A 143,634-nucleotide genomic window follows, 5' to 3' on the forward strand; every position below is an offset into this window, starting at 1 on the left:
TGTGATTTTGATGAGCCTCCAGAAAACTTGTAATGATCATGTTTGTGGTGGAATTATGTTTCAGGTGGAAACAGACTCAGTCAGGGCCCTGTACAAAAGGAGACTTGAACTAGACTGCACACTAAAGGAGACTTGAACTAGACTGCACACTAAAGGAGACTTGAACTAGACTGCACACTAAAGGAGTCTTGAACTAGACTGCACACTAAAGGAGACTTGAACTAGACTGCACACTAAAGGAGACTTGAACTAGACTGCACACTAAAGGAGACTTGAACTAGACTGCACACTAAAGGAGTCTTGAACTAGACTGCACACTAAAGGAGACTTGAACTAGACTGCACACTAAAGGAGACTTGAACTAGACTGCACACTAAAGGAGACTTGAACTAGACTGTTCACTAGGAGCTGACTGTGAGCTGAGAAAAAAAAATGGAGATCAAACAGCTGAATAAAACTGATCTCAGTATGTGAACTTATTTAACCAAGTAACACTTTAGTATTAATATTTATTAATGCAACTTTCTCTTGCTCTCTTTCTCCCTCTCATCCCACAAAACCAATAAAACAGTTTGAGACTTATCTGCAGTTTCAATGTGCTTTTATTAAGTGTAATATTTTATGGTGATTGCATCTACATCTGCACCAGCTGAGTGGTCAAGTGTGATCGGGTCAGTTTCATCAGGGAGAAGCTGGTTTTGTGGTGGTTCTCGCTCTGTTCTACTGGTGGCTATAATGTGCAGAATGGCACATGCATGCAGCCACTATCTCTGATGCCCGCTCTGGTGACTCTTAAGCACTGAACACCGTTGAAACGTGCCTTTAGGATGCCAAAGGTCATCTCGATCTTCACTCTGGTTTTACTGAGGGCCACATTGAAGCGGTGCTGTGGCCCTATCTGAGGGTCATGATAGGGGGTTATTGTGTAGGTTTTTCTATCTCAGTTCAAATTAACTGTTTTGTACTGTACCAAATTTAACTTGCTTTCCTCAAAGCGCTGACACAACACAGACTCAAAATTTGTGAGTCAAGCACTGGAGCCAGGCCATTTAGCATCCAAACTTGTGATCATACGTTCATGACCACAAGTCATCAGCAGATGAAATGTTTAGTAGATCATTTTTATATCTGTTAATGTTACTAATTTAAAGATTCATCTCACAGAAAATAATCATCTCACAAATTCACATCTCTAACTGAAGTGATAGGATTTCCTATTAACATCTGCCTCATGTTCTCTTAGAGCAGTGAAGACTGGAGCAATAGACTATAGGGAATCCTATCATAAGATTAACAGAATAATAATAAAGATTTAAAATAATTCTTAACATGTATTATATTGTATAGTACATTTGTGAAATGTGCTTTTTGAAAAAAAAGAAAAAAAAAGTGTTCCCTATCAATACCTATATCTTACCGGCAATTTTATAAAAGCCCTCTTTTATGGACATAGTCGATAAATGTCCGGGGAACAATATTAATGAAACTATTCATGTACTCCTGCAGAGCAAGGACCACCTTGCGAATGGTTCGACAAACCATGTTTTCCCCCAGCTTCTGTGCATCACCCACCGTGCAGTATGTACCACTTGCAAAAAAACACAACGCAATATTTGCGGTACAGTAAGTGCATGAATTCGACGTGTTAAATTATTTATGTGCGGCTCAAGAAGTTCGCAAAATAAGACATTCCTTCCGCGGAAAATCTGTATCTTTCATACAAGTAACTATCAGGAAAGGCAAGGGGATTTTGTCAGGCTAAAAACTCTTTCTTTACAAAGTGCTCGTCTAACAATTTGCGCTGAGATGTCCACCGGATTTGGAAGAAAAGGTGAAGTCATTGCAACAAACACTTGGAATAAGTTACGTCACCTATATGTTTCTTTGCTCTCAGCTGATTGGTCAAACTTCAGTCTGAGATCTCGAATCCAGAACATAACCTGCCCCGGAGCAGGTTAGCCGTGCAGCGTAAGATACCATGGCAACGAACACCGATTAAAGCCGAGCTACTTTCATAGTACCTAAAACCCAGGGTTGGCGGAAACTAAACTGAAACATAGCCGGCTAGCCACCTAATCCGGCTTCATGGTACAGGCCCCTGGTGTCTTATGTTGGTATAAAATTAACAAAAAACAATAATATCAGTAGCCACTAGAAGGCTGTAGTACGAATTTAACCACTTAAGTTTTTGACTTTATCACAAGTTAAAATTGTAATAAAAATTGCCAAAATATGCTCAGACAAATATGACCATCCTATAAGGAAAAAACAAAGTAGTAGACCATTTATCATTTATTTAAAACAAAAAAAACATCAAATTTCAATAACTCAAAAAACTAATTGGTACCAAACAGGTAAGAACAAACATAACAATAACTCAAAAAAGTAAGTGTTAGGTAAGAATAAACAGATAAGAACAAGCAATAATCATAGTTATAATGTTTACATGCACTTGTGCGCATGTGTGTGTTTGTGTGTGCGTCCACAGGTGGTTGATTGGAACATAAAATAAAAAAAAGGTCATTGGCTCATTCAATTCTTTGTTTTTGTATGTGTGAGTGACTTTAAAAAAAAAAAAAAACAGCTCTGTTATAGGCTCATTGAATGCTTTGTTTGTTTGTGTGTGTGTCATATTGAGAATGTTGTACATTGATCACCCCTTCATTTGTGTGTGTGACATGCATTGTGTTGGACCATAAATCATATTAAAAGCACCACATAAACATATAAACAACATTAAAAACTAGATTTTCACCAAAGGGGGACTGTAAGACAACATAAAGCAATATATTATGACTTCCTAGTCCTATATTAGGATTTCTTGTCCCTGACAAAGATATATCTCAGACTCAGACCTTACTATAATACACTGCACATGCTTTCTTTTGAGCACTGCATGAAGAAGGAACGCCACCATTCATTAATCCATTTTGGCTCGTGCTATTGCTATGTCTTTTTGTAAAAACATTTTGGTCCACACTAAAGCTAGCATTATCATATCCCCTGCCCGAATCGCTTTGGCCAACATCAAGGCCATCATTCACATAACCACTTTTGCAGCCTTTTTCCCCCGCACTACGGTCAGTGTTATCACAGTCACGTCCATCTTGCTTATCGTTAGCATTCATGCTACAATCTCCATTTTGTCCAGTGCTAGCATATCCACACTTTCTTAGACTCAGCGCAGGTTTGCACTTGTGCCAGTCCCACAGCAGCTTGTTCATGGTGTCCTGGCGACGAATCCCCAACAGTTTGTCTTCTTCGGTGTCGGGTTTATCGTCGTCATCATCACTATCATCTCCACGTGAATGATCATGGAAGCTCTGAATCTCACCGCTAATATCCTCAAAGTACTGCTTGATGCAAACCTTGGCGAAACTTTTGCCATGTTCTGTGCAAGTCTCATCAAACATCTTGCGCTCTGTGTCTACGTAGTGAGACCAGTATTTGGTTTTGAGGAAGGCGGCCTGGTTGAAGCAGGGCCGAATGGCTCTGATCAAAAACGCAACGATTGTGATGATCAACAAGAACAGCCATCCAAAAGCCTGGAACATTTAGAATATAGACAAACAAATATGAATTAGTAACAGTGGTATTTCCATCTAAACGAATGATATTTTGGCCTGATTTCACAGACAGGGCTTAGATTAAGCCAGGATTAGACCTTAGTTCAATTAGGAAATTTAAGTAGCTTTTATAAACGTGCCTTAGAAAAAAAATATCTATATATTCCATGGTATTTTCCATCTTTTCCACAGTAACAACATCTGATCACTGCTTTTGATTTTCTGAAGTGTTATCTCATATCATTGAGATACTATTACAGTTTTATTATTTATTTTCATTATTTTTATTTCATTTTATTTGAGTTTGTGTGTTTTTGTCATGTTTATTATTCTTTTTTCTATATCTATAGTCTATAAAGTTTTAAATTTTTATTTTATTGCAATTGGTCAAAATAAAATAAGTAGGAACTCTCTTTTGGATTATGAGTAGCCTAGTATGATTTAGATTTGGTTTTAGGATTATGACTCTTTAGACTTCTAGAACTTTTTTTTACTATACTACTTTGAATTAATATCAAGCATACAGTGGATCAACATACAGTACCTGTGAAATACAGCGTATGTATATGACCGCGGCTTCTCTCGATAGAATGTGTTGGCCATCATATATATGCTTGCATGGAATTTTGGCCAGTGTTCGTATAAGTTCCTCTTGAGACAGTCCATGTCCACTTACATTTTTGCCAAACTCGGAAAGTTCCAGGTCCATACTGTAGGCACACAGAAAGCTTTTACCATCCATTAGAGTCACTGAGATCCAAACCGCTGGAGCGATGGCTGGGATATGGACACGCACATGTAGCGCAGGACCTTAGGGTCCTTCCTCCGCTGTCCTATCGGCCTTTTCAACTCCTCCGCCAGCATTGAGACATTGTTGTTCAGTACAAAACCCAAAAGGAAGAACCATATAGGTGGAATAACCAGCATACTGATCCCATAGGAGTAGTTAAATTCAGGGATACAGGGACAGTTGAACTCAAAAGACGTGTAGAGCTGAGCACTAGCCAGGGCCATGACGCCACAGATGCCGTTCATAAAAGACTCTTGGTTGGTCTGGAGGATCTGGGCCATCATACGGAACTTATCCATATTGATATGTTGGTAGGTCTATCCTGATATTGACCTGTGAGAGAAGAAAATGTGTTACTTAAAGATCACCACTGATATTTCACATGCAGAATGTTTTTCATAAAAGCTTTTTTTATAAAATTGGACCCTTAAAGTCAACATGAAACCAATTTTACTTCCATAAATGGATTTTTTAATTGGGAAAAATATCCATTGGGAATTAATAATATAAAGGACGACTACTAATATATATTTTTTTCTCATTCAAACACATTTAAGATGTATGTATTTGAATTGCATGTTAAATTTGCATCTATTTGGATTAAACAGTTTTAACATACACAAACGATACACTTTATGTGATGCATATTTGTCAGTCATACATACAGTAAATGAAACAGACAAGATTTCAGCACTTTCATATTATAGCATAGTTTATTACAACAATTTGCATATATTTGATTTGATTGCATATTTTCACAATTCAAATGCATGTATTCAAATAGCTTAGAATCAACATAAATCTGTGCTTTGTGAAACAATTAAATGTATTCGGCTAAAAAGTATGAACATGGTTTAAATATGGCTAGCTGTGGAACAAGCATAATATTAAATTAATTTCAAATGCATGAGATTGTAAGATATTGGATTTATTCATGATATATAACCTGATTATTGTGCATTTAAAAACTATCTAAATATTTTTTTATGAGTGTAATGTGCACTGATGAACTGTAAGACAAAGTAAATAGGGTTACAACACGCTAACTAAATTATTAAAAACAGTCTTAAATATAACATTAGCAAAACGTCAGAGTGAGATATAATTCAGTCTACTTACAGAATTTAGCCAAATATTAATCCGTCTCCGTGAACTCAACTGAAAACAATTATAATTCTCCTGTCAGAGAAGAGGGTTAGTGTTATCAGTTGCAGCCCTCACACTGTCTCTCTCTGCCACGCGAAACAACATACACACCTTCTTTCACGTGATGCAATCGATTCTCAGTTCATAAAGGTGAGTGATCTGTTGATCTTCCGTCTGTTTATATTTTTGTCCCTCCAAACATTGGGATTTCAGTTTCAATGCACAAAAGTCTTTGTGTTATTTGAAGTACACAGACTGCATGTATTTACATACCTGGTAAAACCATGGTAACAGGCAGTGTGGTTCAAAGCACATGCAAAGGTATTGCCTCACCCTATTCAAATTGAGTTTTAGGTTCCAGTGCAGTTGCTGGAAAACTTTTGAAGCTTTATGAACACTGCTGTGTTATTAATGAATTAAATCAACTCTATTTGCTTATATTATTATTATTTATATATATATATATATATATATATATATATATATATATATATATATATATATATATATATATATATATATATATATATATATATATATATATATATATATATATATATCAAGTTCTCCTCTTGTTCAATTTCCAAAGGACACAAGGACAACTCAAATTTCCGACTCAAATCACTTTTATTTTTATTTTAGCTTTGTCAGTTGATTGGTCTGTTCAATGAATTAGGTTGTAAACCTTTAAAGACAGAGAACAAAAGTTACCATTTTTAATTAAACATTTCAGTTAAACATTTGTAATGAATTTTAAATGAGTTTAAAAGTTAATTAAACATTTTAAATACATTTCATGATTAATTACCCACTTAAGCCTTTTACATTGAATAAAGAACCCATTTAACAAAAATTCAATGAAATCAATGCTACAATGTGTTCCTTAACCAATCTACACAGCAGTTAAACAGTTCAAACATATTAAGCAGCATTTCAAACACCATGAAAGTAAATAAAACATTTCACCAACCATTGGCTTCTTTGGACTGAACCTACGAGTGCGTGAACTTGGAGTGTCTTCTCTGTGAAGTTTGTTTGTTTAAATGACTGAGGACCTCATGTCTTCCCAGGTGCTCCAAATCAGTGATAATACCTGATCAGGTGATAAGCAGCCGGTTTGCTGCTACTGGTGCATTCTGGGAAGTGTAGTTCTTTGACACCAATTTCTGAGATTCAACTCAACACCTCCCACTTGAACTCCTGTTTTTTTTCCAAAACCAGAGAGGTCAACACAAGCCCTTCACACCTCTGTTTGTTCTTCAGTGGGAAGTAGAATGACAAGGCGTCTGACATCTCTATGAAGAATTGTGGCTGGGATTTTGGTTTGGAGTCTATTGGTTCTGTCTCTGTTAGCTTTTGTGGGCCCTTCTTTGCCGTTTGCCTTTGTGATGTGAACAGGATAGCTGGGAAATGTCTTTACAAAGCACATCTCTTACGATGCCTTTGCTGTCAGCATTGACATCAACCACTCTAGCCAGCTTGTACTGTCCTCTCAGGGCGTTTTGATCAGCCAACCAGACCACATCTCCAACTGCAACATTTCGCTCTTTGGTGTGCCATTTGTTTCTTATAAACAGATTAGGTCCAGCCAATTGGCTCCACTTCTTCCAGAAATTGCTTACCTCTGCTTGAATATGTTTAAGTCTTTTGTAAGGGTAGCCATCAAACTGGAAATCTCCAGGGTCTCCCTTTGGATTGGCACGTCCTAAAAGCAGAGAATTTGGGGTGATGTACTCTACACAGTCTTCTCTGCTTTGAGTTCTTGCATCGATGGGTCTCTCATTTGCAAGGTTGGCTGCCATGAAGAGAAAAGTTTGGAATTCTCCCCATGTGAAAACACCATCTCCACCAAGGTTGCTCAACGCCCGCTTCACTACTTTGACAGCTGCCTCTGCTGCACCATTCCTATGGGGAGAGTCTGCAGGGTGAATCTTCCATGACCATTCTGTACCATGCTTGGCAGCTGTGTCTTCAAGTTCAGACTTGTTTAGTCGGTTAAGGAATTCATGAAGCTTCTCTAATGCAGGTTTGGCTCCCACAAAATTAGTGCCAGGGTCTGACCAGAGTTTCCTAGGGTGTCCTCTCAGTGAAGTGAACCTTTGATAGGCTAGCAGGAATCCTTCAGATGACATGTCACTCACCACTTCAGTGTGTATGGCTCTGGAAGCCATGCAGCAGAAGACTATTCCCCATACTCTAAGTCTAATTCTCTTCTTGACCTCATCTTTTACTTCATAAGGGCCGAACAAGTCCATAGTGGTGAATTCAAAAGGTGCAGCCGGGCCTGTTCGCTCTAGAGGCAGGTCAGCCATGATTTGTTGACACCATTTTGCCTTGTTTTTCCTGCAGACCACGCAGCTGTCAACCATTTCCTTGGCAAGTCTACGGCCTTTTATTACCCAGGCTTTCTTCCTCATCCGTAGAAGGGTTCCTGCCACTCCCTCATGGTTTGCTTTGTGGGATTCCTGTGCCAGTAGTGTAGACACCCATGCTTCAAATGGTAAAACTGGCACTGCTGTCTTCTCTTCGTTGAACGTCTGAATTCTGCCTCCACAAACTAGCAATCCAGAGTTCACATCTTTATATACTGCCAGTCTGCTTAGAGTTGTGTCTGAAAAAACTATCTTTTTGAGCTGCAAGGAAGATGTCTTTGAGTGCATCTTCTCGTTCTTAGACAGTTAGCACAGCTTGCTTGGGTGATCTTATCTCCCACTTTGACTGTTTAGGGGCCCGGCATTTCCTCTTCAGCCACTGCTTGGCAGCTAGACAAACCCAGGCAACAACTTTCACCAGCTTGGACAGGCTACTAGATCTTCCTTCCACAAGATCTTTAACCCAGCCAGTGGGCTTCTTTTTTAGAAGAAGAGTTGGGTTTTCCACAGGTATTTCCTCTTGAGTTTCACTCTTTGGACTTTCCTGAGTGCCTTGTTGGTCTTCTCTCTGCTGACTCCTTGCTTGAGCTCTTGTTAATGCACCTGAGAATGCCTTCCTCTGGAGCTTGTTTACACTCTCCCTGGCATGAGCTGCTACCTCTCTAGCTGATCTTATAGGCCACTTCTCCACTGGCCACTTCAGGAACTCTGGTCCATTTTGCCATGTGGAATTCTCCTTCAAATCTTCAGGACCACCCCCTCTTGTTATAATGTCAGCTATGTTTAGATCTCCACGGATCCACCACCAGTCCTGCACTAGTCCAGCCTTCTGGATTTCACCCACTCTATTTGCAAAGAAGGTTTTGTACCCATAGCTGACTCTTTGAATGGCTCCCAAGAGCGTTTGACTGTCGAGTAGATGGAACCATCTCTCGATCTTCATTCGAGCATGCTTTTCCACATACTTCCTGATCCTGGCTGCGAAGACAGCACCACAGATCTCAGCTTTTACAGCTTCTCCCTTCTGATCCAGGGGTGTCAGCTTGGCTTTTGATTCAACTAATCGAACTTCAATGCCTTGACTTGTCTCCCATCTTAAGTACATCACAGCTCCATAGGATTTGTCACTTCCATCAGAGAATGTAATGCCCCAAGGTTTACCTTTCCAGCCAGCTGGTGTGAGGCTCCTGTGGAATTTCACCTGTCCAAGCTGCACATATTCTTCAAAAAGCTGTATGCCTTCTTCTCTGAGGCTTTCTGAGAGAGGTTGGTCCCAGGTTTCTTGGGTTAGTTTCCCACCCCCTCCCTCTTGGAATGCCTTTCTTACAAGAATTGCTCCTTTTTGTTTGGCAGGTGTAATTAAGCCAATTGGGTCGTACAGTCCAGCCACTTGACTTAAGAGAGCTCTCCTAGTCAGTGGCTTAGGTGTCTCAGTTCTCACCTCCTCCTTGAGAAGATCTTTCCCAACTCTCATCTTCTTCTTTCTTTTGGAAAAGTTAACTGAGGTTAACATGTAGAGCTTGTCTTCATCCATTTGGTAGCCTATACCCAAGGCTTTGTTGTCTTCATCCCTCATTTGATTTGGAAGAATTAAGGTTTTACCTTGTGTCTCTGTTAGATCTTCCATCTCCATTCCTTGCCTCCCACTTTGCCCTGACCGGACCCATGGTTTTAAGAAGAAACCTCCAGCTTTCAAGATCTCTTCAACATTTGCTGTGATTTTGTCAAGTTTATTTAGGTCATTTTGGGAGGTTAAGAGGTCATCCACATAACTGTCCTCTTCAATGACTCTGCGCTCATCCTCCAAGTGAACAAAGTTGGGCAGGTGTGCTGTCTCCCTCATAGCCAACTGAGCAATGCAACCAGCAGGTCTGTCCCCAATGTTGACTCTGGTAATTGCATATTCACTTATCTCTTCATCTGGGCTGTACCTCCAGAGGAACCTGTGAAGATGCATCTCACCCTCCTCCAGCCATACAGAGTTGTACATCTTTTTGATGTCTCCTAAAGATGCATACGTCCCTTCTCTGAACCTCAGCAGGACAGCTCTGATAGGGTTGAGAACGTCTGGTCCCTTCAGAAGAAGATCATTCATACTCACGCCTTTGTATTTCTGGCTACTATTCCATACAATACGAATTGGTGTTGTCACCGAATGAGGGTTCGGTGCCACCAGGTGGCTTACGTACCACACTGGTCCATTCCACTCGTCCATGATTTTGTTGGTGAGTTTTATGGCTGCGCCTCGTTCGACCATCTCATGGATCTGGGTAGCATATGCGATTTTCCAGTCTGGCTCTCTGCTTAGTTGCTTTTCCATCCTTAAGAAACAAGCCTGGACTGCACCTTTGTTGTTTGGGAGAGAGGCTGGATCTACCGTCCAAGGATACTTTGCATCCCAATGTGGAGCTGGTGTGTGAGAATCCCCCTTCTTGTAGGTGAGGCCTCCTTTAATGATCTCCAGTTCCCTCTCCTCTGCCAGGGTCATTTCTTTTCCTCCTGGTGGACAGTTTCCACATCGGCATCCTCCACATCTTGGCTCACATGCAGCTCCGATGCTGTCCCAGTGCCACCACTCAAGGAACTCACGGTTACTGGCAGCTGTAAATTTGGTCTGAACCACATCCTCCTGCTGTAGCTGAGCGGTGTCAGTTGTTGGACTTGTGATTTCTTGATATTTGACAGCTGCTGTTCTCATGGAGCGAGCGAAGTGTGTTTTGGACTCATATGCTGCAACCTCCACTTCTTCAAATAAGTCGGGATGTGCTCCACCCACTGTCTTCCCCAATGGACCCTCCCACAAGACGAGATCTCCGATGATTTTTATCCTCTGGGGAGCGAGTCTTCCCTCTCGGTGGCTAATGAGAAGTTCAACCTCTTCTGGCCTTTCCAATTCTTTAAGTTTGACTTCTGGAAAGAATTTCCTCAACTTCTCAGGTTCAATTACTTGATGCACTCTGGCGATTTCATCCAAGCCATAGCAGACCATTTCATGAGCTCTCTCTGTTCCTTTAGGTGTCTTGACTCTGACTTTGAGGAGATATCTTTGTGTTTTCACTTCCATGGCCATACCACCAACCCCATGCACAACTAAAGTTATCTTCTCATGTCTTAACCTCAGTCTTTCAGCAGCCTTGTGGGTAATGTAATTTGTATCTGAAGCAAGGTCAATTAAAGCCCCAATCTTCTGCCCTGCGTTTGCAGTAACTTGCATCAACATCATGATGACAGGAATTTCAGAAAGCCCATTCCTCTGCAGTAGCTCAGACTGGCCTGAAGCATCGAGTGTCACTGCGAGTTTGCTGGTGTTGGTGAAAGCCTTTCTGCATCTATCTGCCATTTCTGGGGAAAGTTCAGACAAGATGAAGTTTGCTTTCACCTTTGCCGTCTTTTCCACGCTTTCTCTCCTCCCCTCTTTTGACTTCTCCTTTTGGGCAGAGGAAAAAATGGTGGCCTGAGGCACCACCTTCCCTTTTACAGTCTTTATTTCTGCATAGGAAAGTGTCTCTGCAGTATCCATCTTCATCATGGCATCCGAGACATTTTCTGCATGCTCCCAGCTTTCTTAAAACAGCCTTTTTTTCAGGTAGCTTAAGTCTTTTGAACTTTCTACAGAAGAAAATTTTGTTGTTGTGCTCTTCTTCTCAAGCTCTTCTTTCTTTGTGGTTTTTGTTGAGGCAATCTTTCGATCATACTTTTTGTCTGAACGATCGAATTTCTCCACCTTCTCCACAGTTCTGAGCTGTTCGAGTCTCTCTAGTATTTCTTCTTGACTTTTCAGGAACTTCAAGAGCTTGACAAAGTGGTTGTCTGATGTGACATTGTTTCTGGGTTCAACCATGAACATCACCCAGTCTCTTTTAATAAAGTCAGGCAACTTGCTTTCAATGGTTTTAATTACCAATGGGTTCTTTATGGCTCCAGAGTTTCCTAACTCTGTAAGATCTGCTAGGGCTTTCTCTACTGACTGTATGAGGTCAATCACCTTTCTTGGCTGGTTCCCTTTCACATGTGGCATTTTCTCCAGCTCTTCAAGGATTTCAGCTTTCCTTAACTCAAGCCTGTAGTAGGATGCTCTTACGTCCTTGACTCTTCCATCTAATTCGTCCTTTAATTCTACAGGGATCCATCTCTCCCATGTTGACATTGCTGAGCTGGCCTCTTTTATTCTCTTTTCCAAGAGAGCGAGGTGCACTTCATAGCCCTCTAAATTGGCACTTTCCACAGGTACATCAGCCGCTTTATCATTGGCTTTTTCTGCTTCCAGGATTGCCACAAGAAGTTCACTCCTTCCATACCTCAACCACAGGTTTGTTTGGACAATGTCCCTTATCTCCGTCAACTTTGTTTCACCTTCATTTACAGATTTATCAATGTCGGCCTCTTGCTGTTCATCAAGCCCTGCTTCCTTATCTTCAGTCTTAATGTCAGCCTCCAGTCCAATCCTGTAGTCATCATTGGCATCAAGCATTTTCCTGAAACAGACTGAAAGCTTAGTGAATTCTTCCCTTAACTCCACTTGAAGCATGCTGCTTGCTCCTCTTGAAATGAAGTTGGCTTGTCTAGTGAAGCTGCTTTTTGCAATGGTCCTCTCCTTTTTGAGCTGCTGGACCGACTTCCCCAGGACATCTTCCGCCATCTTGACTTCCTCTGCGTCAACAGCTTATTTCTGGATCTGAAGCCGTTTATCCTCAGGGCCAGGCCGCTCCGCGTGGTTTACAACTGTCAAGTTCTCCTCTTGTTCAATTTCCAAAGGACACAAGGACAACTCAAATTTCCGACTCAAATCACTTTTATTTTTATTTTAGCTTTGTCAGTTGATTGGTCTGTTCAATGAATTAGGTTGTAAACCTTTAAAGACAGAGAACAAAAGTTACCATTCAGAGCACTTCATGCTTCCTTCATTTTCCAGCAGGATTTGCACCTGCCCACACTGCCAAAACAACCAAAACCTGGTTCAATGACCATGGTATCACTGTGTAATTACTGTGTGATTTCATGTAATATTCTAATTTTCTGGGATTTTGTGGGTTTCATAAGCTGTAAGCCATAATCATCAAAATTATAACAAATAAAGGCTTGAAATATCTCATTTTGCAAGTAATGAGTCTATATATTTTTATTTTTTTCAAGAAATTAATTCGCTTATAACAGTTCTGTAATTTAACAGCCCTATTTATACATAGTTTAATAAGCATTACTGATTACATGCATTAACAGTCAATGACTGAGTGATTCATACTACATTTTTTGGTTCAAACAGAGCAATCGTACAAACTTGCATATTTCTTTGCATGTAGAGGTATGTCACCGCTCACTGGTGTATATTTAAAAAAGAGGAAGGGGTTGTACCTCTGTATTCAGGAAGTGTGTTGTCAAACTCAAACTCAAACTCTGACAGTGTAGGCTACATCCTGTGTGAGAAGCAAAAAAACCCAAACATTTTCAGCCTGTTTATCTTTTCAGCTTTACACCGAGTCTCTGTTTTCTGTGCTGAAAGGTGTGATATTGAGAGGTAAGTTATTTTATGATATTAAAGATGTGCATTAATCAATAAGGATAATGTAAATTAAATAATATTTGAGAATGACATACACAAGTGCTACCGGAAATACAGAGCAGTAATATATTATACTAGATTATTTCAAAAGCATACCGTTACGCAATTGTTACTTTATTCTTTATTGTCAGTTATGATGTAGCTTATGGTTTTTCAAATACTTCAATAGACAAAATACACCTTTGTGAAGAGGAAGAAACTTTTTTCATTCATAGGATGGAGGACACGTTTCTACGTGTGTGTGTCACCGTCATCAGTCTGCTGCTCTCAAAGGATCACAATGTCTCTCACGACCAAGATGACGACATCACAGGGAGCATGCAAGACCATGAGCTTGTTCTTCTGGAGGAGGGAGCAAAGCTGGAGCAAGGGGAGCACGCTGTTTCCAATGAACTGCCACATTCAAATCAGGAAGTGCCACAAAATCATCACAGGATGCCAAGAAGAGAGGGGGACACGTCAGATGTTCAACAAATTACGCCAAATGTCAAGACCACAGTGCAGCACGAGGAGCAAATGTCCCCAGTGGGAGAGCAAAACGACTTCCGTCAAAAGGCGTTTGCACCAGGTGACCAGGAAATATTGGATATTGACAAAGACAAATGGACAGTGCATAATGCCAAAGGAAGGCCTAACACATGAAGAAGTCAATGTGGATCTGTCAGGGTCTACTGTGGACCAGAATGTCTCTCAGGGGGATGCGACACAGCCGGAAAAGCCACAAAGCGACCAGATTGACACCCACACTCACCTTTGATCACCAAAATGACATATTGAAATGTTTTTTCCTTGAAAAAAAAAACGTATTTATGCCTTAAAATAGATTAATAGTAACTCTACACCCTTTGCCTCATTTAGAATACGCAGTTCTATGAATATGCAAATTAGCCCCGCCTCCACTCACTCACACCCGCTCAGAGATGCGCTCCTTGATGATCACACGTTGACATGATTGGTTACAAGGTAGTTTGTGACGTCAGAAACACCAGAGATTTCAAACCTTGTTTTTGAGACTCTCTTTGGTTCACTGCAGTTTTAAGGACTTAGCTGTATTCAGTGCAGCCCTTAATTCCGTGTTCGTGGACGAATTTGGGCACAAAGGTCTCAGGTGTGATCCAAACCATTTTTTAAAATAAATGTTATATCACTATCTTCGTTAAAATAAAAACTATCAATTTATGGTATTTTTATTTATTTATTTTTTGGGTATTTTTGAACTTATTTACCTCTAAAAGTACCATATTTCTATGTAAATTATGCTTATTTTTATGTTATATTTAATATTTCTTTAACTTCAGTAAAAAAAATTAAAAAAAAATCAGAAATTTCAGATAGCCAAAACCTAAAAATGTGGTGACTTTGGTGTCATCTGGTGTCTTATGTTGGTATAAAATTAACAAAAAACAATAATATCAGTAGCCACTAGAAGGCTGTAGTACGAATTGAAGCACTTAAGTTTTTGACTTTATCACAACACAAGTTAAAATTGTAATTTAAAAAAATATATATATATATATATCTGTGTTAGGTGAGACTAAGAAAGAACAAACATAACAATAACTCAAAAAAGTAAGTGTTAGGTAAGAATAAACAGATAAGAACAAGCAATAATCATAGTTATAATGTTTACATGCACTTGTGCGCATGTGTGTGTTTGTGTGTGCGTGCACAGGTGGTTGATTGGAACATAAAATAAAAAAAAGGTCATTGGCTCATTCAATTCTTTGTTTTTGTATGTGTGAGTGACTTTTTATTGAAAAAAAAAAACAGCTCTGTTATAGGCTCATTGAATGCTTTGTTTGTTTGTGTGTGTGTCATATTGAGAATGTTGTACATTGGTCACCCCTTCATTTGTGTGTATGTGACATGCATTGTGTTGGACCATAAATCATATTAAAAGCACCACATAAACATATAAACAACATTAAAAACTAGATTTTCACCAAAGGGGGACTGTAAGACAACATAAAGCAATATATTATGACTTCCTAGTCCTCAGAGCCGGACAGTAACTGAGTACATTTACTTGGGTACAGTACTTAAGTACAATTTTGAGGGATCTGTACTTTACTCAAGTATCATTTTTGGGGAGTACTCATGACTTTACTCAAGTACATTTGAGAGGCAAATATTGTACTCTTTACTCCACTACATTTCTATCCATAACTGTGAGTACCCGTTACTTCTTCTAAAAAAGAAAAAAAGAAAAAAGAAACATCTCGGAAACCCTCTCAAACGTGATTGGATTGTGCAGGCGCCACTGATTGGGACAGCCTATCAGCAATCACCTTCAGCTTTCCGCCAAAGTCAACTCCATGGTCAGATTTAGATAAGAGACGAAACCATGGACGAAACAATAGATGAAGACGTAGCAGGTCCATCCCGGGAGCGATATTTTTTTTCCCAGGATGGGAGGGGAAGACTCATGAATATTCATTAGGGAAGTCATCCCTGATTGGTCTTAACCCCAGTGACGGGTAGGTTTAGGGGCGGGGTTATGGAGGTCATAAGACCCCCAGTGATGGGTAGGTTTAGGGGTGGGGTTAGGGGTAGGTCATTAGACAAATCAGGGATGACTTCCCTAATGAATATTCATGAGTCTTCCCCTACCATCCTGGGGAAAAAAAATATTGCATCCCAGGAATGTGCCAACCCGTGGCCCCACCTCGCCAGACTATTTCAATTTTCTGAACAAGTTAATGATAGTTTTCGCTTCAAGAGTTTGCTGTGTTTACCAATGTAAGCACTGTGGCAGTAGTAATGCAATATTTAGAAAATGTACTCTTCTTGATACTCAAGTACTTTTAAAAACAAGTACTTTAGTACTTTTACTTAAGTAGACATCTGACTGTAGTACTTTTACTTGTACTTGAGTAAAATTTAGCAAGGGGTATCTGTACTTTTACTCAAGTAATGAAGCTGTGTACTCTGTCCGCCTCTGCTAGTCCTATATTAGGATTTCTTGTCCCTGACAAAGATATATCTCAGACTCAGACCTTACTATAATACACTGCACATGCTTTCTTTTGAGCACTGCATGAAGAAGGAACGCCACCATTCATTAATCCATTTTGGCTCGTGCTATTGCTATGTCTTTTTGTAAAAACATTTTGGTCCACACTAAAGCTAGCATTATCATATCCCCTGCCCGAATCGCTTTGGCCAACATCAAGGCCATTATTCACATAACCACTTTTGCAACCTTTTTCCCCCGCACTACGGTCAGTGTTATCACAGTCACGTCCATCTTGCTTATCGTTAGCATTCATGCTACAATCTCCATTTTGTCCAGTGCTAGCATATCCACACTTTCTTAGACTCAGCGCAGGTTTGCACTTGTGCCAGTCCCACAGCAGCTTGTTCATGGTGTCCTGGCGACGAATCCCCAACAGTTTGTCTTCTTCGGTGTCGGGTTTATCGTCGTCATCATCACTATCATCTCCACGTGAATGATCATGGAAGCTCTGAATCTCACCGCTAATATCCTCAAAGTACTGCTTGATGCAAACCTTGGCGAAACTTTTGCCATGTTCTGTGCAAGTCTCATCAAACATCTTGCGCTCTGTGTCTACGTAGTGAGACCAGTATTTGGTTTTGAGGAAGGCGGCCTGGTTGAAGCAGGGCCGAATGGCTCTGATCAAAAACGCAACGATTGTGATGATCAACAAGAACAGCCATCCAAAAGCCTGGAACATTTAGAATATAGACAAACAAATATGAATTAGTAACAGTGGTATTTCCATCTAAACGAATGATATTTTGGCCTGATTTCACAGACAGGGCTTAGATTAAGCCAGGATTAGACCTTAGTTCAATTAGGAAATTTAAGTAGCTTTTATAAACGTGCCTTAGAAAAAAAATATCTATATATTCAATGGTATTTTCCATCTTTTCCACAGTAACAACATCTGATCACTGCTTTTGATTTTCTGAAGTGTTATCTCATATCATTGAGATACTATTACAGTTTTATTATTTATTTTCATTATTTTTATTTCATTTTATTTGAGTTTGTGTGTTTTTGTCATGTTTATTATTCTTTTTTCTATATCTATAGTCTATAAAGTTTTTCATTTTTATTTTATTGCAGTTGGTCAAAATAAAATAAGTAGGAACTCTCTTTTGGATTATGAGTAGCCTAGTATGATTTAGATTTGGTTTAAGGATTATGACTCTTTAGACTTCTAGAACTTTTTTTTTTTGAGTCTTACTATACTACTTTGAATTAATATCAAGCATACAGTGGATCAACATACAGTACCTGTGAAATACAGCGTATGTATATGACCGCGGCTTCTCTCGATAGAATGTGTTGGCCATCATATATATGCTTGCATGGAATTTTGGCCAGTGTTCGTATAAGTTCCTCTTGAGACAGTCCATATCCACTTACATTTTTGCCAAACTCGGAAAGTTCCAGGTCCATACTGTAGGCACACAGAAAGCTTTTACCATCCATTAGAGTCACTGAGATCCAAACCGCTGGAGCGATGAGCGATCGCTGGGATATGGACACGCACATGTAGCGCAGGACCTTAGGGTCCTTCCTCCGCTGTCCTATGGGCCTTTTCAACTCCTCCGCCAGCATTGAGACATTGTTGTTCAGTACAAAACCCAAAAGGAAGAACCATATAGGTGGAATAACCAGCATACTGATCCCATAGGAGTAGTTAAATTCAGGGATACAGGGACAGTTGAACTCAAAAGATGTGTAGAGCTGAGCACTAGCCAGGGCCATGACGCCACAGATGCCGTTCATAAAAGACTCTTGGTTGGTCTGGAGGATCTGGGCCATCATACGGAACTTATCCATTTTGATATGTTGGTAGGTCTATCCTGATATTAACCTGTGAGAGAAGAAAATGGGTTACTTAAAGATCACCACTGATATTTCATGTTTTTCATAAAAGCTTTTTTATAAAATTGGACCCTTAAAGCCAACATGAAACCAATTTTACTTCCATAAATGGATTTTTTAATTGGGAAAAATATCCATTGGGAATTAATAATATAAAGGATGACTACTAATATATATTTTTTTCTCATTCAAACACATTTAAGATGTATGTATTTGAATTGCATGTTAAATTTGCATCTATTTGGATTAAACAGTTTTAACATACACAAACGATACACTTTATGTGATGCATATTTGTCAGTCATACATACAGTAAATGAAACAGACAAGATTTCAGCACTTTCATATTATAGCATAGTTTATTACAACAATTTGCATATATTTGATTTTATTTAAATAATCATATTTTCGAAATTCAAATGCATGTATTCAAATAGCTTAGAATCAACATAAATCTGTGCTTTGTGAAACAATTAAATGTATTCGGTTAAAAAGTATGAACATGGTTTAAATATGGCTAGCTGTGGAACAAGCATAATATTAAATTAATTTGAAATGCATGAGATTGTAAGATATTGGATTTATTCATGATATATAACCTGATTATTGTGCATTTAAAAACTATGTAATCCAAATGGATGGACTTTATTTATGCAATTCAAATACATAAATCTTAAATTTAGGCCTAAATATTTTTTTATGAGTGTAATGTGCACTGATGAACTGTAAGACCAAGTAAATAGGGTTACAACACGCTAACTAAATTATTAAAAACAGTCTTAAATATAACATTAGCAAAACGTCAGAGTGAGATAAACTCAGTCTACTTACAGAATTTAGCCAAATATTAATCCGTCGACCGACAATCAATTCTCAGTTCATAAAGGTGAGTGATCTGTTGATCTTCCGTCTGTTTATATTTTTGTCCCTCCAAACATTGGGATTTCAGTTTCAATGCACAAAAGTCTTTGTGTTATTTGAAGTACACAGACTGCATGTATTTACATACCTGGTAAAACCATGGTAACAGGCAGTGGTTCAAAGCACATGCAAAGGTATTGCCTCACCCTATTCAAATTGAGTTTTAGGTTCCAGTGCAGTTGCTGGAAAACTTTTGATGCTTGATGAACACTGCTGTGTTATTAATGAATTAAATCAACTCTATTTTTAAAAATCGATTGATAGATTTTTAAAAATTCATTGAACCAGGTTTTGGTTCTTTTGGCAGTGTGGGCAGGTGCAAATCCTGCTGGAAAATGAAGGAAGCATGAAGTGCTCTGAAAATGTCCTGGTAGATGGCTGCGTTGAGTGGACGGCACAGTGGACCAACACCAGCCGATGACATGGCTCCCCAAACCAACACAGACTGTGGAAACTTCACACTGGACTTCAAGCATCTTGGATTGTGTGCCTCTCCATTCTTCCTCCAGACTCTGGGACCTTGGTTTCCAAATGAGATGCAAACTTTGCTCTCATCAGAAAAGAGGACTTTGGTCCACTGTGCTTTATTAAATCCAGAGTCAACGCAGCCGTCTACCAGGACATTTTCAGAGCACTTCATGCTGACTTCATTTTCCAGCAGGATTTGTACCTGCCCACACTGCCAAAAATAACCAAAACCTGGTTCAATGACCATGGTATCACTGTGTAATTACTGTGTGATTTCATGTAATATTCAAATTTTCTGAGATTTTGATTTCGTGGGTTTCATAAGCTGTAAGCCACAATCATCAAAATTATAACAAATAAAGGCTTGAAATATCTCATTTTGCATGTAATGAGTCTATAATATATTAGTTTCACCTGTTAAGTTGAATTCTAGAAATAAATCAACTTTTTGATGATATTCTAATTTTATGACCAGCACCTGTATATATATATATATATATATATATATATATATATATGTATATATCTATATATATATATATATATATATATACTCACCTAAAGGATTAGTAGGAACACCTGTTCAATTTCTCATTGATGCAATTATCTAATCAACCAATCACATGGCAGTTGCTTCAATGCATTTAGGGGTGTGGTCCTGGTCAAGACAATCTCCTGAACTCCAAACTGAATGTCAGAATGGGAAAGTAAGGTGATTTAAGCAATTTTGAGCGTGGCATGGTTGTTGGTGCCAGACGGGCTGGTCTGAGTATTTCACAATCTGCTCAGTTACTGGGATTTTCACGCACAACCATTTCTAGGGTTTACAAAGAATGGTGTGAAAAGGGAAAAACATTCAGTATGCGGCAGTCCTGTGGGTGAAAATGCCTTGTTGATGCTAGAGGTCAGAGGAGAATGGGCCGACTGATTCAAGCTGATAGAAGAGCAACTTTGACTGAAATAACCACTCGTTACAACCGAGGTATGCAGCAAAGCATTTGTGAAGCCACAACACGCACAACCTTGAGGCGGATGGGCTACAACAGCAGAAGACCCCACCGGGTACCACTCATCTCCACTACAAATAGGAAAAAGAGGCTACAATTTGCACGAGCTCACCAAAATTGGACAGTTGAAGACTGGAAAAATGTTGCCTGGTCTGATGAGTCTCGATTTCTGTTGAGACATTCAGATGGTAGAGTCAGAATTTGGCGTAAACAGAATGAGAACATGGATCCATCATGCCTTGTTACCACTGTGCAGGCTGGTGGTGGTGGTGAAATGGTGTGGGGGATGTTTTCTTGGCACACTTTAGGCCCCTTAGTGCCAATTGGGCATCATTTAAATGCCACGGCCTACCTGAGCATTGTTTCTGACCATGTCCATCCCTTTATGACCACCATGTACCCATCCTCTGATGGCTACTTCCAGCAGGATAATGCACCATGTCACAAAGCTCGAATCATTTCAAATTGGTTTCTTGAACATGACAATGAGTTCAATGTACTAAAATGGCCCCCACAGTCACCAGATCTCAACCCAATAGAGCATCTTTAGGATGTGGTGGAACGGGAGCTTCGTGCCCTGGATGTGCATCCCACAAATCTCCATCAACTGCAAGATGCTATCCTATCAATATGGGCCAACATTTCTAAAGAATGCTTTCAGCACCTTGTTGAATCAATGCCACGTAGAATTAAGGCAGTTCTGAAGGCGAAAGGGGGTCAAACATGGTATGGTGTTCCTAATAATCCTTTAGGTGAGTGTATATATTAAGGGTTGAGCTGACAGTCAAAAGAAAAAAAATTGATTCATCAATTCCTAAGCTTTAGAATCGATTCTTCTCCTTAGCTGGAGTCGATTTTTTCAAAAACAGCACAACACCATAACATCACTAATTTAAACCACGTTTTTAAAAGGATGGTATAGCTAAAGGATCATAATTATTATATGTATCAAACTGACTCTTAAAAGCACATTAAAGACAATATCAAAGTTTTTAATTAAAAACAGTTTGCAAATGCTTGATTACAGACACATCAACCTCAGCTATCTGTATATATAAAATGTCGATATATCTTGTCGTATACTAATCACAATGGTGAAAAATATGCATCGCATTCTTTATTACAAGATCTTACTTCACCTGCCCTTTTTATTTCAAGAAATTAATTTGCTTATAACAGTTCTGTAATTAAAACAGCCCTATTTATAAATAGTAAATAGTTTAATAAGCATTACTGATTACATGCATTAACAGTCAATAACTGAGTGATTCATACTACATTTTTTGGTTCAAACAGAGCAATCGTTCACACTTGCATATTTCTTTGCATGTAGAGGTATGTCACCGCTCACTGGTGTATATTTAAAAAAGAGGAAGGGGTTGTACCTCTGTATTCAGGAAGTGTGTTGTCAAACTCAAACTCTGACAGTGTAGGCTACATCCTGTGTGAGAAGCAAAAAACCCCAAACATTTTCAGCCTGTTTATCTTTTCAGCTTTACACCGAGTCTCTGTTTTCTGTGCTGAAAGGTGTGATATTACAGAGGTATAGAGGTAAGTTATTTTATGATATTAAAGATGTGCATTAATCAATAAGGATAATGTAAATTAAATAATATTTGAGAATGACATACACAAGTGCTACCGGAACTACAGAGCAGTAATATATTATACTAGATTATTTCTAAAGCATCCTGTTACGCAATTGTTACTTTATTCTTTATTGTCAGTAATGATGTAGCTTGTGGTTTTTCAAATACTTCAATAGACAAAATACACCTTTGTGAAGAGGAAGAAACTTTTTTCATTCACAGGATGGAGGACACGTTTCTACGTGTGTGTGTCATCGTCATCAGTCTGCTGCTCTCAAAGGATCACAATGTCTCTCACGACCAAGATGACGACATCACAGGGAGCATGCAAAACCATGAGCTTGTTCTTCTGGAGGAGGGAGCAAAGCTGGAGCAAGGGGAGCACGCTGTTTCCAATGAACTGCCACATTCAAATCAGGAAGTGCCACAAAATCATCACAGGATGCCAAGAAGAGAGGGGGACACGTCAGATGTTCAACAAATTACGCCAAATGTCAAGACCACAGTGCAGCACGAGGAGCAAATGTCCCCAGTGGGAGAGCAAAACGACTTCCGCCAAAAGGCGTTTGCACCAGATGACCAGGAAATATTGGATATTGACAAAGACAAATGGACAGTGCATATGCCAAAGGAAGGCCTAACACATGAAGAAGTCAATGTGGATCTGTCAGGGTCTACTGTGGACCAGAATGTCTCTCAGGGGGATGCGACACAGCCGGAAAAGCCACAAAGCGACCAGATTGACACCCATCGTGATCAGGGTTTACTCATCGACCAAAAAACAACAACTTCAAGCGAAAGGTTGACAGTGATACCTCAAGAGAAACAATCTAGTGATCAAGAGGACACCTTAAGCTGGTACTTTTGGAAGACACTCTCCTTGATTTCATTTTTGCGTGTGTTGAAAAAGGTTCTGGAAAAAACCTCCAAACTACAATGGAAGACACGATGTCTGAGCATCTCCTCACTAGCTTCTAATATTGATAACACGACTTTAACCAACTTCCATGTCCTGGTTACACCCAGTTACAGCTGGCAAACTTGTGAGTTTGTAGAGGGTTTTGTGAACGACCTTCTGAAAACCGTGAGAAATATGAGCACTGCAGGTTCAGACTTGGAGATTGCGGACTTTGTTGGCGTTGGCAGCTTATACGAGCAATGGGCTTCAAAGAAGAGCGTCATGTGCGACATACACATACCCATCATCCCACCAAAGCTGTATAGCTTCGAGTTTGAGCTTTTGAAAGAAAGTAGAGGTTCTTCAACCAACCACTATTGCAAAGTCAAGATGGTCAAAGGCAGTGCCAGTTCAATCTGCCCTTGCAACAATTCCAACCTAGATGACGATGATATGTTGTGCCTTTTACATCCAGATAACAAAAAAGAGGATCATGTGGCTGAAAGTAACATTATTGACCTTCTATGCCAAGAGAACAGCTCATATCTTGCAAAAACACATGTTGTGAAGTGGTTTAAAACAGCCATTATGAAAGCATGGAAAGAGATCAGCCACAAATACGAGTTTGAGCTAATATTCCAGAATCGTGAAAACCCTGGAAGTCTCAAAGTTAAGTTTAGGTCAGGACAGGCCATCCTGTTCAGCCTCACTCCTGTGGTCAGGTTTAAAGACTCAGAGGTACATCTGATCTCCTATCTTCCCTCTGCCACATTTTCTGATACCCATTGGCCCATGTGTTTTGGACGCTACGAAAACGCCCTCCTAAAGCATGTAACCAAAACTCTTCCAGACAATGCTTGCCATATTCATTGTCTACAGATCCTCTCCTTCCTACACAAACACCAAATTGACCTGACAGGACAATGCGGGCTAACAAGCTACCACTTGAAGAACGCACTGCTGCATCTTCTTGTCAACACGCCCTCATCTTGGGACCCTGAGCAGATAGTTCTGAGGCTAAATGATCTGCTGACTTTCCTCCAACAGAAAATCAACGCTAAAGTGTTTAACCACGCTCTGGTTGGGAACCCTTTAATTCCTACTGAAATTGGATTTCCCGAAGAGTTTAGAGCAGGAAAGCCCATTAACTTGTTTCTACCTTTATCAAACAATGAGCTATACTTAAAAACCAACAGACACTTAATGGAGATGATTAGAAACATGCCAGCGCTAATACACGAATATGGATCAGTAAGAAATGTTCTGTAAAAGCACCATTTAATTTGAGATTGTATGTGCCATTTCAAATGTTTATCTTAGGATGAAAAAAAAAAAAGGAACAGAAAGTATTAATGAATTCAGTTTTATTACATTAGCTTGACAAGGCATAACCACATGGACTATAACAGCGTCATTCTATGATCCAACTTAAAACGTCTGCCATCTGTAAAAGACATCCTCTTAATAATCATCTGATTCCCAGGAAGACTCATCATTGCCATCTAAAGGGAACTCCAGCATGGGCTCCTCTGGTGATGGGGTTTCCCTTCCCATCTTCAATTCCCTTCCCATCTTCAATTCCCAGGACTCACTGGTGATCAATGACTTACCTGTTAAGAGACAGAAAAACATTTGTCAGCGAGAAAGCAATTCGAGCAAATCAAACTTCATTTGGGAAACAAATCTATCACTGACCAGACACCCTTGGAGAAGCAGGACAATGAGATGCACAGCATTTACAGACAGAATCATCACCGTACAGCTCAGTCCACCTAAAGCACACAAATTACAGTCATGGATACATTTAAAGTCTTAAGGTACAATAAGCGATTTTTTGAGAAATGCTGATAAAAGTGAATTGGACAGAGCACTAAAACACTTGTAGCCAATCAGCAGTAATGGGCGTGTCCACTCATTGGGGGGGGGGGGTCATGGGGGATGGTTGCCTGTGCATTGCTGTTCATGAATTTGGAGTCAGAGCTATCAAGATAGGGGTGTGATCCATTGGAGTAGGGGCTTGTTTGTTTGTGTCATTTTAAATAACAGTGTTTGCTTGCTGCACCTTTACTCTCGATATGCACGGGAGATCCCATCATTGGAAAAGAAATTTTGGGAATAAATTTGTGCTTGTAAACTCACATCTTGGTGTGTTTGTTATACATGCATGACTTGGCACTAGGTGTAGGAGTCTCTGGTCCAAAGTCCAACTCACAATGCAAATACATGGTCTATCAAGAAAAGAGGGGATTTTTAAAGAAGGTCAACAAGCCAAACATGTATATAAAAAAAAAAAAAAAAAAAAAAAAACACATTTTATACCTTTGTGGACTGTGGCAGGGAAACCATGTTTTTAAACAGAAAAGCTCCCACACAAAGTCTCACAGTCATCATGTCATCACTGGTGTAGAACTTTGTCAGAGCGCTTTTCTTACTGTCCACCAGGCATCTATACAGAGATAAAGTTGGAACAAAATGAAAATTCCAATAATCTCGCTTTACCACAACATAACCAAGTAAAACAATAGAGCTGCACAATTAATCGTTAAGATTCCGATCTCAAATTAAACACCTGCATTCTTAAAGATTTGCTGATTACAAACATTCAAATTATCCCAGTACTTTTGTGATTAGTTTGGATATAAACAGTCTACTGTACTACACAAAAAAAAAAAAAAAAAAAAAAAACCCCACACCTTTGGAGTAACTTGACTCTTAAAATAACGATTGTATCAATTACATCATTACACCAGCATGTGATCGTTAAACTGTATTTGTCACTGAATTCAAGACATTAGTTTCAAAATGCGGACTCATCCAGTAATGAAACAAGTGAAGTTTAAAATAATCGAATAATTCAAACCAATTTTTTTTTTTTTTTTTTTTAAATTGGACATTCAAATTAAGCTTTTTTAAATAGACTGCAGCAATTATCATTTTGTCAGAACCTCTAGTAAATTTGAGGGTATTTTGTTTAGTTTATCCTGAATCATGAAGCTCTATGAACCGAACAAAGTAAATCTAACCTACAGTCAACCTTAATGGTATTTAAAACGCAACAATGTGCTTGTTTCGTTTTATAAATAAGCATGTAGATATATTTACCCATAATTCTCAACAACAGAATATTTATCCGCCGACCAAGCGCTTGGACTGGAAGTGACAAAACAACTGTTCAGGTACAGTCGTTTTCTTGTTCCCCTGCTGGGACTTTTAGCTTCAAAGCAGACAGGTTTTCCAAGGTCAAAGCTCTGGCCAGCCGGAAGCAAGTTCCAAGACGCTGAAGGCACAAACAAATCAGTTTTCATACGTAATATTACCAGTTCAGTACAAACTAACCTCAATCTACAGAATTTGTGGCATAATGGTGATTAGTCACAAAATATAGTTTTGACCAGTCCCAAACAAACACACTGTGAGGCACTTGTAGCATTTGTATTATGAGCTGTACAGCGGTTTATAGAGCTTTGTGTTCAGCATGACAAAGTTGTAAAGTTACCTCACAAAGAAAAGGTAAGAGTGATTTTTTAATTCTCTTCCAAGTGTCTAACTGTGACCCAAACTTTTGAATATATATATATATATATATATATATAAAAATTCAGCTAGAAAAGGAATTTACAGGTACATTACAACATAAGTTACTTGAAAGTGAAAACAGATTACTTATAACATACCATCCATTGCATCAAGTGTGGGCCCTGTTTGAGTATGTATGGTCTTGTGCAAGATTCCACCTGCTATGTGGGGTAAGAATCCTACCTTATAAGAGCGATGGAACCTTAAATTGAGAAACAAAAGAAGCCACTCAATTACATTTAACACAATTAACGCTTTAAAAATGTAGCCTACTAGAAATTTAAACCATTTTTTACTTTGTGTAGCTACATCGAATAGGCACCCTAAACGGCTGTTCCCTCACAATCAGATCGGTGTCATCTGACATATAGTGGAGCATGTTCGAGTAAATCACACGATCTGCATCCTCCTGAAATAAAACGATATATCACATCACCAAAAAAGTGCATTTGACTCGACCCTTTTCACTTTACATGGGTAAACTTCTATAGCAGTGAGTGAGAGACTACATTAAAAATATTTGTGTTCCCATTTCATCAGAAAGCAAAATAACTCCAACAGTGTTTTTACAACTTTCCAAAAGAGGGAAAAATAGAGAGATTGATAACAGCAGTCAAAGAGAGAAATGTCAAAACTTTACTGTCACTCCCGACAGCCACTGTATTAGAAACACCCTCAGCAGCGTATATATATATATATATATATATATATATATATATATATATATATATATATATATATATATATATATATATATATATATATATATATATATATATATATATATATATATATATAGAAAAAAGTATAATAATCTTATTTATAAAAATATAAAACTTATACTAAGTATAGTATTATAAATGTAGGCTACTTAAAATTTGAAAATATAAAACCTTTACATGACTTACGATGCTGATGATGACTGTTAAAACGCGTCATAGTCTATGGTCATAAAAGGGTCCATTCACAGCAGAGCCATCTTTGATTTTTAAAGGGGATGAAAGCTTGGCCGTGAGGGATGGGGTTGTACAGTGTTTTTGGATTGTTCCGCTGACGAAACACTACAAAAATATCTTTCAGAGAAATTTCTCAGACAAAATGAGCTGTGTGATGCCATTGAAAACACAGCCTCGCTTTCATACCTGCCATGGCGCTGCTCTGAATAAGGTCTATTGACGGGGGTGGAGGGGGGAAGCGATAAAAAGAAAATGCCGTCACCTACCCCTCGTTGTATGCCACATCCTTTCAGATAGTACAAAAAGTGATAATGAGTATCTGAGCCTTTGTTGACAGCACACGTTCCTAGCTTCAGGTTTTTCCATGCGCTGGGGTCGGCAAACAAACTTCTCCGCACTTTCACGTGAATCCGGTCCATGTAACACATCACCTCGATATTCGGATCAGAGACAGGTTTCTTAGGTTTCACATCGGCCGTTTCGGCCAGAAGTATTGATCTGAGCAGCGGAGGCACAGGCCTAAGCCTACTGTCCCTTTCTGGGGTGAAAAGTTCTTTATACAGCATAGATGCCTGTATACGTACCGACCCCGGTAGCGTTAGCGGAAGAAGTGGTTTTGAGGCCAATAAACCGTTTTTGACTTGAAATCTTTTTGAGTCCGATAAACCGTTTTTGTCTCGAACTGGTTTTGAGTCTGATGAATCGGTTTTGACATGAAATGGTTTTGAGCCTGGTAAATCGGTTTTGACATGAAATGGTTTTGAGCCTGATAAACTGTATTTGTCTTGAACTGTTTTTGAGTCTGGTAAATCGGTTTTGACATGAAATGGTTTTGAGTCCGGTGAACCAGCTTTGAATTGTGGCATAAATCCATCACTGTCACCACTGTCGTCATCGTCATCGTCGTCATCATCATCATCATCATCATCATCTGGGCTTAGTGTGAAACGTTCCATCGACTCCCATTCCTCCTCTGGGTCAAGGTCAATATCAATATCAATATCAGTGTCAGCATCTTCAGATTGGAGCGAGTATACTAAATGATTAGAGCTGAGAAAAACAACCAGAAGACAGTTCAGCCACATCTCTACCGTTTCTTTGCTTAATTCTCTGAGGCTGTCCCTCCATCTCAGGACATTTGTAGTAGCAACATCAGTGTGACAAGAAACACCTGCTGTTAATTGAATCAAACCTGAACGAGCTCCACCAAAAACAGGACAAGTTTGACGTCTGCTGGATAAAGCTGGTATTGCATTAGTCAGAAAAAAACACCTGCCTATATAAGACTTCATCTCTTCTTTTGCAATATTTTTTTATTTTATTTTTTAACAGTCGTAAAATTCTCTAAACTGTAAGTGCAAATGTCACAACTATTTCTGCTGCAACAATTCTATTGCATCATGTCTGCAAAATGTAACATCCAAAACGTTTATTTCATGATAGTTATTGTGTCAGTAAATTGGCCAATGCCACCAAAACAAAAAAAGTGCTTTTGTCATCGTGTGTGAGCCACACTGGTCAAAATGTGTGTTTTTTTCACCATGGTAATATTTTCAAATGTCATGTTTTTTCTCTTTTTTTGTTGACACTGACACTTTTGCATACATGTGCCAAAACATGCAATTTGCTTAAATCAATGAGAAATTCAAATCTAATGTGACCAAGAAACAAATTGTTGTTCAGCAATCTTAGCTTATTTGTTTTGAGAGAAAATATTCCTCATTTGAGAATTGAGTCAAAGCAATTAAGAAACACTTAATTTTTGAAGATTTGAAGAACCACCAAATAACAGGACATATAATAAGGTCATGAGGTGACATACCAGAATACATGCATCAATGCATCATATTATATATGATAATAATAATAACAAAATGCCTTATTTCAGTTATTCCCCCATCTGTAACACATGAACAATGAAAGGTCATTTAAAAATATATAAAAACACAATATTCATACTGTAATTCTGACATCTATACTGTTTATTTACAATTATTTACAGTTTTAAGATAAATATTTAAATCGACTGAACTGTGTTGCATCTATATTTCAAACTTGTGACTGAAAGATGCTCAGGGAAAGAATCACATAGTTCATGTAACATTTTAAAAACAGATAACCTACAAGTTTTAACAACATACGCTTATTTTGTATATTTTGAGGAACCTTGGAGGTTTGGAACATTGAGGGATGTTCATCCTCGTCCAAAAACCTCACAAAAGTGGATTGCATGTACTAGCTTGTTGCGAAGTGTGTTGATACTGCTGTATTTGGGAAGAATTAATTTGCCAAAACAGGTCTGGGCCTCTGGCAAACGGTGGTCTGGATCAGGATCGTCTAACTGATAAATCTTCAGAGAACGCTTTGAGAAACCTCCCACAGGTACACGGTCCGATCCATACAAGAACACTGAAGAAAAATAGGTAGAGCGAGGATGTGAGGCAATAAAAATAACAATCCTTAAATGTCCATATGATGTTGTAGATGCATACATTTTTCTTAAATAAATAAATTCATGTTTAAGCTTACTCAGAAACCTCTTCTTGTTCTCTTCAGAGAACTCAAAGAAAACAGTCCAGAAGTTCATGATAAGCTCATCAGAGGCAGAACATCTTTCATAGGAAGCAGACTGAAGACAGAGCAGATAAAGTCTTAAATACTTGTTAAATTCTTTTAACAAATTTGCAAGTTCTGCTAATACATTTACCTGGTGAAGCTCCTGCCATTCATATTTAGGGGAGCCGTGGAGAAGCTCCTGCAGTTCTTCAGGGTGGAACATGCTCCAGATATCGAGCGGGCAGCCCTCAGAGAAACCTCTTGAAAAATACTTGAACTGATTCTTCACAGACTTGTTGAAAACAAAGTCCACATACAAATCCACGTACTTCTGTCTGCAAAAAATAAATAAAATAAAATCAAGACAAGCTTGAGAGATGTGTAATAAAATCAAAAAGTCTGGCTGTCTTGAAGAGTTAAAGGGATAGTTCACTTTGAAATTAATTTTTGATATGTTTTAGCTTACCTCAAGGGCATCCAAGATGTAGGTGTCTTTGTTTCAGCAGCAGTTTCAATTTTGATATTTTTAGGTCAAACCGTTCTTGTCTGTCAGTCATATAATGCATGTCGATGGTCACTGTCTCAAAACACAAGCACAGAGTCCAAATTAAAACAATTCCCCATCATAAGTACACATTGATGGCCTAAGACACGAAACGAGCGGTTTGTGTGAGAAAACGAACAGTATTTATATCGTTGTTATCTCTTGAAAACAGCACACGTCCAAATGATCTGACGGCGCGGGCGGGTATAGATATATACATAGATGTCGCCTTGGCTACTGCAGTTCATTGGAACGAAACCGTAGCCAAGTGACATCTAGTGTATACATCTATACCCGCCCGCTGGCGGGTATAGATGTATGCACTAGAGTCGCCTTCGCTACTGCAGTTCATTGGAACGAAACCGTAGCCAAGGCGACATCTATTTATATATCTATACCCGCCCGCGCCGTCAGATCATTTGGACGTGTGCTGTTTTCAAGAGATAACACCGATATAAATACTGTTCGTTTTCTCACACAAACCGCTCGTTTCGTGTCTTAGGCCATCAATGTGTACTTATGATGGGGAATTGTTTCATTTGGACGTGGGGAATTGTTTTAATTTGGACTCTGTGCTTGTGTTTTGAGACAGTGACCATCGACATGCATTATATGACTGACAGACAAGAACGGTTTGACCTAAAAATATAAAAAGATATTGAGGTAAGCTAAAACATATCAAAAATTAATTTCAAAGTGAACTATCCCTTTAAGATAGATATTCAGACAGATGGATGGACGGATGCATAGATAGATAGATAGATAGATAGATAGATAGATAGATAGATAGATAGATAGATAGATAGACAAAAATATGGATGGAGGGACAGATAAATAGATAGACAGACAGACACAGACAGACGGATAGATAGATAGTCGGAAAAAATATTATCAAAATGAAATGAAATAAACTTTCTGAAAAAAAAAAATGTTCGGGTCATTTTTACCTGCGAGGGAAGTATTTGTTACGGAGTGCGAGGGAAGGATGAGGTTAGTAAAAGCGTAACTCTCGCCAAAATGCAACCTAGGGTCTTTTTGTTAATCTACCCGAGGCAAACTTTCGTTTAAAAGCATAATTAGAATGGAAATGACACTTTTAAGTTTTACCAGAGCCCGTCTACGGAGAGCCTTGGCACTTCCTATTAGCCCCATTGTATCGACCTTGGTTGCAGTTCCATTAGAATTCCACTGGAGGTGATCGCGGGCGAGTGCAGAATGAATGGGAGTCAATGGGGCTAGACGGCTAAATGTATCTCTTTCACCCGATTGCCGTTGTGAAATCTCAGATTTTATTGTAGGTTTTGCAAGTTCAACATGGGTTATAGGTCGAAAGTTGAATGAAGGAGTACTTATGTCCTTTTGATTTCTTACAGGTTGAGTTGTTGTTGCCCATAACACGCTAGCATTCTGCTAATGACGTCAGCATTCTGTCATTGACATTTTAAAAGACTTTTTAAACCAAATAAGAGACTCTAAAAAATCTAACACCCAGCAATGTGTAATTTCTTTGCATCGCCTTTCGAATACAACATTCAAATTACTAGACAAAAAATTATATCCTGAGAAAAGTGGATTTTGAGGGTTTTTCGCCATAGACCTCCATTCATTCTGCACTCGCCTGCGAGCGCCCCCGCATGGACAGAGACGTGTTACTGCAGCCAGTCCAGAAACCGGAAGTAAGCAGAGAGTGCCAATTCTCTTCCTATTAGACATTCTCTGGTTTTACCGTATTTTAGTTTTCGGTCAAATTGCCTTTTGAATGGGAGTGCTAGGGGCACTTCTATGATAGCATAAAAATCGCTATTTTTAAAACACTAAGAAGGCTCGACACAGCATGAAACTTTGCTGGAAGTATCACCAGGGGCTCTACACATGAACTCGAGCATTGACAACATTGTTTGTGTACACAGAGTTTACTAAAAAGAAAGGTTTTGAACAACTCACTGCAGCTGTTGTTGTTTCTGGTCATCGGCATTTTGACAGTCAAAAATAGTCGATCTCCGAATGCGAATGAATGGACTCTGAATTTTAGTATTGCTTCTTATATGAGGATCCTTTTTCAAATACAAGGTCAATATTGATTTTCACTACAGACAAAACAACAAATTATCCGTGAATTTATATGGAACTAAGCTTTAGGAGCTTTCCATCTTTACTCTCCTCCCTGTAACGTTGCATTCGGAGATCGACTATTTTTGACTAACAAAATGCCGGCGGACACAGCTGCAGTGAGTTGTTCAAAATCTTTCTCTTTAGTAAACTCTGTGTACACAAACAATGTTGTCAATGCTCGAGTTCATGTGTAGAGCTCCTGGTGATACTTCAAGCAAAGTTTCATGTTGTGTCGAGGCTTCTTAGTGTTTTAAAAATAGTGATTTTGATGCTATCATAGAAGTGCCCCAAGCACTCCCATTCAAAAGGCAATCTGACCGAAAACGAAAATACGGTCAATCTTAAAAGTGGCGTCTCCATTCTAATTATTTTAAACGAAAGCTTGCCTCGGGCAGATTAACAAAAAGACCCTAGGTTGCATTTTGGCGAGAGTTATGCTTTAAACAAGTGATACACTACCTATTAACTTTGGTCACTGGAATTTGACCTCCGTTTGGAATGAGCTCTTGCCCTTTGACCTGAAAGAGGTAAATGGCTCATGTAAGCATTTAAACAACAGCTGTGTACACTTTTATACAAGTGAATATAGACTGTATTACTGTGAAATCCAAAAAGAGTATATCCACGACGTCCTCATCTTCCTCGAGAAGGCTTTTCAGACTTCTAATGTGGGATTCATAAAATACAATTAAACCATGATCAGCTCTGTAAAAGCACTGGGAAACTTAAAATGTGTAAAATCAAATGGTTTACCTGGCCTCCACAGGGGACAGTTCCTCCAGATCATTCAGAGTGGGACTCAGCTGGAGGAGTTTCTTGAACAAGGCCAGTGGGAAGTCAATGTTCACGTAATGATGGTTGTACAGCGCCATTCCACAGATAACGCCAAGATAGTAAAAATCCTTATTACACTGCGTGCGCTGAAAAGACACAAGCATCGTAGCACATATGAGATATGGAAGACAGACCACATAAGAAGCCTAGGAATAAGGAGTGTTTGGTGTAGAGCTTACATCAGGATTGAACCAAACCAAAGAATTCTCATGGACCTCCAGCACCTTTTTCTCCCATTTGAGAAGAGACTTGGAAAGGAGGGAGAAGAATTCTGCCGATAAGCCACTCCCATCTATTCCATTCTCCCCGATGAACACCACCTGTACAGGAGACGTTTTCATCAGTGTAAAGGTAAAATGCAATATCAGATATTTCAGCTCTGATTTCAATTCTGTAATTCTTTTACCTTGAATAGATTTAAAAATGAGTGGGTTTGTTGTTTGAGATACTTTAGCGTGTCTGTCAACAGTGAGTCCCTGTTTACACGCAACACATTGTTGCAATTAAACATGAACATCTCTTGGTCAGGAAAGCTCCCTGTGGACTCATCCTGCAAGCACTAAGAAGAGTATAATTATGTTAGCTTTAAAGGGGTAATCCACCAAAAAAATTTAAATTCTGTCACCATTTACTCACACTTGTGTCATTCCAAACTTGTATGACTTTCTTTCTTCTGCAGAACACAAGTATTCTGAATAATGCTGGTAACCAGACAGTTTTGATGCCCATTGACCTCCATTGAGTGGTCCAAAAAAAAGGAATTTCTCAAAATCTATACACTATTAGAAGAAAAGGTTCTATATGGAACCTTTAAGTGTTCCGTCAGGCACTTCATAACCTTTTACGGGCTCCCAATATGAGATCATTTTATGGATTTAGTTTCAATTAATTACTTTAGTTTTAATTCATTTTTTAATTTAAAAAAAAATGTATGACTCAAACAGCTTGTAAACATACTTTATCACTAGAAAATAATTAAATAACATGAGAGTATGCAATTATTTAAGACATTTCTCCTTATAGAACCTTCTTGGCGTAAAGGGTTCTTTAAAATTGAGTCAAGAACCCTAGGGCTCTATATAGAACCCCACTGAATCTTTTTTTTCTTTGGCCCTGTTTACACCTGGTATTAAGATGCGTTTTGGGCGCTAAGCTAAACGGGTGTAAACAGGGTCTAAAACGTTTTGAGCTTGTCCACTTTCGACCACTTCTAGAGGTATTCGAAAACGCATTGGACCAGATTGCTTTCATAGTGAAGATGCTCACGTGGTTTGAATAGCCACAAGGCCCTTTTTACACTTGGTGTTAAGATGCGTTTTGGGCGATTGGATCACAAGATTAGGGAAACACATTCCCATTTACACCTGGTGTTTTAATCCGTCTCTTTTGTCCACTTTCAACCACTTCTGTCCTGATTTCTTTGAACTTTTGATCTTAAAGGGATACTCCACTTTTTTTGGAAATAATCTCATTTTACAACTCCCCCAGAGTTAAACAGTTGAGTTTTACCGTTTTCGAATCCATTCAGCCGAGTTTCTGATATTTAGAAGAATATCAGTAACCAGACAGTTTCTGGTCTCATTGACTTCCATAGTAGGAAAAAATATATACTATGGAAGTCAATGAGACCAGAAACTGTCTGGTTACTGATATTCTTCTAAATATCAGAAACTCGGCTGAATGGATTCGAAAACGGTAAAACTGAACTGTTTAACTCTGGGGGAGTTGTAAAATGAGCCTATTTCCAAAAAAAGTGGAGTATCCCTTTAATACTAAGTGTAAACAGCGCCTAAGAGTGTATTTTGTGTCCCACATAAGAAAGAACATCATACAGGTTTGTTATTTTGCATATGTACTGTATGTATGGCATATGTACATCCATCTCTGACTTACACAAAACATTGTCCGTTTAGATACGGTGTCAGCTGCAAAAGGGAACTTGACCAATACATCAATAATTCCCTGAAAGAAAAATCCATGGAAGTACTTTAAGATTTGTTAGTTATTGAACACAGAACGTTAAAAATGTCATGCAAATCTCACTGAAATATTCGTTTGTATCATGACAGAAGACTTCAATACTCACAAAGTAGTAATCTTTCAATTTCACTATGTCATCTAAATCTTCTTCTGTGAGCCAAAAGCTAATAAACATATCTTGCAGGTCTGCCACGGTGGCTTGCAGCTATTGATGTAAAGATAAAGAGAAATTTCTGGTATTTTGGTTTGTTGTCCAAAAATATCTTTGTGACACAGAATTCACTATTGCTTTGGTTCTCACCGTATTTAGGAATTCGTTGATCTCATGAATGATGAAATCACTGTTTGTGATGTCATTGTGGTTAGTGCAACAGACCTTCACAACAGAGACAGTTAAGTATAAACAACTATTATACAATGACAAGGTTACATTTTATCTTGAGATCAAATGTTTAAAAAAGGCACCTTATAGAGCATCTGAAGTATCTGCAAAAAGTTCTGCAAGCGTCTAGTAAAGTCATGCTCGGTTTCACCGCGAGAAATCTGGTCAATCAGCTCAGCACATTCTTTCTGAAACAACTTCACCAAGCCTTTGAGCCAATCGTTGGGGAGTTTGGACCAGTACGTCACTGAGGATATATCATACAAATACTTAGATAAATACAACAAGGCCAAAAAACACAAAGGATGTAAATGTCCTCCAGCTTTACCTAACACTTTGCGAGCAGCAGGATTCAGATCAAGGATTTTGGAGGCCAGTGCTTTAGCAAGTTCAGTTCTTTGTTGTTTCTGGAGTCCTGCGATGAGCTCAGGGAGGAGAAGGTAAAGTCTCAGAGCTTCCACACCAGCTGGATTTGGATTCAGACCTGGCAACAGTTTCTGTTGAACTACCTTCACCACCTGAGGTACGGAAAACCATCAACTGCATCTCACTGTTTAAAATGTAATGAACATTTAAAAACATTTGATTCATCATTACCTCAGATATCGACCGTTTATCCTCTAATAACTTTGCAAAGGATGTTTTAACCAGATCAAAATCCAATCCACAATGCTCCACAGAAGTCTGATAATGTTCATCACAACTACAAAGACAGAACATTACATAAAATCTGTGATGGAAGGAGTGATTTTAGGCACAGAAATGACTAGATAAGACTACCTAATTTTACCTTGTTTTGAGGAAACTTCCATTCAGAGAAGCAGCAGAGGAGAACACTGTGTTTATTTCCCTGTAAACAACAAAACAATACTTTTTAGTCCATTTATATGCTCTAATATATTAAATTGCTTAACAACACAATCTCTAATTAAATTAAAAAGTAAGAATCCTAAGATTCACATACTAAATTGTGTAAACATTATATAAAATCAATACTATCTGATTTTTCTGCTATTTAATATTAAGTTTTAAAAGAAGGACAAATGCATTAAGGTCACGACACACACCACATGTTTTTTCACAATATTTTAAGAGCGCACACAAATGCTGTACACTGGATTTATAACAATACCATGAAAAAATCACATGAACAGAAGCTAAGGCAAACACTCACTTCTTTATTGTTGGCCATGTATCACTTCTAGACACCCATCGGTCAATCATTCTGTCATTTAATGTCAAAACCCCTCTGCGATTGGATTTTGGCTTACTTTCGAGCTTCTACAAAATACAGAAAAGTAAATATAATTAATCACAATGCAGCAATAATTGGTATGTAAAACAAATGAATCAGCATTATGAATGAAAACTGCCTGTCTTACTTTGAAAAACAAGGCAAAGGAATGATTCTCCCCAGCGATGAGTTTTTCAAATGTGTATTTATGATCACATTCTGTGTGCAACAAACATTTAGTTCAGAGCAACATCATGAATATAAAATATTCAAAACAAAATAATCTACTGTTAAAAGATCATTTTATCTACCAGTTGAGAGATCCACAGGGAAAGGCACAGACTGCTTAATCATTTCTCCATTTCCCAGCTTCCCTTGCATCCCACATCCAAATGAATAGATCAGCTTTGACGATTCGACTGATACGAGTGTGTGACGTCTTTATTCAAGAAAGAATCAAATGCCTAATCATTGAGCTGATTTCAAACGTTAGACATGTTAACCATGTGAGGAAATAAAAAGAAATCTGCACTACCGCACTGAAACACTGATTGCTTATGAAAAGTCTAGTTTACCTCCCACATGTGACCTGTGACACTTTAGATCCCCAAAGTTCAGCAACCACCCGCGGATGATGTTCGTCTTCAAATGAGTTGTGCCCAAGCTGGCCAAAACCTCCTGATCCAAATGTGAATACTGTGCCGCCCTGTAACACAAACTATTCACTACATTTTCTGTCCAGTTTATTGTATGCTAAATATAGTATTATTTATAATATGGATATATAAAATATTACAAAACACTACCTTTGATAGAGTCGCAGTGTGTTCCCCTCCACATGAGATGGACACAGTTTTCTTTCGGTTCAGACTATTTACAACCGTTGGGACGAGTCTGTCTGTGGTGGAAAAACAGTAAATTCCTCACTTCCAATGCTTTGATATGGATTTTACACAGTATTCCTTCGCAACCCGTCTTTTCTACGAGAGATCACTCTACCACTTATCTTTAAGCAAGAATATTATACTCAGTGTGTTAATTATATTTTACTTAGAAATATTAGAAGTGATTTTAACTATTCATTTATGTTTCTTTATTAAACTTTTAATCCTGATTATGAATTAATTAATTTTACTCTTCATTTATTATTTGATTTTCTGTTGTTAAGAAATAAAATTTGACTTAATCATTCTGACTGGATCTCCTCCTTGCATCATTGGTTTAGTTACATGATGAAATATTCAGACCTGTAGTGTCTCCGAGGCCCAGCTGTCCAGCCGAGTTCTTTCCCCATCCGAACACGACTCCAGAGAGAGACAACACAAAGCTGTGGTCTCCTCCAGCGCTGATCTGAGCCAGTGGGATCCCACACAGACTCTTCACGGGTTGAGCTGACAGAGAGCTGGGCTGTTCTTTCTCCAAACCCAGCTGACCGTGAGTGTTATCACCCCATACGAACAGCTGACCATCTGAAAGACCAACAACAGCTCTGTATATCCACACTCAAATGCCTATCAATTCATGTCAATCATAAGAAGTCAAAAGATTAAAACAAAACATCAGCTTTTAGATGAAATGGTTGTGAATACCCTTGGTTAGTGCCATTGAATGCTGGTCTCCACACGCGATCTGAATCACCTGCCTGTTTTCCAGACCTTTAAGAGGACTGCAGAGAAAAGACAATCTGTCAGAAATACTGTATATTTGTTATTATCATGTATGGTCATTTATACTGTAATGCCTACATAAACATACCGGCACACAGTAGATTTGTCCATAAAGAGAACTTTTCCTCCATCAGCAAGAAGAACCGCACCAGCTCCTCCACAGACAATCGATCTGAATCTGATTCTGTCCTTCTTCAGCTGTAGTGGCTCTGGAGTGAATACAATATTTTCATCAGTTCAACTTCTATTCAGACTGTAAACATACAAACAAACATGTTTTCATAATACATATGACATTTATCTTACATTGTATTGTAATGATCATTTTAACAAATAAAATAGTTTCATTTATTGCAGGCTTTCATACCTAGTTTTCCATCGTGATCACAGTTTTCACCGCGCAATCTCAGGACCGAGACCTTCCCATTCCTGATAAATCCAACAAAACTCCTTCCAGCTGACATGTCCTGAACTGCTGATTTCGGACACACGGATCGTATTCCACATTTGCCATTTTTGACTTTGTCAGGCTGTGAGAGACCGAAGCCCTCTCTGACCTGCGGTCCCCAGTAGCACAACATGTTCACAGCTGATGGACCAAAGACTCCAGCTGACTGAAGAACACTCTCATATTAAACTGAAAGCAAGGTTGGTTTCAGCCTAAACGAAACCTGGTCGATTTCCCACTAAGTGAAACTGTTTCGGAAACATAATCTACAATGATGCTTTCAATAGAGTGAATAGCTAAAAAAACGAACAACAAAGAAAAGGAATGAGGAATTTAGTTGAGTAATGAGGACAGTTAATTGGAAAACGAAACAAAAACTTAAAGGGATATTTCAACCAAGTATATTCAGCGTGTTTTTCTCTCGTGTTGTCCCAAACCAGTATAACTTAATTTCTTCCACGGAGGTCAACATTCAATCTATTTTCATGCAACGCAAATGATTGGTGACGAATTGATTCTATAGCCTATACGATACATCTCTCCTACATCAAGATCTACATGTCTATACATATAACACACATACACGCTAGGTATATGTACGATCAAGTTGAGATAACGATCATCTCTACTAGCTAAGTAAATAAACACGAATGAACAACGTTGAAAGATAAAGTACAACTTACCGAAATGTATTTTTCTCATACATAATATCGATCAATCAGTGTTTTTCAACCGCGGAAAGGGTCAACTGATCAGCTGGAGAACAATTATGTCACATAACATTTACCTCAGGAAATCCATTTAATGACCATAATATAGGCTAGCACGTTAGTTGGGTGATTCTTTAATTGGAGATACATTTGGTCCGAAGCCATTCATTTTTAACAGCTTTACCAAAATTTTACTCCAAAAACATATTTTAATTTGTTTTTATTCTTTTTAAGAGTCACAAAATGTTAGAGTGTAAAACTAGAAAATATTTTATTTTAAAAGCTATTTCATGATGCTGAAAGTCATGATATCTTACTGTCCTTAGTGGGTGGTACTTTTTTCAAACAAGGGTAAAATATGCATTAAAAGATGTTTTAAATCACAAATTTCAGGTTGGGGTTTTAATTATTTTGTTTATAAATTATTATTGGTGACAGTTTCCAAATTATGCTAAATTAATTTGTTTAAAAGTAACTTTTTTTGTTGAAAAATACCAATCCATAAATCCTGTGTCAATTCTGTTACTACATGTTATTGTCTCTTTAAATTATGCTTATCTGTCGCTTCAGTATCCTAAGCAACACAATATGATGTCACTTCCCTTTTGGTATTAAACTCTGAAGAACTAGGAGGTATGTGTTTTGTTCTCTCTGAAGCCATGTAATCTTACAGGCACTTGCACCAAGAGTTCTTATATAACATGTCAAAACTGTTTCAACAATCTCATAGGGAAAGCAAAGTTCAAAGATATTAACAAAAGGAGGTATTAAAAGTTTTTAAAATCATCTTTAGTATCAGGCCATGTGCTCTTAGCCTTTATGCTAGCATGTGGTGTTATTAGTAAAAAATGCTTAAAATGTCAACTCTGTTACTGTCAATTCTGTTACCAAGGTACGGTAACAGAATTGACCAATGTCCATACCTTGGTTTTCACACCGCCCCTGCCTTGGTTACAATCACACAATGATGCAAACACACACAAAAATGCATAATGTGTGTTTATAGCCACACACACACACACACACACACACAGAGAGACACACTGATCAATTGGGTTATTCTACCATGATCAGAGGATTTCAACACACACACAGACACACACATGCACCATCCACCCAAGCATGTGTGGTTATTTGTCATGCTACCGTACAATAATAAAATAATGTAATACAATGTAATATAATGTAAAAATAAGAGAGAACCTGTAAAAATAAGAGAGAGCCGTTGGAGAAGAGAGCCGAGCCGTTGGAGAAGAGAGAGCCGTTGGAGAAGAGAGAACCGTTGGAGAAGAGAGAACCGTTGGAGAAGAGAGAGCCGTTGGAGAAGAGAGAGCCGTTGGAGAAGAGAGAGCGTTGGAGAAGAGAGAGCCGTTGGAGAAGAGAGAGCCGTTGGAGAAGAGAGAGCCGTTGGAGAAGAGAGAACCGTTGGAGAAGAGAGCCGAGCCGTTGGAGAAGAGAGCCGAGCCGTTGGAGAAGAGAGAGCCGTTGGAGAAGAGAGAGCCGTTGGAGAAGAGAGAGCCGTTGGAGAAGAGAGAACCGTTGGAGAAGAGAGAACCGTTGGAGAAGAGAGCCGAGCCGTTGGAGAAGAGAGAGCCGTGCCGTTGGAGAAGAGAGAGCCGTTGGAGAAGAGAGAGCCGTTGGAGAAGAGAGAACCGTTGGAGAAGAGAGAGCCGTTGGAGAAGAGAGAACCGTTGGAGAAGAGAGAACCGTTGGAGAAGAGAGAGCCGTTGGAGAAGAGAAGAGAGAGCCGTTGGAGAAGAGAGAGCCGTTGGAGAAGAGAGAGCCGTTGGAGAAGAGAAGAGAGAGCCGTTGGAGAAGAGAAGAGAGAGCCGTTGGAGAAGAGAGAGCCGTTGGAGAAGAGAGAGCCGTTGGAGAAGAGAAGAGAGAGCCGTTGGAGAAGAGAAGAGAGAGCCGTTGGAGAAGAGAGAGCCGTTGGAGAAGAGAGAGCCGTTGGAGAAGAGAGAACCGTTGGAGAAGAGAGAACCGTTGGAGAAGAGAGCCGAGCCGTTGGAGAAGAGAGAGCCGTGCCGTTGGAGAAGAGAGAGCCGTTGGAGAAGAGAGAGCCGTTGGAGAAGAGAGAACCGTTGGAGAAGAGAGAGCCGTTGGAGAAGAGAGAACCGTTGGAGAAGAGAGAACCGTTGGAGAAGAGAGAGCCGTTGGAGAAGAGAAGAGAGAGCCGTTGGAGAAGAGAGAGCCGTTGGAGAAGAGAGAGCCGTTGGAGAAGAGAAGAGAGAGCCGTTGGAGAAGAGAAGAGAGAGCCGTTGGAGAAGAGAGAGCCGTTGGAGAAGAGAGAGCCGTTGGAGAAGAGAAGAGAGAGCCGTTGGAGAAGAGAAGAGAGAGCCGTTGGAGAAGAGAGAGCCGTTGGAGAAGAGAGAGCCGTTGGAGAAGAGAGAACCGTTGGAGAAGAGAGAGCCGTTGGAGAAGAGAGAACCGTTGGAGAAGAGAGAGCCGTTGGAGAAGAGAGAACCGTTGGAGAAGAGAGAGCCGTTGGAGAAGAGAGAGCCGTTGGAGAAGAGAGAACCGTTGGAGAAGAGAGAACCGTTGGAGAAGAGAGAGCCGTTGGAGAAGAGAGAACCGTTGGAGAAGAGAGAACCGTTGGAGAAGAGAGAACCGTTGGAGAAGAGAGAACCGTTGAAGAGAGAGATGAAGACCAACAGACAGACATACACTGGGAGAGCCAGGATGTGGTTGGACAATGGTGTGTCCTCACATATGACCATGATATCTATCCTGGTACCATCCTGGAGGTCAATGAGACTCATGTGAGGGTCAAGTGCATGCACCAAATAGGAAAAAATAGATTATTTTGGCCTGGTCATGAAGATGTTCATTGGAACCCACATGAGGACATCCTCAGATTAATTCCACCCCTGACCAAGGTTGCGACACGGCATGTAGAGATCCAGAGGGATATCTGGTCGAGTATTTCTCAATAACTCAGCAGTTATTTTCTTGTTATAGGCATGTTCTGGTTGGTTTGGGTCAATTCTGTTACCCCCGTCAATTCTGTTGCCAGATGTGTCAATTCTGTTTTTAGTCTTTCATCTTGAATATTAATGAGATAATACATTGAAATATCAAACTACTTAATATTGTTATTTTTATATTGTGCAAGAGTAAGATATATGTTATAGTTTTATCTCTACCCTGTAATGTTCAAGTAATTTGATAAAAAAACAAGTGCACCCTTTGGATAATCCACTATTGCCTGGGGGTGAATCTAATTTTTAAGTTGTATAAATATAACATTTAATATCTGTTTTAAAGGCCTGAATAAAAGGACTACATGACAAATGAAACTAAAAAGATTTATCATTTTTTGATGTACTGTTACTTCTATATATTTGGTTGTTCGTCCGTAACAGAATTGACGAGAAAAACTATGAACAGGTGATATTTTGATAAAATAGAGAAAATAATAAACTATCTGTATTTGTATAGCACTGAATATATCAACTTTAAAGTGTTTTCAAGGTAATTCTTAAACAATGGTTCTGTATGACAACCTTTTTTTTTTTTTTTTTTTGAAATGCAAAATGTATCTCCAATTATAGAATCACCCAGTTAAAGTTAAGCTAGAAAAAGGAGCTATAGAGAGTATTTTGCTAAATGTGTAGGCTACTATTACATATTTATTATATTTGTACTTATATCATTAAATAAGGTTGTTATTATAATAAAAAAAAGCATTATATTTAATTTGAGTTATTTTTAATCTTAAATAATACTAGATAGGGCTCTCTATATGTTTACAGCATTAGGTGAGATTTTTTTTTTCATGAGAAAAATGTACGCCTATCTTGTCTGATTGAGTCAATATGGAATCAAATCACAAGACATTTGTGTCAAGCAATAATAAAAAAAAAAACATAGCTTAACATAAATTGTAGCCTACCATGTAAACATTGTAACATGTTGTCACTAAACCTAACACAATTCTGTTTAGTTACTAAAATGTTTTGACAATCACAATACACTTATTGTGATGCAAGACATTTTTTTTACATCCTCAATCCAATAACCCCCCCATAATTCTCACTCCAAGCTAACCTCAAAAGTTGGCAGCCCTGCTCCTAAATCATTGGTTTACATCACTGTCAATCACAGAAAACTGGCCAATCAACTGATTGAACCCCACCGACGAAACGGAGGGATCTGATTGGTTAACTGGTATTTTTCTTCAGGGCGGTCGGTAAAGTACGGAGCTGAGCCAAAACGACTCTTACCCCTTTTCCACCAACAAGAACCGGGTTCAGAGTTCAGAGCCAGAGCCAGAGCTGGTTCAGAGTTGGTTCGACTGACGAGCTTACTAAGAACCGGTTTGCCTTTCCACCGGCTAGAGAGCCACAACAGAGCCAGATCTTACGTCACTGTATACGTCTCATGTTGCCCAGCAACCGCTAGTGCGGTAGCGCCAAACACAAACACGCCAGGCTTGTTCGAGATGCATCGGCTTCTCGCAGATCGATCGCCGCATGACATAAAAGCACTGCGATAGCGATCTAGTGTTTAGGACCTTTTTCGGGAGGTTCCCGGATACCTGTTGAGGGGCCATACATGAAGGGCCCACAAGTCAGGACGAGGGTGCCAAATTGTTCTGTTCGCCTGCTTGAGGAGATCCTTCCCCAGCGGTACAGGCCATGATGCTGTCTCTATCAGCTGCGCCAGCTCGGGAAACCATGTCTGGGTTTTCCATAGGAGGGCTATCAGTAGGATTGCACACTTGAGTTCCCTGATCCGTTCAATGACCTGCGGGAGCATCGTGGCACGCTTTGGCATGCGTAACACAGGAAGCATCCTGATTGGATTGTACTTCCTCACTGCTTAGCTATAGGTTCGTGCAGTTCCCGCAGCACAGCCAATTAGCACGCTAGACAGCTCTGCATTGTGCTGGCTGTGCAGCTGCACTGCGTTTTAAATTAAAGGCTTCGATATTCTCAAGAAAAGGAGTTTTCCCACTGTGTATAGCTACGCAATACGAAGTGAACTTTCTCGAAAGGGAACCTTGTTACTGAATATCTCCATTGGTACAGGCAGTAAACCCGCTGTTTAGTGTTTAAACAAAGGCTGTCTTATAACCTAACGAGCTGACTACCTAGGCAGCATTTTTGGGCATGTATTATTTTTTTTTTTAAGTGGGAGGGGCTGTAAACATGCTATATAGTTTTAAAACAAAGGCTATGTCTCAAAACCCATTGAACTGCCTAACTATAGCTTTTTTTGGAAATCATGGACTGTGCCTAAAAAGTGCTATCTGTGTTGGCATCTTGCTAAGTTCTGAGACACAGCTGAAAGGTACCTGCTGCATTTCGGATAGTATGTTAATCTAGGGACAAACGAGCCCTGAGGTAAGTCATTCATTTGTTTATTTCCTCCTTGTTTTTCAGAGAACTCCTAGCCTGGATGCCAGCCGAACTTAGCCCCGCCCACAAAATTTTTTAGGTCGGGAAGTTCGGTCTGGTCTTGATCCGTTGAGGAGCTATTATGCCCGAACAAAAGTTGTTCGGACCAATCAAATTGTCAGGGCGGGCTTTATACGATGATGGACAGATGATCAACAGTAGCGTAATCATCCACGTCACCAAAGAGCGCTTGGGTTGAATTCGTTTACAACAAAGATGACTGCCGCTGGAGAATTGAGATTTCACAAGTTCACACTTACAAATAATAAGTTATAAGTCAGATAGAATAAATGCATATTTGGCGTGCTGTCCGAGAAGAGGCTCCGGGCTCGGTATTCGGCCCGAACCCAAAGTACTCCCCCCGTATTCCTGGCTGTGGAAGAACAAGCCGAGAGTGAGTGGATGAATGCTGAAAACTGTCAAGGAATGTTAGGTGAGTTGACAGAGTGAATAAATATATGCTTCCTCTCATGCTGATAGGGTAGACATGATAATTGTTTGATGACAAGCTGATTGGATTATTATTTGAACGTGCTCCTCCCGAACTTTGTTTATAAAACATCAATAGATTCCGCCATCGCGTCTGTTATAGAAGTTATCAACCGCGATCAAGGCATTTGTCGATCGGAAACATAAATGAAAAACATACGTCACTTACTCGGTTGCTCTGATTGGTTGTAGGTCTATCCAATTGAGTGCAGAGGCATTTTCTTTCCTGGTTCGGTTGAAACACGCCTCATAATCACAGCCCAATGGAGCAGTATCAGACTCACATTCTGACTAGAATCTGAGTATGACGACGTCAGGCTAGAGAACTCCTGGTCAAGACTGTAAATTCTTCAAGACACACTTTCTGCACTGAATTTCGAAGTGTATTTGGGGTCCCATTTTGTTTCAGACTCTTCCCACTTATTCCATAAGTGTGGTGTCCAGCCACGGAGTATGTCAGTGGCTCTTCTCATGCGATATGCCTCGCTCAGCGGGTCCTGTGTCTGCAGCAGGGCCGCCCTCGGCCTGACCAGCGCCCATCAGGAAGACCAGGGACGTTCTCTACACACTCTGTCATCTCTTTGATCCAGACAGCAGTGGCCGTCCGACTACCTGGGACTCCTTTAGGATCTGGGACAACCGCATTGATGAGCCCATCATGCTTCCGCCAAGCATCCGCTATGGTAAACTCATTCCCAAAGTTAGCCTGACCAAGGTCGGCTGTGCCTCATTTATTGGTCAGAGGAAGGAGAACGAAGACCGCTTTCAACTATAGCAGATGACGGACAACATAATGTACTTTGCATTTTTTGATGGACACGGGGGTGCAGTGGCTGCTGAATTCTGCCACAAGAACATGGAGAAGCATATTAAGTAGGGATCAGACGTTTAAAGGGATACTCCACTTTTTTGGAAATAGGCTCATTTTACAACTCCCCCAGAGTTAAACAGTTGAGTTTTACCGTTTTCGAATCCATTCAGCCGATCTCCGGGTCTGGCGGCACCACTTTTAGCATAGCTTAGCATAGATCATTGAATCGGACAGGACCATTAGCATCTCTCTCAAAAAAATGACCAAAGAGTTACGATATTTTTCCTATTTAAAACTTGACTCTTCTGTAGTTACATCGTGTACTAAGACCAACGGAAAATGTAAAGTTGCGATTTTCTAGGCTGATATGGCTAGGAACTATACTCTCATTCCTGCATAATAATCAAGAAACTTTTCTGCCGTACCATGGGTGCAGCAGGCGTAATGATATGATGCAGCGCCTGAAAATAGGTCTAATAGGTTAGACAAACTTAGTCCCGGTCACGTTGGAAGTTACAGAGCTGGGGACTATTTTCAGGCGCTGCGTCATATCATTACACCTGCTGCACTCGTGGTACGGATGGGAATGGAGTATCCCTTTAATAACTGTTATGGGGGTTTTATTTTAATTTAATATCCCTTTTCACTAGTTTTGTTGTCACGAAAATGCATCAATGCTACAAGAAAAACTCACGTTTGTGCTGATTTCCTTCAGGAGATGGGCTTTGGAATCTGTATTTTAGGATAGCTAACTGTTTATGTTGCATTTGGTGATTTTTGCTTCAGGTATACATGCAACAGAGCCAAATTGATGTTTGTGAGCAGAACATGACGATGTAGACTAAATAAATATTTTTGTACTTATACTAGGGGTGGGTAAATAAATTCCTAGATGCATTGACATTCTTTGTCCAAATTGTTATTAATAATTGTATTTACTAAAAAGACTATGCAGGAAAAACACTGGTTTGGAGGACGTGTTTGCATTGGCATATATATCACAAAATGTTGTTTACACTGTGTGGCTTGTGCAAACAAACATTCACAAGAGGTTTCAGATAAATTTGACAGGCAAAACCGACAGGGCAAAAGTCTCAAGCTTTAGTTCTTCTACAACATCTTAAAGAAAACATCCAACTATCATTTTGTGTCATTAACTCATTTTTTAACTAATTTAAAGGATTTAAAAAGACAGTTTGTTTCCTGTATACAATTGGAGGGAAAAAACAATTACAAATTATAATACAATTACACACGTTATGCAAATAATTAACAGACTATTTTCTTAAAAAACAAATATAAATAATATAGTCAATGAATATAGAAATACATATTTTTATGTAACTGTAAAAACCCTTTGTCCATTATAGTTGCTGTATACTAAAAGATTTTCCTGAAATATTCTCTAGTCTAAACAAATGAAATTTGACATGAATTGTGTGTTATCATAATCAGTATTTTAGTCAAAATGATGGTGGTCCACTTCTGTTTCTGCTACAAATCTGTTGCATCATGTCTGCAAAATGTAACATCCAAAACGTTTATTTAATGCTAGTTATTGTGACAGTAAATTGGCCAATGCCACCTAACTAAAAAGTGCTTTTGTCATCGTGTGTGAGCCACACTGGTCAAAATGTTTTTTTGTTTTCACCATGGAAATATTTGTTGTATTCAAATGTCATGTTTTTTCCACTTTTTTGTTGACACAGACACTTTTGCATACATGTTCCAGAACATGCAATTTGCTTCAATTAATGAGAAATTCAATTCTGATGTGAATAAGAAACAAATTGTTGTTAAGAAATCTAAGCTTATTGTTTTGAGGCGGTGAAAAATCAAATTGGAGAATTGAGTCAAAGTAATTAAGAAACACTGCAATAAGATAAATATAATGAAATAGTATTTACAACAACATGTCTTTTTATTTTATTTAAGCATTTAAATATGTTTGAAGAACCACCAAATAACAGGACATATAATAAGGTTATGAGGTGACATACCAGAATACATGCATCAATGCATCATATTATATATGATAATAAAAATTACAAAATGCCTTAGTTCAGTTATTCCCACATCTGTAACACACGAACAATGAAAGGTCATTTAAAAATATATATAAAAACAGTATCTTATACTGCATTTCTGACATCTATACTGTTTATTTACAATTACTGTATTTACAGGTTTTAGATAAATATTTAAATCGACTGAGCTGTGTTACATCTATATTTCAAACTTGTGGCTGAAAGAAGTTCAGGGTGAGAATCACATAGTTCATGTAACATTTTAAAAACAGATTTTACTTTCACTTTACATGTTTTACTTGGTTTTGTATATTTTGAGGAACCTTGGAGGTTTGGAACATCGATGGATGTTCATTCTCGTCCAAAAACCTCACAAAAGTGGATTGCATGTACTAGCTTGTTGCGAAGTGTGTTGATACTGCTGTATTTTGGAAGAATTAATCTGTCAAAACAGGTCTGGGCCTCTGGCAAACGTTGGTCTGGATCAGGACCGTCTGACTGACAAATCTTCAGAGAACGCTTTGAGAAACCTTCCACAGGTACACGGTCCGATCCATACAAGAACACTGAAGAAAAATAGGTAGAGAGAGGATGTGAGGGAATAAAAATAACAATTCTTAAATGCCCATATGATGTTGTAGATGCGTCAAAATAAATAAATAAATAAATTCATGTTTAAGCTTACTCAGAAACCTCTTCTTGTTCTCTTCAGAGAACTCAAAGAAAACAGTCCAGAAGTTCTTGATAAGCTCATCAGAGGCAGAACATCTTTCATAGGAAGCAGACTGAAGACAGAGCAGATAAAGTCTTAAATACTTGTTAAATTCTTGTTACACATTTGCAAGTTCTGCTAATACATTTACCTGGTGAAGCTCCTGCCATTCATATTTAGGGGAGCCGTGGAGAAGCTCCTGCAGTTCTTCAGGGTGGAACATGCTCCAGACAGCGAGCGGGCAGCCCTCAGAGAAACCTCTTGAAAAATGCTTGAACTGATTCTTCACAGACTTGTTGAAAACAAAGTCCACATACAAATCCACGTACTTCTGTCTGCAAAAAAAATCAAGACAAGCTTGATAGATAGATAGATAGATAGATAGATAGATAGATAGATAGATAGATAGATAGATAGATAGATAGATAGATAGATAGATAGATAGATAGATAGATGTTAAAAAGTGCGAGGGAAGGATGAGGTTAGTTAAGCAAGTGATACACTACCTATTAACTTTGGTCACTGGAATTTGACCTCCGTTTGGAATGAGCTCTTGCCCTTTGGCCTGAAAGAGGTAAATGGCTCATGTAAGCATTTAAACAACAGCTGTGTACACTTTTATACAAGTGAATATAGACTGTATTACTGTGAAATCCAAAAAGAGTATATCCACGACGTCCTCATCTTCCTCGAGAAGGCTTTTCAGACTTCTAATGTGGGATTCATAAAATACAATTAAACCATGATCAGCTCTGTAAAAGCACTGGGAAACTTACGATGTGTAAAATCGAATGGTTTACCTGGCCTCCACAGGGGACAGTTCCTCCAGATCATTCAGAGTGGGACTCAGCTGGAGGAGTTTCTTGAACAAGGCCAGTGGGAAGTCAATGTTCACGTAATGATGGTTGTACAGCGCCATTCCACAGATAACGCCAAGATAGTAAAAATCCTTATTACACTGCGTGCGCTGAAAAGACACAAGCATCGTAGCACATATGAGATATATGGCCACATAAGAAGCCTAGGAATAAGGAGTGTTTGGTGTAGAGCTTACATCAGGATTGAACCAAACCAAAGAATTCTCATGGACCTCCAGCACCTTTTTCTCCCATTTGAGAAGAGACTTGGAAAGGAGGGAGAAGAATTCTGCTGATAAGCCACTCCCATCTATTCCATTCTCCCCGATGAACACCACCTGTACAGGAGACGTTTTCATCAGTGTAAAGGTAAAATGCAATATCAGACATTTCAGCTCTGATTTCAATTCTGTAATTCTTTTACCTTGAATAGATTTAAAAATGAGTGTTTTTTTTGTCTGAGATACTTTAGCGTGTCTGTCAACAGTGAGTCCCTGTTTACACGCAACATGTTGCCATTCAACATGAACATCTCTTGGTCAGGTAAGTTCCCTATGCAGTCAATCTGCAAGCACTAAGAAGAGTGAAATTATGTTAGCTTTAAAAGGGGAATCCACCTAAAATTGTAAAATTCTGTCATCATTTACTCACACTTGTGTCATTCCAAACCTGTATGACTTTCTTTTTTTCTGCAGAACACAAGCCTATTCTGAATAATGCTGGTAACCAAACAGTTTTGATGCCCATATACCTTCATTGTGTGGTCCAAAAAAAGACATCTCCACAAACAGCATTACCAGCTTCACTTATTACTAACCGGATTGACTTTATTTCTGTCAGACATCCACAGAAGTTCTTATTGAGAACAGAGGTCTAGATGTTGATGAATAATTGTTTCATTTGACGTTACCATTATGATGATCAGCGTTTACTTTAGTTGGGCTCTTGACCCTTGACGCTTGTTAAAGGGGTCATCGGATGCAAAATTCACTTTTATATGGTGTTTGCATATAAATGTGTCTTTGTAGTGTGCGGACACAACCACCCTACAATGAAAAAAATCCATTCACTCCCTTTTTTTTTATCCTCAAAAAGTCTAAACACTCTCAATAATCAAGCCGTTTGGATTTTCTGAGCAATATGATGTCATATTGCTCATGCTCCGCCCACAACCACTGACGGACTGTCCCATATTAGCATATTTCTGCCCACAGTCATTTGTATACTGTCTGCCAAGGCAGCACTTTACGTGTCTTGTGTCGACACCCCCCCCCCCCCCCTGGAAGAGAGGGGTGGGGTGAGCAGTTGCTCATTATCATTTAAAGAGACATGCACCGAAACGGGTCGCTGTGAACAGAGCTGTTTTTGAGGAGGTAAAAGGCTGTTGTTTTACACAACCATTGAGGAATTTTAACCAAAGTATGTTACAAACTTTACATGAAGACCCTAAAGAATCATACCAACTTGTGGAAAATGGGCATCCGATGACCCCTTTAAGTAACTTTTTTTCCTGCCATTGCAGGTGTTTCAGAAAACATTTCTGCACTGATAAAGCAGATCAACATGGCTGCTGCAATGGTCAAGTGACTCCCTTAAAGTGTTTTAATCAACTGCTTTTTCTGTAGTTTTGCTTATTTTTAGAATTGAAACAGTTTTTTGAGCATTAAATAATAAAGCCAACCGATTTGATAAACAGCATTTGTAACACTGAAGTGATTTGTGTAAGATTATCCAAAATTGTGTGAAAGCTAAGATGTTGACACACACTTAGACATCAACACTCATCATACAAACCTCAACAATGGTGACAATCAAAAAATATTTCAGCTGCATAATTTATTCATGCCGCAATGCATGCTGGGAGCCATGAATATGCAAAATGAAACAAACATTCATCAACATCTAAACCTCTGTTAGTTCTCAATGAGAACTTCTGTAGACGTCTGGCAGAAATAGAGTCAATCCGGTTAGTAATAAGTGAAGCTGGTAATGCTGTTTGTGGATTTGTTTAATCCTCCTCTGCTGAGATCTTGAGAGATTTAGGGCCCTATTTTAACGATCTGAAACGCAAGTATCAAACGTGAAACGCAAGTAACTTTGTGGGCGGATCTCGGCGCAAATCTAAAATGGGTTGGTCTGAAGTAGTGCAATAGTCAATGAACGTGAAATAAACCAATCAGAGCGTCATCTCACATTTCCTTTAAAAGCCGGCGCGTTTGTGCCATGGCGGATTGCTATTATAACGGCGGATTTGCCAGGCGAGCGCCAGGAGCGGTTCACAGCCGAGGATACCGACGTTCTCGTCAGGGCCGTAAAAGACAGAGAGGTGACATTGTATGGGGATTGAGAAACCCACCCAAATTAGCTTCGGTTAAACAGGCATATAATAATCTGGGTAAATGTGTAAGATAGATTTATGCCTATTTTTTCACATCTTCATGGACACCACAATGATTTCCCTTGTGTAGAATATTTTTCCTTGTAATTATGTATGGTTTGCAAAAATGGGAACTGCTGCATCTGTGTGTAGATGAGAGAAGCAAAGTGTATGTGCGTTATGCACACGCTACATTATGGCCAAGCATGCGCCCTTAAAATAGCATCTGAATAACGTGCCACTGACTTTAGACTAGGTTTTTCCTGGTCTGTGGCAGAATTGTTTTCTGGAACTGCAGGGAACGTTTGCGCCGGAACACGCCTCCTCTTTTCGCTGAACCGCCCCAGGGAGAGCAAGTTCATTCCCTAATATACCGACGTGCGTCTGTGGAGGGAAAAGTCCGCTGTGCGACTATACAAAATAGTCAATTGCGCTGGGTGCAAGATAGGCCCCTTAATATTTTATCTTCAGTTGATTTCATCTAAGGCTGTGACTGAAGAAAATAGTTGTTTGTGTTCTTATTTCTCTTGAAATGATTGAAAGAATGTTTCAGCAAACTCATTCTAACATTCAAATAACATTCTATTAACATTCAGGAAACTGGACATTTTTATATTCTTGGAATGTTACAAATCAACGTTCCTGTTGAATTTGAATCAAAATTAAGTTGAAAGAACGTGTGAGGAACATCATACCTTCTAAAACACGTTCCTCAAACGCCAAGAAAACTGGAAATTTTTTACATTCCAAGAACCAACACTGAATATTTGGAGAACGTTTACAGGTCTACACGGGGTCTAAAACGTTTTGAGCTTGTCCACTTTCGACCACTTCCAGAGTTGACCACGCATTCGACCGGATTGCTTTCATATTGAAGATGCTCACGTGGTTGAAAGCGTTCGAACAGCAACAAGGCCCTGTTTACACCTGGTATTAAGATGTGTTTTGATCAATTGAATCGCAAGACGAGGGAGGCACATTCCCGTTTACACCTGGTGTTTTAATCCGTCTCTTGTGTCCTCTTTCAACCACTTCTGTCCTGATTTCTTCGAGGGGAGGGTAATTTTTTTTTTTATCGTAATACCAGGTGTAAACAGTGCCTAAGACAGTACTTTTTTGTCCCACATAAAAAAAAGAATATCATACAGGTTTGAGGGTAACTGTTGCTTAAAAAATAATTATTTTGCATAACTCTGACTTACACCAAACATTGTCCGTTTAGATACGGTGTCAGCTGCAAAAGGGAACTTGACCAATACATCAATAATTCCCTGAAAGAAAAATCCATGGAAGTACTTTAAGATTTGTTAGTTATTGAACACAGAACATTAAAAATGTCATTCAAATCTCATTGAAATATTCGTTTGTATCATGACAGAAGACTTCAATACTCACAAAGTAGTAATCTTTCAATTTCACCATGTCATGTAAATCTTCTTCTGTGAAACAAAAGCTAAAAATCTTCTCACACAGGCCTGCCATGGTGGCTCGCAGCTATTGATGTAAAGAAAAAGAGAAATTTCTGGTATTTTGGTTTGTTGTCCAAAAATATCTTTTTTTTTTATCTATTGCTTTGGTTCTCACCGTATTTAAAAGATCGTTGATCTCATGAATGATGAAATCACTGTTTGTGATGTCATTGTGGGTAGTGCAACAGACCTTCACAACAGAGACAGTTAAGTATAAACAACTATTATACAATGACAAGGTTACATTTCATCTTGAGATCAAATGTTTAACAAAGGCACCTTATAGAGCATCTGAAGGATCTGCAAAAAGTTCTGCAGGCGTCTAGTAAAGTCATGCTCAGTTTCACCGCGAGAAATCTGGCCAATCAGCTCAGCACATTCTTTCTGAAACAACTTCACCAAGCCTTTGAGCCAATCGTTGGGGAGTTTGGACCAGTACGTCACTGAGAATATACCATACAAATACTTAGACAAATACAACAAGGCCAAAAAAACACAAAGGTTGAAATGTCCTCCAGCTTTACCTAACACTTTGCGAGCATCTAGATTCAACTGAAGGATTTTGGAGGCCAGTTCTCCAGTAAGTTCAGTTCTTTGTTTCTGGAGTCCTGCGATGAGCTCAGGGAGGAGAAGGTAAAGTCTCAGAGCTTCCACACCAGCTGGATTTGGATTCAGAGACGGCAGCAGTTTACTGTGAACCACTTTCACAACCTGAGGGCCAAAAACCATGAACTGCATCTCACGCGTGCAGTTTAAAATGTAATGAACATTTTTTATAAACATTGGATTCATCATTACCTCTGATATCAACCCTTTATTCTCTAATAACTTTGCAAAGGATGTTTTAACCAGATCAAAATCCAATCCACAATGCTCCACAGAAGTCTGATAATGTTCATCACAACTACAAAGACAGAATATTACATAAAATCTGTGATGGAAGGAGTGATTTTAGGCACAGAAATGACTAGATAAGACTACCTAATTTTACCTTGTTTTGAGGAAACTTCCATTCAGAGAAGCAGCAGAGGAGAACACTGTGTTTATTTCCCTGTAAACAACAAAACAATACTTTGTATTCCATTTACATGCACTAATGCTCAATTATATTATTAGGCCACAACATATTTAAATTAAAAAGTAAGAATCCTAAGATTCACATAATAAATTGTGTACACATTATATAAAATCAATACTATCTGATTTTTCTGCTATTTAATATTAAGTTTTAAAAGAAGGACAAATGCATTAAGGTCACGACACACACCACATGTTTTTTCACAATATTTTAAGAGCGCACACAAATTCTGCACACTGGATTTTTTTTTTGAGCAATATCATGAGAAATCATATGAACAGAAGCTAAGGCAAACACTCACTTCTTTATTGTTGGCCATGTATCACTTCTAGACACCCATCGGTCAATCATTCTGTCATTTAATGTCAAAACCCCTTGGTCACTGGATTCTGGCTTACTTTCAAGCTCCTAAAAAGTACAGAAAAGTAAAATATAAGTAATCACAGTGCAGCAATAATTTTATATTTATGAATGAAAACTGCCTGTCTTACTTTGAAAAACAAGGCAAAGGAATGATTCTCCCCAGCGATGAGTTTTTCAAATGTATATTCATGATCACATTCTGTGTGCAACAAACATTTTGTTTACAGTTCAGAGCAATTTAACTCATTAATGAGTAAAACAATATTTATAACAAAATAACCTACAATTAAAAGATCATTTTTTTATCTACCATTTGACAGATCCACAGGGAAAGGCACAGACTGCTTGATCATTTCATCATTTCCCAGCTTCCCTTGCATCCCACATCCAAATGAATAGATCAGCTTTGACGATTCGACTGATACGAGTGTGTGACGTCTTTATTCAAGAAGAGAATGATTTACTGAACTGAACCATACAAAAACTTTAAAAGGAATTATCATTATGTGCTGCATGAGAGATAAAGAAGGTTCAGTTAGCATAAATAATTCTGCAATACTGCATTGAAACACTGATTGCTTATGAAAAGTCTAGTTTACCTCCCACATGTGACCTGTGACACTTTAGATCCCCAAAGTTCAGCAACCACCCGCGGATGATGTTCGTCTTCAAATGAGTTGTGCCCAAGCTGGCCAAAACCTCCTGATCCAAATGTGAATACTGTGCCGCCCTGAAACACAAACTATTAATTACATTTTCTGTCAAGCTTGTTGAATCCTCTTATCTAATATCAAGAACATAAATAGGCTGCTATAACATATTACGAGCGACCTTTGATAGAGTGGCAGTGTGTTCCCCTCCACATGAGATGGACACAGTTTTCTTTCGGTTCAGACTATTTACAACTGTTGGGACGTGTCTGTCTGTGGTGGGAAAAAAAATGTAAATTCATCACTTGTGCTTTAATGTACATTTGACACAGTATTGCACAAATGCAGTGCATTTATATATGTTTTTATATGACTGGCTTAGTTACATGATGAAACATTCAGACCTGTAGTGTCTCCGAGGCCCAGCTGTCCTGCCGAGTTCTTTCCCCATCCGAACACGACTCCAGAGAGAGACAACACAAAGCTGTGGTCTCCTCCAGCGCTGATCTGAGCCAGTGGGATCCCACACAGACTCTTCACAGGTTGAGCTGACAGAGAGCTGGGCTGTTCTTTCTCCAAACCCAGCTGACCGTGAGTGTTATCACCCCATACGAACAGCTGACCATCTGAAAGACCAACAACAGCTCTGTATATCCACTCTTAAATGCCAATCAATTCATGTCAATCGAAGTCAAAAGATTAAAAACAAAAAACATCAACTGTTGAAAATTTTCATTTTCACTGAATGAAATGGTTGTGAATACCGTTGGTTAGTGCCATTGAATGCTGGTCTCCACACGCGATCTGAATCACCTGCCTGTTTTCCAGACCTTTAAGAGGACTGCAGAGAAAAGACAATCTGTCAGATATATTTGTTGTTACTAGTATCATTCATGGTAATTTATACTGGTTTGCCTACATAAACATACCGGCTCACAGTAGTCGTCCCTGCATCAGATTTGTCCATAATGTGAACCGGATGAAAGCTTAGCCGACTGAACTAACGTTAACGTACTCTCGCATTAAACGGAAAGCCAACACGCGCTGGTTTCAGCCTAAACGAAACCTGTTCGATTTCCCACTAAAGTGAAACTGTTTGGGAATCATGTTTTCAACTGAGTGATTAGCTCAATGGACAACAAAGAAAACATAATAGTTGAGGGATGAGGAAAGTTCATTGGAAAACGAAACAAAAACTTAAAGGGATATTTAAACCAAAAAATAATATTCTGTGTTTTTTTCTCTCGTGTTGTCCGAAAGCAGTATAACTTCATTTCTTCCACGGAGGCACAAAATAAGGTGTTTGACAAAATATAATAGACTAAAAAGTCAACATTCAATCTATTTCCATGTAACGAAAATGAATGGTGACGAATCGATTCTGTACGACATCATAGATCTCCTACATCAAGATCTACATGTCGATACATATATATTTAACACATAAACACGATAGGTCTGTCTGTGTGCGATCAAGTTGAGGTAAACATATTGGCGGTGTGTGAATAATTTAAAAACAGTTAGCTCTTTTACATAATTCCGAGTAACAGAGTGCCAAACTACTCTTTCTCCTAAATCATTGGTTTAGATCCATGTCAATCACAGAAATCTGGCCAATCAACTGATTGAACCCCACCGACGAAACGGAGGGATCTGATTGGTTCACTGGTATTTTCCTTCAGAGGCGGTCGGTGCAGAGTGCTAAGCTGAAACGACTCTGAGAAGGAATGACCGACTGAATATTACATATACAAGTCGTTAGAATAAACAAAAACAAATCGAAATTCATTGTTATCACACAATTTGAAGGTAGGTAGTAAATACAAATCTAGAAATTATCCAATATTCTCGTTTTGTTGTCGCGGAATCCGTTTTTGCTAGCAGCTCGAGCGCCGAAAAGCTCGAGGATTCATCTCCATTTTGCTTGTTGTGATTAATTTGATCATTAATAAGCTTCTTCTGGTATCATTTATATCAGGTTAGCAAACTTAGCGTTATTAGTTATGTTTAAAACGCCAGTAACGAGCTGTTTGAAAGCATTGCTTTCATAACATGCTACAACATGCTGTTATATAAGCGGAGTGTTGCGTCATGTTTATTTACATTCTTTTCATTTTGAACTTGATTATTTGCCTATATGTCTTATTTGGGTTATTTTCCTTAATATGAATGTATTTATGTTGGCTTCGAATCGCAGGTTATGTGTATATAATCTATTAAGTTACATCTTGTGTGAATTAAATAGGGGGTGGGGCACATTTGCGTATAACCTTGTTACTGAATGACTCCATTGGTACAGGCAGTAAACCCGCTGTTTAGTGTTTAAACAAAGGCTGTTTTATAACCTAACGAGTTGACTACCTAGGCAGCATTTTTTTTGGCATGTATTATACAGTTTTATTAATTGAATTAAGTGGGAGGGGCTGTAAACATGCTATTTAGTTTTAAAACAAAGGCTATGTATCAAAACCCATTGAGCTGCCTAGCTAAATAGCTTTTTTTGGAAATCATAGGTGCCTGAAAAGTGCTGTCTGTGTTGGCGTCTTGCTAATGTTTTGAGACACAGCTGAAAAAGGTATGTGCTGCATGTTGCATAGTATGTTAATCTAGAGATAAACAAGCCCTGAGGCAAGTCATTCATTTGTTCATTTCCTCCTTGTTTTTCAGAGAACTCCTGGTGACTGTAAATTCTTCAAAACACACTTTCTGCACTGAATTTCTAAGCATATTTTGGATCCATTTGTTTCGGAATCTTCCCACCTATTCCATAAGTCTGGTGTCCAGCCACAGAGTATGTCAGTGGCTCTTCTCATGCGATATGCCACGCTCAGCGGGACCCGTGTCTGCAGCAGGGCCGCCCTCGGCCTGACCAGCGCCCATCAGGAAGACCCGAGACGGTCTCTACACACTCCGTCATCTCCTCTGTGCAGTAACTCCCGCTTTGATCCAGACAGCAGTGGCCATCCGACTACCTGGGACTCCTTCGGGATCTGGGACAACCGCATCGATGAGCCCATCATGCTTCCGCCAAGCATCCGCTATGGTAAACTCATTCCCAAAGTTAGCCTGACCAAGGTCGGCTGTGCTTCGCTGATTGGTCAGCGGAAGGAGAACGAAGACCGCTTTCAACTATCGCAGATGACGGACAACATAATGTACTTCGCGGTTTTTGATGGACACGGGGGTGCAGCGGCTGCTGAATTCTGCCACAAGAACATGGAGAAGCATATTAAGTAAGGATCAGTCGTTTAATATCCCTTTTCACCAGTTTTGTTGTCACAAAAATGCATCCGGCTACAAGAAAAACTCACGATTGTGCTCACATATGGCTCGTTTCCACTGAGCGGTACGGTGCGGAACGGTACGCATTTATTTGCGTTTCCACTATCAAAAGTTGTGAATGGTACCAAAATGCCGAACCGTACCGGACCACTTTTTAGGTACCCTTCCATTGGGGTACGTAGCACCATAGATATCATATATAAAGGCTAGATGTCTCGTGCGCACTGCTGGCCAATGGAGGTCGACGTCCGCACGTGGCGGCCATCTTGCCACAGTGTACTCGCTCACTACTTCAATGGTGCATGTACTTTTAAATAACCATAACTTGCTCATTTTTCTACCGATTTTCAAACGGTTTGGTTTGTTATAAACGTCAGAGATGTAGTTATGACACTGCATACATATGAAAAATTATAACATACATGTTCAAGCAATTGGAATTATAGCCACGTTAATAACGTTTGTAAGAAACCAAACCGTTTGTAAATCCGTCAAGATTTCAGCGAGATAAGAGGATTTGTGTGCGTGCTGATCATTCACCTTAATGCACAGAGCACTGTGACAAGATGGCCGAACGATGATGCCGGAAGTGACTGCGCCATAAGACATCTAGCCTTATGATATCTATGCCTAGCACAGTGGTACGGTACTAAAAGGTGGAGCTAGACTCACTGCAGGACGTTGATTGGTTGACAGAGAATCGTCACTTGCGCGTGCTACAAGGGGAATGACAACATGAGAAGCGCCATTTTTAATATACAGTTTAATATAATACTACTCTTACTGTGTCACGAAATGTAATTTTAAGAGTTTTTCAGGCGAGAATGTAGTTGTTTAAAGCTCAAATCTGTGGTTTATTTAGAAAGATGATTTTTTTTTTTTCCCCGGTTGTGAGATCCATGCGATCGGCCGGCGCTCATGTTTCCCGGCTGGATGAGCCTTTCCTCGGCTAGTTCTTCTGACGTTCGCCGCTGACTCCGACGGTAGTGGTTAAACATGAGATATAATTCGTCTTGTGTAGACCTAACGGGCGATCTTTGGTCTCGTGAATATATAATTCGTTCCCTGTCAATCGTTTTGGCTGAGGGCTAAGTTTAGTTTCATATTATAGGCTATTTGTATTTAACTTTACTGTTGTAATGTTAGACTAGAGCGCTGCATTTGGATATTTGACTGAATTGTTTGCTTTATTTCTTATTGTATAGCTTCTTGTACCTTTTACTTAAACTTTTATATTGGCTATTATTGATAAAACTGAAATTTTACAAAAAGAAAAAAAATTCTTTTTTTTGTCATTTTTTTTATTACAAGATTATCACTGATGTTTATTGCAACATTTGTACAAATGCATATATTGCCTGGAATATGTGTAATTTTTTTTTTTTTTTTAATGAAAAGAGGTAACGTTAGGGTTGTGTTTTAAATTTCGTTTTGTTATAAATAGAATAACGTATAACGTGCAGTTAAGAGCGCGCTGTAGCTGCTACCATTTGCATGTAGGAGTCGCACATGGCAAGTACAAACTTTGCGTACTTGATATTGAGAAAAGCCTAATGTCGGCGCTTGTCTTCTTGTGACAAACATGTCGAGGAGCAAGAACACGATCTGCTGTATGTCATCCATTGTAGTTTACTATGTTCTTCGCGCGAAAATGACGTCGATCGAAACACCACGCCTATCAAGTAAGGGTACTGTTGGCAGTGGAAACGCTAGCCAGATTATGGTTAAAAGACCCGAACCGTACCGTACTGTACCGTACCGTACTGCTCAGTGGAAACGAGCCAATAGAGGCTCAAGCCGTGTGTTTAGTAACATAGAACTTCAGAGATTTCCTTCAGGAGATGGGCTTTGGAATCTGTGTTTTAGGATAACTAACTGTTTATGTTGCATTTGGTTGATTTTTGTTTCAGAGATATTGCAGAGGAGGAGAATAACTTGGAGTTAGTTTTAACCAGGGCATTTCTTGAGCTGGACAAATCGTTAGCCAGGCATCTTCACTTCAGTGCAGATGGTAGGTCCTATTTCACTGATTTATTCTTTTTTGAAAGCATGCATGTTACATGAATACATAATAATCTGTAGTCCCTCAGCTCAGTTTTAGAGTCTTAATTCATAAGTATTGCTTTGATGCTTCAGGTATACATGTAACAGAGCCAAATTGACGTTTGTGAGCAGAACGTGACGATGTAGACTAAAGAAATATTTTTGTTTAATAAAATAAACTGATCCCTAATGCAGAGTATAATCTTCTCGTGATAGTTCACAGACTTCTCTTTGGCTCTGTAAAATGCGTCCATCCTAAAATAAAGATAGCACTTGTATATACTAGGGGTGGGTAAAAAAAAATTGATTCCTAGATGCATTGACATTTTTTCTCCAAATTGTTATTAATAATTGTATTTACTAAAAAGACTATGCAGGACAAACACTGGTTTGGAGGTCGTGTTTGCAGTGGCATATATATCACAAAATGGTGTTTACGCTGTGCGGCTTGTGCAAACAAACATACACAAGAGCTTTCTGATAAATTTGACAGGCAAAAGTCTCAAGCTTTACAACGTCTTAAAGAAAACATCCCAACTATCATATCATTTAAACGCGTGTACGTGCATCTCAGAGTGACTCCGTCACAATGCTGCTCCACTTGAACTGGTATCATTTACATATGCATATACATACTGCATATCCTGTGAGTTTGTTTGGCTTATGATGTTCATCTGGGAATGCAATGTGCGCTGTTTCATCAAAATTGAAAGGTGAATCATTTATATACGCCAATAAACAGTTCGCACTGTAAAGTTTAAACCCTCGCACTGAGTTTGCATGTTGCTTCTATAGTAAAGAAGTGGACAAATATTAAAGATTAAGTAAACATTTTAGTTAAATGTCATTTGGCCAGTATTAAGCATGAATTTGATCTGTTGTAAAGTGTGACAACACCAGGCCGTTGCTGCTCTCTGCAGGCATTTGTTATAATACATAATGTACAGAAAATTATTGTTCTGTAAAACCATATGAATACTTGCTTTTGATACTTTGTTTGAACCAAATATTATTGCCTCATTGTTATTATACATGTATTATAAGTCTTTTGCTTAGGTCTATTTTTATTACCACGAAAAAATATCAGATTACTCAAATAATCGTCAAAATAATCGACCGAATACTCGGTTACCAAAATAATCGTTAGCGACAGCCCTACTCATTTATTTATTTATTTATTTACTGTTCATCTTTACAGAAAACATGCCTACAAGGTACCTTAACTTGATAAAGATTTGCATCCAGTGAAAAACCAAAATGCATCAGGAATTAATTCGAACAACATCGTGACTCCTTGACCTGAAATAGTATCAAATATTACATTCGATTCCCACCCCCAGTATATAATATTAATGCATATTTAAAAATAGGGTTTTGCCATTTTTCTTTAGAGTAGTCTTTGTTAGATTCATGTGTGTTGATAAGGATATTAAATGCTGTTAGAATAAGTACGATTATGCCAGGCCCATCTTATTCATGTAGTGTGCGGCCCACTAGTGTGGCCTGCTGCGTGACATGTCCAATCTTGCCCTTTGTGTGTGCGTGTTATATCTACAACAGCCGCGGACCCAGCTTACCCCCTATAAGAGCTGCAGCTCTGCACTACCTTTATGGAGGCCGGAGGGCTAGATTGCTCCAGCGGGTCCTTGCGTGGACTTCTGGAAGGTTCCTGACCTTTCTCTCTCTCTTTTCCTTTCTGTCTTTCTCTCTTATCTCTCCTTTACTGTGCTCTGTCTTCTTCACATGTGTTGGTTGCTGGAAAATGATTGGTTAGTTGTTGTGTTCTGTGTATGGATAACTCTAGTTTTATCTGATGTTGTAGAAAAAAAAAAGCACGAGATATTTACTGTGGGAGAACAAAGTAATTTTCATTGAAGAAAAGCTGTTTGCTTTTATGCTATTAATGAATTTTTGTAAACCAAGCAAGGTGTTTTGCTTAAACAATGGTGTTTACTGTCATATGTGCCATTGCTAGTCAAAAAGACACAACCTGGTTGCCTTGACCAATCCAGTGCATCATCTCTTTTGGAATCTCCCTCTTTTTTGTTTCGGTTTTGGTTTTTATCAAAAGCTTGTGTACCAAAGCATCGCATACATATTTATTAAATATGCACAGTATTGTGTAGTACAGTACACTAGAATTATGTGCAATTCTCAGAACAGGACTAAGAATTAAAGCTTTTTAAATTTCTGTGTGTGTGATTAAATAATTGTACAAAAACTCACTATTGCGTATTATTCTGTATCAGTGACTTTAAACGCATCACAACTAACCATTCTGCCTCGCTCTCTGGTGTGTTACAGCCTCTCTGTTGAGTGCAGGGACCACAGCCACAGTGGCTCTGCTGAGAGATGGGATCGAGCTGGTGGTGGGGAGTGTGGGGGACAGCCGTGCCATGCTGTGCCGCAAAGGCAAGGCCCTCAAACTCACTGTGGATCACACACCTGAGAGGAAGGATGAAAAAGAGAGGTACAGTTTGCCCGGGAGCACTAGTTTCTCCAAGCAGATTGAGGCACTGTGAGAGCACTTCTTTTGATCAACATGTTTGTTTCTGAAGGATACGGAGGACTGGAGGTTTTATTACGTGGAATAGTTTGGGTCAGCCTAATGTCAACGGCAGACTGGCCATGACACGCAGCATTGGAGATTTCGACCTCAAAACGTCAGGTGTCATCGCAGAACCAGAGACTAAGAGAGTTTCAGTGAGAGCTTTTTTTTAAATTCACTTTAAATATCCTGAAAATGTCTTCTCTTTCTCTCAAATTTTATATAATTTTTTACCAAAAAATGATATAAATTATTTTAAAATAATATAAAAACTTGTTAAAAGTTGTATTGATTTAAGTGTACCTGTGTTGTCAGTTGCATCACGTCCATGATGCTTTCCTGGCACTCACTACTGATGGCATCAACTTCATTATGAACAGTCAGGAGATCTGTGACGTCATTAACCAATGCAACGACCCTAAAGAGGCCGCACAGCGCATATCTGAACAAGTGAGTCAAATAATCCAACAGCCACTATTAAAGGGTTAGTTCATCCAAAAAATTGTATTCATGTCATTCCAAACCGGTAAGGCCTTTGTTCATATTTTTGATGAAAAACATGAGCTATCTGACACTTTCTGGAATAGGGCTGCTACAAACGATTATTTTGATAATCGATTAATCTAACGATTATTAGAACGATTAATCGACTAATCATCGATTATTCCGCCGACTAATCAGTAAGTTTGGAACGATTATTCAGCTTTTTCAATTAGTTAAAACACTGAGTTATACATCAGGGTAGCCGCGGGGTCTTAAAAGTCTTAAAAAGGTCTTAAATGTCATGTTCCTAAATTAAGGCCTTAAAAAGTCTTAAATTCCGTTGTCCAAGTCTTAATTTTTTTAATGAAGGTCTTAAATTTCATTATACTAGCCTATTTATTCAAAAAGTTCAACAGGGTTTAGTGTAACGTCAGAGAACGTCTCAAACAATAGTTTGGGTTTTCGCGCCGACGGCAATGGAACAACATTCTAATCAATCAGTCGAGAGGAGAGACATCATGGGGAAGTGTCGTTCGGTTCGGTGTACGCATTTTCAAACCGAACGGTTCGTTGGACCATTTTTCCTGCCGACCAAAATTTCATTATTTCAAATGTAGGCGCGTTGCGCGAGGCAAGCGCGCTCATAATGTAAGAGACGCCGGCGCGACCACAACATTGTCCAACATCAAATGTGCAAACGTAATGTAAGCGGAACGAAACTGGGCTACTCGTTATTGTGTGGTTGAAGGACCGCTTATCAGTTTGGACCAGTGCAGCGCGAGCGATCTTGATCAAGCGACACTGTTACACAGCAGCGGTAATAAGAGATAAATAAATCATTTGAATTCGCCACAGAAGTAATAACATCGCTGTGAGATCTAGTGAGAAACATTCACATTTCTCCGTTATTAACGGATCAAACAGCGCGTGGAAGCCAGGAAGAAACATTGTGCCATGAATGAACTATCCAGTGTCCACAGATCAGCAACATTCACCATGGATTTATTGTAGTAACACTAACTGCAACCATGGAAGTTTGGCAGGAATAGTAGGCAATAATGCTTTCAAGTAACATTACGTTGGTTTTATTTTGACATTATGAATACAATTGCTGCCCTCAAATTTTAATCTGAACTAAAAATAGACCTTTGTTTATAACTACTACAATATTAGGTTACATTTCATTTTTTTCCAAGGTGCTGTTTTGTTTATGCTCCTAAGAAGAGTCTATTATAGCTCCATCATTGGTCAAAGTGTGTTGGTTTTAATAAAAATAATAATAAAAGATAAAATTATCTGGCATTTATTTATTTTTGCTGTATCGAAAACGTACCAAACCGTGACACAAGTGTATCGTATTGAACCGAACCGTGAATTTTGTGAACCGTTACACCCCTACTATCTATATCTCTCTTACCTGTCTACCCCTCTGAAGCAATGGTTGAAGCAATTTGAATGCTGAGAAACTTTACTAAGACGATTTGTAAAGTTAGTTTATCTGTTTATTGTTATGAATGTTTGATATTTACCAAAAACATCACTTTGCAGTGTGTTGTTGAATGATTTTTTTTTTTAATAATGTATTTTTAATTAAAACATTTGTTAGTAATAGTCATTATTGGGATTTGATCTGGTGTTTTACGACTGCATAATGGGTGCGATGTAGGTCTTAATTTTCATTAAAGTGGTCTTAAAAAGGTCTTAAAGTCTTAAATTTGGGGTGATCAAACCTGGGGAAACCCTGTACATATTCTAACTATAATATAACAAAAAGAAAATCACTTCAGCTTTTGAAATGGTTGTTTTAATGAACTTTGAGCAACTAAACAGGTCATTCTCTTTAAGTTTTCAGATTTCTTTCCAACTCAAATCACACACAAATGCTCTCTAAGCATTGTTTAAATATTCTGTTCTCTTTCAATAGAAAAAAAATTAAAATTAATCAGCTGCATTACAGACGAACTTAATCTGCAAACAATTATTATAAGTATTAAAAAAAAAGACAATTGAGCTGACAGAGACATTCTCATTCACCTTTTAATTTACAGTATGAAAAAGTAACTGACATGATATTCTTCATAACATCTCCTTTTGTAAGTCTTCATGAATATGGAACAAAATAAAGGCAAGTGATAAGACTGTAATACCTAATAGTGTTACAATAATAAAAACAGCCCTGTCAAGCTCGATCAAGCTTTATTCTATGCAAAAATAAATCATCACATTACTGTAATTATATTATTATTGTTAATATTATTGCTATTATTAGTAGTATTGCATTCTCTAATAAAGAGATTTACTGCTAGATATTTAGCTCCAGCTGGAGAACATTCACCTCTCACCGGCTCCTCTTGTTTCCTCTTTAAGTGCTTTAACATGCATGCTGTGCTGAAAAGCAAGTTCAGCCTTGCATGTATTGCACACGACAGCATTCTTGGTTTGAAGCTTTGTGAAACTTTCACACACCTAGCTAGTTCGGATTCGTTTGCACTCCGTCATAATTCGCGCTGTGTTTTCTTCTACCGCAATAGCATTTGTAACGGCTGCATTACACTCTAGCGCTACAGCGGCGTAGCGGTCAAATCGCGATATTGCAGGCCCTTACATTAGGTCACGTGAGATCAAACGACTACTGGACAACAACAATTTTTTATTGTCGACATTGTCGACTAATCGTTTCAGCCCTAGTTAGGAAGCGACGTGAAAACCTTTTGTGTGTCAGAGACTGACCCGGAAGAGAATAAATTGTTGAATAGAGTTGTTATTTTAGTTTTTTTGCACACAAAAAGTATTCCTGTCGCTTCATAACACGACTATGTTTTTTTTTTTTTAAGTCACGCCGATCATCGTTTTCATGATCGATCGTCCCAGTATTCACATCCCTAACCCAAACCGTTTATTTTATTTTTTATTTCCGGCAAAAACAATAAGATTGTGATGCGTCCTGTTACCATGATATAAACCCACTCATTTATTCTTGTCTCTGTTGTGAATGCAGCAGGTTTAAACATGCGTACGATTCGTAGTGAGTTAATTGGTTCTTTTCTGTCTCTCTCAGGCTCTTCAGTATGGATCTGAAGACAACAGCACTATCATTGTGGTGCCGTTCGGCGCCTGGGGCAAGCACAAAAGCTCTGACGTGAGCTTCTCCTTCAGTCGTAGTTTCGTCTCCAGTGGCCGCTGGGCCTAAGCAAAAAATAACTCAAGACACTGATGGTACAAGTGACACACAAAATCGACTCTCTAATCTGAGCTGAACAATGTGCAATATTCTCCTTATCCATCCTGTGAGGATCACCTCGAAAAAGACCAGAACCCACATTTAATGTGGTTTTGGAGTTGATTTCTCTCATCAGAATGATTCTAAGCTATTTAGCCTAGGGAAGCAAAAGAAGCATTGAATTAATGTCTAAGACGGTGTTACATTTTTCCTGAGCTTTGAGGTTTTCTTTGTTTTAAAAATTGTTCTGCCAACAGGTATTTGGTTACCTCAGTTCTGGTTTTCACTTTCGCAGATACAATACTTTAGAGTAGTTTGCCTTGCCATAGTGGAATCAACACCCGTCACATTTTAATGTCACAACAGGAATGTCAAGCACTTTCAGATTTTGGGAGGTTCCATTATTTTATTTGTAACCTTCATGACTCTCTGTAGTGTTGAGTGACGCGCATAAGCACATTTCTGTGGTCTACAGTCTTTGTCTGATGGCTGTGCGTATTAACAAGCCCATATTCACAGTTAGACTACTGTGTGTACTGAAATATGAACTCCTATTCCTTGTGCAAGCACACGTTTCTATAACTCTGTCTCCTATTATTAGTGTGAATAAACTTCTTCCAGCTTGACAACCAGCAATTTTAAAGCTACACTAAGAAATATTACTACCAAATGGAATCCGCAACCCAACTTGAGGACCATTGTGTGAACAAATCGATTATTTTTTTCTGTGCCTTGTCCATAAACGTCTGTTCTTATTTCACATGCTTGAGTTATTCTGGTGAGGAACTCAACTTTAGGTTGATAACTAAAGTTTTAAACTGTGACGTGTGCTTGTTTAGTGTTACCAAACAAACTATTTTTATTCAGATTGCACACTTGAGTGGTTTCCCTACAGTGCATAGATCAAAGTGCAGATGGTGATTTTATTTTATTTATATAATGTATATGATGGACATTTAACTTTATGGTATATGTGAATGTATAGATGTTATACCTAAATGCATCTTTTCTTCTAAAGTCTCCTAGTTACAGGAGAGAAGTGAACATTCATTCATTCATCCTCTGACACGATTGTTGTAATTGCAGACATTCTGCTGAAAAATCTCCTGTCATGATCTCTGATGTCCAGTGAATTTAATTTGTAGAGCCATACACACGTGACCTCAGCAAGTCGGCATCTCGGTTCAGGCTTCGTATTCTAGTGCTGTTTCTTCATGTATTGATTTCGGCATTAACACTCATTTCATTCTCATTTAGAATTTCCTTTCATTTTAGACTTTTTTTTTTTCATGTCTTCTCTGTAAGGTCCAGAAGCGCTTCCAGTACGATAGGCGTCTTGTTTCTTTTCATATGTGCTGTTCTTCAGTTATTATGTTTCTGTCAGAATGTATTACATTCGGTGTTAACACAACTGTGGATTTTGCCTAGAACAATCTGTAAAACAACTACAAGTGTTTCCTGCTCGCTCTCTCTCTCTCTCTCTCTATATATATATATGGACCTAACTTTGCTATTATTGATATGCAGTTTATTGTAAAATACAATGCAGCTGTGAATAAAGTTTCACCAGAAACATCTCCTTTGTTTAAACATGTTTTTTTTTTTTATACTGATGCATTTTGCTGTCAAATCTAATTGGATCCATTAAAAGTAGTGTTGTTGTGCGTCACATTTCTCATGGTATTAGGCACCACAATTATTGATTCTTGCGTCTTCTTTTTTTTTCTAATTGGCTTACTACTGAAAGCATATATTTTAGTAGGCCTGTAAACTTAAGTTTCAACAAATGTCCTGCTGCAACGTGAATAATTTAACATGTTGTATTATTGTGTCCCGGTAAATGTAATACAGGAAAATGTTCAGGTTTAAGCGCTGATGATGCCTGTGACTGAATCCCACCCTCTGCTCCATCTATATAAGATCTCTGCTTCACCGCCTCAAGTCAGATTTGGATTTTTCCCATCGGATACTTAAACAGCTTAAACCCTTCCAGACATCCAGCGGTCACTGCAGCAGCGAGAGGAGGGTAAGCATCTTTCTCTAATGTTTCACCGATGTTATATTAATACTGTAGATTGAAGGTTGCGGATGTTTATGCTACTGTAACCTGTTTGTGCTTTATAATCTGTAACTGACAAGTGAAAAAATATGCTGATAAAGTGTTACAGCCACATTGTATTAATCAAATACGTATGTTTTAAAAAAAATGGCTAATTAAATAAAAAGGCAAGATATTATATAAAATCGCATAGTCATATAAATGATATAGCCATTTCAATTTCCTACACGATACATTGGAATATAAAAAATTAAAGCTACATATGGAGAGAACGGGACTGATTGTCACACACGCTAGACATGCCTTAAATCTAGGCTACAAAAAAACGTATTGAACATTTAAGCATTATTATTCTGAAAATAGCATAACAGTAATAACCCTTAAACTCACTCATTTCTGATACGAATTTCTGAGGTATAACTTATTGTCCTGATGCAAGATAAGTACACTTCTTCTCTTATTCATATTGTGTTTGTCTTTTTAGGGAGAAAACCTGGCAGAACATGACTGACAATGTTGTCTTTGAGCATGATCAAATCACTGACGAGACGGGCAGAAACGGGATGTCTCTATCAAAGATCATTGCCATGGGACCCGTGAAAAAGCAACATGGAGCCACTGTCAGCTTCCATAGCGTCTGTTATAGAGTAGATCAGAAGAGCGGACCCATCTGCAAGAGGACAACAGTCCAGAAAGAGATTCTGGTAGACCTCAAGTGAGTCGATCTCATGCACAGAGAGAGAGAGAGAGAGAGAGAGGGGTCATAATAATTCAGACCAGGGCTCATTTAGTCTCTTTAATCTGTTAAAAGATCGTCCTCCATTGAGTTTTGGCAACATCTTTTTCAGGTTAAGCTTTTATTGTATTTATTGTGGTTATTGCATCATAGGAACTTAAAATTCATAAAATTCACAATTTAAAATGGCGTAAGAACTTCAACATCTTCTATGATAATATAGGAATTTTAAAAGGTTCTCCTATGATATCATAAGAACTTAAACATCTATGAAAATAGGAATTTTAAAAGGTTCTCCTTTGATATCATAAGAACTTAAACATCTATGAAAATAGGCATTTTAAAAGGTTCTCCTATGATATCATAAGAACTTAAACATCTATGAAAATATAGGAATGTTAAAAGGTTCTCCTATGATATCATAAGAACTTAAACATCTATGAAAATATGAATTTTAAAAGGTTCTCCTATGATATCATAAGAACTTAAACATCTATGAAAATATAGGAATGTTAAAAGGTTCTCCTATGATATCATAAGAACTTAAACATCTATGAAAATATGAATTTTAAAAGGTTCTCCTATGATATCATAAGAACTTAAACATCTATGAAAATATAGGAATTTTAAAAGGTTCTCCTATGATATCGTAAGAACTTAAACATCTATGAAAATAGGAATTTTAAAAGGTTCTCCTATGATATCATAAGAACTTAAACATCTATGAAAATATAGGAATGTTAAAAGGTTCTCCTATGATATCGTAAGAACTTAAACATCTATGAAAATATAGGAATGTTAAAAGGTTCTCCTATGATATCGTAAGAACTTAAACATCTATGAAAATGTAGGAATGTTAAAAGGTTCTCCTAGATATCGTAAGAACTTAAACATCTATGAAAATATAGGAATGTTAAAAGGTTCTCCTATGATATCGTAAGAACTTAAACATCTATGAAAATATAGGAATGTTAAAAGGTTCTCCTAGATATCGTAAGAACTTAAACATCTATGAAAATATAGGAATGTTAAAAGGTTCTCCTATGATATCGTAAGACCTTAAACATCTATGAAAATATAGGAATGTTAAAAGGTTCTCCTATGATATCGTAAGAACTTAAACATCTATGAAAATATAGGAATGTTAAAAGGTTCTCCTAGATATCGTAAGAACTTAAACATCTATGAAAATATAGGAATGTTAAAAGGTTCTCCTATGATATCGTAAGACCTTAAACATCTATGAAAATATAGGAATGTTAAAAGGTTCTCCTATGATATCGTAAGAACTTAAACATCTATGAAAATATAGGAATGTTAAAAGGTTCTCCTAGATATCGTAAGAACTTAAACATCTATGAAAATTTAGGAATTTTAAAAGGTTCTCCTATGATATCGTAAGAACTTAAACATCTATGAAAATATAGGAATGTTAAAAGGTTCTCCTAGATATCGTAAGAACTTAAACATCTATGAAAATATAGGAATGTTAAAAGGTTCTCCTATGATATCGTAAGACCTTAAACATCTATGAAAATATAGGAATGTTAAAAGGTTCTCCTATGATATCGTAAGAACTTAAACATCTATGAAAATATAGGAATGTTAAAAGGTTCTCCTAGATATCGTAAGAACTTAAACATCTATGAAAATTTAGGAATTTTAAAAGGTTCTCCTATGATATCGTAAGAACTTAAACATCTATGAAAATATAGGAATGTTAAAAGGTTCTCCTATGATATCGTAAGAACTTAAACATCTGTGATAATATAGGAATGTTAAAAGGTTCTCCTATGATATCGTAAGAACTTAAACATCTATGAAAATATAGGAATGTTAAAAGGTTCTCCTAGATATCGTAAGAACTTAAACATCTATGAAAATTTAGGAATTTTAAAAGGTTCTCCTATGATATCGTAAGAACTTAAACATCTATGAAAATATAGGAATGTTAAAAGGTTCTCCTAGATATCGTAAGAACTTAAACATCTATGAAAATATAGGAATGTTAAAAGGTTCTCCTATGATATCGTAAGACCTTAAACATCTATGAAAATATAGGAATGTTAAAAGGTTCTCCTATGATATCGTAAGAACTTAAACATCTATGAAAATATAGGAATGTTAAAAGGTTCTCCTAGATATCGTAAGAACTTAAACATCTATGAAAATTTAGGAATTTTAAAAGGTTCTCCTATGATATCGTAAGAACTTAAACATCTATGAAAATATAGGAATGTTAAAAGGTTCTCCTATGATATCGTAAGAACTTAAACATCTATGAAAATATAGGAATGTTAAAAGGTTCTCCTAGATATCGTAAGAACTTAAACATCTATGAAAATATAGGAATGTTAAAAGGTTCTCCTATGATATCGTAAGACCTTAAACATCTATGAAAATAGGAATTTTAAAAGGTTCTCCTATGACATCATAAGAACTTCAACATCTTCTATGAAAATATAGGAATGTTAAAAGGTTCTCCTATGATATCGTAAGACCTTAAACATCTATGAAAATAGGAATTTTAAAAGGTTCTCCTATGACATCATAAGAACTTCAACATCTTCTATGATAATATAGGAATTTTAAAAGGTTCTCCTATGATATCATAAGAACTTAAACATCTATGAAAATATAGGAATGTTAAAAGGTTCTCCTATGATATCATAAGAACTTAAACATCTATGAAAATAGGAATTTTAAAAGGTTCTCCTATGATATCATAAGAACTTAAACATCTATGAAAATATAGGAATTTTAAAAGGTTCTCCTATGATATCGTAAGAACTTAAACATCTATGAAAATAGGAATTTTAAAAGGTTCTCCTATGATATATTAAGAACTTAACCATCTATGAAAATATAGGAATTTTAAAAGGTTCTCCTATGATATCGTAAGAACTTAAACATCTATGAAAATAGGAATTTTAAAAGGTTCTCCTATGATATCGTAAGAACTTAAACATCTATGAAAATAGGAATTTTAAAAGGTTCTCCTATGATATCATAAGAACTTAACCATCTATGAAAAAATAGGAATTTTAAAAGGTTCTCCTATGATATAGTAAGAACTTAAACATCTATGAAAATAGGAATTTTAAAAGGTTCTCCTATGATATCGTAAGAACTTAAACATCTATGAAAATATGAATTTTAAAAGGTTCTCCTATGATATCGTAAGAACTTAAACATCTATGAAAATAGGAATTTTAAAAGGTTCTCCTATGATATTGTAAGAACTTAAACATCTATGAAAATAGGAATTTTAAAAGGTTCTCCTATGATATCATAAGAACTTAAACATCTATGAAAATATAGGAATGTTAAAAGGTTCTCCTATGATATCATAAGAACTTAAACATCTGTGATAATATAGGAATGTTAAAAGGTTCTATGGCAGGAGTTTTCAAACTGGAGTGCTAGGGCATCTGAAAAAATTCTGGAAAAAAAAAGAAGATAACTTAGTAGTAGTTGTATTTTTCCATTTTTTTAGTGGCATCATATGGATCTTAACAATTGTCCTCTTACAGTATCATTCGAGTTTGTAGAGCTCGAGGCAGAGCGCGCGGCGGAAACTGACGCGTCTGTGGTCGGCCGGTGCTGTGAACGCGCGTTACCTCGCGAAGTTTCAGTTTTGCTGCGCTTTAAGGAACGCGCACCTGATTTATTACTGTTGGTGACAGAGACACATACAACACCGTAGTTCAGCCTAATCGCTTTGAAATAAATACAGTTAGGTAAAAGATATAGTCTACTGCACCTCGAAAAAACTATTGGCTGGCTCTGGGTGCAACTACTGGTAAGTCCTGACAATTTATTTAAAATAAGTTTAAGTTTAAGATAAGTTCGTATGGCACCTATGGCAGTAAACTAGCGGATATTTTTGAAAATAGCAACATTTTTTATTTGAAATTAGGTTCAGGTTTTATCACGACATCGCAGGAACTTTAAACGGTTTTCTCTCTGGCTTCATAAGAACTTCAGTAGATTATCCGATGGCATGAGGCTTTACAAAACCTTTTCACCTTTACATGTGCTGCATTACATGTGTGTTCACCAGAACAATAGATGTCAGAAAACCAGAACGCTTTTCCTTAAAGCATTAAATGAGCTTGACATTTCCCAGAACCAAGTGCATAGTTCCTTTGGACATTCTCTCTATAGAGTTAGTGTCAATTATATGATATTATGAATGGGTTTGTGAGTCTAATCTCTTGATCTCTTGGCTTGCAAACCCACCAGGGTTAAATGCAGTCAAGTGTGATCTTGACCAAATGAAAAACCCGGTTCTCGGGTCTCGGCATCACCTAGATGACCTAGTTTTAACTGTGTTATAGTTTGATAACCATTTAAGATCTCTTAAATGTCAGGAATTTAATCACAATTAGATTCATTGCTTAGATGAGCAGCATTTAGCCATGATGGCGCTCTACTTTTTTTTAGACTAGCACAACAACATCTGTGCAATAAGTTTTTCCACCGGGCCTGATGAATTCAATAGCAAGTGACATGAACATAATCTCATTTTTATCTCCCTTTTCAGTGGGATCATGAGACCTGGTTTAAATGCTATTTTGGGTCCTACGGGAAGTGGCAAATCTTCGTGAGTACATATTTGACGAATTCACATCTTAATAAGATATCAGTGCCAAATGGATTCCGGATTGAAGGGGAGATTATTTTTGGTTTAACAAGCTTTTGGAGTATCTTTCCTGACAGTTTCCTCCAGGAATACTGAATCAGATCAATGCCAATGCAACGTTAACATCCCTTTTCTCTCTATCTCTCAGGTTTTTGGATGTACTTGCAGCCAGGAAGGATCCTGCAGGTCTTTCTGGAGAAGTGCTCATCAATGGAGCCCTGCAGCCTCCTAATTTCAAATGTCTTTCTGGTTATGTTGTCCAGGTACAATGCATGCATCATATGAGCTCTATATATGAGACTAAAATGAGTCTCTTAAATGCTTATAAGGTGTAGGAATGGGACATTGGGATTCAGCATAGAGTTTCCTAGCAATACATTGTGTGTGTATATGTTAAGGATGACATTGTGATGGGCACTCTAACGGTGAGAGAGAACCTCCGTTTCTCGGCTGCACTGCGTTTGTCTTCCCGAGTCAGTCCGAGGGAGAAGGAGGCGAGAGTTAACCACCTCATCTCAGAGCTGGGCCTTAACAAAGTCGCAGATGCAAAGGTGAAATAGCGTTCTTGTCCAGGCTTAAGTAGGTATGTCAAGTTTACTTGCTGACTCGCGTTCTTTAACAAATCCTTCCCTCGCGGGTCAAAATTACCTGAAGCCCTAAAATTATACTTAATTTATTTCATTTTGGTAATATTTTTTCATGCAATTTTTTTGGATGTATATATATATTTTTTTATTTACCGTTCAATTGCTAGAATTGATCAATACATAATAAATAAATAGTAATTTAAGCACATTCCTCACATTCTTTTAACCTAAATTCAAAACAACTCGCTATTTTATGCATAAACCTTTTAATTCAGCTCAAAATATCTTACATTGGGTGTCTTTGCCGACCTCTTGTGGGAAAAAAATTATATAACATGATAATTCATGACTCTAGCCACTAGATGGCCTTATAGCTCTATTTAAAGGGAAATGAGCTGTTCCACTGGATCCTAAAGTCAATTCGATTCAGTATGCATTCAGATACACATGTAGACATTATAAAATAATTTTTTGGTAAAGTTTTAGCATTTTTAGTTGCGAATTTTGAGCATTTTTAGGTTTTTAAATGTGTACTGAAGCATTCCTCCCATTCCATTCATTCCTATGGGGGTCAAATTGACCCACGAGGGAAGGATTTGTTACTTTTTTTAAATTTCAACCACAAAACTCCTCGAATGTATTCGTGGTTCAAGTGCGACAGAAGTCATGGGGTCTTGGACCCTTTGGATGAACACTCAATAAAAATTTTTTTTAAAAAAACCTGGATCAAAATGACCCGAGGGAAGGATGACGGTTAACTTAAGTAGATAAAAATATGCAAATCCTATCAGAAAGCTGTTACTTCTTTAAAAGATAAAAATGAACTAATCCTATAGGTAGTTCTGAAACATTTTTTATTATCCAACATAAACATTTTTGGTTAAAATTGATATACAGTTGTAATCGAAATTATTCGACCCCCATTGCAAATTGCAGGTTTATTGGCAAAATGTAAAGACTTTCAGCTGTTTGCAATGAACAAATCAAAGATCTAGACCTTAAGTGTGCACGTATGTCTGTATAGGTGGGCACGCAGCTTATCCGAGGGATCTCAGGTGGGGAGAGGAAGAGGACCAGCATTGGGATGGAGCTGATCATAGACCCCTCTGTGCTGTTTCTGGACGAGCCCACCACCGGGTTGGATGCTAGTACAGCTCATTCTGTGCTTCTGCTGCTGAAGAGGCCTGTATATTCAAAACATCCATTCATTGTCATCTCTGGGGGTGTAAAATAAAGAGTATTCGGTGAAAAGAATCCTCTGGCTGAGCCTCTGTGCTTTCAGTGCCCATTTTTGAGATATGCAAGTTATCACATACACTACCATTCAAAAGCTTGGGGTCAGTAAGATTTTGTAATGTTTTTAAAAGAGTCTTTCAAAGCTAAAGCTGCATTTATTTGATCAAAAATACAGAAACGGTAATATTGTGAAATATTATTACAATTTAAAATAACCTTTTTCTATTTGAATATATTATCATTTTATTGTGAAACATTTTATTCAGTGATTCTTTGATGCATTTGAAATAGAAATCTTTTGTAAAATTATTTATGTCTTTACTGTCACTTTTGATTAATTAAATGTGTCTTTGCTGAATAAAAGTATCAATTTCGTGATAAAAAAAATCTTACTGACCCCAAACTTTTGAGCAGCAGTAGTGTAGATATGATCTTAGTGATGTTGTTTTACTGTCTCAACACTGTTGTGTGTGTGTGTTTGTTTTCAGAATGGCCGGTCAGGGACGCACCGTCATCATGTCCATTCATCAGCCGAGGTACACCATCTACCGGCTTTTCGACAGCCTCACCCTGCTGGCCAACGGCAAACAAGTCTATCACGGACCCGCTCAAGATGCTTTAGACTACTTCGCCAACATTGGTACGCATTATTTACCGATACGGAAACCTAAAAAAGCTTTTAAATATGCTTAAAAAACTAGGGTTGAAAGAGCTGAACTGTGAGGTGACACTTTCTTCTAAGATGTGACTATCAGGAGCACAATACTAACATCTCTACTTGAACGAAACTTAACGGTGTTTTGTGTTTTCCATGATATCTTAGGATATGCATGTGAAGCTCATAATAACCCAGCTGATTTCTTCTTGGACGTCATTAATGGGAGCTCCGCAGCGGTCAACGTGACAAAGATGAATAATAATGGAGGTACTTTGGTTATACTTCTATTTAAATGGAGTCAGATTCGCTTGTTGAGTGATATATCATGTAAAACATGCCAAAAATGCCAATACGAGGATTTACGAGGAAGTTAATTGCCATTTACACTCAACTTGGCTATAAATAAGTAAAGAGATGTTTTGTATTAGTTGTGCATTGTGATCACTTACATGAACGTGCATTATACACCATGTGTGATATCATTGACAGATTTCGAGTCTGAAGTGGCTGCCGGTAGCCAGCAGTGTATTGAGGATCAGCTGGTGGACAAGTACAGAAACTGCAGTTACGCACGGGTCATCAAAGCCGAGCTGGAACGCATCACCCGGGCCAAAGACAGCAACATCAGAGCCAAATGTCACACCATCACCTACAACAGCTCTTTCTTCCAGCAGCTCCACTGGGTGTTATGGAGAACCTTCTGGAATCTAATGCTGAACCCACAGACTTCAGTAGCGCAGGTACCGCTGTGATCTTGTGGATTTATAGATCTGACATCTGTCTGTCTGTCTGTCTGTTAGTCTATTGCTGTTTTCTAAACGATTTAAACTTTTTATTTATAATAATTATATTAAATGTATCACCCCAAAACCCCAAAATTAAATAAGAAATTCTACAAATACAAAATAATAATTATAAATAAAAATGTACATAAATAATGTAGTAAAATAAATAACTTTAATTAAAAAATTATAATGTATATTAAAATATAAAAAATATAAAAATATGTATTAATTAGTGTGTGTGTGTGTATATATATATATATATATATATATATATATATATATATATATATATATATATATATATATATATATATATATAAAAATATTTGATTTTGGTTTGATTTATATATTATTATTATTATTATTTATTTACATGAATCAAATGAAAATCTAATATTTTTATATATTTTATTTATAAATATATTAAATGTATCACCTCCAAACCAAAGAATAAGATAAGGAAAAAACAAACAAACATTTTTTAAATAATTAAAATAAATTAATAAAAAAATAAATTTGTTTATATATATATATATATATATATATATATATATATATATATATATTACAGTAAAGTGAATCTTATAAGTATTACTATTGAAAATGTAACTTTCTGGAGGCATGAGAATTTAATTATAAAAAAAGGTGCGAAATCTTTTTAATGTGCCTAAAATAGGCTTTATTTTTTCTGCAAAACATAATCTCATTTCTTCTATGTAACCTGAGCATGTTTTCATGAGATCTGAGCATTCAGATTACACTAAACAGAGATTTATTGCCCCAACAGTTTAGATCCAGATTTTCCTCAAAAGAGAATTTATGGAGACTTTAGATGCTCATTATCCACCAAATGCCATCAGAGGAGGCCTCCATTTAGTCATTATTAACAGCTGATTGCTCCCAGAGGCTTTGGGCTTAATCCTCGAGGTCAGAGCTAAGCGGATTTGGCGACTGTTGTGACCCTGGTCTCGCCCTCCTCGTAGATCTGAAGTGATATCATTTCTGGCAATGCAGTGCGGATAATTTTTGACAAGCCTAACAGAATAGTGTCTACCAGACCATCACCTGACTGGAGTTAACATAAAGACTGAAGGCTCTGCTGTATTTGCTTAGCCTTTTACCCTGGGAACGACCTTCACGCTGCAGACACTCATAAGCTGTCAAGAGATTATTGTCAAACTCACTCTTTCTGCCTATTACCTTTATCCAGTAAATTATGCTAAGATGTTTTGAGCGGTGCTAATTAGCACGTTGCCTTGCGCTTGCTATATTCTGGGTGGTTGATGCATTGTTGCTATAAATGGTTTCTAGGATGTTTTGGGTGGTTCGAGTCACAAGCCATCAAGCGGAATTTGATTTGCCGCTAGTTATTTCCTATACAACTTTTGTTCACAGATTTCTCCAATTACATTCAAAATGATATCTGGTAACACTTTACAATAAGGTTCATTAGTTAACATGAACTAAGAATGAGCATTAATTCATCTTAGTTAATATTACTTTCAACATTTACTGATATATTATCAAAATCAAAGGTTAACATTAGTTAATGCACCGTGAACTAACATGAACACAATGAACAGCTGGATTTCTATGAAGTAACATTAACTCATTTTAATTAATACTGTAACAAATGTGTTGTTCATTGTTCATTGTATACACAGTAATGAACCGTATTGTAAAGTGTTACCTAATATCGTAATGAAAGCATGTGCATGTGTCATTAATACTGAAATCATTCGTGCCAGTATTCGAGCACTGCTTGAGTTATGAAGGTTATTATTTTTCGCAGTTGGCAGTGACGACCCTCATGGCTGCGATCGTTGGTGCGATCTTCTACGGAGTCAAAGACGACCAGAGTGGCGTACAAAACAGGCGAGTTTAACTTCTCTCCTGTGTGGCATTAAGCACCTTTTCTAGAAAGCATTGTGCATGTATATAAAGCTTTCACTCTAATCGTGAGCTTAGAGTAAAACGTGTGATATTATGCTTTAGAATGGAGTCAGATGACTGATACAATTCTGCAAAATGAAAATACTCTGTAAAGAACAAATTTTTGCGCACAATACTTTGACTACTGAAAAAATAACAAAGTGAAATTTGCTTCTTTTTTTTTTTGAAAGGTTTAATACATTGATTTAACATCTGTTAAACTAAGTAAATCTACACTCTTTTTAGTAAATTAATCAGCAGTTATGAGTGCTGTCAAATCATTTAATTGCATCTAGCATAATCATTTAAGTAAATCTAACTTATTTTACATAAAATTAATTAGAAGTAATGCATACACATAAATTCATATCATTTTGTGAAAAATTCATTAAAAGCTTCGAATAAATCTACTAATTTAAAGTGGCTATAAAAAGTCTAGCCTTATTAAAATGGCAGTTTTTTTTTTTTTCTTCAAACACCAATTTGTCAAAAAAGTAATTAGTTACTAAGTACTAAGTTTATAAAAAATATTATTATTTTTTTTAGAAAAGGCACGCAGCTTTCCACTGAGTAAAATACATGTACTCACTTTTTTTTTTGTAGCTCCATGCAAATGTTACAATTTTCTTTTCAGGTTTGGTGTTTTGTTCTTCATCACAACGAATCAGTGTTTCAGCACACTCTCCGCAGCTGAGCTCTTCATCGCGGAGCGCAAACTGTTTATGTATGTACTTCAGCCTTTTTGCCAATTATTATTTTTAACTATTTTTTTATTATAATTGTCATTTATTTATTTTATGATAAAAAAAAATCATAAAATTTTTATTATATATTTATCATTTTTTGCATTATATTATTTTAATTATCATAAAATAAAAAAATACAATTATAAGATAAGAAATTACAAGAAAAATAAACAGAAACATGAAATGGTGTACGAAATCTTAAAAATATACTTAAAATATACATTTTTAATTGTATAAGATTTCATACACCATTTCATGTTTCATGTTATAATCCTATATTATAATTGTAATTTTTTTATTTTATTATAATTAAAATAATATAATAATAAAAAAAATATATATATATATAATGAAACATTTATATTTTATTTTTTAAGATTTCATTCACTATTTTCATGTTTCTATATGTATTAATTATTTGATATTAATATTGTAATTTATTTATTTTATTTATTTTATAATTAAAATAATATAATTAGAAAAAAGAATAAATTAAATTAAATTAATTTAAATTAAATTAAAGTTTATAATTAAATTTATATTTTATATTTTAAGTATATATTTTAAGACTTCATTCATCATTTCATGTTTCTATATTTATTATTAATCATTTATATTATAATTGTAATTTGATATTTTATGATAATTAAAATATAATTTAAAATTTAAAAAAATATTTTTTATATAAAAAAAAAAATATATATATATATTTAATATTAATATTTAATATATATTTAAAAAAGTATAATTTAAAATTATAATTAAGTATATATTTTTAAGATTTCACACATCATTTGATGTTTCTATATTTCTAATTGTATTTTTCATAATGAGCATTATTTCTGTACTGAAGCTCTGTGCTCATTCCGTGTAAACGCAGCTTTATGTGGTGTACATGCAGGCTCAGGTGCGTCTTCTGTGACCCCTCCGCTCTGTAAAGTAGCATGTCATGTTTCTCTTTTTGCAGTCATGAATACACAAGTGGATATTACAGAGTGTCCGTCTACTTCCTGTCTAAGATCCTGTCTGACATCATCACTCAGCGCACGATCCCTACCATACTCTTCACCTGCGTTATTTACTTCATGATCGGTAAACATTGTACACGATTAAACCCTAAAGAGCCAGCACACGATTTTCTGTAAACGTATAACCCACTGTATCTACATTTAGCCTACGAATTAGGGCAAATCATATAGCATCAAATTGTTTTAAAGGAGAACTCCGGTCAATTTTAACATTGAGCTCATTTTTTTGTACATTTGGAGTGCTGTCAGTACAGAGAACAACGACAAAAATCGGTGAATGATTTACATCCTGTTTTCGGTCGAAGTCCACAGTAGTCGATTGTCGAGTTCATGCGCATACTGTAGGTTTAGTACCTATGATCACGCGCGTGAACTCGACAATCGACTACTGTGGACTTCGACCGAAAACAGGATGTAAATACAGGTATGTGCGCTGGCTGAATAAACATCATTTTTATTCATATCTTTCACATCTACTGCAGTCAGATTCACCCGCGTTCACTCCGAAGGAATCACTCACATGGCTGGGCACTTGTAATGACACATCAAGGATGTTAAGAGCCTAAAAGCAGGTTTAAAACTTGCCCCATTGAAGTCAACAGGGTGCAAATTTTAAAAAGAGGATAACACGGTGTAGGCAACACCGATTTTTGTCGTTGTTCTCTGTACTGACAGCACTCCAAATGTACAAAAAAATGAGCTCAATGTTAAAATTGACCGGAGTTCTCCTTTAACATGTTGAAAATGTCTTTGTTTTGCAGGGCTAAAACCCACAGTGCCAGCGTTCTTCATCTTCATGCTGACAGTGATTCTGGTGGCTTGTACGGCGGCGGCCATGGCCATGGCCATCTCAGCCGACCAATCGGTGGTGGCGGTGGCCAACATCTTCATGACCATCAGCTTCATCTTCATGATGGCAAGTACATATTGCAGAACAAGCGCTTTAACTGCAGAGAAGGCCTGTTCTTTTTTTCTGTAACTGAATGTGTGTCCAGATCTTCTCTGGTCTGCTGGTTAACCTGAAGAGCATCATGGGCTGGCTGTCCTGGTTGAAGTATCTCAGCATCCCTCGCTATGGGCTTGAGGTATATGAACTTTCACTCTCTACATCTGAGCGACCGAAAGACTTGCTGTTTGAGGTGCTGATATTTTTATGATGGTTGGTCTAATCATTTGAACAGGCATTGGAGATAAATGAGTTTTTGGGGCTGAATCTTTGTGGAAATGTCTCTGCTGTGATGAGCGGCCCTGCAACAGACAGCATCATGTATGTACAAATATATCTTATATATATGTTGATATGTGTGGTAATTAGTCTCTACAGGTGGAGAATTGTGTATATTGTGACAGTTTATCTTATATAAAACAATATTTTTAAATGCTAAACCGCAAGTAAGTTCCTGAATTAGACCTTTTTTTTTTACTTTCTATTCATTAAAAAAATATATCATGGTTTTCACAAAAATATTAAGCAGCACAACTGTTTTCAACATTGATAATAATCAGCAATGTTTCTTGACCATCAAATCAGCATATTAGATTTCCGAAGGATCATGTGACACTGAAAATTCAGCTTTACATCACAGGAATAAATTACATTTTAATATATATGACAATAGAAAACAGTTATTTAAAATTGTAATAATATTTCACAATATTACTGTTTTTACTGGTCAAATAATTGCAGCCTTGGTAAATATAAGAGACTTTTATCAAAAACATAAAAAAACAAACAATATTCCCAACCTTTTGAATGGTAGTGTATGTGTGTATCTGATTTTTTTGTAATGTTAAACTACATATTCTGTGCATTATATTTTACAGCTGCACAGGAGAACAGCACCTGACGTTCCAGGGAATCGATCACTCATCCTGGGGTTTATGGCAGAACCACGTCGCACTTACAGTCATGACTTTGATCTTTCTCATCATCGCTTACATCAAGCTCAGATTCATTCATAAGTTCTCATAAATGTTGTGATTTCTGTTAAATGTCAGCTTTATCGTATATATCATCATTTCATCCTTCTTTACAGTAAGGATGTGCGTAGATGGGATTCTTTCAATGCTGATTTCATCCCAAGTTCAAGATTGTAAAGGTCATCAGGGTTTGATAGTCAACATGAGATCAAAACTGGCCCTATTTACTCTCCCAAATACACATGACTGGTTTTACAATCAACAATTGTAATGGATATATTTTTCCAGTCTGATCAACGTGTCCCCTTCTTTCTTTCTTTTGTATCAAACATATCACATCAAGAACGATAACTATATTAGCGTCCACACCAATGCATGATATCATTCAGTTTATGATAAGCATGCACTTCAGATTTGTAGCCTGCCACTTTAAATGCTAAAGCTCTTAAAAGCAGGATGGATTATGATTGGCTGTCAGTGTTTTTATAGTTCATCAGCTGGAAAAAAACATGATTCCATTTCCAAGGATATCATTTCTCTGTGCCATTATTATTACAGTTGTGTGAACTCTGCTATTCTTTTATATTTAGAATGATTTGTAAAACCATATCGTTACAGTTGGTGTGAACGAGCCTTTGGAGAAGTAAAATGGGCTGTAATAAATCTAAACATTATTATTATAGTACAATTAGCTAGAGATCTTAATGAGAATCTTGTGTAAACTTATATGATTCGCGCTAATCAACTTAAACTTAAATATTTTGTCATAATTGACAAATAATGAATAATTTGAGCCCCTATGTTACAAACAGGACTAGGGTTGTGCACAGGCCTGGTACGGCTCGCTCCTTCATAATAATTGGTTTTAATGAGTTGTAATCCACCGCAAGCAGACATCAGTGAGATTACTGAAGCGCTAAAACCACAGACGAAAGCTAGCAAACTCTTTCATTGATAACTACACAATATCCCTGTATTGTACAGGTCTTACAGTCGAGGGCATTATGACTGGGATCAAGCCACACGTGTTTCGTGAACAAATAATGAGCACATGATGAGTTTCAATGGTTTTTATTTCAAATGACTGTCGTATTGAACTGTAAATAATGTATACGTCAAAATCTGAGAGTACCATAGTTACAGAGGTTATTGCACAAACTGAAAAAAAAAGACAAAAAAATCATTAAAGCTGCAGTCCGTAACTTTTTTTGTGTGTTAAAAATGTATAAATAATGAGCGAGTACATCATGAATCCATTTTCCGAACTATGTTTTTGTTTAATCTTGAATCACTACGGTAATAAGTGTTTATATTCTGATCTCTTCATCCACAAGACGCATGCAGTTCTGTTTATTAACCACTAGAGCGCCAAAAGTTACGGAGTGCAGCTTTAAGATCGTTGATGTTTTTATTAGGCTTAAAGGAGAAGTGTGTAATTTCTGCTTCTCTAGCGGCACCAAACGGTGAATAGTTTGAGCAGCCCAACTAGGCCCCAACGTAACAAATTTGGCTGTGTATTCATACAACGTGTTTGAAAACTGCTAGTTGCGCAGAAACTATATACTTAACCTTTAGGAAAAGCTTTGTAAATCCTATCTTTAGACAAATACGCATGGGTTTCCCATGAAATCAGATGCACTCCAAAATCGAAGTTTGTTTCAAATTACAAAAAGTATCAAAATGATTTAAGTTTCATAATTATTAAAAAATAAATGTATAAATGATTAACAGAACATGCCACACTTGTATTAAATCAAGACAAGAACTATAAAATATGCAAAGCAAACCTTAAACTTGAGTGAAATTGCAGCAAAGTTGATATATACTGTATAAAGCCATGTGTGACCACCTTCATTTTTTGAAAAATGTGAATGTTTACTTTTCACACATTTTTGTGTTTATGAATTTTCGCACATTTCTTCTGATTATATATAGAATGATATTGGTCCTTGCTGAACATTATTTCCTTCATTACATTCATCATTGTAAGCTTTCCAACTGGCTTCTTCATTACTGTTGAAACTGGACTTAAATACTGAAGGTTAGTGAAAGCTTAATGAATAACTAAGTATATACTGCATTTATTTGTAAGCAGCGCATTCAATCATAGCAGGATACAGTACAAAAAAAAAATGTGATTTACAGTATACTTCTGTTTTTCTGAGCCATTTCTACAATGACTTCTAGGTGTTTTTAGAGACTGTGTCAAGTTCCCCACTAGTGTCTTGAACACAATCCACTAATATTCATTTTGAATTGTGTATATATTGTATTATGAACGTTTTATCATTTGATACTTGCTACTTTCATGGATGTGGTTTCTAATGTTATGAAAATGGTTCAAGAACTTTCTGGGTAGATAGTATAATTATAGCTAGGATTGCCTGAAAATACGGGAAAGCAAAATGCACATCAAATTCCAAATACATATTAATACATGTTAATATGAGTAAACTAAAGCTAAGCTGCCACTGACTGACCTTAAAATCGAATTTGCTTTATTAGAACATCCATTTTTATCAATAAGTAATAGTGAAACTGTGTTTTAGAACTTCCAATTTATCTTATTTTTTTGCATTATAAAGCACTGTAAAGCCCCAATTAACTTTAATATAAAGAAACACAAATAAATAGCTTTGTGCAGGACTATTTAACAGCTGTGGCTTTAATACTTTTTAAGTAGATTTTGCCCAGTGCACTGCACCAAATTGTGAAACAATGAAATTCATGATCTGTAGGAATGTTTTTTTTTTTTTTTTACAACCAAACTCCTTCAAATGTGGCCGGCCGCACCATCCGGGCCCTCATTGGACAGCGAGGAGGGTGAGCGGGAACTGCGTGGGCGGAGCTGAGCGGACGGGATGATGGGAGTGCCCTGATGGTGGCTCACCTGTGACATCGTGTCATCAGACTCCCAGCGCTCCAGTTCGTCTCTCACCAGCCGGTCCATTTGCTCTCGGTGCATCTCTGGATCTCGCCCCATTCTTTCGTCCTGAGGGCACAAGTTTATGTGTCAGAATGTACACTAAAATTATTTGCACCGATCCAGTTGACAAAAAAATGACAAAGAGGCCATTCACACAAAACGCATTTTTGCTTTCAAAAAAGCGAGTCTAGCGCGTTTTCAAAAAAACGTGTTCTGTGTGGACCAGCCCAAAGGCATTTTTGGGAGGCATAAGCACGCTCCAGATAAAAAAAAGTTGTCTCAATGTCCTAACAAGTTTTCAGCAACAAATAATTTGTCTAAAAGCGAAAATTGCTGCCCAACATATATACATATATATTGTATATAATGTATTTGTATTTATATTTAGAGGGGGAAACAACGATCTCCGATATTTTGAATTTGGACTGCAGTACCTATTTCCACCACTAGCTGTCCTTCTTATAGACTGCACCTTTAATGTTATAATGCTAATGTGCAAACATTTTTGAAAGGTTTTAAACCGTTTTTATCATCACCTCCATGACCCCATCCAGAATCCTTCCAAGCACATCTCTCCTCTTCATCTTGGCTCTCTCCATGGCCTCTAACTTCACGATAACGGCGTCAATCTTTGACACGATGCTGCCGATCGAGTGCTCCATGCGGTCCACTCGACGCACGAGCCTGATAGGCCACATCAAGCACAAAATACTTTTCAGTTAGAGGTCAAACATTGGATATTGTGAAAGCGTAATACCAGGTGATGTTTACACTTGGAACTCCTCGTATGACACGCCTCCTGAGCTGCTTCCACGGCGACGAGAGCTGTGTCCACTGTCCTCATCATCGTCCTCCTCGGAGTCGTCATGGCTACGAGAGAAGCTCCGCCCACTCACTGGCCTGGGCAGCGAACTGTGCTCCAGATCCAAGTCCTCCTGGCGAGTGTTCAACAGATACTAAACATCTGCTCCAGTGTCGTTTAGTGTGTTCACACTTGGCATGTTTGGTTGGATTAAAACGAACTCAGATGCGATTGCTCTGTTAATGCGGTTCATTTGAATCACTGAAGTGTGAACGCTGCCATCTGAACCCTGGCGCATCAAACAAGCGGACCGAAAACACTGAAAAGATGAGTCTCAATCCGCTTCCAAACCAACTCTGGTGCGGTTTGACTGAAATATGAACGCAACACGGACCAAAGACATGTAAATGAACCAAAAACGGGACATGATGTAAAAAGATGAGACTCTAAAAAGGACAGAATGCTCAAGAATAGTCGCGATGTTGCTCATCAGAGTTCAGTACAGGCGCCAGAACCGCGTCTCCTCCGCGCAGATCTTCGTTTGTGTGTGTGACGGAGGGATTCCTGCCGCTGTTTTAACTCCTTTACACATTTTATAAGCTCTTCAGAGGCTCTCAACTGGTCAAAATACCATCATATGTAGGCTACGCACATACAGCGAGCGCATTTAGCCCAGAACACAGCATTGTTTTGGATGTTCGGTAAGTTCCATCATGAAATATACGTAATAAAAGGTGACCAATCAGGTTGTGAACATATCCCTATGCCTTTAGGGGTTTGGTATCTTTAGATTCGGTGTTGAAATGCCAACGTGAACGCTAAACGGACCAGTAATAAATGCTTTTTCTCTCTCTTTGGTCCAGACCAAGTGAACCAAACTACAAGTGTGAACACACCCTTATTGATTTGGTTCTTTATGTAAAATGTTTTAATAGTGCTCTTGAATTTTTTTGAGCATTTCTGTGGCTCAAACGCCAAGGTCATGGGTTTGATTCCCAGGGAATGCATGAACTAATGAGATGAATGCAATGTAAGCAACTACCAAATGCATAAATATAAATTGTTTTCTTTAGTCCGTTCAGACTAGTAGTTCAGTTCGTTTGGTCCAAAAAAAATGAAACAAACCTAAAGGCATAGGGATGCATTCACAACCTGATTGGTCGGCTTTTATTATGTATATTTCGTGACGGAACTTACCGAACATCCAAAACAATGCTGTGTGCATAAACGCACTCGTTGTATGTGCGTAGCTATTTTGACCAGCTGAGAACTAGTGAAGAGCTTATAAAATGTGTAAAGGAGTTAAAACAGCGGCAGGAATCCCTCCGTCACACACACAAACACAGATCTACTGCGAGGAGACGCGGTTCTGACGCCTGTACCGAACTGTGATGGGCAACACATTGCGACTATGACGAGAAAAAACAGGTGTGCAGGAGCATTCTGTCCTATTTAGAGTCTCATGTCCCGTTTTTGGTTCGTTTACATGTCTTTGGTCCGTGTTGCGTTCATATTTCATTCGAACCACACCAGAGTTGGTTTGGAGGCAGATTGAGACTCATCTTTTCAGCGTCTCGCTCTGCTTGTTTGATGCGCCAGGGTTCAGATGGCAGCTTTCACACTTATTCAAATGAACCGCACTAACAGAACAATCGCACCAGGGTTCGTTTTAATCCAACCAAACATGCCAAGTGTGAACACACCCTTAAATTAAGTGATGTTACAAAAACAAAACTAATTGTGCGACATCCTTCAGCATTAGTTTTTCACTCACTCTCTCTTTCTCCAGGTCATCTCTCATCTGCTGGTGCTCGTGTTCAGTCAGTTCCTGATCTCCGTCAAGGTCGTACTTGGCAAAAATGGCTTCAATCTCAGCATCTGAATGGCCCTTTCTGTGTACAAACACACATAAAACAATTCGCATTGATCGTTGCATCCATCTTGCATTTGTATAATTAGTGTAGATGAATGTTTCTCACCCTCTGAGGTCTTGCCGGAGCTCATCGAAGCTGAGTTTGCCAGTAGCCTGGTGTAAGCTGTCTGGGATGTCATTGATGGAAGTCTTCTTCAGCTTGAGTTTTACCATTGCCCTGTTATAGCCCTTCTTGATAAGGTCTGTGATCTCCATCTCTGACCTCTGCTGGGCCATGTCAGCTTTCACCTCCGAGTACGTGTCATTGATGATGGCCAAGAACATATTCTGAACAAAGCAAAATGCACAAGTCAAACATGAGCATTCCCTTTATATATTTGATTTATTTTATTTTCAAGCTATTTCTTTTAGCTCAAACAGTGGAGCATGGCACTTGCAACGTCAAGGTCATGGGTTTGATTTCCAGGGAAAGCAAAAACTTGTCAAATGTAAAGGCCTCGATATAGTTCAAGCGAAATTGAAGAACGAACTGGTGTGATGTCATTTCCAACAAAATCAGGCCAAAACAAAGTTTGTTTGGAGTTATTCTCGAGGGTTCGATGCAAAGAGCCAACGAAGAAAGAAAAAGAACTTCACTGAGTATATTGGGGCCTTAAAGGGGATAGTTCACCCAAAAATGAAAATTTTGTCATCATTCACTCACTCTCATGTTGTTCCAAACCTGTATGAGTTTCTTTGTTCTGTTGAACACAAAGGAAGACATTTTAAAGCTACACTGTGTAGGATTTTCTCCCATCTAGCGGTGAAATTGTTTATGACTACCAACTGAATATTACTTTCTAGCCCCTCCCATTCCGAGAGCGTTTTAACTCCTACGGTGGCCGTATTATTTCAAATCTGCCGGCAGTCGCGAGTAATCTCCCCCTCGCATTCGTCACGGTGTCACTGAGTGTAAAAACGCGAAAGGCGAAGCTTGAATTTCCAGGTATGTCCCTCTTTGGCTAATGTATTTTCAAGATGGAGGCGCAACATGGCTGCCGCCATTCGAGCAACTCGCTCGTATGTATTCTGAATGGCAGATTCTACGCTTACGAGAATACTTGATTAGTTGGTAGAAGTAATTACACATTAATGAGCACATATTATTTTGAAAGAACAAAGTGTTTTTTGCTAAGAATCTACTTAAAAAATTACACAGTGTAGCTTTAAAGAATGTTGGTAACCACACTGTATTTTTTTCCTACTATGGAAGTCAATGGGTATCATCAACTGTTTGATTAACAACACTCTTTAAAATATCTTGTTTTGTGTTGAATGTTCATTCAACACAAAATGTTCATTTTTGGGTGAACTATCCCTTTAAACCTTCAATCATGTGAGAGGAGAGAGTGGTATTGGACCGGCAAAGGACATCAAGACGAGACTTTTTAAAATGATTTGAATCCTATTTTAATTCAAGGTGTATTTCATGTCGTTTATGTCAAGTTCCTCTTGCTGTGTTTACCAGCAAAATCATGAAGATGAAGAACACGAAGGTGGTGAAGTAAATGGGTCCCAACACGCTGTCGGCCTCCTCGATTTCCGAGAAGTCAAAATCACCCAGAATGATCCGGAACTGCGTGAAACTGTGAGCAACAGAAACCACCAACATTAACATATATATAAGGTCAAAAACATACATGGAAGATCTATAACATGCATTTAGAAAATAGTGTGAATTTTCATTTCATGCCAACTTAAGCTAAACGTGTATGACATTTTTCTAAATAGCTGACATGTTTTTGTGAATTATTGCATTTTATTGTTTATATAATAATATATTCTGAGTATAGGTTATTTAGATGCATCCAAAACTCACATGCAGGCCTGAAAAGTGCTGAAGTCGTTGACTTGAGTTCCAAAAACTAAATACGCCAGCTGCGCGTAGGCCAGGAACACGATGAAAAACATGATAGCGAAGCCCATCAGGTCCTTGGCGCAGCGTGACATGGTGGTGGACAGCTGATTCATGGTCTTGTTGAAATTAATAAACTTAAAAAGCTGTGGGAGAATCAAGATGGTAGTATTTTGAGGAAACAACAACACTAAAAAATCGTTTCGGCACGACAAATGTTGAGGTGACACCTCACCTTCACCCATGAGAGGAACACAATGACGGCAGCCAGGTTGTTGAAGTGAACCTGAAGGCGAGCGAGCGGCTCAAAGTTGGGGTATGTGCTGTGGTTCTCCAGCAGGAAGTGAAGTCTGTGACTGACCGCTGATGTTCTACAGATGTTCATAATGATGGCTGGAACACTGAGCTGTGATGGTGATGAAGATAAACCAAAGTTTCATACTCAAAAGCACAAAATACACTTGCTAGAGTAAGATATACATATTCAGCGACTAAAATATGTGGCCTACTGTAACAATAAGAACATCCAAGCAGTTCCACAGGCTCTTGAAGTAACGCAAACGATGCAGGCGGATCTCTAGAACTTCTTCCACCAGGTAATACAGCACAAAGAGGCAGAAGGCCACTTCACACATGCCCACAAAGTAGTCCCAGCTGGACACGTAGCGGATTAGACGCACCGTCTGGAACTGCCAGGAGGTCACGGCGCCCCCTGTGGCTGGAAACTCTGCTAGCAACCTACAGTAAAGCAGCAGGTGACAGATCTTTGAGGCAAGATGGTATGTATATTGAGTTCATTACCACGGTTTATTATTTTGGTCCCTCATTTTAGTTAAATCATGGCCAGGATTTAACTGAATAAAGTAGTTTGAGGCCACAATTTACCAAAAAACGAGGGAACCAATTAATAAGTCTTATGAACAAATTCTTCAAGTCATTTAAATTATATATGTTTAAAAAAATGCAAGACAGAAGACCAATCACAGTTAAGTATGCAAATTACACCATTGCGAATGCTAAACTTTTAATCTTCAATGGATGAGTTTTTTAAAATAGTTTAAATGGAGTCTACATGTAGAGCAACAATGCTAAAGCTATGTTATATTTGATTAAATATAATATATTTTTTTCCATAAAATTACTATTTCATATACTATACTATTTCATTTAGATAAAAAACGTTATTTTATTAAGTAAAATGTATTTGCTATATTTGATTAATATATAGGCCTATGCAATATTTTATTATAAAATAACTATTTAAATTTAGTTTTTTATTTAAATAAAGTCATTTAAATTGAATATTTGCCATATTTTATTAATATATATACAATATTTATTGCATATAATTACTTTTTAAATTGAGTTTTTCATTTATATAAATAACGTTATTTTATCAAATAAAATGTATTTGCTATATTTTATTAATATTTAGGCCTATGCAATATTTTATTATAAAAAATAACTATTTAAATTGAGTTTTTTATTTAAATAAATAGTCATTTAAATTGTATATATTAGTTAAGTAGATGCATGCAAGAAGACCAATCACAAGTCAGTATGCAAATTAGTCAATAGATGATTTTCAAAATTTCTCTTTTTTTTTTTTTAAGTACAAGTTAACAAAAAACGTAATAGTTTAAATATAGTATGTACAGTATGTTACTGGTTTGGGAAAAATAAATTGGAAAAATTAGAATAAAACTAATTTAAAACTAAAAAACAGTCCATTACCTGACAATACAAAACAGGTTAACGTTGCCATTGTAGACGGAGAAGTCCAGGAACACAGCTCTAGTGCCACGGTCCAACCAGAGGTTGTTTTTTAACTCTTGCAGCTGATTGGCTGACTTCTCTCGAGTGCGTGAAAGGTCCTGGTAGTAACCTCCACCGTCATAAGTCGACACCTGACCCCAGTAGCTGCTCTCACCCAGACTGCTCTCCTCTGAGTACCTCCACCTGACAGATAAACAGCATGAGAAACCTGTTCAAGACCAAAGATCAAAAAAATATTCAAAATGAGCTATCCGTGTATTTTTACATACGCTGTGCCATTCTTCGGTCCGAATGGTGCCTTGTCCTCATTGGCAGGAGAATAGACATTGTAGCAGTCGTAAACCTCATCCCGCAGGTCTTCGTGGACAGAACAGGACTCATTGCGCACTTTGAGTTGCCGGAGACGTGGGACGCCCAACAGGAGGTTCTCGTAGTAGATCAGACTCTGGTTTTCTGGGAGGCTCTTGTTGTTGTACCAGACCTCCCAGTACATGCCATTAAGAAAAGGGCCTTCTGTGAACTACAGATCATGTTTTCATTAAGGTCTGTGATGCAGTTGGAACTAATCTGCATTTTCGTTTCTATAAAAGAGCATTAAAGTCAGAGGAATAATTACTTTCCAGAAGTCTTCCATGGTAGAAAGAGTCTTGAAGGTCGTTGGTTCTCCACTTGTCAGTGGTGTATCCACGAAAAGTTGGGACATGACTTTGGTGTAGTAGTACATGTTAGTGCTCACCATTCCGTAGGTTACTAAAACAAATAAAGACATATAGATAGTGTGTTTATTTGAAGGTGAATTTCTTTTTCCATGTCCTCCTCCTGCTACAGCAAGTTGAGCTGGAAAGAGATTGATAGATCTGGAAAGAGATTGATGGATCTGGAAAGAGATTGATGGATCTGGAAAGAGATTGATGGATCTGGAAAGAGATTGACAGATCTGGAAAGAGATTGATGGATCTGGAAAGAGATTGATGGATCTGGAAAGAGATTGACGGATCTGGAAAGAGATTGACGGATCTGGAAAGAGATTGACGGATCTGGAAAGAGATTGATGGATCTGGAAAGAGATTGACGGATCTGGAAAGAGATTGACAGATCTGGAAAGAGATTGATGGATCTGGAAAGAGATTGATGGATCTGGAAAGAGATTGACGGATCTGGAAAGAGATTGACAGATCTGGAAATAGATTGATGGATCTGGAAAGAGACTGACGGATCTGGAAAGAGATTGATGGATCTGGAAAGAGATTGATGGATCTGGAAAGAGATTGATGGATCTGGAAAGAGACTGACGGATCTGGAAAGAGATTGATGGATCTGGAAAGAGATTGATGGATCTGGAAAGAGATTGATGGATCTGGAAAGAGATTGATGGATCTGGAAAGAGACTGACGGATCTGGAAAGAGACTGACAGATCTGGAAAGAGATTGATGGATCTGGAAAGAGATTGATGGATCTGGAAAGAGATTGATGGATCTGGAAAGAGACTGGCGGATCTGGAAAGAGACTGACAGATCTGGAAAGAGATTGATGGATCTGGAAAGAGATTGATGGATCTGGAAAGAGACTGGACAATGAACAATACACTGGGTTTATATTGACTTAAAAAATCTTACATACTTCACCTTTAAACGTAATCTTTAAAACTATGGAGCCCCTAAAGGGACACCGTGATACACGTAAAATGTAAATGCATTTGAGCTGACTATACATAGTCAAAAGGGGAATTGCTGCTGTGGTCATTTTGAGGAATTAAAGTGCCTGTTATTCCAGAAAGAAAGACTGCCAGAGCTGGAGCAGACCAGGGAAACGGACAATTTTAGAAATATTTTTCCATTATGACATCTGATTCTCTATGCTAAATGGCAATTCATTTTGTTCCGTTCAAAAGAAAATAAATCTTTATACTTTTTAAATATCATTAAGTTTTATGCTCGATTAAACTGACTCTTCAACTGAGAAATATTTCCAAGGCCTGTTACTCTAGCATGTAAGAAAAGGCAATGTAAAAGCATTAAAAACATTAATGTAGCAAGGTGTGTACTGACATATTTAAGCATGAAACTGTCCAGAATTCAACCTACATATGCAGAGGGTGACCAGAAAGAGGATGTAGGTGATCATTTCTCGTAGGACGGTTTTCAGATACATCTCTCTGTTACTGTTGCTCTCGCCCAAAAGACGAGTGTCCCACAGCACTGAAATAGAGAATGAAATGAAGAAATATCAAATTTCCATCAATGCACAAAAACCTTTACCAAGTTAATTAGTGAATTCTCACTTATTTTCTTTCTTAATTATTTTCAATTATTTGTTTTAGCTATTTCTTTCTTTTTTTAATGATTTTTACCCTTGACTTATAATGAGGTACTTTTTGAAAATGTAGTTAATGTGTAGACTGCTACTTTGAATTTGAATGTTTTTTCCTGTCTTTTCTTTTTTTTATTTGTTCTTTTTTTCATTCTCTTCTGCTCACCAAGTCTGCTTTTATTCCACCAACAATACTTTGAAATATTATTACAATTATCATTTTTTATTAAATTAAATTATTTCAGCATTATTATTCCAGTCTTCAGTCACATGATCCTTCAGAAATCATTCTAATATACTGATTTGATGCTCAAGAAACATTTCTTATTATTATCAATGTTGAAAACTGTTGTGATACTTGCCAACCATGATACCCTGAATAGAAAGTTGAAAGGAACAACATTTTTAGGAATTTAAAAAAAACGTGCATTATAAATGTATTTACTGTCACTTTTTATCAATTCAATGCTTAATAAAATGATTAATTTATTTTAAACAAATTATATATAAAGTTAGCAAATTACAAATACTGCACATTAACAAACCCCGGTCCTTACAGGCACCTTGTCATATTTAGATTTTACTTGAGACATTATTTTGGCCCATTTATGAACTTTATAAAAAAGTATGAATTGTAAAAAAAAATAGCCTAGTAAGGCTATTAGAAGATTTGGTAACACTTTAGTTTAGGGTTCAATTCTCACTATTGACTAGTTGTTTATTAGCATGCATATTGCTAGGATATTTGCTGTTTATAAAGCACATATTAATGCCTTATTCTGCATGACCATATTCTACACCCCTTAATCTTACCTAAACTTAACTACTACCTTTCTATGTATTTATAAGCAGTAATTAAGAGTTTACTGAGGCAAAAGTCGAAGTGAATAGTTAGAGAATAGTGAGAACTGGACCCTAAACTAAAGTGTGACCTAAGTTTTATTATATTTTCATTATATTGAAACATACATAAGTTCAAGCAGAAGTTTCACCTCTCATTTTCTCGAGTATCCTCTTCCCACAGCTGCGGTGTTCTTGTGCCGGTGGAGTTGGATACAGTCCTCTGTTGATCCGCGCACTGATGCCGGAGAAGCTCCCGGGTCTGCCGCTGCTACTGCTGCTGCTGCTGGACGCCGTGGACACGGACCTCCGACCCGGGCTCGCCGGAGGCCAGTCCGCTTCCATCATCCCCTCCTCCGGTTCGAAGCCTGGGTTATCCCGGCTCCACGCCTGTCTGGAGCTGGAGGCGGGTGGAGAGGGGGTCTCATCGGGCACTCCGAGGCCCACTTCAAGTTCTTCATGATGCATTTTTTCCATCTCGATCCCTTCATGACGCGGGGATGTTGAGGGAGATGCCGCCTGGGTCTGCGGTGCTTGAGGACGGACGCGACTGGAGCTCATTGTGTCATTTACAGTAACCGAATATAAGCAAACGTCTTCATTTCAGTAACTCCGGATGATTGCGACGCTGGTTATGAAAAGCGCAACGGGACGCCACGAACTCGTATTCAGAAAATCTCGGATTTAAAGTTCTTCAAGTCGAAGTTATTGACGAGTTATTGTTTAAGCTTTTTAAAAACTCTAAATTCACTATTACGATGGTATGCAACATTAATAAGTTACGTAAGAAAATTCGCTGAAAACTTCATACAACAACAAAGAATTTTGTCTGAAAGAACAGACGCTTTGTAAAATAGGAATAGTTTACTTGCATGTTTCACTCTGAAATAATTTTGAGTGGCTTCAGTCCAGATTTTGTGAGAGTGGGGGAAAACAGTTTTCCAGTCCACACTCAGCCATCTTTGTTCCCAGTTGTTCCCAGACTAGAGGAATCCAGTTACACACTGACATCAACCTCTGGAAACTTCAACATTTCCCAGCTCCTCCCTTTCTGTCCACCTCACTTTCACTGACACTCACACAATCATTTAAACGTTAGTTTAATAAAAAGATAAAACAATTGTAAGTGGTTTACAATTCTTAACATTCATTTATAAAGTGGTAAAAAAAAGTTTTTAAATATTAACCATACATATTCAGTCTAAAAAAAGTGACTTCATTTGTTTCAATTGGTTTAAAACTACTTGAATTCACAGACAGTTTGCATTTCACACTCCATTGTTGTTATTGTTTGCAAATAAGTTGCCTGGCAACAAGATGCCGCCCCCCTCCAGGATTGGATGTGGAAGGATGAGTCACCCTTTGATGAACCAATCAAGAGATCAAACCAAAACACTCTCTGTCTGATCCAAGGGGGTAATGTTGAAAAAACTGAAGCTTCCCCGGCCGCCATTGATTAGCAGACCATCACCTGCTGTTAGCATTCCATTGACTCCCATTCATTTTGGCGTCACTTTGACAGCAAATAACTTTACATCTGAGGCGTTTAAAGACTCCATTTGTCCTTTATTTATTTCTAAAGAAACACAAAAATGTATAAAAGGCTCCATTACCTTGTATCTTACGTTATGGCCCCGTAGAAGCAGTTTTTGTAAAAATAGGCTAACGATTGCGTCATAACCACGCGACTCTCTGTCGCACAGTAGAGAAATGACCGTATGGACAGGAGGAGAAGCTCGCGTGCAATCGTGGGGACGTGGAGGCAAAATGACACAATAATTAATCAGAATACTTAGCAAAAGTTTCTCCTGCTCCAAGCTCATGGACACCTCCTACTCACACTCTCCGTCTCTGCAAGTTTCGGAAGGGAATGATTCAGATTTCTCTTGGCACGGCTACTAGAAGACAGACAACCGCTCACGTCACATCTACGTCGTCAAGCTCAGTTTGAGTCTGCGCAGTACGGTCAACCATCAGGAAGTGAGAGCTTCTAATTGACTTCACTTTTCTCCGTTGAATTTTTAATTCTAGTTGCGTCCAAAATGACGCATTACACACTATTCACTTATACACAGAGGTGGACAAAGTACACAACTTCCTTACTTGAGTGAAAGTACAGATACTACTGGTCTAATATTACAGTCCGTTACAAGTAAAAGTTGTCAAGACCGATTTTTACTAAGTAAAAGTATAGAAGTACTCGTTTTTAAAAGTACTTAAGTATCAAAAGTAAAAAGGTTCTGACGTCAATCCGACTTTCATTTCCAACCAAAATCCAACGTCTGTCTGACGTCGGATGTTGACGTCAATCCAACGTCGGGTTCTGACGTCAATCCGACTTTCATTTCCAACCGAAATCTTTGATGTCAATCCAACGTCGGGTTCTGACGTCAATCCGACTTTCATTTCCAACCAAAATGCAACCCTTGCAACCAAAATCATCCACTGACTGACGTTACTACTTTCTACTCAAGGACCTTGACAGAAATGTAGTGGAGTAAAAAGTACGATATTTGTCTTTCAAATGTAGTGAAGTTAAAGTAAAAAGTTTCCAGAAAAAATAATACTCAAGTAAAGTACAGATACTCCAAAAGTGTACTTAAATACAGTAAAGTAAACGTACTGTTACTGTCCATCTCTGCTTATACACTACCCAGACAGCAACATAGTGTCGCCCCAGATCCGGCCCACATCTTGTACGCACTAATCTCAACTTTTTGGGCCTTTTCACACCTTTCCAAGTATCTCCATTGTCTTCCAGTTTCTGTTAGATTTCAAGCCCACCCTGGCTGTTTGTGTGGAAACATTTGGTTACCTAACTTCCCCTTGTCTTTACATAAAAGCATCCTTGCTTCTCCAGCTCCAGATCACCAACTTATTTATCTTTGTTCCTCAGTGGTGGAATCGACTCCCAACACCTGTTAGAACAGCGAACACTCCAGCCACATACAAATGAAGCCTCAGAAGGTTTTGTTCAGACATGATTAAAAAGTCATTTAGTCAGTGCCTTAGGTGATTTCACAATTTGTGGGTCTCCACAAGGGCTGGTTTCAAATAAATAAAAGTCATGTTGGCAGGATCTTTGCTTCATTTGCACTGCAGCCATGGATGTTAGCATTGCTGTGGGACTGCTTGCTGCACTGGTTGTTCTCAACTCACAGCCATATAATATAGAAGGTATGTTTCTGAAAACTATTGTTTTATGATTCCAGATTCAAGCATTTAATATTAATAAAAGAAATCTAATACGTGACCACCTTTAGTCTTTATTTTGAAGCTAAACCTAAATGATAAAATGCTGTTCTGAAGGTTTTTTAAACAAAAATTCAGGTGTGCCTTTAGAAGTATTATTTGCAGCAAAGATCTGCGCAGTAAGTACATTAACAAAAAATATGAATGTTTTTCATTAAGTTATGTTACGTACGTTCAAAACATCCAGTTTAACTTATGCATAAGTTAAGGGAACATTCCATTTGAATTCTTTCCACCCCAGCGTAAAAAAAAAAAAAAAAACGTTGCCAGCCAGTGTTTTTGATCATTTTCTCAAAATGCTCATGGCCCCCAGAACATTTTTGTTATATGAATTTCGAACATGCAAAATATCAAGAAAAAGAACAGACCCTCTGAGTAAAAAACAACAACAACAAAAAAACAAACATTTTATTACTTTTTTTTAATCAACACTTGAATGTGGGTAAGCTAAGCTAAGAAAACACTAAGAAAGTTTTTGTCAAAGACTTGCCTATATGTGTTGACAGAGCCCATCTACGGAGAGCCTGTCCACTCCCTATTAAGCCCTATTGTACCGAATTTTGGTTGTAGTACCACCAGAGTTCCACTGGGGGCGCTCGCCATGAGTGCAAAATGAATGGGAGTCAATGGGGCTAGACGGCTAAATTTGTCTCTTTCACCCGATTGCCGTTGAGAAATCTCAGATGTGATTGTAGATTTTGCAAGTTCAACATGGGTTTTAGGTCGAAAGTTGAATGAACGAGTACTTATGTCGTTTTGATTTCTTACAGGTTGAGTTGTTGTTGCCCATAACACGCTAGCATTCTGCTAATGACGTCATTGACATTTTGAAAGACTTTTTTAAAGCAAATAAGTGACTCTAAAACATCTAACACCCAGCAATGTGTAATTTCTTTGCATCTCCTTTCGAATACAACATTCAAATTACTAGACAAAAAATTATATCCTGAGAAAAGTGGATTTTGAGGGGTATACCGCCATTGACCTCCATTCATTCTGCACTCGTCCTGTGAGCGCCATCATATGGAATCAGAGTGGAACTGCAACCAGTTCAGAAGCCGGAAGTGTAGTGAGAGTGAAACTTCTCGCCATATTAGACATTCTCTGGTGTTGATCAGATTCAATACAATGAATGATCAAAACAGATGGAGCAGATCGAGTCCATCAACACCCCTAATGCTTGCACAGTCCTATAGCTCGTCTTGGGTCAACATTTCACACAGTAACATTAGGCAATTTTGATTGATATGCTGTTGAATGTTTTGTGTTTGCTTATTTTACATCATGCATGATTATGATTATCGACTGTTTCTGCTTCTTCTTCACATTTAGTACTCTTTCAGAAGATGTGTCATTAGCGCCCTCTACCGCATAACAGTGAAAACACGGAAAGCCGTGCAATTCCGTCACTGGCGGGGAAAGAGTTAACATTATGATAACATTACTTTTGAATATTCTCTAAGCATTCATAAAGTAGGCTAATAACATTTTAAAAATTATGAACGTCCAACCTTTCCAGAAAATACGTTCCATGAGCGAAATATTAATTGTGCTAACATTTTGAGAACATAGGCTAATTAAAGACCAGATAACTTTGAATTAATGTTCTGTTAACGTTAATGGAAGAAGGTTTGTTCATAACCTTGAGAGAACCTTGGAAAAACATCAGTCACACTTCCCAACCCTCAAGGGAATAAGCAGGGCTCTGGACTGTATACAGGGGGAATGAACGGTTCTGTTAATACTCAACCAAGGGTAGTGTAACTGCAAATGCTTATGAGAAGTTTACCTAAAGTTCTTCAGGATTACACTAATGGCGGAAAACAAGATATTAAAGGATCAGGATCAGTTAAGCCAATAGTGGTCATTCAGGTGTCTAGCAGCTGGGATCTCCTCTTTTTACAACTTACTCAGATCTTATCAGAGAGTGTCAGCCGTTCAGAGGCCCTGCAGGGGAAGTTCAGTTTCTTCTCGCTGTGTTTAGGGTGCAGGGCAGAGAACTAGATTGATGTTCGTCTCCAAGTACAATCGATGAAATGTTCATGTCTATATAGGTAACAGCCTCCTTACAGCATGTTCAACATGGGTTCCATTCAATTTATTTGATAAATCCTGTGCTATTGGCATCGATGATTCTTACAGTGTGTACACAAATCATCATTGTTTTCTTAAACATTTTCTTTATTTTGGTATATAGTTGTTTTGTACCAACTTGCAGCATGTCTCTAATAAAAGAAGATCTAAAATTTTCCTCATGTTCACATATAAGCTTTCAAGGGATTGTTCACCCAAAAATGAAAATTATGTCATTATTTACTCACCCTCAAGTTCAAGTTGTTCCAAACCTGTACGAATTTCTGCTAAACACAGAAGAAGATATTTTGAAGAATGTCAGTAACCAAACAGTTGATGGGCTCTATTAACTTCCATAGTATTTTTCTTTCATACAGTCAATGGGGCCCAACGATTGTTTGGTTACTGACATTCTTCAAAATATCTTCTTCTGTGTTTAGCAGAAGAAAGTAATTCGTACAGGTTTGGAACAACTTGAGGGAGAGTAAATTATGACAGGATTTTCATTTTTGGGTGAACAATCCCTTTGACCTAAAATGTTACTTGTTTTGTATTCATATATACTCATGTTTATATAGTATTAGCATAACACCAAGAGATACTCTTCATATAGGCTATATATTTTTTTAATAATCCATATATATGTGACATTGGGTCAATGGGGCTAACACATATTTCACTTTACACAGGAAAATATAAAACAGAACATGATTGGTATTCTTCTGACCTATGATTCTGACAAGTCCCGCCCTTGACCTGATAAATGTTTGCTTTCGTTGCCACGGCTATATGAACGACTTCTTAACTGTCTAATCACGATCGACCTGGATGCCATTCCGACCAATCTGATTGGTAAGTCTTGTCGCGTTAGAGGCGGGACTTGTCGGAGCCTCCATCACTTCCTGTGCCGCATCCTGTAAAGCTCTACGCTTCCTTCTGGAGTTCAACGCACAGTAGACCCGGCACTTCATTAAAGCAACTTCTGCGAATATATATATCACACTATTTATTTGTTTACCAAGTGTGAATTCAGCAGCTCAGAATGGAGACATCTGGGAACTCGAGTAAGAAGCAGAAACTGAGCAACGCGCCTGAGAGTTGGGTGAGTAACGTTAGCGGCTGTAAATTGAGGGATATATTGCATTGATAATATAGTACAGTTACAGTACCACACCTCGTGCAATGAATAATGCTGTTTTTGATTATGATGCATCTGACCCACACTATTTTAATTCATATTCTAAACGAAATCCAGAATAATCGTTGTATGAAACGTGTATGAAAAGGATGAATGCATAATCCTTTTATTTGTGCACATTTCTGGCATCACAAGCAATGTGTGTGTGTGTGTGTGTGTGTGTATATATATATATATATATATATATATATATATATATATATATATATATATATATATATTGTGCAATAGCCTATTAAATATATCAATCAATCATTAATAAAAAATTACCCTGTTTGTTGGACAATTACAAATTATATATATATATATATATATATATATATGTATATATGTGTGTATATATACACACACATACACACACACACACACACACACACAAAAAAATATATATAAGAAAAATATAAGTGGTCCGCTACTATGGTATAAACCAACATACCATGTAATTACCATCTGATACAGCCAATGTCTTTATTGAAGTGTTTCACTTCAGTCAATCAAACAGGAGGCCTTTGTTAAAGATGAGACAGATTAAATGAATCTGAATCTGCAATTTGCGCAGGGGATGCAAAGAGCCACCAATGTGACATACCAAGCCCATCATGTGAGCAGAAACAAGCGTGGACAAGTAGTCGGCACTAGAGGAGGATTTCGAGGATGCACGGTGTGGCTTACAGGTAGAACATGAATGACGTGATTCAATCTTCATGGTTGTGTGTGTGTGTCCAAAATGTTCAGTAAATATGAGCTCTGTTGTGCATCCTCAGGTTTGTCTGGTGCAGGTAAAACCACGGTCAGCATGGCTCTGGAGGAGTATCTGGTGTGTCATGGCATCCCCTGCTACACTATGGATGGAGATAACATCAGACAGGGCCTCAATAAGAACCTGGGCTTCAGCCCTGAGGACCGCGAGGAGAACATCCGCCGTATCGCGGAAGTGGCAAAACTGTTTGCTGACGCGGGGCTCGTGTGTATCGCCAGCTTCATTTCCCCATACAGCAGGGTGAGAAACATAGAGAGCTGCGTGTATAAAACTTATTAACCATGCCTGACATCAAATAATAGAAAAATCTGTTTATTGAACCTGTTTTATGTCATATTTGATACATCAGGCTTTTATGAACCATATAATTTGATATAGTGAGAATATGGTGCTCATGCATGAGGAGGAAAAAATACATCAACTTTGCAAACAGATCAAAAATATACAATTTGGTGCAAATGTTGTTATTTACATAGCTTGTAATGTAAATAAATGAGATTTTTATAGCAGCGTCACAACATAAAATGCATATAAATATCAGTTGTCACTTTCTATCTTCCAGTGTATCTCAGGAGGATTATATTTAAATTATTAGTTTTAAGATCAGAACTCTGTAGTTTTCATTGCAGGTGGTGAAATGTATAATGTAATGCAATATAATGATGATTGAGAGATGAATACATTTTGAAACAAACTAAAACTAAACAAACTAATTCCTCAATAGCCTGTTGTATCATAGTTGATACATTTTAACATGAGTTTTTAAAAAGTCCAGTGAATGTTAATCTTGATAGGAAAGTTATTCTTATGTTTACTCTATAAAATCATTGAAGATAAAAAGTATAAACTATTAATCAGACAGAAGGGATGTAGTGGATTGTGTGCAATCTAAAACAACAGGTTTTTCAGCAAAGTTTTAATCATTGTTGGTAATTTTAGGGTTAAAACATTTTGATTAATATTGTTTTGGCCCCAGGACCGGCTGAATGCCAGGAAGATCCATGAAGCTGCTGGTCTTCCGTTCTTTGAGGTGTTTGTAGATGCTCCTCTGGATGTGTGTGAGCAGAGAGATGTGAAGGGACTCTATAAGAGGGCTAGAGCTGGAGAAATCAGAGGTAAGACAATCGTTTTTTTTTTGCTTATCCAACTCAAATCATTTTAGTTTTTTTGTAGTCTGCTGCAAATGTCCACATGAAATACAATGGTTACCATTCCGATTCAAACTACACGCATTTACATTTTGTTTGGACTTCATCTCAGTTGCTGTCAGATTGTATTGAATGTTATTCTTTTTCTATTTGTATCTATTTGGACATATGAGTGTGTCCAAATACATGTATTTTCACTCACTTAAAAAAAAATGAGCCGAGCTAAAAATGGCAAAATATGGGCCCTGAGATGTTCTGAGGAACTCAAGGAGGATGAAATGTTTTGTCTGAGAAGAAAAACACCAGAAAAGCTTTTTGCAGAATGATGAAAGAGCGGAGCTTGTGGCCTTTTAGGTGCGCATAACACTTAATCTCGGGAAACACAATTGTGATATCAGCAGTGTGTACTTTTGAGAGTACTATCACACAACATACTCACAGTCGTGATAACCGAGTTGGTTGGCAATGCTACGCCACACATTCTTTCAAATCGTTGTCCTTGTAGTTTTTGTTAGTTTTGTCAAACGGGATTCGTCGACACACAAGCAATCAGAAGATCCGTCATTGTTGCTGTGACCTCACCTTTGTTTCCTTGTATGTGATTGGCTGAAGCCTTTTCTGTCGCCAGAAAAGAAAAAATCGACATCGAAGCAAAAAAATTTAAAGTCGTTTTTTCGCCGCAGCACATTCACGTTCGGTGTGGAAGCAATCATTACACAAACAGCTGATAAAAAAATAAAACCATCACACGAATTATTCGTGCGTCAAAATCGCGTCCAGTGTGAAAGGACCTTAAAGGTACAATATGTCGTTTTTTTGCTTTAAAAATAGCAAAAATCACTATATCTATGTTATATATATTTTTTTGTTGTGTACTTACATTATCCCGACTATTTCCAATAACTTTCAAATCAGGAGAAATTTGGAATTTAATTCGAAGTAACGTCCCGTTTCTTTATTTCCGTTTTGTCGCCGTCAATGGCGTCATATCCGCGTTGTCCCTGGTTTCCGCTCGTACTGCCATAGCAACCAGAGCCCTCTGATAGTAACCAAAGCGACAGACGTGGACAACTGTGTAGTTCGCAATGTCTATTTGCACGCTGTTGTTGTTTCGTTCAAACATTATGGACCATGGCAAGCAGACTTGCAACAGACAATGAGCAGCTCATTTACATAAAACTAATCAATGTTATATAGTTCAACAATGATAAAATGTTAGAATATGATCTGTATGTTATTCTAATGTTGATCTAGCTTACTGCTAGTCTCATACAGACAAACTAACGTTAACACATACATTTCAACACATTCAAATGCAGTTTAGTGTGCTAGTGTAATGTTAGACCAAGTGAAACAGCGCTGCGTTACCTCACAAGTTTAATTTGTCTAATAAACTGACCTGTGAGTAGTAATTCTGCACTTGCGTGTAGTTCGGTAGAATGAAATGTCCATATTCCTTTTATATCCGCGGGACTCGCGTCGCGTGTGGAGCTGATAGCTGTCTCTTAGCAATCCCGAACTGCTTCATATCACAGTCATGATAAAAACATTGATGTATTCACTCATCCATAAACATTATTAGATCGGTCGGCTTGACGTTGACGACAAGATCCATAATTTTTAGCAAATGTTGCGTCATCAAACTACGCCTTTGTTATTGTAAGAGGTTAGCGACCCCTAGCGGCGAAACAAATTACATACTGTACATTTAAGTTAAAGGTTTTTGAGGTTACACAAAACTTTTTGAGCAAACGAGAGGTGGTTCATCACAACCCTCTTGGTTTTCTCAAGAATCTGGATATCAGCTTCCTATGATTCTTGGAAAGCAGGTTTCTGGTAGGAAATGCACAAGGAGACACTTGACTCGCTCTTGACTAAATCTTTGACTCAGTGTTTCCTGTTGTTTTTGTTCAATTCAATTTTTATTGCTGTGGACCTGCAAATTCAGTAACGGCCAATCAGATGAAGAGTGACACAGGAAACACTGCTGTGAAAGTTGAAAGTTACTCACATTAATATGAAAGTTGCTAACATCTCGTGATGAGAATGAGTGATGTTTATAGCAGGAAGTGTCTTATCCTTCCAGCATTACTAAGGACTTCACTGTTTTTAGTCCCACTGAATGAAAAACTGTTTTCAAGAAGTGCATCCCAAGCATGTCTGTTTCTGCTGATGAATGTATTGGCGTTGTAATTTAACCGGTGACTCCTGTTGTCCTCAGGGTTCACAGGAATAGACTCTGAGTATGAGAAGCCAGAGGCCCCTGAACTGGTACTAAAGACCGATTCTTGCAGTGTGAACGAGTGCATCCAGCAGCTCCTGGACCTCCTGCAGGAGAGGGTAAGTTCTCTCCATTCATTCATCTGAATTCTGTTTGAAACTCTATTTGAGGGTTCGTAATCTAAATGTCTGATTGTTGCAAGCGGTAAAACATCTCTTGCTACAGAAGTTTTTCTCATTTACATGCACATGTATGTACTGATATCAATTGGAATATGGCAATATTACGATTATTATCAAGTCATGTAACTGCCACAGTCAGTTTTTGCTACCCCTGGAATATGCCTGTTTTATTTGGAAATCGGTTGCATGTAAATACCTTGTACAAAATCCACTGAAAGAAGATGTTAACTGTTTTGTATTTAAAAAAAGTATTTTATTCATGTGACGCAAAGCTGCTTTCCTTCAGAAATCATTCCAATATAATGATTTGGAGCTCAAGAAACATTTCTGATTATTATCAGGCTTGAAAAAAATTGTTGTGCTTAATATTTAGCTGGAAACCATGATAGTTTTTTTAGGATTCTTTGATGAATACATTTTTTTTATCACTTTTGATCAATTTGCTGTCCTTGCTGAATAAATGTACTAATTTCTGGAATGAAAATGACACAGATAAAACAAAAGTGTTGTATTATTATAAATACTTGCTCGACACTTTCCATTCCAAGGCGTTGTTTGTGAAAAACTAGTAATAAAACTGAGCATACTGAATTACCAATGGCAGCATCTTGAAACTCCCAGGAAATAACAGTGGGAATAGAAAACAATTATGTGTAGATCATCATATTTACAACATCCATATAAACAGGAATATTCCGATGCCTGAACACTTGTAATCGAAATAGAGTTTGTATGATAGAGTCATTGTCACATTAGATGATGGGGTTATTCATTTGCACCCTTGTTAAACTTTGGCATCCTTATTTCATGATTTAAGGCCAGTTTTTTAACACAGAAAATTGTGCAACTTTGCTTAAAGGGGTCATCGGATGCCCATTTTCCACAAGTTGGTATGATTCTTTAGGGTTTTCATGTTAAGTTTGTAACACAATTTGGTTAAAATTCCTCAATGGTTGTCTAAAACAACACACTTTTTATCACAGTTCACAGCGACCCGTTTCGGTGCATGTTTCTTTAAATGATAATGAGCAACTGCTCACCCCACCCCTCTCTTCCAGGGGGGGGGGGGGTGTCGACACAAGACACGAAAAGTGCTGCCTTGGCAGACAGTATACAAATGGCTGAGGGCGGAAATGTGCTAATACGGGACAGTCCGTCAGTGGTCGTGGGCGGAGCATGAGCAATATGACATCACATTGCTCAGAAAATCCAAATGGCTTAATTATTGAGTGTGTTTAGGCTTTTTGATTATAAAAAAAAAAGGAGCGAATGGATATTTTTCATTGTATGGTGCTTGTGTCTACACACTGCAAAGACACATTTACATGCAAACACCATATAAAAGTGAATTTAGCATCCGATGACCCCTTTAACATCTTATCTAGAGGCATTCATCATACTTTGATATAAATGACAGTGATGTCTCTGTGATGATGTCTTCACCTTCTGTAGGACATCGTGCCTGTGGACGCGTCCTATGAGGTCAAGGAGCTCTACGTGCCTGAGAACAAGCTGGACTTGGCCAAGGCTGATGCAGAGACTCTTCCAGCAGTGGAGATCACCAAGGTATCACTCCTCGACCAACTCAAATTCAGACACTGTTTGATCTATATTGGTTTTAAACAATCTAAAACATGTTTTTTTCAGTGCTTGTGCAGTTTGAAAGCTAACGTCTGTTGTCTGTTGGTGGGTTAGGTGGACATGCAGTGGGTTCAGGTGCTGGCTGAGGGCTGGGCCACTCCTCTGAACGGCTTCATGAGGGAGAGAGAGTTCCTACAGTGTCTTCACTTCAACTGTCTGCTCGATGGTAAACGCGTAATTTAACACTAACACCCTCTCATACTTTTAGGCTTGGATTTCTTTTTTATGTGCTGTGGTTTCTGAATGCAACACCAGATGGCGACATTAGACAGTGCAATGCACTTTTTTCCCACTGGCCGCTATTACATTCAGAAGTGATTTTAGAAATAATTTCCCTAATTTTTCTAGTTTATTTTTTGTAATACAGATTTAATTTAACATGTTTAGAAATATTTTGTACATTAATGAAAAATAAAGATCTTATAGGTACAGTACTTCTTCAAGCTCATAAAGGCATAGTTCACTCCAAAATAAAACAAAATCGTCATTTAGGCTACTCACCCTCATAGACTTTAGTTAATCTTTGATATTTTTAATGAAACCACGATTCACATGGATTTGTTTTACAACACATTTTTGGATCTTTAAAGTTTTGGTTACCTGGACTTTCAATGGAAAGACAGAAACTCCAGTTGCACTTTGTTTTACAATATGTGTACTTACTGTGTACTTACCTAAGAAAGTACTGATTAATATAAGGTAACTACATGGGTTGAGGTTAGGTTTAGGGGTAGGTTCAGGGTTAATACCTGGTTATTACCCAGTTATTGTAATAACTATAATAAGTATAAAGTATGTACATGATGGGGAACAGGACTGTAAAATAAAAATAAAGTGCTACTGAAACTCCTCAGGAAACTTATGGATTTGGTACAACATGAAGGTGAGTAAATAATGACAGGATTTTAATTTGTGAGTGAACTATGATGGACCACCAACATAAGGTGAACAGGCTATTACTAATAATCTAATATTTCAGTGTTTCTGGGTCAAGACAGGCAAACCTCTTAGAATAGGTGGCCTATCACAAAATAAACTGACTTTAAGCGAGGGAATCTTAAGGCTCTGCGAGTGGATTTTAAATGACAATTAGTGGTAGAAATAAAAGAGTTATTATAATTGTAATGGAGGGCTTTTGGTTTAGGTTGATCACATGCTTTCAAGGATGTTTGGGCTTTTTCGAAACAGGATCGTCTGAAATAAAAAGTCGGCATCCTTTTGATTACGAGAACAACAAATGTGTGAATGGCTTTTTAAACCACGACGTGTTCCTCGCATTTATACAACTGGGTAATTACAGCAATTTCCCACATCATGCTTGAGTTTCCAAAAAGTGTCAATTTAGTTTTACGACCTCGTAATGCTCTGCCGTGTGTTGTCTTGCCTAGTATTCAAATTTGTGTTTATGGTATGCGTTGACACTCACACACCTAAGATACAAAGTGGTCCTAGGAGACGTTTGACTTTGGATATGACAGAAATACGGCCAGAGAAAGTCGTTAGTTGTTCATGCATTACATCATCAGCGTCATTAGACTTGATTACTGTACATCACACCTTGTGTTATTATTTTGATCCTTACAATACGCCCAATTGGACTCTTGTTGGACCAGACTGGCGTCTTTACGTATATAACGGACAGCTTTGTGCATCTTACTGCCTGATACTAGTTTAATTTGGATTGAGCTGAAATGGGACACTCACAGGGCTCTTTCTTATGGAAAACAGCTGTTTCTGCTATGATGTCGGTGTGTTTTATTCCGAAAATGGATTTTAAAAGCTTCCCGCTCATATTGCTTTAATCAAGGTGAAGGACCTCTTACTTTCTTTGAAAACTCACCACTTTGACATCCAGAGATCTTTCCCTTATCTCGCCTCATAAATCCTTAACTGTTCCCCTTTAGCCCTTTCAAAGCTGTCAATTTCTCAAAGTCTCGGGTTGTTTGATGTATGTGCCGTGCGTCTGACCTCTGTTCGTAGGCGGGGTTATTAACCTGTCGGTGCCGGTGGTCCTCCCCGTCTCAAGCTCCGACAAAGAGCGTCTGGACGGCAGCACCGCGTTCGCGCTGGCCTACGGTGGACGGAGAGTCGCCATCCTGCGAAACCCAGAGTTCTACGAGCACCGCAAGGAAGAGCGTTGTTCCCGGCAGTGGGGCACCACTTGCAAGGATCATCCATACATCAAGGTCAGAGGTCAATTATGGACAAAAACCTGCATGTTTAGTAGATTGTGAACACTGTGTCCTAACTAGGCAGCGTGTCCGGCAACAAGAAAGCGGAAGATCTGCGTGACCCAACACAGTAACAGCCAATTAGAGGATATTTGATTGATTTTAATTTATTCTTTGTTCACACTGTCATAATTACTGTAATTACTGGATCAGCCTCAGAGCTGTTCACATCCTCGGAATTATGCTTTTCTATGGCAACACTGTTAACGCCAAAATGAATCTGTGTAACTTGATTAATTAGTAGACAAAACCACAATACAACACATTATGCATATGCGTTATTAATTAATTTATAGTTTATTTAGCCGGACATGAGATGGTTATTCCAACTCTGCCAGCAACTTTAAAATTCATTGTATCTCTGTCGTTTTGTCGTCTTTTATTATTAATAGATCAACAAAAGTTAAGTGTAGGAATTTTTCAAAAGAATTATGACAATATAACTCCATGACTACATTTTCCTGCTGAAGCCACTGCCATTTGGAGTGTTTCCGCATGATGTTGCAGGAGTTGGAGCGCTCAGAAAATTCAGTTTACAAGTAATTGTTACAAATTACAAAAGCAGTTATGTCATTTCAAGTTCTACGAGGACGTGAGTGCATTTTATAAGTCGGAATCTCGTAATTATGCTAATTCCGACATGGTGTGAATGCATTTATACAAACTATCTGGAGCTTGATTTTGGACCGATGAGATTTCTTATCTTATGTAAGCACTTGGAAAGGATTAACATTGCCCTGTATCTCATTTTTGTTGTCAGCTCCCTCCCTTTCTTTCTTTTCTGACTCACGAACCACCTGGAAAGTCCCGATTTATAAGCCTGCTGTGAATGAGAGCACTGTTTAGACTACATACATGTTAATATGAAAGCAGAATCACAGTGATTCAGCAGTATGATCCATTAACGCATCACTTTTCACCTGTCTGGCACCGGGCACCCTTTATGGGAACACATTGTCCGATGGTACAGGCGCAGAATTGTGTTGCTTCATTGCTATTTATGAATGTTCATGAGAAAATATAATAGCTTTTTCTTGGGTTCAGAACTAAATTTGATCATAAACTCACCTCAAACTGTACAGAAATTATAGCTCAAGACTAATGTATCCTCCTTATTAGGGATAGAATTAGTGAAAAAAGGACATTTCAGAAGGGACTTGATATTAAGGGACCACAATGATGTAGTTTTTCGCTGTAATTTTTTTTTTTTTCTGCAATTGTATTTAAAAGAGGAGATTTTCCACTTAAGTCCCATTTTTGGATATCTAGTGAGGAACAGCTGACCTGATGCTTTAATAGGCCCCTGTGCGGTCACGTTTCCAAGCTTTCCTTGGACTGCACTTTGACAGAAGACAGAGCCACGATGCCCTCTCACTAGGTCTGTGGAAACCGGGTCTCGCTCTCTCTCTGTCATCTTTGTTCAGTCCTCGCTTTAGTAATCTCTTTATTCTTTGACCTCCTTCATTTCACACATGTGTTTTAGTTGGATTTCTCGCCCTGCGTTCTATCCAAACAGTGTTTAGGCAAGTGGCGCTCTCCTCCCCTCCTTTCCCCTCACCTTCCTCTTACAAATCTCGCAGAGTAAATACTGAACAATTGTTTCCATCTGTAAGTAGGGATTGTGGGCTTAGGTGGACTTTAATGGCTCCGCTCTGCTCCAGCTCGCACTAATGGGCGCCAACGGAGAGCTTTCGGACTCTGGAATGGCCCCGTCTGTCTGCTCGCCTACGGTCACAAATAAACCCATCTCCAGACCCAAGAAAGAAATTGCACACATTGAAGTTTCTAGCAATCAGCTTTCGTTTTATTTACAGTGTTCTGTCGCTCAATGGCATTCTCGTAATGAAGTTTAGATTTATCACAGTCCATAAACAAGCCAAACAAAAAAAGATTGATTTTTTTTTTTAATTATACAAAAATATTTATATACATGTCCTCTTGAATATGCTGTTTTTAAAGTTACATTTACAGTTTAACTTTTAAAATTGTTGTAAATTGTAATATTGACTAATAGTATATTTAATTATGCATGCTCATTTACATCTATTTTTACATTTAATATTTAATAATAATAACACTTGACGTAGACATGACTAAATTAATGTGTGGCATTTTATTTCTAGTGTGCTTTATTTTATAGCACATAATTTAAATATATCATCCAGAATTTTATTATTGTTGCATCCCTAGAAAATAGCTTGCAAATTCCATATCTTATTGAAGTGATTGTACTTCAGTTTCTTCCATAAGTCCTGTCAAGGCTCGAGCTGGAACTACCGTCATGCCTGTTTTCATTTTACATGATCATTAATATCACTTACGCTGAAACCCCCCAAAACAAATGAGTCTGAACATCTGTTTGATTAATATTGTTCCAGAGTGCCCAAAATGGGAAAATTCGGTCTTATGAATGTGGAATATGTGATTATAAGTTCACAGAATAGTTCATCTCATTACTTCACTATGTCTGGTTTGTATGTTAAACTCCATCTGCTGAAGCACGTCAATCAGCGGGGCTGTAAAACCGGCCTCCATTATGTGTGGTAAATACTCTTTTCCTGTTTATTTCGGGTGTCAGTCTGACAGCTGAGTCCACATTGTGAGATTTGGTATGGGGGGGGGGGGATGTTAACCAGACTTGAGAGCATTAACTTAATTGCATTATCTATGTTTTTTCCCCTCATTGAAAGGGGTGCAGTGCTCAACCAGTGCTGAATTATTTTCTATGACAGCTAATCGAGTTGATTTACTGTAGATGTGATGTAGTGCCAACAGATCGCTCACTGAGTTTTTCCATAGCCATCCTCTGCAACATAAATTAAATAAACGGCTGCTACTGTTGCTATACTGTGGCCAGAAAATGACAGCCGCACATGCATTCAGTCTTCAAATGCAAACGCAATGCAACTTATGAAGCATTTTATTAACATTCACTGCTTTCAGGCCTCTCCAAGATTGCTTAATATGATCACATACTTGCACATAAAGTTCTCGAGCCACCAGTGCTGCTGTCAAGTCAAATCACTAGATGTAAGTCTTGTGAAATGGTATTCTCCATCCTAGCGGCCCCGAATCTGCTGCAAGCTGTGATATCCTCAGCATACTTTACTGCTTCTTAACCCTGGCCAAGTTAGCGGCTCAGCCAATGCCAGCGAAGACCTCCTGAAGGTAAAATATAAGTAAAAGCAGCCAAGAGTTCTAGCCTGATTTGATATGGTAGTCTTGTTTTTAAAAATGTTTAGAAATTCAAGCTAATAAACCAGAGTCTGTTGAGTACCAAATCTGGGAATGACATCTTGCTTTTAGAGCTTTCTAACTTAAGATTGTCAAATTTGTGCCTGGAAAGACCTATTTGGGTTTCTCAACGTTTGCATGGTTCATGCCATCAAATCTTTGAAATGAATACAAGAGTTTTCCTTGTTTTCAGAACCACCTGTCCCCAACTGTGATTGCCAATTTCAAAGAGTTTCTTCTGTGTTAGTGGACATTTTGTGACCAGAATATGCTACAATGTGAACATTCAGTCAGGGTTAGCTATATTAGACCACTTTCTTACCCCAAACCACCATGCTGAGATTTTAAGATTATATGTTCTTGCATGTATGGCTTTCAGAATCTGGAGGGATTCTTATATGTTCCTCAAGCCTCACAAAGAAAGAAAGAGAGTGATGAGGCCAGATGAGGTTGGAAGTTCATTGCTGTTGTTCCTGATGATCTTTCCTGTGGCAGATGGTGATGGAGAGCGGAGATTGGCTGGTCGGAGGTGATGTCCAGGTGCTGGATCGGATCTACTGGAACGACGGGCTGGATAGTTACAGGCTCACACCAACCGAACTCAAGCAGAAGTTTAAAGAGATGAACGCAGGTATGGAACAATACTCAGTAGTTGCTCCTTTTGAGCCAATTTTGACTAGTCTGTTGGGTGTTGCAAGTTGCCTTGCCCTCAAACTGTAAACACATTCATTTTCTAAAAACTATTACATTAGTTTTAATGCAAACAACTATTATGAATAAACAAGTCTTTATGGATTTTAAGTGTATTGCCATAGACTTGCATTGATCTGTATATTAACTTTGCTGCAATAAAATGATATTTATGGTTAAGAGATATTAAACACTCTTCTCTCATTGTTAGATGCTGTCTTTGCCTTCCAACTGCGGAACCCAGTGCATAATGGCCACGCGCTGCTCATGCAGGACACACAGCGACGTCTAATTGAACGTGGCTACCGCCGACCCGTGCTTCTGCTGCATCCGCTGGGAGGCTGGACCAAAGATGATGACGTGCCACTGGCCTGGCGCATGAAACAGCATGCAGCTGTGCTGGAGGAAGGGCTGCTTGATCCCAGCTCTACCATAGTGGCCATTTTCCCCTCACCGATGATGTACGCCGGCCCCACAGAGGTTAGTGTGGAATGAAAAGGGACCAAGAACAGCCCCCTGAGGCTTACCATTAAAATAATAATGTACGGTCAGCTGGTCATTATAATTTGTTCAGTTTTCTTGCTTTGAATGGAGACTCTTGATCATCTAGTCATCTATCGAAGATTTTATGCTCACCTTATATATTGCTATATACTAAAATCCCCCAAGACCATTTTTTCTGCAGTTGGTAGCTACTCGTTTTGTGACGCCGGATTCAATTTAACCTTGTAGCCTTTGAGATCTTCCTCAATATCCCATCCTTGGATACTTTAGGAATTGCTTGACATATGCAGTGTTTTAGAGAAAGAAGCTCTATCAAATGTGCTTTTTGCGAAGAACGATAATTAAAATAGCGTTTGCAGTCAATGAACTGTTGTATAAAAAGTTGGTGTTGAGGAAACTTGCGCAAGGCACATTCCTTCTTAAATTGTCGAGAGTACACTGGATTGGTGATCCGTTCCACCTAACCTGTGCTGGAGGCTGAAGACAACAGGGACAGTCTCTGCTTGCAGGCATCACGCATCTCTGGACTTTCCAGTAAGAATTGATTTGTGTCTCCTGAAGTGTTTAGAGGATAGTGGTGTCCCTCTATGATCCATTTGTACACACACACACACACACACACACACACACACATAACAAGGACAAACAGGGAGCTTTCTTCTGACAAAAATTGTTTCTGGTGTAGTGTTCCATGGCTATTTTGAAGTCTGTTGTTCTTTAATCATGTGGCCAGGGACATTAAACATTTTATTGGGAGCAGACAGAGTCTGTAAGACTAAAGCAGCCCACAGGAAGCAGTCGTTCGCCTCATTGAGTTATGAGAAGGAAGTAAGGGACATGCTGACTCCACAGAAAAGAATTAGCTTAGGAAGTGTAGGCCAGTTCTAATCATGTGTCCATCCAAATATGTTTTCACTTATTTCATGATGATACTTTTTGACATATTGTCGCTATCTCTGTGTCATTGAACAAAATGTCCATTTGTTTTACATAATTTTTGTACTCCCAAATTTAAGTGTAGGATTGTTCATCAAAAAAATGAAATCTGTCATCATTTACTCATGTTGTTCCAAACCTTTTTTCTTTCATTAACAACACAAAAGAAGTTTAGCACAGATTTTTTTTCTGTTGCTATCTGTTTGACCTTTCTAAAAACATACAGCAGTTTTGTCTGAGTAAAAGACCAAAATTTAAATTGGATGCTGAAAATCTTCCTGTCGTGGGCACTCTCAAATCTCATTCGCATGCATTTGGTTACAAGACATGCGAGAACCAATTGACGTCAAACCCGTTTTATTCATATTCAAATGGACACAAATGTGAATGACATTTGAGAGCTATAGCAGAGGGGAAGATTTCAACTGAATTATGGTTCAAATTTCAGCCTAACAAAAATATTTTATGGTTTCAGAAGACTTAGAATATGGTGTGCACATTGTATGGAGTTCTTTTATGATATTTTATGGTGCTTGTTTTTGTCTTTTTGGATATCAGCAACCCTAGTCCTCATTCACTTTCATTGTTCACACTGCTCTTTTCCAAACATTCTCACTTAATTTGTGTTCCACAGAATAAAGAACGTGAACTGTTTGAACTAACACTCTAATTGATTAGCTTTAAAGTGAAAATATAATAAATCTGAACTGTTTCCAACAGGTCCAGTGGCACTGCAGGGCCCGAATGGTGGCCGGGGCCAACTTTTACATAGTGGGCCGTGACCCTGCAGGAATGCCTCATCCGGACACAGGTAAAGACCTCTACGAGCCCTCCCACGGAGCTAAAGTTCTCACCATGGCCCCTGGACTCATATCGCTGGAAATTGTGCCTTTCAAAGTGGCAGCCTACAATAAAGTCAAGAAGGCCATGGATTTTTATGACCCCAAAAAGTAAGTTTATGTATTTTGCCCCATTTAATTTGTCTTCCTTTTTGTAAACACAAAGTAACTACACAAAATGAGTAAGTCGAGTGTCTTTAAGGATCAAATCTTATCAAGTTCGAGACTTGGACATATTGACGTGGCGTTAAACTGAAAACATGAATTTACTTCGTATACATACTCAAACAGTCTATCATCTTGAGTTGAACTTCCCTGCATGTCAGGCTTCCTCGATTCCTAAACGTGTTGCCAAGAATAACAGGAAATGTTTTGTTGTTGTGTGCTTTTACCAAATTCTATGGCTTTGCTCCATTCTTTGAAGTCATTTAAGAAGTGGAGATCTGCCATTATTCCTCTGGCGCTGTGCAAATGCTGCGGAAGATGACTAACGAAAATCATGCATTTTCGCGGCGTCTCGTCTTGCAATTAATAGCGCCCGCCGCTATCGAGTTAACAGGCATTTCAGTCGTCCCTGATGAAGACCATGCAGCATGTCAACATGCAGCAAAACTGACTGGAAGAACTGGGGACTTTTAATGTTGAATGATCTTTATGCAAATGCACATCCCACACAGAGTTTAAAGGAGTAGGTTACCAAACTTTTTAAAAAAAAATTGTATCAATTACTCACCCTCAGGTCATTCCAAAACCATATGTGGCTATTTGTTCCATGGAAAAACAACAGCAACAAAAAAATAGAGCTTTAAATAGATCTTTCATCTGTCAAGCTCCATAAAGGGCAAAAAAAAAAAAAAAAAAGGAAATATTCCATACAAATGTTATTGAATATTCAATTGGAATACTAAAAAATAAAAAGAATTTTAACATTTGTAATATTCATTATTCAATATATATAATGGATATTCTGTGAAACATCATCTTTTGTGTTTCACGCGTGTTTGGAATGACACGTTGTTTTTGGACTGTTCCTCTGTTTATATCACGTTCCATAATTATAACTACCTTCATTATGATTAAGTATTGAGATTGTTGCTTACCTTGATATGTAAAGTCAAGTGTCATGGTGACAGTGGAGCTGGAGGTTGCTGGCATCACTTCCCTCCTCCATCCCAGCAATCGTTTGGAGGGGGTTGGGGTGGCAGACTCGCACTCCGTCTGAGTTTCAAAGAGCCCCGGTTGGCGCCTTAGTAAATTTATGGCGTTCCGTCTGCTCCTTGAGCAGGGTGTTGGGCCTGGCCAAATTTGAGACGAATATGGATGCTGAGCCTAATTGCCAGCCATCCCCCTTAAAGTCCTCCTCTAAAACGGCTCAAATCAGTCCAAGCTGTTTCTCATTTAAATGCATATTAACGGTTCTCTATGGAGTCAGGGTTTATGTGTTCCACCCCTTCACCCCATTGAAGTGACTACCAGGTGGAATGGTGATAATATTCCATAAACCATCAGTTGTGGGTCCATCCAGTAGTAGGATGCATCATATTTGCATCTTACTATTGGGTGATTGCTAAGGTGTTCTGGCTGCTTGCTAGGGCATTGCTCGGCAGGAATTTGGGTGGTTACTAGGGTGTTGCTAGCCAGTCACTAGGATGTTCTGGATGCTTGTTAGGGCATTGCTAGGGTGTTTTATGTGGTTATTAGTGCGTTTGGTATGTGGTTTTGTATTCTGAATACTTGCTAAGGGCGTTTTCACACCTGAAAGTCCGCACCAAGGTCCGAACCAAAGTTCATGTTTTGATGCATTGTATACATCCGGTTAGTTTTGGTTTGGTTTCACATTGCAATTATGTGAGCCCACTAAAGAACTTTACATGACGTACCTGCGTCCTGTCGTCATCATCTATGTGGGCTGCATCTTGACATTGATTGGTTTGTAAACGGACGCGCATCTGACTTCAGCGTGTTGTCAATTCGGCGAGTAACTTTGACAAGAATGAATGAACAGACGCATATCATTGGCACTATACTTTTATTATTATGGCATTACTCCCTGCAGCACCAACTATACTCGAGGCTAGTTCAAATTCGCCAAATGAACGTCCTCGTGTGTGCGAACATTTTATCGTCGCCGGCAGGACGTGTGTGTGTGTGTCTGCACATAAATATTCTTCCTCAGTTGTTTAGGCTATGCGGGAACTACCGGAACTTCCTGTAAATGGTCTGAAAGTCCGAACCATTCAGAAAATGCTTTCACACTAGAAACGAACCAAACCTTTGTTCAGTTTGATCCGGACCGAGACTACCTCTTTTCGACGGACCAAATTTCGTCTGTTTGATCCGGACCGTGGTCCGGGGGAGGTTTCACACCTGTAATTTTGATTCGGATCAAACAAAAAAATCCAACGCGGACCAAGCAAGATAGGTGTGAAAGGGCCCTAAGTTATTGCTAGCTAGTTGCTAGGGTGCTTTTAGGTGGTTACTAGGATGTTCCTAAGAGGTTGCCAGGGTGTTCTGGATGTTTGCTAGGATGTTGGTTACTGGTGCTCTCGGATGTTGCTATTATACCCTAAAAAAAAAAAAGACAGTAAAAAATGTTATATTGTGAAATATTATTACATATTACACGGCTCTGTGGAATACTTGATTCTGATTGGTCAATCGCACCATCCACGATAACGATAACAACCGTTCAAAACCGATAACACAGGCTCATCTGAGTAACTGAAGTCAGTGCTTTACGCTTGTTAGAAACAGGGTTTTTTTGCATTCGGTGAGCTAATAAAATAACAAAACTCAGTCAATTCAATATTTAGTGTACAGTTATTTAATGATGTCATCCGGTATCGCAGACTGGCTCTCTCTTGAATGCCATTTTGCAACGATTGTTGTACACTGTAATGGATAATAATAAGATAACAAACAGGTATGATTTTTAAACGATTTCATCTCAAATCAATATCTCTAATCCCCATAATTATTTATGAGGTGAAATGCCGTGTAATATGTGGTATGACTGTACCGTATCCCTTAAATGTCCGTCTAGTTTGAACTTGCCACGTTAAAGAGCTAATCAAATATTTCAACTCAAGTCAAATTTTGTGTCTAATTATTTACTTATGTGGCAAGTAGCCGTGTAATAAGCGGGATAATGTACATTTATCCCTTACTTAATTTAACTAACTTTTCTATTTGAATATATTATGTCTCTCTCTCTCTCTCTCTCTCTCTCGTTCATGCTGCTTAATATTTTTTTGGAAACCGTGATACTTTTTTTCAGGATTCTTTGATGAATGGAAAGTTAGACCTAATATTAGGGTCAGGGGTTTGTTCAAATGCACTATTCAGTGTTATAAACCTGTATAAAATGCTTCACTTGTCTAGACTGAAAAGCCTTTCTGAATGACAGCGTTCGTTTAATGAACGTGATTACGACGCAGTGCAACAGTGTACGTTTATAAATTCATTGCGCTGTGTGAGTTTGTTTTCACAAGGTCTGCGTCTTAATTGAAGAACAACTAATCCGTAACAAATAAACCCTATCCGTAGGAGCCATCGAGGATTGTATTTAGACTAGCGTTCGAGTTGTATTCGTGCTGTTGGAGACTAATTAGCTCTATTTATCAGACGTTTTGCGCTCTGTTTATTTTCGAAGCATTTGTTTAAATGAAAACGTGTAGCAGAGAGTTTGGATTTAATGACATCGGTCTGAAGTTTAGATTTCTGTTTCTTGCAAATTTATTTTTGTCTAGAAGTAAAGCCAGCCTGTTTACCTCGTCGTCTTTGCACCGTTGAAAGGAATTACATGGCTTAAAGAGCCACTTGAGAGAACATCTTTTATCATAGAGCTCTTAGTACATCACATCGTTCCCTCCAGAGCGAAACGTCCCGAACAAAGGAGCAGTGTACAACACCTAGTTATTATCTCTGACGCAAGCCCTGAGATTATGTTTCTTTTTCATTTTCTTATCACATTGGGTACCACACTGTCCCTTTTCTGTGCACATCTTAAAATTCCCTCCGCCGTCTCGTTTTACCCAGACACCAGGACTATGACTTCATCTCAGGAACCCGCATGAGGAGGATGGCTCGCGAGGGCCAGAACCCTCCGGAAGGCTTCATGGCATCCAAAGCCTGGAATGTTCTCAAGGAATACTACCAGTCTTTGGAGAAGGCCTAAGCAGTTTTCCAGGCGTGCCGGCTGAAGTGGAAGCAATTCTGTTACGTGGAAAGGAGGAAGAGGAGGAAATCATGGTTTGTAAAAAAAAAAACACAAACACAAACGTTGGGACCACCCAAAGGACTTCTTGAACTGTTTTGGATGTTGTTCCTCATTAAATCACTGTCGGTTTCATGGTTCTGAGTCTTATGGCAGCATTTTTATATGTTCAGTTTGAAAAAAAAAAGAAAGAATACGAATCAGCTTGTGAAAGGTACATTTTAAGTATACAATACAATACGAAAATGTTTTATTAGTAAATTATTCCATCTATATTCTTGTACTCTCCCTAGAACTGTTACAATTGGATGAAAGACGTGTAATTTGAAAATTGCCCTACTTGCCTTAAGCTTTTATTGAAACGGTTACATTTAAAGTATTATTCTGGCTTTAATGCACATTAAACTCTATCAACAGCATTTATGGCATACTGTCAAGTACAGTAGAAAGTCATTTCCTCATGTTTTTTTTTTTAAACAGCAAAAACAGAGGTTGCAAAGTTAGTAAAGCTAATAAGTTTTGCACACGTTCTCAATGACATGATATCAAAACACAGAGGAAACAAATTGAAATTATTTTGTGGTAATCAATATTATGCTACAAATTCTGTCAAAAGAGTTTAAAGTATTGAACCGTGAACAATCCTTTAAGCCAGACTGTGTGCCTGGATGTCTGTGGCCCTCTTTTAGTTGTTTTTAGTTGATATAATTTGGAGAAAAAAACTGTCGTTTAATTAATGGTCTGCAAATATTTGTGGTGACAACAGTCTGTTCTTCGTGTACAATTAGGCAACATTTTGTTCTGAAATCTGGACAATTGTTTCTTGCTTGCAAAGCAGCCAAACATAAATTTCACATATTTAAATCTGTGACGTCTGTCCTTTGAAAGTTACTAGCATAACTTTAATAGAATTTGTTTAGTCAGCAACATTTCTAACCATAGTGTTTCGATATTTCTTTGTTTTGAATGTAGTGTTTTGTTAAGCAAAATAGTATAGGTATAGGTGCATTTTCTAAACTTTTTTTTTTTGTGTGTGTGTTTATTGTATTAGAATAGAAATTATCATATCCTTCAGTTTGCAATTCATAGTTGTCCTGTTTATTTTTTAACAGTATTGTCCTTTACTCAGTGTTTTTAATAAAGCATTCCACCCCCCCCCCCAAAAAAACGTAATTTATTAATAAAAAATCTGCACTCTGACACAAAATCAAAGGTTACAATAATCCGAACACATTTGAAAATGTTGTTTTCGTTTAAAAGCGCTCTCCGTCCACACTAGCATTTCAAGCGTTCTCCAAAAGGTTCTCATCCATCATGAAATGTCGGAAGACGCTTAAATCAACTTTACTGTAACGTAATAAAAGCTCACTGAGTTGATACAGAGATCGAGAGACCAGACATGATAAAGTTCTCACGCTGTTCTTCTGACACGATCGCTATATTAGCAAATTATCCCACCACTTACTGGTGCGTTCGGGTCGCACTCAATTGCCACTCCGAGTTTTGGTATGAAACCAAAAGCGTCTTCAAAAAAGCCATCTCAGTGTGGACGGAAGGCCAAACCTTAGAGAAAAAGATGCTCTTTCAAAATGTATCTGGATTCATAGACAAAGACATGAAACCATCTCTGATCATAATGTACTTTTCCCCCAGTTCCCGCAGTTAAACAGTGCCGTGTGCAGCTGCCGTACAAGGTCAATGAAATATATCAGAAAATACACACAAGCCCAGCTGGCCTCCAGATGCAGTCGTGCTCCTGTGAAAGTGGGACACCTAGGGTTAATCCAGACTCTTTCAGGAATATCCTGCATGTCCTTTGATTCCAGCTCAGAGATGAAATGTCCAAATGTGCCAGCCGTCATGTTTCCCTCTGCCAGATCTTGTTCGATCTCTCAACTGCGTCGAGCGGGGCTTTCACCATGACTGAATAGCACTTCAATATGAACATGAACAGTGTCCTAGTTACTTTTTCCCTCTTTATCAGTTTACCTATGTTCTAATAAGTCCACTTGATTTAATCATTTCAGTCGAGATACAAAATGTGCCAGAAATAATTCAATATGATATACACCCAATTTATCTCTGTTCTACACGGTTCATTCAGTCTCGTAACGTAAATGATGTTTGTAAATACCAACTGCTTTTTTTCCTTCAGCTAACTCAGGCTTTATTGATACTGACAGACAGGGAAGCAGCTCTCGGTAGCACCTGGTTCTTGTCTTTGCCGCTCTCGGCCCGTTTGACCTCCCCTCCAGTGCTGAAAATGCAAACCACCATAAAGGTAAACGCATCAAGTCATGTGGAAATCATTACAATATCCTTAACTCATAGAGACAGATGAGTTAGTGCAGTTGTTTTTGAAAGGTGATGGGGAAAGAATTATTGTGGTACAAATGTTTGTTGTTGTTCTTGACAGACGTCTTTGTTAGGACATCCAAGTGTTTTCCTGACAAATAACATATATTGTAGTTTATTTCCAAGTGTACAGACTCTTGGACCGTTTTGCTGAGACAGTTCATGTCTTTGAAAAGGTATGACTTGCTTAAATACCTGATACCTTTCCACAAATAGGGTACTTTACTGTAAAATGTTGATTTTGGGCTTTTTTTTCTGCTCATATCTGTCTTGACCTTCGTTACTGTATCTGACAATTTAAAGGAGTCATAATGTTGTTTTAACTTTGGTACCCAATGCTCTATTATAGTCTTTCAGGCACTTCTAAAAAAGAAAAGTGGAAAAAAAATCACCACAGAGCCCCTCAGACCCTTATTTCTAAAGGCATTATTGTCTCGCGAGATCTGATGCGATGTTTTGGCTGTCGTGGACGGTCATTATAATAATGCAAATGAGGGGCGCGTTGATTGGTTGCAGGAAGGAGGGGGGTTGACACCGCAGGTAACTTCAGCATCATTACAAACTGACATGGCGCAAGTTGTCAGAACCCGACCCGGCCGCGACATATGGGATTCAACCGTACATGTTTGAGCCGGACTCTGAACCAGAGCTGGAAAGGGAAGATGTAGAGTTGTTGGATGCACGTCTACATCAAGATGTCTCTGAATGGTAAAGACAATCATTTTGACTGAGACATACATTAACATCAGTTCGAGCAAAAACGTGTGTTGCTATTTTCTCCCACATAAATTTACCTTTTATTTAATGTAGATTACATTAACGGAGATGTAGTTTTTTTTTTTTATCAGCTTACAGTGGTTTTGAGATTTTTACTATCATGTGGTGTTTTTGCCTTGTTTCACGTTGTGGTTATTTAGACATTCAATATGTTTCTTCTTTAGACATGCAACGTGATGTTATACTTGCATTTAAACAGTTTTAGCCACTGAGCATGGACTCCTGTACCGTCACTACTGTAGCTGCTAGTGTAAAACAAAGTGGAAAGATGTGGCTAGCATTCGTAGAGTCCATTCCCCGTGTTTACCTCGAAGGTAACGTTACATACAATAGCCGCATTAGCTGTTAGCTGCTATTTGTTAACCACAGTAGAGCAATAAAAACACAGTCTTACTTTTTCAATTTCTGGCAAGTCCCTGATGGTTGGGATGGCACCTTTTCCCAAACGGAGCTTCGAGGCCAAGTTCGCCTGATACTGCCCCAAATTTGTAAATGATTCCGGTGTAAAATGTTTAACACACACACCTAACGATACGCCACTTGAAAGAGTTGTTGGGACAGCGTCATTAAAAATGAATTTCCTCCACTGTTCCCTGATAGTTTCGTCCGTTTTTGGTAGATAAAACACATTTGCATGTTGTTTGTGGCAGTCACCCACAGAGCATCTCAAGTGTAGGCTACACTCGGTTTCTCCATCTTTCTCGAGTCGACTAAACTGAATCTGAGGGGGAGAGGGGCGGGCTTCCCGCGGCATAGGTTTGCGGTGTCCATATTTGGTATATCCTCCCCCGTCTTGACGTCAAGAGGGGGAAGAAATCAAAATCTCGTTTTTTCGTGCGCGTGCACGTGGCCTATTTTACAAACCCCGAGGTAAACAAACGCTTCACTTTTAAATATCGGCTTCCCGGCCAGTGTACAATCATTATGCAATCATAACATACATTGATTCTCGTGGAAAAGTGAAATTTCTACATTATGACTCCTTTAAAACGTCATGAATTTTACATTATCTATTGAATTGATATCAAGTTCATTAGAGAACGAAAATTATGACTAATTATTATCCCAAAAAAAAAAGAAAAAGGCATGCAACCACATGACTTTCCAACTTAAAAAAGACAATCATTAAATCTCAATTTTTACACAAATTTTAGTGTTGACTGCAGTTGTCAAGCTCAACCATACAACACTGTCAATTTTTTTTTTATTTTTTTTTATTCATCTCATATTTCATTTCATTTGATACAATATAGTATTGTTTGGTGCTTTAGCAATGCAATGGTCATGGGTTCGACTCCTAGGGAATGCATGAACTGACTTTTTTTTTTTTTTAAGTATACTTTCAGTGTAATGTATGGAAGCTTGTTTCCGCCACAAAAAAAAAAAAAAAAAAGATAATTGCGACTTTTTATCTCACAATTGCGAGTTTACATCTCGCAATTCTGACTTTATTTCTCAGAATTGCGAGATATAAAGTCAGAATTGCGTAAAATAAAGTCGCAATTGCGTGTTTTAAAGTCAGAATTGCGAGATATAGAGTCAGAATTGCGTGAAATAAAGTCACAATTGCGTGTTATAAAGTCAGAATTGTGACTATTTTTCTCGCAATTGCGACTTTATATCTCAGAATTCTGACTTTATATTACGCAATTGGGAGATATAAAGTCAGAATTGCATGATATAAAGTCGCAACTGCGTGTTATAAAGTCAGAATTGTGAGATATAAACTATTCTAAGGTAAAAAAAAAAATAAAATCCGTCTTTTTTTTCCCCCTTAGAATTGGACTTTATATCTCACAATTCTGAGAAAAGATGTCAGAATTGCGAGATATAAACTCGCAATTATGTGTTATAAAGTCAGAATTGCGTGATATAAAGTCAGAATTCTGAGATATAAAGTCAGAATTCTGAGATATAAAGTCGCAATTGCGAGAAAAAAAGTCAGAATTCTGACTTTATAAGACGCAATTGCGACTTTATATCTCGCAATTCTGACTTTATATCTCAGAATTCTGACTTTATATCTCAGAATTCTGACTTTATATCTCAGAATTCTGACTTTATATCTCAGAATTCTGACTTTATTTCACGCAATTCTGACTTTATATCTCGCAATTCTGAGAAATAAAGTCAGAATTGCGAGATGTAAACTCGCAATTGTGAGATAAAAAGTCGCAATTATCTTTTAAAATGTTTTATTCAGTGGCGGAAACAAGCTTCCATAGTAATGTGAGTTGCTTCAAAAATATTTTATTTTAATTTTTAATTAATTAATTAATTAACTTTTTTTTTTTTTTTTTTACACCTGCAATTTTATATGTAAAAGATTTTGGAACAAGATTTAAATGTTTGGCGACTGCTCATAAAACTCATATCTACCTTGACCTCTTGGTGTGGTTAACCATTTTCTGAAGATAATGCCCCCCTTTTGTCTGAATCTTTGTTGTCAAACAATTTTGCCTGACACTTAAAGAGTTCCAAGTCCTATTTTGTACCCATTTGTGGAAAGTGCCCGAAAACTCGCATGCATTACTTCAATCCTCCATGACTAATTAGTGTCACCACTCCATCATGTGACATCATCGGCTGTATCGGTAGATTAAACGGTTACATGAAGCCCAGCCACATTTCCCCTGCATCTGCTTTTACTTGCATTCAAAGCCGTCCACGACAAAATCTCCCTCCTATAGAAGGACAATGGAGACCCAAACTCTGTTCCCGCAGCTTTACACGTTCTATAACAACTAGCTGTTAGTTAAGTCTTCTCTTTAAATGTGTGATTAAATGAGAGTGCTGATGTTCCCGTGTGATTTTCATGGCTTATATAAATATTTGCCTTCTTCCACATGTCTTTTCCTGCGACGTCTGATACTTGAGACGTCAGTCACAAACATTATGATTTTCAGTGACTACATTCTTTTACTTTTTAATCTGCCTTCATCCGGTTTGGAGTATCTACAGATATTAAAATCTGATATATAGGGCATTACCTCAGATGTGAGGGGTTTGATGTAGAGATCACATGGATATAGGGGTATCATACATCAAATACTACAGCCTGGCATGTTCACATCAAAGAGACGCATCTGTTTCATGACATGACGAAGATTCGAGTCCCGTGAGACTTGAGTCAACCCTCTCGCACTCCTCAAACTCTTCAAACTATGGCAACGCTCCAGCCTCATGCCATCTACCTGGGTAAGCGAAAGTGATCTTTGTCATTTCCAAAAGATTCAAACTCTGTCGTCTCAGTATCAGACGGCACGCCTAAAGGCTGTTCACAAACCGTGTGATGCATATTGTGTTTAAATGACAGGAACCTCTGAAATCTGCCGTTTCCAGGAGTCAGGAGTGAGCTGGGAAATGGTCAAATATATTACTCAAGCTTTTTTTTTTATCTGGTAAGTTAAATAAACATTGCAGCTAGGTCCTGACTGAAGGAAGAGGGTGTTTATTTTAAATTTCTCTCTCTTTTTTTAAGGTTTCACATCTGTGTCCCTACCTCAATACTCTCATATATTTAAAAAGCTGGCAAACTGAAATCTTGAAGGTCCTTTTTTTCATATTTCACCTGCTACAAATTCAACAAGGCCACACAGACTCTGGTGAGTTGTATAGTTGTGTATAGTGTTGTTGTTTTTTTGTTGTTGTTTTTTTAAGAGTAATCCCTTACTTTACTTTTTCAAGGGAAAATTACAGTATTTAATTATTTAATTATGCATTACACCCAATACTAATTGTGATGAATAAAAAGTTCAAAAGAACAGCATTTATATAAATCTTAAATGAAATATAAATATTTTGTAACATTTTAAATGTCTTTACTGTTAATTTGTCCTTGCTGAAGAAAAGTATTAATTTCTTGTTGCCTAATTTTCAAGCGAGTTATTAATTTGCTTCACATTATCTTAGAATATTGGCCACTATATTAGCACCCCTACGCAACAGTACCCAACTCTGTCAGGAGGCCTTCATACATATTGTGAGTTACCTATTTATTTGCATAAACTTTCAGTCGCATCATTTCAAATTGCCAAATCTCATTGAAATTGACTTCCCAGGTGGTTTTCTGCTTCAAATCACTGTGCGAATGCATCTTTTATAGCACTGACTTCAGCTTTACCCATGTCAGGTCCAATAACAAGTCACACAAATGGCCTTTCTAAGTGGTTTCATGACCAGAAATAGCAACAATACGCCACCAGACTTGTGATTTTGTGTGTTTGTGTGTCTGCATGTGTTTTTCTCAGGTAATGCACTGCACCCAGTAACGTTATTTGCGACAGGGAAATTGCAGTGAATCTGTCCGGAAGATTGAAAGCTGTCAGCGCTTCTTAATGCCTTTTGGCCACAATGAGTTGATGACGAAGGTAATGTTGATGCTATCATCTGCTGTATGTTTTGCAGGTCATAATGGTGCATTAATAAGCCATTGCCATTCACTGACACGCCACTGTATTCAAATGTAATGGCTTGTATTGAGGTGCCTCTTGCGTCAGCGCCATCTGAATGAGTCCTGATGCTACACTGTGCTCTATTTATCTTTTCTTCCTCAATCAGGAGAATGAGATTATCTGCGAGTAAAGAAACAAGCGTTAATCCTTCAGTTTATTTGTTCGTCACTAGTTACAGACCACCCTTGAGGGTAAGCAAGCGTATCTAGCGCCAGTAATCACAGGCTAATTTTCTAGTGATTGTTGCTAGCAAAAATGGCAACAGTTTAAGAGTTTAGTGGTATAAATTGAGTAGATTTAAGTCACTCTTATGATTTAGCATGTTTTGCCTTCGTAAATGTATTTTATCTTAGCTAAAGGGTCATTAGGTAGCTTGGGTCATTTATATCGAGGAATGTTATACTCCTCAAAATGTTTAATTTAGTTCTTAGGAATAAAATTAAAGACCTTGGGAAATTAACGATAAGAATTTTAAGTGTATTAAAGCCATTTTGTTTATTTCAAGCACATGCCCTTTTGGTGCTTTTAAGTCATGTCAAATCAAGATTGTAGTAAAGATTTGAACCCACATGAACCACACCATAAAGTGTGGTGAAACTCAGGATTTTCTTTTAGCCCCAAGTTTACGAGATGGGGACGTGTCACTGAGAAAACTCAATAAAATGTACACGTATGCACAAAATATAATAGTATTAAATGATATAGTGTATAACGATTCAGTTTACAGCACCAAAATGTTGCTGTATTTATTTATTTTTTGTAGAAATGATACATCGCCAAAAGTTATTTGCACGTGAAGTTGAAATTACGAATTCCCAACTCATAAATACAAACTTCCCAGAAAGACTTAAAAGCACCATCTCACCACAAGAAAAAATATTTCTCATTGGCTAGTTTTCTGGTTAGATAAGTATGGACTTCATTTGTTTTTTTTCTGTTTACATGTCATTGATGTTTACATTTTGTGAGCAATTTCAAAGTGTGTATATTCTAAATAAATAAAAAATGTATAAAAAAACCTGAAACTTATGCAAAAATCACATTTGCATTTAATCACTTAGCAGACGCTTTTATCCAAAGCGACTTTCAAATGAGGAGAGCAATAGAAGCAGTTAAACCAACAATAGAGCAACAAATATGCAAGTGCTATGACTAGTCACAGTTAGTCTAGCACAGTACACATAGCAAGTTTAAAAAAAAATAGATATAGAATAGTAAGTGTTTATATTAATGAATGAATGGGTGAAGTGTTGACGAAAAATATGCATCTTCAACCATTTCTTAAAAACTGGCAGCTCGGGACCAGTCCAGGTAAAGGTCTATGAAAGAGAAATTGTGTCTCTTTGGGATGGCACCACAAGGTGCTGTTCACTTGCAGAACGCAAGCTTCTGGAGGGCACATAGGTCTGGAGTACTGAGTTTAGGTATAGGGGTGCAGAGCCAGTGATTGTTCTGTAGTCAAACATCAGTCCCTTGAATTTGATGCAATTGGCAACCATTGCGAGTTCATGAAGAGAGGTGTGGCGGGCGCTTGCGTTAAAGACTCTTGCTGCAGCATCTGGATCAGTTGCAGAGGTTTGACAGTGCAAGCTTGGAAGACCTGCCAAGAGAGCATTACAATAGTCCAGTTTGGATAGAACAAGACCTTGGACAAGGAGTTGTTCATGCTCTGATAGGAAGGGCCTGATCCTCCAAATGTTATATTAGGCAAATCTGCAGGACCAGGCAGTTCTAGTAATGTGGTCTGTGAAGTCCAAGGTTGGAGTTGTGATTAATGATCAGTTAAACTTCACAGACCACATTTATTACTATGTGTACCTGGATGGAGTTATATACCTAGCTGAATGGAGAAGTTGTGATACAGTGTTGGGTTGGCTGAGACCACAAGCAGTTCTGTCTTCGCAAGGTTTAGTTGAAGCTGGTGGTCCTTCATCCAGCCAGAAATGTCTGTCAGGCAGGCTGAGATGCGAGCAGTTACCGTTAGATCATCAGGCTGGAATGAGAGGTAGAGTTGTGTGTCATCAGCATAGCAGTAATAGGAAAAAACATGTTTCTGAATGACAGACCCTAGTGATAACATGTAGATGGAGAAGAGAAGTGGTCCAAGCACTGAGCCCTGAGGCACCCCAGTAGCTAGATGTTGCAACTTCTCACTCCTACACATAACGGTGGTGTTTATATGGAGCATAAAAATGACAAATAAAGGAATCTGAAAATCTGACACCCTGAAGGACCTACCTGAGAGGTAAGACTTGAACCATTGGAGTTCGGTTCCTGAGATGCCCTTCGCCATGAGGGTTGACAGAAGGATCTGGTGGTTGTGTCAAAAGTATCACATATCTGTCATTTTTATACTGTATACTTATAATGTATATTATTTATGTGCATGAATATGTGTTGTGAATTAAAGGTCCTGTTCTTCGTGATCCCATTTTTCAAACTTTAGTTAGTGTGTAATGTTGCTGTTAGAGCATAAATAATACCTGTAAAATTATAAAGCTCAAAGTTCAATGCCAAGCGAGATATTTTATTTAACAGAAGTCCCCTTTCAAAGCATACAGCGAACGGCCGGTTTGGACTACATCCCTCTACTTCCTGCTTTAATGACGTCACTAGAACAGTTTTTTGACTAGCCTCCGCCCACAGGAATACACACAAAAAAGGGGGCGTGGTCTTGTTGCGCTCCCACGGAGAAGAGGAAGAGTTGCGTTTACTGTAAAATACTGTGTTTTTTTTACACGCGAAACATGAACACATGTTATATTGCACACTTTAAACACAATCAAAGCTTCAAAAACACAGGAAAAACAGGACCTTTCAGCAGAAAATTATTGTGGACAGTTTTCCTGTGCATATAAAAATGAATAATCCATGCAGTTATTAGGGAATGAGACCCATTGTTGGAGAAACAAACATCCTAGTCCTGCCCTAAATGTGCGCCATTGGTTGAACCAATGTTTGCGAGTCGTGCTGGTTGAGATGTTCGATAAACAGAGCAATGTTTTCTTTTCAGAGAAATCAATCTTTGAATGACTGACTTGTAGTCGTCTCTGCAACTGAGGTAGGTATTTTGACACAAATAAGAAGAAAAAATAATTTGGCATTGAAAAATCGCTTAAGAAATCAATAAGCATCAGCTATATGGCTTACTATAAATAAACACCTAAATATACCTGCTACTTTGTAATACAGTGCTATGTGTTGTCAGTTGCCCTGTGAGGTTTAACCTTTCTAAAATTGAGGTTGTGAGGTCATTTTTGCTGCTTTATGTGCTCTCTCGCACGGTATTGGGCCATAAATAAACACAATCTGATGATATTTGACCAAACTGGCATTTGCATTCAAATTGAAGATACTATCCTGACAGCATGCAAATAGACCGGGAGCTTTATGAGGTCATAAACACATCCGTCAGCAATGTGCTCATCTTGACAACACATTGTGTTTGTTTGTATGATGTCCCAAAACACTGCGTGAACAAACTCTCACATCCAGGGCATCGCAGATTATTTGAGCTTTGTTCGCATAACTAATAACTGATAAAAGAGTGTGTAGTTACATCTGCTTGGCATTTAGCCATGTGTTTTTATTAGTAACACATAGTGGCTCTGTTTCAGCCAGGGCTTGTTGGCTGAGCACCTGGTTGGCAATCTTTATTTCCCATATATCATCTGCTGTGGTGCTATTCGATGCCGCGATTGTATTTGTCTTGGACATTGTTCTAGCTTTGATCATGAGCAGCTGTAATTATTTGGCCGCGCACTTTCCGCAGGAGACAGCCGGTGCAACAGGAGAAGGCCGTGTGTATGAGTTGTGTGTATGTGTGAACAATCCCTAACAGACTGGGTACAGTGCAGGATTTAAGTAGAGGATAAATTCAAATTCAAATTCAAATTCAAATTTATTTGTATAGCGCTTTTCACAATACATATTGTTTCAAAGCAGCTTTACAGAAAGTGCATTTCAGAAATGTACATAGAGAAATACAGTTAGTTAATCATGTATTGATTTAGGGCATAAACATCGCCCGCGTCGAGTCGTCTCAACTGTAGTATAAAATGTAAGTATTATGTGAATGCCTGGCTGAAGAGATGCGTCTTTAATCTAGTTTTAAACTGGGACAGCGAGTCTGAGCCTCGAACAATATCAGGAAGGCCATTCCAGAGTTTAGGAGCTAAATGTGAAAAAGCTCTCCCTCCTGTAGTGGACTTAGATATCCTAGGAATGACCAGAAGCCTCGAATTTAGTGATCTTAAAGAGCGCGATGGATTGTAGGGCGATAGAAGTTCCGTTAAATACACGGGAGCTAAACCATTTAGGGCTTTATAGGTCAGTAGCAATACTTTGTAATTGATACGGAACTTTATAGGTAACCAATGTAGAGACGACAGAATTGGTGTTATATGATCGTATTTTCTTGATCTAGTAAGAACTCTAGCGGCGGCATTTTGGACTAACTGTAGCTTGTTTATTGAGGATGCAGGACAACCAGCTAATAAAGCATTACAGTAATCTAGTCTCGAGGTCATGAATGCATGAACTAACTTTTCTGCATCAGAAACAGATAGCATGTTACGTAGCTTAGCAATGTTTCTAAGGTGGAAAAAGGCTGTTCTTGTAACATATGAAATATGATTTTCAAAAGACAAGTTGCGGTCTAATATAACACCCAGGTCTTTTACTGTAGAGGATAAAGTAACAGGACATCCTACGATGTTAAAGTTGTATTGTAAGAGGTTTTGTGGGCAGTTTTTTGGACTAATAAGTAATACCTCCGTTTTATCTGAATTTAATAGCAGAAAATTACATGTCATCCAGTATTTTATATCTTTAACACACTCTGTTAATTTAGATAATTTAGCGTTTTCATCTGGTCGTGATGAAATATATAATTGAGTGTCATCAGCATAACAGTGGAAATTAATTCCATGTTTTCTTATAATATTACCAAGTGGCAGCATATATATTGAGAATAGCAGAGGGCCTAACACAGATCCTTGCGGTACACCGTAGTTTACTGACGTTATCTTCGATTTTTCCCCATTTACGCAGACAAAATGGTAACGGTCTGATAAGTACGATCTAAACCAGTTTAATGCCTGTCCCTGAACACCAGTGTAGTTTTGTAGTCGGTCTAAGAGTATTGTGTGATCTATAGTATCGAACGCAGCACTAAGATCAAGTAAAACTAGTATTGAGATACAGCCTTGGTCAGAAGCTAAAAGTAAATCATTTGTGATTTTAACGAGCGCAGTTTCTGTGCTATGGTGCGGTCTGAATCCTGACTGAAACTTTTCATAGATATCATTTTCTTGCAAGAAAGAACACAATTGAGCGGACACAACTTTTTCTAGTATTTTAGACATAAATGGAAGATTTGAAATGGGTCTGTAATTTGCTAGGTTATTATGATCTAATTGTGGTTTCTTAATAAGAGGTTTTATAACTGCCAACTTGAATATTCTTGGAACATGACCTAAGGATAAAGACGAGTTAATAATGTTGAGAAGAGGCTCTTCCACTACAGGTAACACTTGTTTCAGTAGTTTAGTTGGTATTGGATCTAATAAACACGTTGTTGGTTTAGATGCAATGATAAGTTTATTTAACTCTTCCTGTCCTATAGTTGCAAAGCGCTGTAATTGTTCTTGCGGGGTGATAATTGAGGCTGAATCATAAGACACCATTAAAGATTGTACATTTACAATTGTGTTTCTGATGCTTTCTATTTTCTCAGTGAAGAAATTCATAAAATCATTACTACTACACTGTGACAGAATATTTTGCTCCGGTAACGTCTGTTTATTTGTTAGTCTAGCGACGGTGTTAAATAAAAACCTTGGATTGTTTTGGTTGTTTTCTATTAGTTTGCGGAGATGCTCAGCCCTGGCTGCTTTTAGGGCCTTTTTATAACGTGACATACTGTCTTTCCACGCGATTCTAAAGACCTCTAGATTAGTTTGTTTCCATTTACGCTCTAAATTACGAGTTTCTCTCTTTAGAACATGCGTAACACTGTTGTACCATGGTGCTTTAGTTTTCTCTCTAACCTTTTTTAATCTAATTGGTGCAACGATGTCTAATGTACTAGAGAAAATGGTGCTCATAGTGCTAGTCATTTCCTCTAGTTCATCTGTTTGTTTGGGTTCACTGAGCAGCTGAGACAGATCAGGTAAGCTATTTGAGAAATGATCTGTAGTTGTTGGAAGGATTGTTCTGCCTGGTCGATAACGCGGCGCAACATGACAAATTTCAGCGGTACGTAGTATGCAAGTGACCATGTAATGGTCAGTGACTTCATCACTTTGCGGTATAATATCTATATCGGTTGGATCGGCTCCATGTGATATAATTAAATCTAGCGTATGATTAAGACGATGAGTGGGACCAGTTACGTTTTGCTTGACCCCAAAGGAGTTTAATAAATCTGTAAACGCAGCCCCTAAAGCATCATTTGAATTATCTACGTGTATGTTAAAATCTCCAACAATTAATGCTTTATCGACATTGACCAAAAGATCTGAGAGAAAGTCTGCAAACTCTTTTAGGAAATCAGCGTAAGGCCCAGGCGGTCTATATACGGTAGCCAAGGCTAGAGATAATATGGATTTCTTTCTTACATCTAAGAGAGTAACATTTAGCACAAGTACTTCAAACGAATTAAACCTGTGACCTGTTTTCTGAGTAACAGTAAGAATATCTTTATAGATTATAGCAACACCACCGCCACGACCAATCAGACGGGGCTCATGCTTGTAACAGTATCCAGGTGGAGTAGACTCATTAAGACCGAAATAATCATTTGGTTTAAGCCAGGTTTCAGTAAGGCAAAGTACATCGAAACTATTATCTGTGACCATTTCATTTACAATAACCGCCTTAGGTGTAAGCGATCTGATGTTTAAAAGACCTAGCTTTATAAATTGTTTTTGTTCACTAATATTGAGATTTTCTGGTTTAATCACAATTAGATTTTTCTTAGATCCTGCAGTAGATTTATTATTTGATCTCACTAAACGAGGAATAGACACAGTTTCAATATAATGTTCTACATTGGTACTTATATCAATTAAGTTTGGACAGCAAAGAGTGTGATTTGGACTTTGACTTACTAGTCATATGGTGTGTAGCGTCTTGGAGATGTTGTCCGACAGAATAGCCGCTCCGATTCTGCTGGGGTGAAGGCCATCAGCACGGAAGAGCCTAGGTCGCTCCCAGAAAAGATTCCAATTATTTACAAAGAGCAGTCTCTGTTCATTACACCATGACATTAACCATTCATTTAGAGCAAATAATCTACTGAACCTTTCGTGTCCTAGTCGGTAGGTGGGAAGCGGTCCAGACACGATGATCGTTGTTTCAGGCGATGTGCTGCGTACCGTCTCGATCAGGCTCCTGTAGTCCTTCTTCAGAACCTCCGACTGCCGTAGCCTGATGTCGTTCGTTCCCGCGTGCAGCACGACAGCTCCGACGGGCTCGTCACCGTTCAGAATCCCGGGAACCTGTGCAGCGACATCGAGAACACGAGCACCAGGAAAGCAGTGAGTGCGAACCTTACCTTTACCTATGGTAGCACGGACATGCCGGACGATGGAACTGCCGATGATCACAGCGTCGCATTCCGTCTCGCGTAGAGGGGAGAAGCGGTTCTGGGTGGAGATCTCGAAGGCCGGGAGGGGCGGAGAGGTCCTAGCTCTGGTCCTGGCCCGCGTCTTCCGCTGTGGAATCATCCAGGGTCCATGTTGTTGTGTCGGTGCCGGAGTGAATGAAACCAGGGATGATCGCATCCTGGGCAGAGAAACACATGGAGTAGACGAGGTCGGAGTCAAAAGGTTACTAACCACTGACTTTTGAGCATCGGCGCGTGATGTTTCAAGCGCGAAACGTCGATCTCGTAGCTCGGCCTTTCTCACTAGTAGGTCGCGGATCTGCTTCTCCACGGATTCCAGCTCTAACTGCACAGAATGCAGCTCGAATGTGTCCTCACCTGCACTCAAAGGTAACGTTAGACACACATCCGTTATATTCGCCATTATAGCAGATGTGCTATAATGGCGAATTATAGCTTTCAGTGATACGGGTGTAAATAAGTCGATCGATAGGCGCGACCACGCGTGTAATGCTAGCGGGCTAAGGCTAGTAGCGGAAGTTCGAAAGGTTGGATATATGTAGCGATATCAGAGCAATCCGATTGTTTTTTAAGGAGAATAGTATTCCAGATATGTTCACACGCTATAAAAATGAAAAAGTTCGTTTGTAAAAGAGTGTAAAGAAGAAAAACAAGGTTTCTGAATTAAGGCAGTTATAGCCCAATAGCCCAATTAAATACCTCCTTTATGGTTTTCATCAACAATACAGTTGGCTGGTATTGTGCAACACAATTTAAGTCTGTGAATGAAGGCGGATGCGTAAATGAATCAGTGGAAATTGAAGCAGGCCCACCCTCCCCCAGCCAGGCTTTCATCCTCAGGTCCCGAAACAAAAATAAACACATGAATTAAACCTGAGAGGTGAATGAGAGGGAATTGTTCATTTATGGATTCCGGAAAAACAGGAGCAATCGGGACGGAAAACAAGGGTGATTTCATTAAACTCCAAAACCGCACATTTGACCCCTCCCCTAACTATTGTACGGAGCAGACAATGGAGCTTATTGTGTGCAATAGGCATTTTAAATAAATATACAGGTTAAAACTGACCAACATTGTTCTTTGTTGCCAAAAATATTTACGCAAAAACTTTCATACTAAATACTATCACATGCACCTTTTTTTTTAATGTCTTTAATTCCTACGTCTTATATATATATATATATATAAACAGTCCGTTACTGATTCCAAATTACATGACAACATTTTTTTTTGTTATACATAATCTTTTACAATACACATTTTAGGTAATATAATCTGACTACTTTTGACCTAACTTGTTTATCACGTTGAATTGAATAGAATAATATTGTACCATATTGATATAAAAATACAAAGAAAATATATTCCATTCTTTGTTATCAACAACATGAAGTGCATTAAATATTAGATAAAAGCTAATAATTAAATCATAATTTAAAAATTGAAATAAATTCCTTTCAAATAATAAAAACTATAATAAAAATGTGATTGAAAGAAAAAAGGGTAACACTTTATGTTAATGTGTCCTTGTTACATGCATTTAATAACTATAAATTAGGCATAATTACATGCAACTAACCCTAAACAAAGCCCTAATCCTACCCTTACACATTAGTAAGTGCATGTAGTTAATTATTAATACTTATAATGTATAATTACACTGTAACGTGTAGCCGAAAAAAAGCTTTCCAATGACAATACATGGTTAAATGACTCACTGAGTGATAAATCAAATAATAATCAATGTGTTGAGTTAATTTGAAAGTTGAGAAAACACTCCTCAAAAGTGATATTATTTATGTAAAATGTATAGCCACCTGACTAGTGGCTGGTTTCTGTGCAATTTCACAAAACTAGAAGACTTTCTGAATGTATATAAGCGATATGCTTTTTTCTTTTCCTTTTTTTTTTTTTTTTTTGAAAGAAAAATTTTAAACATAGAAAAGAAGAATTAGGGAGAATCAATAAATTCTTTACTGGGAGAATCAATAAATTCTTTACTGCCGTTGTGTGAATAATATGTAATCATTTTAAAAAAAGTAACTGATTATATGATGGATGATTATGTATTTTAAAATGGCATCTAATCTAATTACAAGTACTTAATTTTTAGAATCTGTTACTATAACAGCACTGTTTATATATATTATGTATATTTATATTTATGTATGTATGTATATATTTAATTTATTTCGTTTTTATATTATTATTATTATTATTATTTTACTAATTCTGGTTGTAATATTTAATTCTCATAAACTCCTCCACTTCCATTATTTTCTTTTATACATTTTAAAGTTTTGTTTTGTTTGTTTCTTAATTCAGTTTGCATTTTCTGTCCTTTTCCTGCTATTTTAATATTTTCTCTATGGCTAATTACAGGTTTCTATTCTGAATAACGCTAAAATATGTACTCCTTATACAGAGTTTGAGACTGCATTGAAATTCTGTGATTTATTGTGATTTAAGCCTGAAAAAAAACTGATATTACTGATATTAACATTTAAAATATGTATTAAATCACTAATGAAAGCAAAACTGATAGACTTTCACTAGTGGTCTCAGATTTTTTTTTTTAACTCAACTGTGCGTCCCAACGATGGCGCAGTAGCGTTTGTATGCGCTTTTGGAGCCTTGCAGTTGATTTCTTGTGTTTTAGTGCTTTTGATCTGTGTTTGGTAGACAGCAGCCCACCCTGAAGTTCAGGTAATCCATGAGATCCCCACGGATCTCCAGCGGGAGTCAGACTGGCCTATAGCTCACTCCAGATATCCTGATTTTTATAGTTCACTGCGATTCCTCTATCCTCAGAGGCAAAGCTAAATGTGTGCTTTTTTTTTTACAAGTTTTTTTTATAACCTTTTATGAGTAATAAGTAGTATCGCATGTTTCCATTTCCATTGTCCAGAAATTCCAACAAAACACACATCTCTATAAATCAGGCACAACGGATCCTCAAGCAATTTTGTTGCTGCCCTACTAGTTTAATCCTGAGCCAGTTTTCAGAGTTTAGTGGAATGCAAACTCGCTTTATATCGCACAGATTTAATTAGCAATGACTGCGGAAAAGACAAAGACATATTTAGCTTTGGAATCTCACTTCGTGATAATCATGCTCTTGGAGGACAGTCAGAAACCATTACTTCCCAGTCCTTGTGTCCCCCCCCCCCCCCCCCCCCCCCCCTCCGACATTTTTATATCTCTTGGCCACATGCTGACTAGCCAAGGGAAGAGATATATTCATTCTTCAGTCCTCAATAATATAGCCTGGATGGCTCGAGTTTATTGTGTATAAATGATATTTGGTATAGCCTCCATAAATGTTTATTATGCATTTGGAGAAATATACCACATTAGTTGTCTCAGCAGGTTTCTAAGCTTGTAATTTTATTCTTTGTTATTATAAACTCAACTCTTGTCTTTCCAGCTTTATGAAGAAACTCTTTTCTTCAGTGAACATCATACTCTAAAGTATGACTTTCTCAGAAGAAAAAAGTTTTTTATCCGTACAATGTAAGTCAATGGGGTCCAATGTTGTTTTGGACCCCATCGACTTCCATTCTATGGACAAAAACTGTTTATTCAAAATGTATTTTGTGTTCTACAGAAGAATGAAAGCCATACAGGTTTCAAACGGCATGAAGGTGGGTAAATGAATATTTACAGAAACAGAATATTCATTTTTGGGGAATGAACTATCCCTTTAAGTATCACTTTTATCTAAGATGTTATTCTTTACTTAGAAAAATGGGATAAAAATCTCAGATCTTGGGTGGATATGATGAGAAATTGGTGTAAACCCTCTATGTTTCTCTGTCTTTTGAGCATGTGCTGTTATAGTATATGTATATGTATTTGTTCCAATGTTTTATTTCTTATATTCATATTTAGTAAGCATCAAATAGCTTCTGGAACGGTGAAACTTGGTGAAATTCTGCAACTGACTCTCAGTTGAATTCAGTTGTCATATTATACTATTTGACTTTAAATAACTCAAAACGGCACCAGCTCTGAGTATTATGCTTAATAAAAACCATTCTGGTTGGTGATGTGTTAATAAACAGAAGTTTAAGACACATATGTGATGGTTTTGCACTACTCTCATGTTGTGCATAATTGATTGTGAAGTGTTGCAGCATGATTATGTTTAATAATAAAGAATAACACACAAGCGTATTCACCGTCAGGTGTCGGTTTACCAACATGCATTTAGATAAAATGTTTCTTGTGAGTTTCATTTGGCCCTCAGAGACATGGCTGAAGACAGACAGAAGAAGGGAATTTTAGTTGAAGTGTGTTCAACTAACAGATGTTTTTTTTTTTTCTATAACTGTAGATCGGAATGTCCATTTATTCACTTTCTGAAGACAAAATTCCAGCTAAGTGGCCAAGACCTCTCGGCAATATGAATATGAACAGAAACACGTCCAGCATGCGTGATGAATCAGACCTCAACGGCTCCCCAGAGGCATTTTCAAAGCATCTACAGCCCCGAATCAAGGTAACAAATGTGGTTCTGTATCAAGACTTGTTCTCTGCCAAATGCATCCAAATCAACGTTTTATTTGCGTCATGTTTTTTGGTAAAGTGGGACAACACGATTAAATGGTCTTTCGGACCTCCATGAAGTGGAACATCTGTGATGTAAACACTCTGTCCCACTGAATCACACTTATTATAAGGGGACATTGCCGTCCTGCCTCCGTTACTGTTGGAGTGCGTTATTTATGTGAGAAATTGCTGTGTTATTACTGACACTATCCCCTGGTGTATATTTGGGGGAGTCTGGATTCCACCTCTGCTCATTTACACCTAATCATTCTTTAGTGTGAAAATCAGGCAAGATGGAAAGGCAGATGGAACATATTAAAAGTATATATATTTATACACGCGCGCACACACACACTGCTAATGCTTTTCAGAGTGACAGTGGGCATTCTCCGTGCACATGGATTTCATTTGTAAGAGGCAACAGATTTCGACATGATTTTTTGACTCCTTTAAAACTTCCATTTTGTTGTCATGCCAGTGAATTAGGGCGTCAAGTGGGATCTAAGCTTTCCTGATACGCTTTCAAGGAACATCCCAACAGATTTTCAAGTAGTTAAGGTATGTGAAAAAAGGATACAATACATGATATAGCAATGTTGTGAAACACTGTTCACCTATATAATGTGTATATCATAGTATTGCGCTGTGTAAATAAATAATAAATGTTAAAATTTAGTAACATGCATGCTTAACTAGTGCACAGATAATTGAGCTCATGAAGAACTAAACCATTCATTAACCACATCAGCAACTAATAAAGAGTCTGTTTGATTAATAGATTAAGTCATGCTGTTTATTAAATGCGTCATCATGTATTAAATCCTTATTGACTAATAGTCTAAATTAATGTGTTAATTACCACATTGGGTCAAAGCCATGTATTTCAACTTCCAGTCGTCTGCTTTAATGAATCATTAGCTAATGATTTGCAAAGATATCATTATGTAATAACTTTTCTTGTTGAGGGACATGACTATTATTAAGTAATATGTCATTTTGGTTTTGGCATCCACGCTAAGCCATGGATATCAGTTTCCACAACCGTGATTCAACTGTACCAGATGAACTGGTGCATGGAGTGCCCTGATGTTCATGGCACAGGAATATATCTGACTGAAGCTTATATTTGTGTGAAACCCAACTCACCCGTCCTACAAACACTTTCTCTCACATTATTCACTGTGCAACTCTCACAGACCTTACAATTGAGTGGGGGATGTCAATACCCATAACCATAATGACGTACAGTGTTGGGTAGTTTACTCTAAAAAGGTAATTAAATACTACTAATTAAATCTTTAAAAGTGTAATTAGATTACTCTCTCTAAAAAGTATTGGATTACTTACTACTAATTACTTTATAAATCCCATATCAACCTCAACCAGTTAAACAATAGGATAGAAAATAAACTGCACTTTTAATTCTTTAAAATAAACAATATACAATTGCATAAATTATTCTTGAACTGACCAAAGTGTGTAAAGGGAGAAGGTTACATAAAAAAACGCTATTGTATTACAGTGTTTCATGCAATTACATCAGTAGTTACTAATTAAATGAGAGAAAAATTAAGTAAAGTAATCCCTTACTTTACTTTTTCAAGGGAAAAGTAAATAAATTAGTAATTACTTAGTAATTAACTAACCCCAACACTGATGACATATTACTTAATAATGATTTAATAGTGCCTCAACTAGTAAAGTCATCATATTTCTTTGCAAATCATTAGCTAATGATTCATTAAAGCAGACGACTGGAAGTTGAAATACATGGCTTCGACCCATTGTGGTAATTAACACATTAATGTACACTATTAATAATGAATTAATACATGATGACACATTTAATTAATAGCAATTCATATATGACTTAATCTATATTAATTGCTAATGTGGTTAATGCATTAATTAATGGTTTTGTTCTTCAGGACTCAAACATTATCTCATGATAACCTGTGCACTAGTTACTGCATATTAGTGCACCCGTATTGTAGTGTTACCC

At 37.9% G+C, this 143,634-nt stretch overlaps 10 protein-coding genes and 1 pseudogene across 15 annotated transcripts; 4 read left to right on the forward strand and 7 right to left on the reverse strand.

The window, feature by feature from the left end:
* Positions 1-2,245: 2,245 nt before the first annotated feature.
* On the reverse strand, positions 2,246-4,655 carry LOC311286792 (calcium homeostasis modulator 1-like; annotated as a pseudogene). The gene is made up of 2 exons: positions 4,111-4,655; positions 2,246-3,545 (listed from the first exon to the last, which is right to left on the reverse strand). The product of its transcript is annotated as a calcium homeostasis modulator 1-like (transcript).
* Positions 4,656-16,424: 11,769 nt separating this feature from the next.
* LOC311278327 (calcium homeostasis modulator 1-like) lies at positions 16,425-18,314 on the reverse strand (the record flags this gene model as incomplete). Its single annotated transcript, XM_084389086.1, has 2 exons — positions 17,696-18,314; positions 16,425-17,120 (listed from the first exon to the last, which is right to left on the reverse strand). Exons 1-2 carry the CDS (start codon positions 18,245-18,247, stop codon positions 16,425-16,427), a joined length of 1,248 nt encoding a protein of 415 aa, XP_084245212.1. The 5' UTR covers positions 18,248-18,314.
* A 3,787-nt stretch (positions 18,315-22,101) lies between these two features.
* LOC311285983 (inositol 1,4,5-trisphosphate receptor-interacting protein) lies at positions 22,102-25,313 on the forward strand. Its single transcript, XM_084401926.1, has 2 exons — positions 22,102-22,239; positions 22,500-25,313. The coding sequence occupies exon 2, from the start codon at positions 22,501-22,503 to the stop codon at positions 24,442-24,444; it is 1,944 nt and encodes a 647-aa protein (XP_084258052.1). The 5' UTR covers positions 22,102-22,239; position 22,500; the 3' UTR covers positions 24,445-25,313.
* On the reverse strand, positions 24,523-28,835 carry zp3c (zona pellucida glycoprotein 3c). Its single transcript, XM_084401927.1, has 8 exons — positions 27,974-28,835; positions 27,048-27,160; positions 26,850-26,953; positions 26,278-26,452; positions 25,495-25,621; positions 25,315-25,403; positions 24,871-24,947; positions 24,523-24,785 (listed from the first exon to the last, which is right to left on the reverse strand). Exons 1-8 carry the CDS (start codon positions 28,790-28,792, stop codon positions 24,637-24,639), a joined length of 1,653 nt encoding a protein of 550 aa, XP_084258053.1. The 5' UTR covers positions 28,793-28,835; the 3' UTR covers positions 24,523-24,636.
* An 834-nt stretch (positions 28,836-29,669) lies between these two features.
* Positions 29,670-39,658, reverse strand: LOC311285982 (putative E3 ubiquitin-protein ligase HERC4). The gene is made up of 24 exons (XM_084401925.1): positions 39,384-39,658; positions 39,105-39,225; positions 38,939-39,015; positions 38,597-38,818; positions 38,156-38,247; positions 37,925-38,055; positions 37,661-37,788; positions 37,498-37,568; positions 37,290-37,396; positions 36,906-36,965; positions 36,713-36,818; positions 36,444-36,633; positions 36,199-36,362; positions 36,035-36,109; positions 35,840-35,938; positions 35,647-35,715; positions 34,160-34,312; positions 33,933-34,073; positions 33,673-33,839; positions 33,519-33,582; positions 33,379-33,437; positions 30,415-30,598; positions 30,237-30,336; positions 29,670-30,116 (listed from the first exon to the last, which is right to left on the reverse strand). The coding sequence occupies exons 1-24, from the start codon at positions 39,595-39,597 to the stop codon at positions 29,902-29,904; spliced, it is 3,009 nt and encodes a 1,002-aa protein (XP_084258051.1). The 5' UTR covers positions 39,598-39,658; the 3' UTR covers positions 29,670-29,901.
* A 9,115-nt stretch (positions 39,659-48,773) lies between these two features.
* On the reverse strand, positions 48,774-57,912 carry LOC311286198 (putative E3 ubiquitin-protein ligase HERC4). Its single transcript, XM_084402308.1, has 23 exons — positions 57,339-57,912; positions 57,174-57,250; positions 56,814-57,035; positions 56,591-56,682; positions 56,359-56,489; positions 56,070-56,197; positions 55,888-55,958; positions 55,698-55,804; positions 55,310-55,369; positions 55,117-55,222; positions 54,843-55,029; positions 54,598-54,761; positions 54,434-54,508; positions 54,245-54,343; positions 54,052-54,120; positions 50,897-51,046; positions 50,670-50,810; positions 50,416-50,582; positions 50,262-50,325; positions 50,122-50,180; positions 49,767-49,950; positions 49,589-49,688; positions 48,774-49,469 (listed from the first exon to the last, which is right to left on the reverse strand). The coding sequence occupies exons 1-23, from the start codon at positions 57,374-57,376 to the stop codon at positions 49,255-49,257; spliced, it is 2,706 nt and encodes a 901-aa protein (XP_084258434.1). The 5' UTR covers positions 57,377-57,912; the 3' UTR covers positions 48,774-49,254.
* A 172-nt stretch (positions 57,913-58,084) lies between these two features.
* Positions 58,085-69,562, forward strand: ppm1kb (protein phosphatase, Mg2+/Mn2+ dependent 1Kb). Of its 3 annotated transcripts, XM_084400934.1 has the most exons (9): positions 58,093-58,218; positions 58,923-58,984; positions 59,077-59,306; positions 59,340-59,642; positions 61,602-61,702; positions 64,039-64,204; positions 64,293-64,437; positions 64,598-64,732; positions 67,824-69,562. In XM_084400934.1, exons 3-9 carry the CDS (start codon positions 59,203-59,205, stop codon positions 67,953-67,955), a joined length of 1,086 nt encoding a protein of 361 aa, XP_084257060.1. In that variant the 5' UTR covers positions 58,093-58,218; positions 58,923-58,984; positions 59,077-59,202; the 3' UTR covers positions 67,956-69,562. The 3 variants fall into 3 exon arrangements, with proteins under 3 accessions (XP_084257058.1, XP_084257060.1, XP_084257059.1); XM_084400932.1 differs by having other exon boundaries at positions 58,085-58,218; positions 59,077-59,642; XM_084400933.1 differs by lacking the exon at positions 58,923-58,984 and having other exon boundaries at positions 59,077-59,642.
* Positions 69,563-69,911: 349 nt separating this feature from the next.
* abcg2d (ATP binding cassette subfamily G member 2 (JR blood group)) lies at positions 69,912-85,478 on the forward strand. The gene is made up of 16 exons (XM_084400987.1): positions 69,912-70,011; positions 70,529-70,759; positions 75,327-75,386; positions 75,574-75,688; positions 75,824-75,976; positions 77,037-77,194; positions 77,737-77,888; positions 78,072-78,173; positions 78,396-78,646; positions 80,484-80,566; positions 81,258-81,347; positions 82,337-82,461; positions 83,159-83,313; positions 83,393-83,482; positions 83,579-83,664; positions 84,222-85,478. Exons 2-16 carry the CDS (start codon positions 70,548-70,550, stop codon positions 84,367-84,369), a joined length of 1,980 nt encoding a protein of 659 aa, XP_084257113.1. The 5' UTR covers positions 69,912-70,011; positions 70,529-70,547; the 3' UTR covers positions 84,370-85,478.
* Positions 85,479-86,570: 1,092 nt separating this feature from the next.
* pkd2 (polycystic kidney disease 2) lies at positions 86,571-97,755 on the reverse strand. Of its 2 annotated transcripts, none has more exons than XM_084400961.1 (14): positions 96,892-97,755; positions 95,674-95,787; positions 94,205-94,338; positions 93,858-94,108; positions 93,547-93,771; positions 92,322-92,550; positions 92,048-92,218; positions 91,777-91,958; positions 91,423-91,543; positions 90,025-90,245; positions 89,820-89,937; positions 88,015-88,178; positions 87,780-87,927; positions 86,571-87,309 (listed from the first exon to the last, which is right to left on the reverse strand). In XM_084400961.1, exons 1-14 carry the CDS (start codon positions 97,298-97,300, stop codon positions 87,091-87,093), a joined length of 2,706 nt encoding a protein of 901 aa, XP_084257087.1. In that variant the 5' UTR covers positions 97,301-97,755; the 3' UTR covers positions 86,571-87,090. The 2 variants fall into 2 exon arrangements, with proteins under 2 accessions (XP_084257087.1, XP_084257088.1); XM_084400962.1 differs by having other exon boundaries at positions 88,015-88,175; positions 96,892-97,733.
* A 5,210-nt stretch (positions 97,756-102,965) lies between these two features.
* On the forward strand, positions 102,966-122,963 carry papss1 (3'-phosphoadenosine 5'-phosphosulfate synthase 1). Its single transcript, XM_084402069.1, has 12 exons — positions 102,966-103,166; positions 103,822-103,936; positions 104,027-104,262; positions 104,999-105,137; positions 107,392-107,510; positions 109,026-109,139; positions 109,269-109,380; positions 111,195-111,400; positions 115,175-115,310; positions 115,581-115,849; positions 117,530-117,759; positions 121,687-122,963. Exons 1-12 carry the CDS (start codon positions 103,107-103,109, stop codon positions 121,823-121,825), a joined length of 1,875 nt encoding a protein of 624 aa, XP_084258195.1. The 5' UTR covers positions 102,966-103,106; the 3' UTR covers positions 121,826-122,963.
* Positions 122,964-129,891: 6,928 nt separating this feature from the next.
* LOC311285985 (uncharacterized protein) lies at positions 129,892-138,076 on the reverse strand. 2 transcript variants are annotated; one of them, XM_084401929.1, is made up of 4 exons: positions 136,563-137,806; positions 131,689-131,761; positions 131,287-131,443; positions 129,892-131,194 (listed from the first exon to the last, which is right to left on the reverse strand). In XM_084401929.1, exon 1 carries the CDS (start codon positions 137,481-137,483, stop codon positions 136,566-136,568), a length of 918 nt encoding a protein of 305 aa, XP_084258055.1. In that variant the 5' UTR covers positions 137,484-137,806; the 3' UTR covers positions 129,892-131,194; positions 131,287-131,443; positions 131,689-131,761; positions 136,563-136,565. The 2 variants fall into 2 exon arrangements, with proteins under 2 accessions (XP_084258055.1, XP_084258054.1); XM_084401928.1 differs by having other exon boundaries at positions 129,895-131,050; positions 136,563-138,076.
* Between the last annotated feature and the right edge of the window lie 5,558 nt (positions 138,077-143,634).

Source organism: Rutilus rutilus, assembly GCF_951802725.1.
Source record: "Rutilus rutilus genome assembly, chromosome: 2".
Taxonomy (NCBI): Eukaryota; Metazoa; Chordata; class Actinopteri; order Cypriniformes; family Leuciscidae; genus Rutilus; species Rutilus rutilus.

Bases quoted from the DNA above. Each gene is read 5' to 3' on its own strand.
- LOC311285983 (XM_084401926.1), top strand. From the start codon at position 22,501: ATGGAGGACACGTTTCTACGTGTGTGTGTCATCGTCATCAGTCTGCTG.
- zp3c (XM_084401927.1), bottom strand. From the start codon at position 28,792: ATGTGGCTGAACTGTCTTCTGGTTGTTTTTCTCAGCTCTAATCATTTA. The intron at 26,954-27,047 runs GTAAAAAATGGT...TCTCAATTTAAG, and splicing joins ATTCGATGTAGCTACACAAA to GTTCCATCGCTCTTATAAGG. The intron at 26,453-26,849 runs GTATGTTATAAG...TTGTGCCTTCAG, and splicing joins CACACTTGATGCAATGGATG to CGTCTTGGAACTTGCTTCCG.
- LOC311285982 (XM_084401925.1), bottom strand. From the start codon at position 39,597: ATGTTGTGCTACTGGGGACCGCAGGTCAGAGAGGGCTTCGGTCTCTCA. The intron at 34,074-34,159 runs GTAAAAGAATTA...TCTCCTGTACAG, and splicing joins CATTTTTAAATCTATTCAAG to GTGGTGTTCATCGGGGAGAA. The intron at 30,337-30,414 runs GTAAATGTATTA...CTCTGTCTTCAG, and splicing joins AATGGCAGGAGCTTCACCAG to TCTGCTTCCTATGAAAGATG.
- LOC311286198 (XM_084402308.1), bottom strand. From the start codon at position 57,376: ATGGACAAATCTGATGCAGGGACGACTACTGTGAGCCG. The intron at 50,326-50,415 runs GTAAACCATTCG...ATCCCACATTAG, and splicing joins CTGTCCCCTGTGGAGGCCAG to AAGTCTGAAAAGCCTTCTCG. The intron at 50,181-50,261 runs GTAATACAGTCT...TACCTCTTTCAG, and splicing joins TACTCTTTTTGGATTTCACA to GCCAAAGGGCAAGAGCTCAT.
- ppm1kb (XM_084400932.1), top strand. From the start codon at position 59,203: ATGTCAGTGGCTCTTCTCATGCGATATGCCACGCTCAGCGGGACCCGT. The intron at 61,703-64,038 runs GTAGGTCCTATT...GGTGTGTTACAG, and splicing joins TCTTCACTTCAGTGCAGATG to CCTCTCTGTTGAGTGCAGGG. The intron at 64,733-67,823 runs GTGAGTCAAATA...TGTCTCTCTCAG, and splicing joins CACAGCGCATATCTGAACAA to GCTCTTCAGTATGGATCTGA.
- abcg2d (XM_084400987.1), top strand. From the start codon at position 70,548: ATGACTGACAATGTTGTCTTTGAGCATGATCAAATCACTGACGAGACG. The intron at 77,195-77,736 runs GCCTGTATATTC...GTTTGTTTTCAG, and splicing joins GTGCTTCTGCTGCTGAAGAG to AATGGCCGGTCAGGGACGCA. The intron at 83,483-83,578 runs GTATATGAACTT...TCATTTGAACAG, and splicing joins TCCCTCGCTATGGGCTTGAG to GCATTGGAGATAAATGAGTT.
- pkd2 (XM_084400961.1), bottom strand. From the start codon at position 97,300: ATGAGCTCCAGTCGCGTCCGTCCTCAAGCACCGCAGACCCAGGCGGCA. The intron at 88,179-89,819 runs GTGAGTGAAAAA...AACACTCGCCAG, and splicing joins ATGACCTGGAGAAAGAGAGA to GAGGACTTGGATCTGGAGCA. The intron at 87,310-87,779 runs GTGATGATAAAA...TTGTGCCCTCAG, and splicing joins TTCTGGATGGGGTCATGGAG to GACGAAAGAATGGGGCGAGA.
- papss1 (XM_084402069.1), top strand. From the start codon at position 103,107: ATGGAGACATCTGGGAACTCGAGTAAGAAGCAGAAACTGAGCAACGCG. The intron at 107,511-109,025 runs GTAAGTTCTCTC...CACCTTCTGTAG, and splicing joins TGGACCTCCTGCAGGAGAGG to GACATCGTGCCTGTGGACGC. The intron at 109,381-111,194 runs GTAAACGCGTAA...CTCTGTTCGTAG, and splicing joins CTTCAACTGTCTGCTCGATG to GCGGGGTTATTAACCTGTCG.
- LOC311285985 (XM_084401929.1), bottom strand. From the start codon at position 137,483: ATGGCGAATATAACGGATGTGTGTCTAACGTTACCTTTGAGTGCAGGT.